This window comes from Emydura macquarii, unplaced genomic scaffold, assembly GCF_026122565.2.
Source record: "Emydura macquarii macquarii isolate MOO-44397 ecotype Brisbane River unplaced genomic scaffold, CSIRO-AGI_Emac_v2 contig_1790, whole genome shotgun sequence".
Classification (NCBI taxonomy): Eukaryota; Metazoa; Chordata; order Testudines; family Chelidae; genus Emydura; species Emydura macquarii.
This window is the reverse complement of record NW_027131927.1, coordinates 14,295,762-14,406,815: the sequence shown is the minus strand read 5'-3', so window position 1 is coordinate 14,406,815 and position 111,054 is coordinate 14,295,762. Positions and strand designations below refer to the sequence as shown.

Genomic DNA, 111,054 nt, shown 5'->3' with positions numbered 1-111,054 from the left:
ACAAGGCCGTGGTGCTCGATTAAGACCTAAAATTGTAACTGATAAAACCCTTTCAGGCCTTAATGTATACATCAAAGGAGGAAAAAAAGGATAAGCCTTCTGGGTTTTTTTTCCCTTTATGACAAGTGTCTCTCTTTTGACACCAAAAGACAATTATTATCTAGACAGAACAACTCTGAAACTGGAATTTATTTTTCACATTCCCAAATGCTCTGCCTTTCAGGTCATGAGGAATTCCACATGTTTAAAGGGACACTGTCAGCTCTATCTAGGCAGGAGTTTTGGGTACTGTACTACATGTGGAATTTGCTGCAGAGTCAAATCGAAGTCAAATTGAAGCATTTATTTAAAAAAAAGTTTAACCCTTACTTTTAAACACTTTCAGAAGTGAATATAATGGATGCAGTTTTGTCTTCCTGCATGTGTAGGAGGCTGACATAATAGCTGTCAGATGTGCACTGATTGATCTCAATGGTATATTAACCATGAACCCTAATATCCACATGAACTGTGCTACTGCTAATCACTTTAGCAAAACCACAATTTGTGCTTCAAAAATAACAGACTCAAATGTAGCCAAGGAGAATAAAAATTCCTGATTACTTCAATTCACAGCAAAGTGCAAATTGCAATGCCAGATATTGCAAACTGCTGCTAAGTGATGCAGCTCAGACACATTACTTCAGTAGAATGATCCTCTGCATGTACTGAAATAATTAATCTTGAATGCTTTTTTGTAAATGCAGAGTTGCTCTCTAATACTTTGGAAAATCACTGTTCAGCAAAAAGGAGATAATAATGTACCATGTGAAAAGCAGTGTGCTCACTCATTTTTCCATTTGATTAAGACTGAAGAGATGGCTGGGGAAAGCTCCTAGAAGTGAGGGAAAAGATTATTTCTGCCATGTTGAGGGCATACATCCACCGCTTGTTACTCAATTTGCAGTCTAGGGTTGCAGTACAGGTGGGAGCAAATCCTTTTGGAGGGCTTCTGAACGTCAAAATTCATTTTTTCTCTTCCTGGGGCCACAGTAGCCCAAGCATAGACTTTATGGGGTTCTCTGAAAATCATTTCTTTTGGCAGCATCTGGGGAGGGGGAAGATGCATTGATTAAGAGCTAGGTCTGAAACGGGCTTATTCCTTTTCTTGCTTTCGAGGAGGCTGCTGAGACAAATGTGCTGAGACTTTGTTTTGTGCAAACTGGATGGAAGCCTTTAGGAAATAGATATCCAATTGAATGTGCTTTAATTTATTCCACCAGCTTCTGAGCTTCATTGATACAAGGGCAGACTGTACTACAGTTATAAACTACTGAGAACACAGGGATTTCTAGGGCTCTAGAAGGTGACTTTTTTCCCCAAGAAAACATCTGTCTCATTCCCACAATCTCCACTTTAAAGAGGTTGCCTTGCTCGGTGTCTTGCAGCAGCTTGTTGCTTCACTTTTTCTTTCAGTTCTTTGCCAAGAATTTCTGAAAAATGTGAAAAACACCTGTTAACACTAGAGAGCGAAAGCATGTCATGCCAGAGCAATTCCAACTTCAGCAGCTTCCCAGCAGAGCTTGCACTCTTCATTGTCACTGCAACATGGTTTCTCAACTCTCACACTCTGCCTACTTGCCTTATTGTAGATAGAATCTACAGCCTCCATTGAGCTAGGCACTGTAGACGTACATACACACTTTTCATTTTCCATACTAACTTGCCATAAACATTCCCTTCCTTCTGTGTTGGGCTAGGCCCAACTTCTGTCTTAACTCAAGACAATAGAAGTGGAGGGAGATGATTTAAATATTCAAGCTGTTAAATTGTACAGGTGGGAGACGTGCACTCCTGCTCTAAGTGCTGTCTTTGCCAGCAGTAGCAGAACTGCACTTTGTCCACGCTGTACACCATGATCAGAGGCACTAGCACAATATCTACTGTAAATAAGTTTTTCCTCCATCAATAAGAGCGCCTTCGATTTATTACAACATAATTTTTACAACTCTCTGTTGTTTTTCACTGTTTTTTTCTTGCAATTTCTCTTAGTTTGGCTAATGAAAGTCCTTGAGTCATTTTCTCAGCGCTGGACTGTCTCGATTCCTCCCTCCCTCTGCAGAGGAATCAACTATATTACTTTTTTAATACATGGAAGCATTTCCATTGGCTCTAGGTTTTGATAAAGGTTGTTCTTCAAATTTGCCCCAAAACTTAGATTTGTAAGTCAACGTCTTTAAGCATAAGCAAAGTAAGTGTTGAATGGAGGTGGTTAGTAGTAAATATTCCTACTGAGGTGCCCAAAGGCCCCAGTTGTGATTGGGGCCCTAGTGCTGTACAAACAACTCCCAGCCTGAAGAACTGAAGTCTAAAGACACAGAGAGGATGCCAATACAGCATACAAGCAGATATGGTGAAGAAGCGGCACAGGTTTGTCAATGATAGGTGTTTTTTTTTTAAAACTGGGTTAGAAGAAGAGAAGTGGAAGAGTCAGCTCATCACCTGCCTGGCCATGATCATAACAGTGGCTTTTGGAGGCATCATGGCATAGGTGAGTTTTGAAGAGGACATAAGGTTAGGGACTGTTCAGATTTTCAGCTTTGCCCCTGTGTAAGAGGCAATGTGGGGGAGAAAACATGAAGCTGTTTAAGCTGAGTCATAGATTGTAAAGGCTGGTTTCCATGTGCTGCTCTGAAGTGATCACGTCGAGGGACAGCGGAGCAGTACAGTGTACGTAGCCTATGCAGTCCTTGGCCTTGCTGCCGAGACTGCCAACAAGTGTCAGTCAGTACCGCCTGTGAGTTCTTGCTTCACAGAAATGGACAGACTGCACCCATTCATTTAACACAGGCTGCTGAACAGGTGTCAGTCACTCTGGATTGAACCAGTAAACTAGAGGCAAAAGCCTCTGTCTTCCATTCCTAATCCCCAGTGTCATCTTCCCATGTTCTTTGTTCACTGACAATATCTGCTTGCACTTCTGTCTAGAACTAGGTTACCAGTAGAACTTCACCAACATTGCAGAATAAATCTCAATGGAGCAAAGCAAACCTACCCCATATCCTGAGAAACAATCTCTCGGGCAAGAGGTGATGCTGCTTTTGATAACAGGGTGTGCAGGCTGATAGTGCAGCACTTGGAGTATCTCTCCTTATCTATCTCCCACTGTCCATGAGTATTCCCTCCCCAAAAAACTCACTTTTCCCTCTCCTCAAATGTAATGTTCAAAGTAACAGAAGGCACCAGGAGCTGTCCTTTCCTCACCATGCATGTATTTGCCTTCAGGATACTCCTGAAGCGGTGCTGTTGCTTTCTCAGGCATAGGGCTCCTGCGTGGCTTCACTCTTGACGGAGGGACAATCGCCCAGTGTGTCTCCCTTGGAGCATGCTCTAACGAACGTCCAGCTGCAGAAAAAGGACCGATGTCATGTTCCACTTTGTATGGGAACAGTCTCTTTCCTGAAGAGCCTAGCCCCATCTATTGAGAGTGAGGGGACATCTGTGGAGCAAAGAAAAAACCCCCGGCTGGCGGGGGCTCGGGCTGCAGAACCGTTCCACTGCTGTGTCAACATCTGGGCTGGGGCTGGGGCTGGAGCCTGAGCTCGGGGACCCTCCTACCTCGCAGGGTCCTAGAGCCCAGGCTCCAGCCCCGAAGTCTATACAGCACTGAAACAGCCCCACATCCTGAGCCCCAGTTGGCTAACACAGGCCACCTGCATGTTTTTCTTTGCTGTGTGGACAAGACCCTAAATGTTACCTGATGGAGAGACCTGAATGGAATGAAAAAGACTTAACCAGACTGAATCAAAACCCTTGTTTTGGTGTTTATTCAATATAGTGCAAAATATTTAACGAAACCCCCAAAGACAAATAACTATTTTTAATGGACTGCAGCTGCAATTCGAAAGGGCTAGTATAACAAATGCAAAATCTATTTTAATGTGATCACACTAAACTTCATGCTTTGTACCACGGACTCAGTGTGTCATTGATATATCTGAACGCTGGAGATAATGGGTGAAATCTTGTCCCCAATGAAGTCAGTGGCAAAACTCCCATTGACGTCAATAGGATCAGATTTCATGAGCTTTGAAAGCTGACTGTAGAAAAGAGGCGCTATGCCCATTGCCGCTGGCTTGCAGAACCTCCAGGCCCACGCTTTCAAAGCCGCGTGCCTGCAGTTAGGCACTTCAACAGGCGGGCTCGTGGAGGGGCTGAGTGCTCAGCACTCCCATTGACTTGTAGACTGTAGTTGTTAGAACTTGTGAAAAATCAGAAACTGATTCAGTGGCCTCTCCTTAGACAACCTCATCTGAAAATGGCTTACGTCCCTTCTGTAGTATCTCTCAGACAAGGTGCTCAATGCGAGTTACACGACATGACAACTCATAATAGCCCTCGGACGTGCTGTAGGGAAATGTTGTTCATCTCATTTTAAATCTGGGTAAATGGAGGCACAGAGACGTTATGTGACTTGCTGAAAAATCTCACTTGCAAGTCAGTGCTAAAACTGGGCCCAGAAGTCATGTTTCCCCATTGATGCTATAAACACTAGCCTTCCAACCCCCCCTTCACACTGTGACCTAGCGCTTCTCTGAAAAGGACACTGCACTCTCGACCTTGTATGTATGATCACTGCCTATTCCTAGCTATCATCTCACAGATTGCCATTACCATAAAATACCTCAGGTGAATAGGACTTTCTCCCCTTCAACCAGCTGCTGAGCCCCCTCCCAGGATTTTGACAGAAGCCTCTCTGAAGCAAGCAGCAGCATGTTCTCTGTTTAGAACTAGGAATGGTAACTGTTCCTGGCAATTAATGGGCAGGCAAGAGACAGGGCAGCTCGTAAGTGGAATGCCACCTGCTAGCACGGCTGCTGCCAGTCATGCCAACTTGCAGTAACACAGTTTAACAGCTGGAATTCAGAAGCGGGTCTTACATGGAGAAGCAAGCAACATATCCACTTTGTTGTCATACGTGTGCATGATAAATGGTTTCAAGTTTCCTCGAGTTTCCTTCACAAAGTAATCAATGACATCACGAAGGCTCAGGAGCACAACCTAGGTACCAAAAAGGTATGTGAAAAGTTACTGTGAGCTATGTTTTCAGAACTGTATTAGCAGGTAGGTACCTAAAGACGTTGCCAAGTAACTGAAACTGGATTCACCCCCCAATTCAATGTGTACAAAGGGCCACCTACTGTACGTGCAGTGAAAATAGGAGCAGCCACAGGCAAAGGTAAAATACTTGCTGAAAGTCAGCATTGCATGATAGGCACATTGTAGGAGGGGGCTTATACATGACACTGCAGGGGAAGCATCCCAGTCCTGCAGTTTGGACTTGCTTCCCAGAAACCCCTCCCACTCCCTTTCTCTCCCTGGGTGCAAAGTGCATCTCGAGCTAGGCTGGAAACAAGCTGTAGTGTGGAGCTCCTTCTTTTGTCCCCAAACAAAGCACAGCTAGTAAAGCTGTGAAGTGAAGTAGTAAAGCAAAGTGCTAGTACAACACAGAGTGGGTTCCTCTCTTTCCCCCAAAGCAAAGCATGGGCTGAGACGTGACACAAGCCACTAGAAAAACACTTGTCTCTTGAGGTCCTTCCTCTCTTCAGTTCAAAACTTTTCTAGACAGGCTATGATCAAACACAGACAGAACCCAAAATGACATACCCATAGATTCTCAGGATCATTTTTCCTGGGAGGAACACATCTTCTCCCATGCATCTCCCAGCACTCAGAACCTTTGTAACCCCCAATAGGCTTAAAATCAGTGGGGTCCCTAATTTTGATTGGTTGACGCTAAGCTACTGCAGAGCTACATTCTACTGGAGCAGAGCTGCAAAAGAGCCCATCCTGGGGCTGAAAGCTGCTGATGCCCTCTCATGGAGCTGCTCCTCACCAGTGAGCTTGTGCTCTCTAAAGTCCAAGTCCACAGGACTGACTCGCCTGCAAGAGTAGAAATTCAGCCACAGCAACTGTGGGTGCATCACTGAATTTGGAGCTGTGTTGTCCACACATGCCCCACACAGTTAACTCAGACTCAATTCTATTTCCCTCTCCCAAAAGGCCTGATCCTCCAGTGGGAACTTGGTTTGAGTGAGAACGCCTGTATTTGGCCTTTGATTTTAACGTTTTTGTGGAGAAGGGAAATGAGCTGAAAGGTTTTAATAAAATGGTTCCACAAGATATTCCTCCACCTTCATCGTGGCACAGCTTCATTTTTCAGATAATCACTAGAGGCAGTTGTTTGAATAGCAGAAGATGCTAATAATAGAGAGATGCCTCTGGGACAACAGGTGAGTGGAGAGGTGGCCTGAAGTTTTGTGGAACGCAATGCAACATCTAACATGTGCTCCCTTTTCAGATCATTTCCCCTCCAGTGGCCCAGTCCCAGTGCTTAAGTTGTAGCAGGGCTGAGCCCTGGCACCACTAGATTGGCAGTTCATAGCTCCGGCACCTCTGGGCTTGCTGCATCAGTTATAAATGTTAAAAAATTGCTTGAGCCCTGACACCTCTCCTTACAAATTAAGCACGGCCAAGTCCTCCTAGGTTTGCACACCTATGACTCCCTTGTCTGTGATCCCCGTAAATTGCTGCAATCCCTACCATTGCCTGTCTGTGAGGCTCTGTGGATTTGCTATTTGTCTGGTGTTGTTCAAAATAATTTTCATTAGTGTTTCACATGTGCTTTTTATCAGGAGATTTCAAAGTGCTTTACAGGAGATCAAGCTCAGTATCCCCCTTTTACAGATGAGGAAACAGAGGCAGAAAGTGACCCAGCAGGCCCCTGGCAGAGCCAAGAATACAGCTCCTGAACCTTAGTCCAGTGCCCTATCCACTAGGCAACACTGCTTCCCATTTGTTTTTTGGTTTTTTTGTTCAGCTTTTTAAACAAAATTCTGCATGCAATATTTGGGCTCTGCTTCTGGACATTTATAGTGACCCACTGAACTAGTACTGTTTCATTTAACCAGCTTCCATTTAGTCCTTTTCCTCTCTCCTTTCTGTACTAGGTCAATAACATTTATTTTGATTTGACTTAACAGTCCCTGCATCCAATACCAGGTAATCTGGGGGTATTCAGTGGCAGATGCCTCAGGGAAAAGGAAACTTCCTGTAGATTTTAGAAAAGACTAGGTCAGGGTGGATGGGGAGTGATAACACCTTGAGCACCGAGTCAGGGGCAACAGAGGTTACAATTTCCTACTTTGAGCAGTTTCACGTGGAGGCTGGCAAGGGCCAGTATGGGCCCAGAGATTTAACCAACCTGCAACTCCAATTAAATCATAAAAGTGACCCTGGAATGCAATGGTAATTTTGGGAGAGCAGTCTGATTGCTCAAGTTTCAATTTCTAAATTGTGACTGAAGAGCAGGCATTTCAGAACCAGATGGAAGAAAAGTGTGAGAAAGTTGCACCGATTTAATTTAAGATGTGAATTTCAACAGATCTAGTTAAACTGGTACAAAAGGCTGTATGGACACTACAAGGCTTTGTCTACACTAGCGCTTTTGTCAGTAAAACTTTTGTTCATCAGGGGAGTGAGAAACATACGCCTCAACCAACATAAATTTTACCGACAGAAGCACCTGTGTGGACAGTGCTATGTTGGTGGGTGAGGCTCTCCCGCCAACATACTTCTGCCGCTCGTTGGGTGGTTTAATTATGCCAACGGGAGAGCTCTCTCCCTTCAGCATACGATGGCTACCGGGGGTGACCTTACAGTGGCGCAGCTGCAGCAGTACTCTAGCTTTTTTGAGGTATAAACCAGGGTAATTTCAGTTTATCTTAAACCTGTTCTTAATTGATTTAACTGAAATAAGCCTGGCTAAAAGCAAAATAAGAGAGTCCACACAGACTTTTACACTCTTATCTAAATTGGTTTTAATTCAGACCTCTAGTTAAACTGGTTCTGGTAAATTGATACAACTCTGCATGTAGAAAAGTTCAGATAAGAGTTCGATTTCCAGGCTGGTCACAGACATGGAATTAACTTCTCAAAGGTATAACGTGATCAAATGGCTGGAAGTTGAAACAAGAGAAATTCAGATGGGAAATAAGGTGTAATTTTTTAACAGTGAAAGTAATTGCAACAATTTACCAAGGGTCATGGTGGATTCTCCATCACTGACAACTTTTAAATCAAGATTGGATATTTCTCTAAAAGATCTGCTTTAGGCATTATTTTGGGGGAGTTCATTGGCCTGTGTTATACAGGTCAGACTAGATGATCACAATCATCCCTTCTGGCCTTAGAATCTATGAATCAGATAAATCCCTGCATTTTTTTTGTTCTACTTTTCTATTCTTTCTAAGACTGAATGAATTTGTGTTTGTGTATCTCCAGCAAGGAAACACCCACTTACTGGTCTTTCCAGTTCAATTGTGTAACCTTTGCCCATGTTCACCACTCTGTAGTGCTTTATGCATGGACCACTGAAACAAAAAGAAAGTACAGAATTAATACACTGCTGTTAATAAAATATAGCGTGAATAAAAATGTTGATGGTGATGGCTGCAGATTTCCTATCTTTCATTTAAGATCGTAATTTGATGGAAAGTTTCAATAACACTATTGTTGTTACCAATTTTTTTTTGAAAGTTCATTTAAAGGTGACCGGCTAAGGGGGGAAATTTGGTCTGTTTGCTTTTTTGCTGCTTTGTGATGTATCAAGAAGAAGCTAGAAAGGTATTTTATAGGCTGAGGGTTTTTTAGTTTTGTTTTACTTTAGAAATACCAGGAGGAGCAAGTTTTGTCTTCCCTGGTTTTCCTAGAGGATGCAGTTGGGGACAGGAGATGTCTCATTTTGGATGTTGTGTGTTCTGGATTGAAAGGGCAGGGGTGCCTGAATCAGGACCCCTGAGATTATTAAATTTCCAGGACTGGCATCTCAGGGGTGCCAATGCTAGATTAAATATGCTTTCAGCACAGCCAACTCCTGGTTCACTCTGAAACAGTTCCAAACCAGTTTAGGGCTAGCATGGATGGCACTAAAATGGATCAGACAGTTCTCTCAGAACTGTGCAGAGCTGGCCTTTTGAAATTTTCCAGAATCCAGTGCTTCCAGGAGTTGTGCCATGGTATGTGGGCTAGGTAGCCAGACAACAGTGTAACTGCAACAATTTAGAACAGCGCTGGTGTGGATGAGGGGCAAACCTGAAATGGTTCAGAACATGCATCGGCTGGACCAGTGTGGATGTAGTCAACTGTACTTAAATCAAGGCAATCTCACTGGTTTGCTTAGGAATGGGTCAGTTCCTCAGTGCAGATGCTGCTGGAGATCTGATGGAGGGAGCAAAGGTTGGTGAGATATGAAACTGACACAAGGCACGTTCACAGCCATTAAAGCATGGGATAAAGAGAAGACTGGAAACAGCAGCAGGGCCTAGAGGCCTGGGATCTCTTGGAATTGTTTTCTGGTCTAGGTGAAAAATCACATAGTAGTGCAAGAATGCCAGAATCTTTAGTGACTTTAGATTTCAGACAGACATTTATATAAATGTCCTACATGTTCCAAAACAGTACAGGAATTCCCTAGAGCAGGGCAGAAGGAACCCTTCCATGCACCCCGAAACCCTCTGGGCTGTGGACTATCCCGCTCAGCCACTGGCCCTAGAAGGGCTGCAAAAGTGGGGGGGCCGGAAAGGGAGAGGAACAAGCAACCAAAATGAGCCAATGTGAGTGATGGTGCAACCTCATGCATCAGGTCACAATGTCCCTCACTCCAATTTAGCCCAGCCACCCCTCTGTCATGCCAGTGGGGAAGGGCTCTGCCGTTATGTCACTCAGCTTGATGGGCCACGGAGGCAGTCTAGGCCCCCTGCCCTTCCTTCTTGTGCCAAGTTCAGGTTCTCAAACATGGGGCACATGCCCTCCCTGCCCATTTAAAAAATGGGGGGCAATAGCCCTTTGCCCCTTCATCCAGTCTCCAGTGCCCATGTCACCAGCCCAAATCTTCTGTGTGATTCCAATCTGCTTAGGGGTCCTGGCTGAAAGTGTAGTCCTAGGGGAGGAGGCAGAAAAGGTTGTACCTGACGTGAATGAGGCAGGGCCAGAGGAGAGCAGAAGGGTGTTTGGTACCTACAGCCCCACCATTTAATTTTGGATCTCAGCTGCCTCTGGTTCTGAAGCTCTCCAAATGTTGAAATGTAACATGCTTTTTTGTTTTGTTTTTGTTTTGTTTTGTTTTTTGTTTTTATGCCAAGTTCAATTTTTAGCCACAACTCTAATAATTTTGTTCTGTTGTTAGACATGGCCCCACCATGTATGCATGTTCTTGATGGTGCTTACTCGGGGGTTTAGAAAGGCTCAGATTCCATGACACAGCAGAAGATTTTTTTAAGGATCAGGCACATGCCCTCTGCCTCATCAGGTCAGTGCTCTTTGGCTGATTTGTATCTCATGTGCCGACTTGCTGATCCTCTCCTTCTCAGTAAGCCAATGCCAGATTTATCTTCCCCAATTGTTCTCACAGTATGGGACAGATTTCATAAGGGATCCCTGGGAATTCTAAATTAGGCATCATAACGCAGTACATGTCAATTAGCAGGTAGATAATATTTTGTGGAGTCAACCTACTCTGTCACCTGTCTGATAGTGATCGAGTAGTTCTGACTGTCACGGCCAGGCCTTAGGATCAAGTTCCCCCAGGAAGGATTCTTCTCTAACATCTCAATCGCTTCCGGCCGAGACACTGCATAGAAGCACCTGAAAAGAAGGGAGGGAGAGAAGCAGCATGAACATGCTGAGTTCCACCCCCAGAAGCCGATCGTTCTAGGCTGGGCAAATAGTGTGAGGCTACATGAGGGCTAAACATGCCTCACTAGACTGTTCGTAGAATATCCTGTACCTGACCTGACCTGACCAGCTGCCATAGGGGTCCAGGGCTGCCATTTGCCTTTGTCACTCCCGAGAACTCTCTCCCATGAAAGAGTCATTCCAGAGAGTGATGTCACCATGTTAGCCAATTGGCAGAACTCCAGAGAGCCGTGATTCATCCCTTTCAGCATGTGACATGTACAATGGTCCGGGGCACAGCGCAGATGGTAGGCTGTGTAACCAACAAGGCTGTCTCACTTCCAAGGGGAGGACACTGAAAGTAAAGTGAGCAATGTAAATTGACCCATTTTACTCACTTTACTTGGAACACTTAGAATATCCGTAACCAGCAAATATATTACCTATTATAATTTTCCTAGAAAGAGGAAATGTGACAGTCCAAGGCATAGTTAAAAAGCTTCCTGGAAAGCCGCATGTGGCCCATTTGTACTATCTCAAAACAAAATACATTGAAACGGCAAGGACAAAAATCTCGGGCGAGTGAAGAGAGACAAGATGAGTGCAGTGTCCATTCTGAAATGCTGCTCCAGAAGATGGAAGTATCAGGAGACACAGGAGGTGGAAATGCCAGAATTCTCTAGTGTTGGCAGAACAATCTAAGCGATTACTGAATTATAGAGATTGGCCTGAACCAAACCCCCATATCCAAAGAACCCAATTTCTGTGGACTGAAACCCATGTTTGAATTTAGAGCTAAACTTTACAAATGATCTCTATCTCTACAATGGGCTAAAACAAAATCTCAGATCCATACCCCTGTGCCTGAGTTTAATATGTACAGAATCCAGATCTAGTCTTGGTGGCTTTGGCCCATCACTATGGAAGAACCTGCAGTCCACCATGGCTCTTATTGTTTATCGTGGATTTTTTTAAGATAATGACATGTTAGTTCCTGAAACCAAAAATGCACCCATTATTTGCACATATAAAACATGCTACAAGGAAACAAGTAATCAACAGTTGCTCTCAGTCCTCTGGCATCCTCTTCTTTTTATGCAGTAGGTATTTTCTAGCACTGGTTCAATAACTGAAAAGGGACACAAGTAGTATAGTGTTCCATGGAGGAACAAATAATACATAAAATTCCATGCTACTCATTGCAAAGTCAGACTTAGACCCCTGAATGTATAATGATTGATAGAAATAATTGTTTTTGTTTGTAAGCTTATATATAGGAAAATTAAAATGCTCTGAAAGAAAAGGGAAAATTCTGATCAGACTTGTATTGATATAATTCAGTCTGAACTTACTCTGGCATAGTATTCAGTGTGTTAATGTAGTCTCCACTGTGTGACTTCTCTTTGCTCACAGATGCTCTAGGTGACTGTTCAGTTTCAGTCCTCCTTTTCTTTTCTTTCTCTAGCACTTCATGCAGCCTTCTAACTTGTCCAGGTAGCAGTGATACACATGCTGGAACTGACAACTGAGAATTAACATAAAATAAAGTTGCAAAAGAAACAGAACGGGTTGAACAACGTCAGTGGGTGTTAACTGTGGTGAACCCTACAACACCGCCCCACTCTCACAAAATACAACTACAAAGCAGAAATCTTTTTTAATTGCTGGATTTAGTAGGTGAGCACTGGCTGGTAATTGGAACTGCCTTGAGTCCAGTCCTATCTTTGAATAAAAACCCCAAAGTGATGCTTAACAAGGGTAGCTAGATGTTCATCAGCAAATGCAGCTGTGGCCTGAACTTCTGAGATACTGAGCACCCAGAGCTCTATTGATTTCCATTCTATTTTTAGCCCTGTGAGCTCAAGTCAGCTGGCCTAGGCCAGCCACAGCCCTGCCACGGATATTTTACTGCAGTGTAGATGAACTGTTAATGACTGGAAAACACATGAAAATTGCACGTTTAATTTAAAATTAGGTTTTAAATCAATTTAATTAAGGCGATGCCAACTCCAATGCAAATGCCCATGTGGACATACTCAAATCAGTTTACAACTGGTTTATATCAGTAACCAATATATCTTAATCCACCAGTTTGGTCATTTAAGCAACACTGATATAAGCTAGTTGTGAACAGATAGAAGTATGGGCACCCAGGGATTTGCACACTTTAACTGAATTGATTTTTTAAAACTTATTTTAGTTAGTGCTGCAAATTTTGTGTTTAGATGAAACATAAGTCTCGGCCTGGGATGCTGTGAAGAACGATTCCTGGTAAATTGCCTTCAGCAGTGGTTTTCAACCTTTTTTTAAATTTGTGCACCCCTAAAAATTTTTGAATGGAGGTATGGACTTCTTTGGAAATCTTAGACACAGTCTGTGGACCCCTGGATGAAAACCACTGGGCTAGAAGAAAGAAAGGGAGAAGGCTGTGAGAATCAGGCTGTTGTAGTTGAGACGTTTCAAACAGCTTACTTCAGGTCTTTTCTACCATCCATATAGCATTTGACAAGGCTTGTGTTCTGACCCAAGTAGCACCACACTACTGTGATTTGGTCTGAGCACACTAGTAGGTTATTTGCAAAGAAATACATTGTCCCCAGAGAAACTGCAAGTGAAGCAGACGTTAATATTATATTTAATAACGACAATGAAATAAAATTAAACTGATCAGCCCAGACTTCGTCACAGAGTGAAGAAATTTCAAATTAAGCCAAAAGAAACAACCTTTCATGGACAGCAGCCTGTCCATAGCCTTGTTCTTTTTACAAGAGACAGGCACTGTGGCTATTTCAATTTCAAACTACGAAGAGAACAGCACAAGAGATAATGCATAGCTTGTACTGGATCCTGGGGAGAAGAGCAGTGACACATTATCCCATGGTTCAGTGCCAGAAATCTTGAATCCCTCTACTTCACTTAGTTCTAATGTGTAGCACAGGAAAGAAGCTATTGGCTATATGGTACTCGTTAGATAATCCTGACTTACTGTAGGTGAGCTAAAATTGTCATTTTCACTGCTTTGGCCAGGAGCTGATTGGTAAAATATACAGTGGAAAGTAAAAGCATATACATAAATCACATTTTACAAAAGAATCCCAGTTCTTTTTTGGTTTGATGGTATCCTAGCCAAGATGGGTGTAAAAAAAGTTAGGCAGATTTACACTTTAACCACAGCAAAGAAACAGAAGAAACAAGTAACTGGATTTTCTAGAGGCTGGTCAAAAACTTTTAATGTGTTAAAGAAAAAGAATTCATCCCTATAAAGATGATGTCGGTGATTCACTGCTAGCATAAAGAGGACCAGCTCTATTGACTTCAATGAAGTTGTGGCTGCTTATGCCGGCTTTAAATTTGGGCTGCTGTATCAATAAAAAGATCCATGTTAGAAAAGTGTTAGCTATTCAAATGGATCAAGCTGAAAAGAACAGTCAGGCTGAATTTGGCTTCCTTCCCTCTCTTCACAGATCCTGCATGAAGATCTGTGAAATCTAATCTGTTTTTAAAAAATAACCCCGTCAATGGGATTACATCAGGGATGAATTTAACCCATATGGTTTCTTGTTTCAGCTTGCAAAATGCAGGTCCGCCATGGATCTCGTGCTCCCACTGTGCAGGATACATTATTGCACACCCACCATTAATGGGACGTAGAACCCACAGTCTGTCACAGGAGTAAATCCCCTTTTTTGCAATATTAAATGATTCAGTTTTTTAAAAAATCTCATATTTTATAAACAAGGCATATGGCAAACACTGTAACTGCTCAGAAGTGTAAAAACAAAACTGGGCCCACAATCCTGCACACATGGAGGCACTTCTTAATGTTAGGGTAATTTGGAATAGGCTGCTTCACCCTTGTAAAGACCAGGAGGCCTGGGGCCAACCAGCTCTGTTCAATCAGCCACCTGTGCCACAATTTGCTGTATTTTAGTGAGGGGGCAGGACAAATGGGATCAGGTGACAGCCTATAAAGCACCCTCCCACGCCCCTTCAAAGGGCTGAGAAGGCTCATTTGAGTGGGAACTACAGAAAGTGACATGGTTGCCTGAAGAAGGTGCTTAAGAGGTGAGGAGATTCCAGGGAAGGAGCATAGGCTCTAGTCCCAATCCAGAGAAAGACTTAAAGGTAACCTAGAAGAGGCTAGGAACTGAGCCTGGAGGGTGGGCTGAAGAGGAGTCTCAGTGAGGTGAAAAGAACCTTTTGTCTGTGAATGCTTGGACTTTTGTCTCCCTGGCAGAGGACCTGAATTAAATGTAATATAGCTGGAGGGCAGAAACAGGCCATTGTAGGCCCAAAAGGTGATTAATAGGGGTGCTAGGGTAAAGACTCCTCCAATGCCATGCCCTAGTGCTAGGGGGAGGGAGGGTGAGTGAAACTATTTACAGGGCTTTATGTATGTTAAAAGGTAAGCTTGTGCCTAAAGTGTTTGCAGTATCAGTGCCTTAGGGAGCCTACCTTTACCTCACAGTAGGGTCCCAGTTCCACAGCGGTAGGGGGTGGGTTTCTAAGCCAAGAATATGGACAGAGGCCTGGGAACCCTCTCTCACCCAGTACAACAGCATGCGTGCGCCTTAGGAAGGTAGACAGAAGCCTCCAGTGCTAGTACAGCCTGAGGTTTTGTTTTTGTGTTTCGCTGCTAAGAAAAATCCTAGGTATGGCCTAACTTAAGAGCCTGGCTCAGTTTGAGTCGTGTGACTAGTGAAAATTACACTGATGGCAGGATTGGACACCTAGGAGCCCGTTTGTCACATACAGGGCATTTCACAAACTCTGTCCCTTATGGATGAGTAATCTTTCTGGCACACAGCTGTGAGTAGCTGAATAACCTTTCAACAAAGAACCTCTGTTAAATGGATGAACTCTTACTGATACCCAGGAAAGCAGCATCTGTGATGCAATGTTGACAGAGAACTCTGCTGACCAATATATGCTGGACTAAAATATAAATGTATGCTTAATCCAAAGCCGCCTTCAGCTAATACAAGATGGTATAGGATATTTGGCGTAAGTGAACAGGATTATAGAATTCAAGTCAAGTAATTGCTAGAAATGTGTAACTTGTTTCCAAAATATAAAAGCCTGCTGATTTGATATTGTGTGCTTAATGCATATTAATGTTGATTATATATCTCCTGTATTCTTCATATCACATACTAATATGCATTAAGCACACCATCAATATAACATTGTGTGTGACATACAAAATCATATTCGTTTCTAGCAATGACTTGAATTCTATAATTCTGTTCCCTTATGTTTAGCATCCTATAAACACCTTGCATTAGCTGAAGTAGGCTTTGGCTTAAATAGATGAGTATTGTACCATGGTACAAGCCTAGGAGATGCCTTCACAACTTTGGTAGTGGTAATGCATCTGTTCAGAACAAAAATAAGAGGTACATCTGCTACCAGCGAAACAAGATAGACAGATTGGCTAAATCTAGCCTCAGCTGAGGCATGTGGTACCTTCCTACTTGTGAACAGGTAGGCTAGCCTTGAGGTGTAACTTTGGAAACACATCTCCTGTGTAAGATGAACTTAACAATACAACATGAGATGGGCTTCCTGAAAACTGGTATTGTATTGAACCGCTTTCCCCTATGCTATCCTATTGACTTTTCTGCGATAAAGCAGGCTGACACTGGTTATTTGGTCTTGAGTATATTTCATAACAAACCAACGTGTGATCAAGCAATTGATTATATGATTTACCATCAGCTGAGCACCAGCACTAAAGAGCTGCCCTACCTGCGTGACTGTGAGGATAAAGCCTTTCCATTCTTCACCACTTTCATGGCCCTCAACCTGGGAGAATAAAAGGCAGAAACCTAAGAGTGATTCCAAAACCAAGTACTCCCTGGCCTCTGCCATGTGTGTCCCTCACAATCCCGAGTCAGCATTTTTAAGTTGAGCTGGGCACAACTCTTCTAACAAAACCAGCTGGAATGTGGCTGGTTTCAGGTTTCCTCACTGTCTCCTCTTAGCCACTGCCTCTTTGTGCTGAGTTTTCACCATCTGTTCTCTCTGACCCCAGCTAGGGACCTACAGCTTCCCTTCTGACCCAGTGCACAGGGTGCCATAGTTACAATCTACCTTAAGAATGAAGATGAGCGATCCCTCGGTATGGCACTCTCAAACTCCTTCTCACGTAATGTGGAGGGGGTGGTAGGGTGTGGACAACTGATCTCCTTTGCCCAGTACCTAGCAGGGGTGGTGTGTGGGATGGGGGGAGAGGCACAGTAGGGATAAAGACCCTCACATAACTGTCTTGGAGGGGAAGGTAAGACTCCAGCAGGGTGGAGAGTCACTGTCCCAGGGACCACCCCAGACTCTGATCTGATCAAACTAGAGCTGCCTGAGCTTCTACCAAATATAATGGGATGACTCTTTGATCTACTGTAGCTACCTGGTACAAGGAGATGGGAAATACTTTTCAAAATCCATTCCTATACTGAAATGAGCTTCCTGTGGGACTCTGATGTTACAAACAGAGGGGGTACAGTGAAAGAAATAGTCCATTTTGTACCACTGTATCTAGGCAGGGATTCCCCAGTCTGGTGGTTATCCCTAATCTACAACCCAGTTCGTCACTGTGATGCTTCGGAGATCCGTTCATGCACCACTGAGATCAGGAGTCCTTGGTCCAATACCCCTCCCTCCCACAGCTGTGCTGGAGGAGGAGATGACAACTGATGCTACAGGATGGGTATCTCGGGGCTCTGTGAATTTTAAGCCAAGCACTGGTCATGCAGTTGGCCAGTTCCCCTCTCCCCCACTCCAAACAGGTTAGGCTGTTGGCCCAGTGACTACAAGGACCATGGTACTTTTGCTCTTTTTTTTTTTCCTTTTTGATCTTGTCTGGTGATGGGTTTAATTGTTAGGCTCTAACGAAAGCTACAGTCTATTTCCCCTCATAGAATTATGTGCCCTGTCCCAACAGGGGCATGAGGGGGGATAGTGGTCTAGTCTTGTGTTTTCCAAACATGTCTAGCAGCTTCTAACAATCCTAACTCTGGCAGCACCAAGGTTGTCCCACCAACAACTCTTCTGCACTGCTGCAAGACGCTCTAAGGCGCTAATAAAAGCCCACAGTGCTGGGAGTTTGAACTGGGTGAGCACAAGCCCTTGAACAGACAAACTACAGTCTGCAGGGATGTATGCACATGAGTGCAGGTTTGCTTCAAGGCAGCGTGGATATGCATTTAACATTGTACGAACAGTGTTGGTCTCACACAGTGTTTTAAAGAAGTGCAGAGAGCAGTGAAGGCCCTGCGCTTTCAATCCCCTACCTTCTCCTCCGGCAGGAGGTTCATGAATCTTCACTTCCCACCCCCAATTTCTACCAGCAGGAGACACCAACCCATACTGTGCCCTATAACTATCTTCCTAGTTAAAAACGAATAGTCATAAAACTTGCTTTGTTACTGCCTCTCCCAATCCCAGCATCCTCGGCACAGCCAGGCTGCCATGATACTGGATGTATCGCCCCTGGGGGGCTCTGGGGATGCTCAAGGATGATTCTAGAGCTGTGCTAAATCATGTAGTTTCATGTCATGGGGTTCCTGTACCCATTTCCATCCAGGTGAGCCCGCCTTATTGAATCGTTCACTTGTTACACAGTGTGCAAAACAAGAGAAGGTCCAAGCTCAAGTCTGTGTTTAAAGGGTATGACTGCAGAGTTTCTGCCCCCTCCTCCAGCATTCCATCTGTCCTTCCAGACACTCCATCCTTCCACCCGCACCTCCATGCCCCACATTCATCACCTCTGTCCCTCCTCCTCATGTCAGCAGGGAGCACCAATGACTGCATGTGCAAAGAGAGCCCTGGAGCTGCTTCCCAGAGCTGGGGAGAGGGGATCCTCACATCCCAGAAGATGGAGAAGCCCTGGAGATTCCTTCCCAGGCCCGCAGTGGCAGTGTTCTCTCCCGGGGACAGAAGGCTCCATTCTGTGTGCATTTGTTACCGAAAACAACTAGAATGTTTCCAAAATGCCCCTCCCTGCCCCCATTAGCACACACCACACTTTGAAAAATAACAGCAGAGATCAATGGCAGGGCTATGATGTGGCGATCAAGAGCAGCTTGGGTCAAGCACTGCAAATGTCCATAAGTTATGCCTTTCCAGCTTCACTGGGTTTACTCACCTTCAGCTCTACTTCCTCATTTGTCAGCCTCAGGATGAACTGAGCACAGCACTTTTCATCTGGATAAACGTTAGCTACTGATGTCAGATTCATCAGCTCTAGTTTCTCTAAATACTGAGAAAGGAAAGAAAGATGGGGCATGCATTGTAACATATCTAAACAAGCCAGCTGTTCCCTGCAGAAGCTCACTGAAACAGGAAAACAACAGAGTTTTTAAAAAATCTCATGGTGGGTCTCATTAGCTGCAATAAAGGAGCATAAAAAGCTAAGTGTCTCTTTGAGGCAGGAGAGAATTAGATGGTGGGACAGTGGGCTTCTGCATGGTGAAACTCTAGGAACAGCCAACTCAGCGGAGATGGCAGGTTAAAATATACAGGCCCCATCCTGCCAATAACCACATAATATGAATAAATGTGTTGTATGTATTGGCAGGACAGGGCCCTGTCATGGGGGGCTGGTCCCTTTTATGGGGAGTCAGGGTCCATTCTACCCATGACAGGCATCTTTAAGGAGAAGGAGCCCACCTCAGCTTGCCTGTATGCAGCCAACTGCTTAGGTGAGCGGTTGGCAGCAAATGACCACCTGGCTTTGATAAGAGGCAACTGGATGCCAGGGAAGACTGCTCCTAAGAGGGGTTGCCAGGGAAAGGAAATTAGGGAGCCCAGCCTGTGAGGAGCTATGTGCTGTTGGGAGAAGAGCTGCAGTTGGCAGGAAGGCCCTGGCTCCAGGGAAGAAATTAAGGTTGAGCGTTTATCTCCTGGCTCAGAAGCCTGGCTGTAGTTCAGTCTGGCACATCTGTGAACTTCCCAATAGTGAATCAGACCGTGGGTAAGGGGGATGCTGTTTGACATACTAAAGCCTTGGTGAGCTTACTGAGAACCCATTCAGGGGAATCAAGGGAGGGTGCATCTCCTCTGCTGACCCTTGCAGCAGGGGTGCATATGGATGGCACATGCTGTTGACAGGCCCATAAACTTTAGTCTGAGCTCCCCTCATCTGCTCTCTCCCTTCTCTAGGCTGCCCCTGCTCCAGGGTGAGTCTGGTGTGGACATCTGGCTCAGCACTGACGCCACTTCACGTCAGTATAAAGTAGCTACAGTGACGTAGTAAAACTCTTCCCTCTGTCTTAGCTTCCCAATAGGTGCCACTGGCAAGAATGTTAGAACCACAATGAAAAAACTAACAACAAATGTTAGAAAGCTGGGAAATGCAGCTTTAAGGTGACACTTCTCACACAAAAGAGCCATGCTACTGTCTAGCTTTGAGCCTTGTAGACAAACAAAACAGGAATTAAAATACATCATAACTATTCCTTCCAAAAGTTCTCTTGTTATGGTTGACTTTTAGATGCACAGAAGATGTCTGTGACTCTATGCCCGGGTCTGCCGGAGGAAAAAAAATAAAGGAGAAAATATCTATCTCAGTTTGTACATCCTGTGATGGGGAACATTTTGGGGCTGTTGCTAGATTTCTGTGGAAATGTACAGTGAGAATGTGTTGATCCTTTAGAGTAATTGTTAGTTGCTGGTGTAAGCATCTTGCCCAGTCTCTTGCTGACTTTAAATGACCCAGTACTTGCGGTTACATTCATTGAAGGGAGTTGTTGCTTGTATAGTTGAAGTAGCTGGGCTTTGTCTTGACCCACAACTACTTCAGATTTGGAGACAATCTATACTTTCAAGTCAGTGGCACAGCTATGGGCACCCGCATGGCCCCACAGTATGCCAACATTTTTATGGCTGACCTAGAATACGGCTTCCTCGAAACTCATCCCCAAGCACCTCTTCTTTACCTACGCTACACTGATGACATTTTCATCATCTGGACCCACAGGAAAGAGTCCCTTGAAGAATTCCACCAGGATTTCAATAATTTCCACCCCACCATCAACCTCAGCCTGAACCAGTCCACAAAAGAAATCCACTTCCTGGACACTACAATACAAATAAAGGATGGTCACATTAATACCACCCTATACCGAAAACCAACTGACCACAATACATACCTTCATGCCTCCAGCTTCCACCCTGGACACATTACACGATCCATTGTCTATAGCCAAGCCCTAACATACAACCGGATTTACTCCGATCCCTCAAACAGAGACAAACACCTACAGGATCAACATAAAATATTCTTAAAACTACAATATCCACCTGGGGAGGTGAAGAAACAAATAGACAGAGCCAGACGGGTACCCAGAAGTCACCTACTACAGGACAGACCCAACAAAGAAAACAACAGAACACCACTGGCCATCAGCTAAAAATTTTAGCCTCCAGCTAAAATCTCTCCAACACATCATTAAGGATCTACAACCTATCCTAGCAGATGATCCCTCACTCGATCAAGCCGTGGGAGGCAGGCCTATCCTTGCTTACAGACAGGCCCCCAACCTGAAGCAAATACTCACCAGCAACTGTACACCATACAACAAGAACACTAACCCAGGAACCTAACCCTGCAACAAACCCCGTTGCCAGCTCTGCCTGCACATCGACTCTAGTGACACCATCACAGGTCCTAACCACATCAGCCACACCATAAGGAGCTCATTCACCTGCACATCTACTAATGTAATATATGTCATCATGTGCCAGCAATGCCCCTCTGCCATGTACATTGGCCAAACTGGACTGTCACTACACAAAAGAATAAATGAACACAAATCAGACATAAAAAATGGTAACATCCATAAACCAGTAGGAGAGCACTTCAATCCCAGGACACCCTGTAGCTGACTTGAAAGTTGCCATACTTCTACAAAAAAACTTCAAAAACAGACTTCAACGAGAAACTGCAGGGCTGGAACTCATATGCAAACTTGATACAATCAGACTGGGTCTGAATAGGGACTTGGAATGGTTCTCTCATTACAAGAAATAATTGTCACTTCACACATTCTCACCTTCTAATCAATGGTCCCGAATAGGCCTCATCTACTCTAACTGAACTGATTTTGTGAACACTTGCCTTCCCCATTGTTGTTTCTTACCCTTGGATGTATATATATACACCTTCTACCTGTGATTTCCATTTCATACATCTGACGAAGTGGGTTGCAGCCTGTGAAAACTTATGCCTGCAGAAATTTGTTAGTCTTTAAGTTGCTACAGGACTCTCGTTGTTATAGTTGAAGTAGTTTCACTGAGCAATGTGGATTGGAGTTTTTGGTTTGAGTCATGTTATAAACCATGCTCTAAAGACTGCCTAAAGCAACAGGGCTGATATGCTTTTCATTTACACAAGTGTAATCAAGAATAAACCCAGTGAAGTCAATGGAGCCACAACAGTGTATACCGTATGTGAGAGGAGAATCAGACCCCTTATCTATGAAATGTGTCTAAAAAAAATCCCTGCCCACGCTGCTGAGAAGCTATATAAAACCATGCGTGGTTGTTTTGAGAAGAGTTTCAAACACAGGTCAAACAAGACAGATTATGTCCTTTTGGGATATGAAAGAATTCTTTTGTTTAGAATGGCCCTCAGTTCTGAGGTGCAGATTTTTTGCTAGAAAGGCAGAAACTCTGTGTTGGAGCAGAGTTTATTGGACAAACTGGTTTAAGTATGCAGAGGATGTGCATACTGTGACTGTACCACATCTTTCATCCTGACTTACCTCAAAACAATTTGAAAAGTACATACACATGCGCGCACGCGCACACAGAGGTAGAACCTGAGGGAGGGAAAGTCTTAGTCAAGGACACTTGGGCAATCTCCCTGCTCTCAAGTGTGATGTGCAACATGATCTTAAATGACCCTGGAGAGTAGGTGGGGCAGCTTCAATTAGTTCCCATCTCAAAGGTGAATACACAGAATAGCCTGAATGACTAAGAATCTTCATTTTGTTAGGAATAGATGCATATTATTTGTATCACTTTCTACAATATCACTCAGCTTCTCTGTTACAGAGCTTGATATATGATGCATGGGTTTCAAGCTGTGAGAATAGGGATGGGAGAGGTATTTGGAGTAAATGAGTATATACTCACTTGATGAAAATGACTACTAAAAATAATCATATACATACACACAAGCATGTTGTACTACTCACTGTTGGGGTTTTCTTATCCCTATAAAAGAAAAGTGTCGTTCCTCTCAGTTCTGTCCAGTACTGTTTAAAATCCTGTGGGAAAAACAAGTGTCAGGTTACCTGTAAAATCTTTTTGAACCCCAAAGAAAAGTGAATTAAATACTGATAAGAAAATAACCATAATCAATGGGGATTTATTTCAGTGCTTGATAGTTTGGTAAAAGTCAAAGACCTTCTGCTTATAACTCCCAGCAAATGAAACAGTTTGTAAAATTATTTTTCATTCCAAGTCAGGAGTTCAGATATATAGACTTGGGGTCTGAACCATTACTGTGTTACTGCAGTTTTATGCCAGTGTAACTCTATTGTCTTCACTGGATCTCTACAAGTTTAAAACTGGAGTAGCATAGTAGTGATCCATGTTCAATATCTTGGTTTTGGTAACTGATGGGGTATTGGTATCAGTATGGATTTTCAATAGCCCTGACTACCTCAGTACTGATGACCAAGTCAATATTTTTGACACTTTTGCCTCCCATTTAAAATAGGTGAGTTCTGGCCTGGGAGAGAGAAATGTTTAATAGCTTTTATTTTTTATGTTGCTCTCCCCAAGTTGCATAAAAGACTGTACTGAAAACAGATGGAAAGGAGAGCTGGATTTGTATTAATTAGACTATAATGACTGTAAACTAGGGTGGAAAACAGGAGGATTTGGCTTATGTAGGGCAAACAGTAAACTAGACAAAATACAGACCTTCCTTTCACCCCTGTCATCCAGTCAGTCTCTTAATTATTTAAACCAGTTAGGGATCTGCACAAAGCCTTTCACTTATTGTTCATGACAGGTACAGTTTATTTGTACATCTCTGTATTTATTCCATGATTTCTACTACAAAACTGGAAGCCTTACATCTTCTTCTGTTGACTGGGCATGTATGATTACTTGCTTTTCTCCTCAAATCCATCAACGGAGTTTCTCTTAAAGCTTTAGGTAGCAAATATCTTTCTAGACACATTCTGAAGACATGGATGGGCCAAGATTAAAAAAAAAAAGTTGCCTAAAGTTGGGTAGGCTGCTAGATCTGTTTCTAGGGATCCAACTAAGTGGGGTCTGATCTTCCGCCCAACATCCCCCCCCCCCCAAAAAAAAAAAAAATTGCTTATCACTCAGAACCAATCATGTGAAAGACTCATCATTAAAGGTTTTAAAAAACATATTGGATAAACACCTGTCAGGGATGGACTTAGGTTTACTTGGTCCTGCCACAGCACAAGAGGCTAGACTCGATGACTTCTTGAGGTCCCATCCAGTTCCAGCCCTACATTTCTATGATTCTGTCATTGGCTTCCGTGGGAGAGTTGGATCAGGTATACAGACTGCTAAACAGTCATCAGATAATGTCTCTACTAATCTGAGCCAAATGGAAACTAGTGGAAACAAATTTAGAGGTGAAAATCTCCACATCCTGCCTTCGTTCCCCTGAACAATCTAGTCCGACAAAGATTCATTTTAAATGTACTTGTGTTTTCACCAACATCTTCCCCATCCCCCTGGGCTGAGGATAATCTAACCTAAAGATAGATTGTTATACTCACAAGCACACTTTATCTACATCCCCTTTAAATGATGAAAAAGTGTAAATCAACAATTGACCATGGTAAGGAATATTGTCTTATTGTTATAAATCTTCTCTGTAATGAACGTGCTAGTCAGTGATAGGAAAGGCTGTAAGATGATTGCAATTAGACATTCTCCTCATTTGTCTGAGGAAGCATATATTATAGGCAAGGCCTTTCATTTTGGGGTTTTATTTATTTAAAATTGCCCAGGTGTTCATTGGTGGTCATTACAAAAATTAAAAAACAGGTGAAAATTGGTGCCTAAAATTAACTTCATAGTTTTCTGGGTAAATATCAGGGTTAATATTGAGAGACAGGAGGACAGAAAAAAAGCAGCAAATAGAGAAAAGTAAGAGTATTGACTGTAAAAGCAGTTTCAAGCTGTGGCTTATTTCATGAATTGTACATTAATAATATATATACATATGCCCACACACACGTGTATCTTCTGCTACATTGCATTACTTTAACAGACAACCTCCCATTTACACCTAGACTGATTTGTTATTAACATAAACACATCCACCTAATGTAATGTATTTTATTTTAAAAAACCAATTGGTATTTTCATGTACTTGAGTGTTCCAAGATTAATGTGAAAATCAATAACATTTTTTGTAAAACCTGGGAATTTTTTGGTAAAATTTGGTAAAAACCAAAATAGAAGAGCCTTAATTATGGACTAGGAAATGAAGATAGCAAAACTATAAAATAGATGAACTGTTGGCAAAAAGTGAGTTTCTCATACAAGAATAAAAACTGTAAGTCTGCTAGGGCTGACAAACAAAGGCATGCAGAATATTTCCCCCAAACCCCTACCTGGTGACCTCTCCCCCATATACTTCAGTCTCATGTCTTTTCAGTTCTCCCAAACCACTGGTGGAATAGTGTGGTTCTCCCCCCAGCATCCATGTAACCTCTGATCTGTCGAGAATCGGGTTGTGCTTTTAGGACTGACAGCCCACTTCCAGCTTCAGCCCCAAAAGAACTAATGCTAGGCCCTGTCCTCGATTAGTAACTTTGGCCAAGAACAGAGTGCAGGATGACAGGGGAAGTTTCATCTTTTTTTTTCTTTATGAACAAGTGATATTTTGCTGTAGTGAAAATGTACTGGCTGACTGGGAGAATTCCGGCTGTTTACTGTGAAAAGCTCTGCGTGGCTGTGTAGGGTGCAAGGCACCCCCCAGGCCTCTGTATTGCAGGGAAGCAGCATGCCAGGGGCTGACTCCATCCCTCCCCTCAATGCTTGCTGATAAACTGAGAGATGTTCCCTGCACCAGGGACAGGGCTGATGCACCACCCCAGCTCCAACGCAGAGCAGGCAGAGATTGTGAATCTTTATCTGCTTCTCAAAGTGCAGGAGTCAGGCCAACCTGGTGCGGCCCCAGACAATGGGCTTGTGGCAAAGCTACAATTAAGAGCAGTGAAATTGGCAACATTTCATGAGAAAAATATTTCCATTTGAAAATGAGTATTCGGGAGACCTGATCCTCTCCTACAGCTATAGTTGTCATGTTCTCCTCTTTGAGATAATGTGTAAAAGAACAGGGGTCTAATTCTTCACATGCCACTGTAACTCCACTGAAGCTCCTGAGTTACACTCCTGCACCTGAGAGAAGAATCGAGTCTGATATTTTTATTGGATGGGGGAAGGGGGTCTTTTCAACCTCTGTGAAAAAAACTAATCTCTTCCCTGTAATAATAAGCAGAGTAATTAGCTATAATATTAAAACTTCAGGATCCCAAAGCCTTTCACAAACATTCATCTAGCTTCACAACACCTTTGTGAAGCTGGTAAATAGTCTGGCTCTATTTCATAGAGAAACTGGCATGGACTGATGGAGAGACTCACCCAGAGTCACATAGCAAGCCCAATGCAGAGGCAGAGATCCTGGACTCCTTGCTCCCAGTCTTAAACTTCAACATTTCTCAAAGTGTGCATTTGTCAAATGTAGTGTCCTTAATGTGTTTGTATAGAGCAGTGGATCCCAACCTTTTTGGCTCGAGGGCCACAAATGTAATTTTTACAACCCTGAAGAGCCACCAGCCTCCGCCACTAGCCGCTCCACCTCCCATTGCAGCCAGAGGGAAGGAGTTCAGTGAGAAAGATTTCCTGTCCCCCTGGCTGCAGCAGGGTAACTGTGTGCTCCACCTGGGTACCTAAGCAGTGGCTCCCTTCTGCAGCCAGGGGGATGGGAGATCAGTGCTCCCCTCCCTCTGGCTCCAGGAGGGAGGATCCTAGCGAGACCCACACAGAGCGCTTTGCAGTGCTCCCTGCTACAGCCAAGCGGAGGGGAGTGCTGATCTCCTGTCCCCCTGGCTGCGGCAAGGAGCCTGCACCGGCAACGCATGCTGCCTGGGTACTTAGGCAGTGGCTTCCTTCTGCAGCCAGTGGAAGGGGAGCCGTGGGCCACTCTGAAAGACCCCGCAGGCCACGGGTTGGGAGCCACTGGTATTGAGAGTTTTTTCTTTTTCGGAAAGATGTTTATATTTTGAAGTTACTGATGAAACCATAATATTTATCGTGGGCCACATGGCATGTTGTGAAGAAATGCATTAACGGGTATGAACTCACCCCCCCTCATACACATGCACAGTGGGCTTGCACAAGGGCTATGCACCACTTTAGTCTCACATAACCCCATTTTAAAGGCTTCAGTAGTGCATAGTCTTTATACAGACCCTCTGCACTGGCATGAATTTCACCATAATAAGAATGAGCAAAACCAGTCACTTTGCAAGCTCTGTGTGTCTTTGGATCACGGGTAAACAAATTGATCACTGCCTATCAGTAAGGTGCACTGACTTAGCCATCTTTATTCCAACTGAAATTAATAGAACCGTGCACCCATGCTGCCTTCTCATCATGGGACCTGCGCTAGGACTGTATTAGGCTGTCCAGAACTGCCATTTCAATTGCATGTAATGTTAGTTTTCCTTTTCAGATCTCTTGTGTGATGATAAAACTGTGGCCTGAGTAATAGCTGTCACGTTCTTCTCAAGGCGCTATTGTGTCTCCAAGGTGGGTGAAGCAATTCCTATTGGTAAAACACTTAGGGATTCTTTAAGAGGAGAGACATTATATAAATGTACATTATTTATTACTATCAAAACTATTGGGAGAAAGTGCTACTAAACATCTGGCTATTTCCATCATGCTGGATAAAATGAAATAACGTTTAGAATAAGTGATTGCTGCTAGCTACATGAATAGCAAGATTAGTGTTTTACTTGTGGTTTCTTGGTGTTGCTGTTTTCTGTGCTACTTGTTACTATGCACATGTGCTATTTTGGTCTTTCAACCACCTCCATCCTTAATAGCATGTAACTCCTGTGTGTTCTCTGGTTCCGTCTACACTGCAGTTTCTATCATGTTATGAAACTTTTCTTGAACAAATTTTTATTTAAATAATTCTGATGACTGGTGCCTCCATTTTTAAATACGTGATTTTTGAGTTTTTAGTTTTGGCAAAATTATGTTCTGTCCATGCCAGCTAGCACAATAGTGTCAACAGAAGTCATTCTTTAGACATGGGAATAAACGGTAGTGCAGATGGGTCCTTGTTTCTGTGATTTTCATGGCTCTGCCATTTATGACACTGCTGCTGGCATTTATTTGGAAGTGAAAGAAAGGACAGAAGTATAAAGAAGAGCAGCGAGAGACAGAAAAGGTGGCCTCTAAGGCCCTAATTCTGCAAAAAGGACTGCAGATTGATCTTTTGGTTGTTCAGAGCCTTAGAGAAATCAGTGGGGATCCTTTGTAGCAAAAGCAATTAGTTTATCACATTCAAATAGACTTTTAAGGGTAAGTAACAAATGTGCAGTATCTAATTTGTTTACTATAAACAGGTCCTGACCCAGACCTACAGATCCAAGACACACCCTGTTTTTAGGTATATTTGACTCCAGATCCAACTGCAAACTTGGTAGCTTGGTTCCAGCTCTACTTTTTATGAATAGCAGATACACATTTGAGTGGATACCTCAAACACAGAGGTCCTGGCTGCTCTGCTTGAACATAAAAGATTGCATGTTAAAGTTTGGAAGAGAAGTGTATTGTCTTAGTCTTCCTGGCCAATGTTTTCCCCCCCTCAGCCTGTTACATTGCTTACTGTGTGCCAGTGGGTCATCACCTTCTGTCCCTACAGCTGGCTGTCTTTCAGTATGTGAAGTTTTGGAGGATATTTCAGCCTGAAAGGTCCTACATAAATGTTAAATTAAATTATTTTATAGTGTGTTCCATATACAGGCATAACACTGCTAATGATGTTCATATCGCAGATTGAAGTTTTTATCTTTTTGATCACTGGTCCAAAACGAGTAATGTATTGGTCCTGACATGCCAAGATTTTAAAAAATGATAGTCTAAAAGTTAGGCTCCTAAATCTGTATTTAGGCCAAAGTAAGTGACCTGATTTTCAGAGGTGCTGAGCAATGCCATCCCCCCTGGACTTCAACAGCTGACACCATTTATAATATTTCTAGCAATGATGATTTCTGAGGTATTGCACCTTAAATGTAATACTGATCCCTTACTGTAGCAGTGGGTTTTTTTGCATTGTTCTAGGACCATTCATAACAACCTCAGTACACATTCTGTCAATGGCTCCGTTTATTTTTATTTCTATTGCCACGCATATCAGATTCCACATGTTGCCAGCACTCCCCACTATATTTATCAGCAATGTACACCCATAGGAGAGCTTGGGAGACCTTCTAAAGTTTTAATCCCTACTGAAACAACGCTCTAGGGAAGCCCATCTTTTCTGGTGGGAGGCAAAATAAATACGGAGGGCAAAGATGGACAGAAGTATCTTTATGCCATCCCATCTATGTACTGAAGATGCCTTCAAATCTTTTGAAGATCTTAGCATACCCAATCATTACTATTAATTATATGGCATCATAAATGCGCATGGTGCTTTAAAATACAGATACAGACAGACTCATAGACTTTAGGGTCAGAAGGAACCATTATGATTATCTAGTCTGACCTCCTGCACAACGCAGGCCACAGAATCTCACCCACCCATCCACTCCTGTAATAGACCCCTAACCTATGACTGAGTTATTGAAGTCCTCAAATCATGGTTTAAAGACTTCAAGAGAATCCATCCACCAGAGAACCCACCAGACTCCATGCGCTAGAGAACTCATGGTCAAAAGCACTGCTCCTGTAAAGGAATCCACATAAGGGTCACCTATGTGAATCGCTTGGCAGGATTGAGGCCGAAGTTAAGACAAGAATAAAGAGGTGAAAAGGAATACAGATGGAGTTTAATCCTCTGCAAAAGCCAAACTTTTGGTAATATCTCTTGCTCCTGGACACTTTTGATCTAACCCTGATAGCAGTCCCTGAGGTCCTCCCATTATTAAAATTTTGTAAGGAAATGCAGTTTCTGTAACAGGCCACTCCCATTTCTGAAATGAACAGTCTCACCACAAACTTCCATGGCCTTTCTGAAGGCCAAGAAAAGCATATTGCAATGCTGAAAAATGGACATTTACGTGTATGATCTAGGTCTTGACTTGTGCAGTGAACTGCCACTATGAATGAGTGACTCTGGAGAGAGAGTGGCTTTTAAAAGATTCCACATATGGGGGGACTTGAAAAATATCTGTTGTTCATTTCTGGATTGTTACACAGCATAATGAAACTTTAACCAATCTGTCATGTTGGGATACATCCATCATTAATAGTGATGTTCAAAAATATCACTGTTCTGAACTTCCTCTTGCTGTATTGTAGCCAGACAAAAAATAGTAGTAGTTATACTTTATCTTACAATGAGAAAAGTATTTCCCTCCCACTTTACTCAAAACAAAAAAAGTGTTTATCTTCAAATTTTTTTTTAAAAAAAGGTCATATTTGAGCAGTGATTAAGCACAGAAAATATTAAATCTTTTATAGCCATGATCGGATGAGGGAAAGAAGGACTGTAGTGGAAACTGTTTTGCAATCTTAACTATAATGATCACTATACTCAAGAGTTAAAATAAAGAAATGTATATTAAAAAGCAATCAGCATGTTCAAGGGCCTGATCTGTAAATACTTACTAGTAATATTCACACATGCAAACAAGATCATGACCTAAATTATTATCCTACTTCATAAAAATTCCATTGTACTGTTTCCAAAGTAGTCCATATATAAAAATTAAATGACTTAGGCATTATATATTTTAATTATTATAAGTCATCATCATGCTCATTTTAAATACTAGATAACTGAGAATTACAGGATTAAGACTAGTAATGGGATATTTCAGAACAATATAAGTAAATCAAACTTTGCTCTTGTAGTTTAAAATGTTATATAAGTGTCTCATTATCACAGCTCTGAAATCAGTCAGTCTCAATCAACTTTCTTGTAGATTATAAAAAATATGGTGGGGTGCTGAATAACAATGATGTGTAATTCAGTTCTTTAGATTATATACATTTACAGAATAAAATGGTAACAGTTTTAAGAGTCCATTGGGAAACCCAAAATAAACTACAGCTATAGAAATCAACATCTTTCTCTATCTTTCTGTTTGTTATAATATTGTCTACAGAAGAGAAAATGCATGTTTATAAATATGGAGAATATTATGATACATTTTAAATTTATATTATTTTGCTAAAGATTCTATTTAGTGTATCTGAAAGCAAAAAACAGTAGTTTCAAGTAAACTCTCTGAAGCAACAGCAGAATGTGCCAAGAGATGCACAAACTTGACTGAAGTAACTAATTCTGTTTTAATTTCACCTTTAGTTATTTCAGTGCAAGTCTATGTGTAGATCCTTAATTCAGAATAAGAGTATTCTATTTTGATTTTGCTTAAATTGGTAAAAAATTGACCAACTAGACTTCAAGGGGACACTTTTATTCTGAAATAAGTGTGCACAAGAGACTTGCACTGAAATAACTCAAGGTGTGAATTAAAACAGATTTAATTATTTCAGTGCAAGTGGGGGTATAGACCAGCCTTAAGAACCAGGTCTCTCTAACACCTGTAATGAGTTACAACACATTTCTCAGGAGAAGTTTAATTGAATGTAGCTGCTTGGATAGTACATCTTACCTGGTACTGTGCATGTCTGATCGATAGAAACCCTTCAAAGTACAGGGGCAGAGCCGTAATCCTCTGTCTCTCCTGGAAGATTCGCCGTGGAGCTGGTTCAGGGATTTTTTTAGGCTCAGCCATTCTTGCCTCCCCTCTCTCTTCCCTGAATCTTGGCTGTGTTCTTTTCCTCTGTCTATTCTTGTCTGCCTCAGCCTCAGCCTCAGCCTCTGGCAAAGGAAAGTTCACCCCGGTTTGAGAAAACAAGGCAACGGTACAAAGAGGAAGTCTCAGTGGTTACTTTTAAATAAACACACATCACGCAGACCCCTTTCTCGCTGTATAATCTGAGAAGGAACAAGATTAAATGGATTAAAGGAAACTTTCCTAGCATGGTATGTGTATGTTTCCATCCTGCAGACCAAGGTTTACAATCACAAATGATGATAATCCTGGAAAGAAATGGCATAATTATTACTCTTATTATTTATTGGATTTAGTTGGGGATCTGTCAGAGAAACCTCCCTCTCACAGTTCACAGATTCTGGAGTCTTCACAGATGGTCTGCAAAAAAGGAGAGATTCTTGAGCCTGTTTGCTTTGGCTTTTTAAAATTCTGCTTGGTTTTTTACATTAAGAATGTCTGGTGATTGCTTTTGCTGGAGATCTGCTGGAATTGTGACATCATAACAGTAATTAAGAGAAAAAGGTATTTTTAGTGAAAACTGCTGTTTTTGTTGTTGATATAAATGTAACTCAAATTTCTGACAAACACTTGGGAGTAAAACTTTCTTTGTGAAAGATCCATCATCCCCAAAAGTTCAGACAAGGTGTAAGAGAGTGCCCTTTCCTCGGGTGAAATTTTGAACCTACTGAAGTCAATGGCAAAACGCCTGTTGACTTCAGCAGGGCCAGGATTTAACTGCAGAAATCCTGCAGAAAGAACAGGAGCAGCAAGACATTGTTATATTTCTATAGGTAATAAACAAGCAAAAATACATTTGAAGGTCTTACCTAAAAAAAGAGGAACAAAATTTGAAGGCCAGCTCTAGAAAAAGGGAACACTTTCTTTCCTTATTCTTGTGGGTCACTTTCAAGGCTCCTTATTTGCTTCTCTGCAACCTAAATGCAGATCCAACAGGGCTTTAATATAGGTGAACTGCTTTCAAGGCAATTTTTAGACTGCAATTAGGCAAGGAAACAGAAAATCTGGTCCTTCTCAGAACTATGTGAAAGTAAAATCTCTATTTTTACTCTGCAAGTAATGACTTCTTGGAAAAGTTCATATTCTTAACTTTTTGTAAGAGTTTATTAGATGGCAAAATTTTGCCCATTGTGCTATTGTTGGCATATTTTGTAGTAAAACAGAAGAACGTGACCTCACTGGGGAAATTCAGCAATGGGGCAAGAGGGGCACCATTTTTTGTGACATTAAGTAGTTGAAGCAGGACACTCACTGTACTCCCAGCCTGGGAAAGCCAGCACAATCTGAAACAAGCATCAGTTTTAAACAGAAATCAACATGTAATAAAAACAGATACATTTTTACTATATTTTGACAGATTACAGCATGATTTAGTGAAGGCTTTGACCCCAAAAATGTTATATTTCAACTCAGAGGTAGACCCTTGAGGTCTGAAGCATTACTCTCCAAATAATACTAGGCATGTCTGATCACTGTGCTGCAATTTATGTGGGCACTTATGTTGGTATATCATGAATGCAAAATGGGTTTAAAATTCTAATAAATCAGAATGGTTGAATTATGCTCACATTGCAGGGATGTGAATGACTACATGAAGTGGAGGGCATTGGAAAATCAGGTTCTCTATTATTTCTTATAAGAAAGCTCCTTTTAAAATAAAATTACAAGAAACATGATGTCATGGGTAGCGTAAAGATGCTCACTCTTTAATATGGTAACACTGTTAAAGAGAGCTGATGATTATATCACTGTATGATGTTTCTCTAAACAGAGGCTCACAGTTGTAATGATTCTTGTTTTCTCACTGATATTTAAATGGCAAGGCTTTGTAAACATCTTAACTATTCCTGAATAAATAATGTTTCATTTTTTAAATTATTTTTTGGGTTGCGTTTTTAAGTTACTGTTTTTTCTCAGAGAGTTGCCTTCCTAGCTCTATAGCAGAGTGTGTGACAGCTTCCCTTCTGAATTTTTCAATCTGGCTCCCCCCCCGCCACACAAACCGTATGATGCTTTGTATCATTTAAGAGTTGACATTTAGACCTGTTTGAAGCTTCCATTTCTCTTGAGATGTGCCATTTATGATGAAATGTCATCCATGATACCTTCCGTAGTGGAATAGGCAATTTTCACAGTGAAAGAATTATAGCCTGTGCCAAAAATTTTCAGCGTTCTTTAGTTTTTATAAAACTAAACAAAACAGCAACCAAACAAATGCAAAATAAATTCCAGGTATATCCACAATATTATTTTACACTCTCATAAAACTTAGATTTTTCATTTGAGGCACCTGGCTCTAGAGTATCCCCCCCCAAATCTCTATTTAGCAGCTAACCTATTCTGCATTATCCTATAGGTCCTTTACTCCACTCCAGTGGAGTAAAGGGACCATGAAGACAACAGAGCATTTCACAAGAGAGTATCACTAGCACAGATGATTCTTGGATGGCACTGAACTGACTATAATGGCTCTCTGCCACTCCCTTTAAATTCCAGTTTAGAAGGAATGCCAGGGCTAACACCACAGTGCCATTGCACTCCACCTATTTTTTTGCTGCTGGAGACCCCAAGGTGCTACTCCAGCCTCAGGCATATTAGAGCATCTCTGAGGCTGAAATTAGACTTCAAAATGTCTTGTCTTCTAAATATTTGCAGTGACTAGTGTGTGTCTATAGCTACCTATGCAAATTACAACTCACATTTTTAAGCAAAGGCAGATGCAATTCTGGAGGGAAAGAAAAGTAAAATGTTTGAAAAATTGCCCTTATCTGAATACTTGATGTGATTGTGTGTCAGTTACGCCAAGGGAGAGAGCTGGTAGAAACCACTAGAGGCACAGGGCTGATGAGAATGTGGTCAAAATAGTCCTGGGCAGTTAGACTATGAATTTAAAAATAAGTCATGCCTGAGCACAAGAGATGTACACTAGTAAAGAGGATATATTCAGCAGCATGCAGCTGGAATGGATGAAGAGCTGAAACATGTAGTTTCTGCCACAAGCAGACTACGTGGCCTGTTGCCAAAAAAGAACCAGAATGGTCAAATGAGAGGAATTGGAAGGACAGGAAGGGCCTATAGGCCAAATTTTAAAAAATGACCTCTGATCCTTCAGTACCCCCAACTTTTAGGTGCTCACCTCTGGCACCCACAGCCTAAATTTTAGAGGAGCTAAGCACCAGCAGCTTCTATTAATCTCAATCTGAGTAGTGAGTGCTCAGTGCTGCAAAAAAAAAAATTAAAAAAAATCAGACTCTTGTATCCAGAGCTGGGTACCCATAACATGAGACACACAGTTTACAGCACCTAACACAACAGGGCCATTTTAGTGCTATATAATATGAATAATAATAAAAAAAGGAGTGGGCCTGGAAGCTAGAACAGCACCTGTTCCATGTTAGGAAGCCAATATGCAGGCATGAGAATCTTGCACAGCGAGTACCATGTCTTTAGAGGATAATGTTCACCCACTTTTGTGCATTGCTTTGGCTTCTACAGCTGAAACCACAGGTTCTTAACCACATTTCTCCAGGGGGCTGACTCAATCATCCAGAGAGTCGACAGCTGGTCTGCAAACCACTGACTGGGTGGGATAGGCATTGGCCCTGGGTTTCCAAGGAGCGGGGATTCTAGTCTTGGAGCTAACACGTTATTTGCCGTGATTATTCACGGTTCACCACTGCTCAGAGTGTTTTGTGTTCATGACAGAACTAGCTTCACACAGATGGCGCAACAAGCGGGTGAGCAGGGTGCCCATGCAGGAGCAGGCAAGAGGATGGTGTATAGCTGCAGGGCCCAAGCATAATTTTTTCAAGCCCAGTACAAACTTGTAACAGGGGCCCCCTCCCACACACATACCCATGGGGGTTACAGCCTGGGCTGGGCCCCCAAAGGCCTCTGGGCCCCGTAAAGTGTATCCTTCCCCCCATGTGGGGGCCCTGTATGGCTACACACGGGTATGGGGGACTCGTGAGGGGATCGCATGTGTGCACAAGTGCCCACATGTCAATAAAAATGTGTGGGTGAGAGCAGGCAAGGAAGGAAAGGGTGGGCGAGGGTAGAAGTGGAGGCTGCCTGTCAAGAGGAGGACTGGGTGTGGGGAGGCTGGTGTCTAAGAGACAGGCACAGCGAAGCATAGGGCTGGATTTGGGGGTGAGCAGGCGCGGGGTGGGTAGATGTAATAGGCAAGGGAGGGATGCGTGTGCAATGAAACAAGGGCTGGGTCTGCGAAAGTGACGGGGCCTGGGTGTGCAAACGAGGGCGAAGGCTGTGCATGGTGGGCAAGAGCCAGTGTGCACACACAGGGTGGTGGCAAGGCGGGCTGGGTGTACAAAGGGGCGGGGCCGGGCGTGCCCTGGGCGGGGTGGGCGGTGCTTGTAGGGGCCGCTGTTGTGCTAACGGCGGGAGGCGGGGCCGGCTGTGACGGCAGGACCGCAGCTGTAAGAAGTGGGCGCGCGAGGTTAACCCGTGACGCGCTCCTGACTGACGGACTTGGGTCCCTCCCGCGCCCGCCGCGAGCTCGGCGGGAAGGAGGATAGTGCGCACGCGGGGCGACTCTCTCTGACACACACCCCCGATAGCCAATGAGCGTTCCCCATCTGCTCCCCCACTCTGCGTGCGCGCGCAGCGGGAAAGTCCCGAGTTTTCAAACAGTCAGAGCCGCGAAGGCGAGAGGGGCTGTGCGCGCGCGCGCGCCGCGCGGGCGAGGGGCGTGACTGCGGTCGGGGAACGGCCGCCGCGCGAGGGAACGGGAGCTGACATGGCGGAGCCGCTGGTGAGAGAGCGGGGGGAGGGGCGGGTTGGGTTTGCTTTGTCCGCCCCGGGCACTGGGGCAGGACGCGGGAGGAGCGCCCCCCCCCCCCCCGGATCCCGGCGGACGAGAGGGGCGGATCTGGGGGGAGGTGATGCATCTCCCCGAATCCGGTTCCGGCTTTCCCCTGCCCCCCTCCTGGGTCCCGGTCCGGGCTGAGGATGCTGGGGGTTGTCCCAGCTGTCACGGCGCGGCCGTTTCCAGGGCAGGAATGACTGGCCCGCTCTACCTGTGGCACAGACCTCCCTAAGGCTGAGACAGGAGCGCCTGAAAGTCTTTCTGGGTCCACTAGGAGAGAGACTGCTAAAAACTGGCCTCAGGCTGGTCTCGACTGCCTTCCCAGCAGTCTGCTGCAAAGCCCACACCGGGAGTGTCCCTGCTGAATGCCATTTATTCAGGGTGGCATAATCCCAGCAGTGCCGTTTAGAAGCTCGTCTTGAACCCGTTTGTATCTTCATGCAAGGGAAAATCTCTCGCTTGACGAGCTTTCTGGGCATTGGCATGCCAAGCATGGTAAAAGTCCTTGAGGCCTTGCTCCTGTGGCAATTTGGAGATCTGTATGTGCCATTTATTAATTTAATATCTGTTTGATATTGGGATCTTTTTATATGCATCAGTGTCAGACTGCAGATCCCATTTTTGATGTGTGTTTACCTTCTCGGTTGTCCTGTTACCTCCATGCTGGACTTGAATTCCAAAGGTCGGTGGCAAAGGGCTAACAGTAGATGGTCATTAATTTAAGTGCTCTCCATTTGACATTGAATCACTCTAAACAGTTGGCTGACTACTATCCAGGAGAACTGGCTTATCAGAGGAGAGATCGCCTGTCAATGAAGTCATCTGTTAAGTGTTTGGGATCACCTGAAGAAGCTGATCCAGGAGTTGCCTGATGAAGGGACTTGTGTTAATTTAGATGGAATCAAGATATTAACATGACTCTAAGTGTATAACATTAAATAGTGAAGGGCCAGTGCAGGCTGTAGGTACTGGGCAATGGGCAAGCATGTTGCAGCTCTTGGAAGGGGGTGCTAGATAGAGGATTTACCAAAAATCTGGTGAGTGGCCAAGAAGAGGTGCTTGACTAGAGCTTTGACAGCTGCAACCTAAAAGCTCTGTGCAAGAGGTAATGAAATATCCAATAGCTCTAACATGCCATTGGTGCTAACTTTGATGCAGTAGCTTCTCAACCAGCCTCTGGTTGCTCTGCTAAGCTTCAAAACCTAATGGCAACACAAGAGCTGACTCAAAACAAATAGTACTGAAGACAAGGCAGAAAGAACTGCAGGACCAGAACCGTAGCAATATACCTATGCTGTGTTAATCATAGGAATCATTCTGGCAATTTTCTTCAATGGCCTGCATGCCCATTCTAGCAATGTTACAAGCTCAAGGTTAAAAACCCCAAATACTTTTTATTAGTGGAATAAAGCCCTCATAGCTTTTGTTTCTTTGGGCTACCTCTCAGCAAAAGAATCATGTTGAAAAACTATTTGTAGCCATAGCTTCTGGCTTAAAAAAAGACCTAGGTGGGAAGGCTGTACAGTGGGATGCCAGATTCACTTGGAGGAAAGGGCTGAATTCTGTTTAATTATGGACTGGTGGTATATACTCTCCATAATACACAGTAGAATTTCCACCGATGTCAGCAGAAGGTTTATACCCCTTTAGAGAAGAATATTGTATTTGTTCGGTGCTTTATTCTTGCATTAATCATCAGTGAGAAAACAAGCTCCCTTTTAAAGCCACTGCTGTTTCTACCTTTGTTTCTGTTTCTTCCCCCATCCTCATTCCCGTTTCTCTTCTCCTTCCCAGTTTGAGAGTCTTCCCTGTTCTTTTGTCTGCAACAACTCTTAGTGTATGTCTACACTGACGGTGGCAAAGTCACTGCCGTCAGATGGACCTATCTGGATCAACTGAGAGGTCTGTGAAGACCTGCTCAGTCAATCCAGAAGTCGACGCAGTAAAACCACCCCCTCAAGTGGCGTAGTTTCCGTCGGCGCAGTGCAGTGAAGACAGCGCGCAGAAGGGAAGCACAGCAGTCGACTGGATTTATGCAAGCTACTCTGCGTAGCTTGCGTAACTCCCGTTGACTGCCGCCAAATTGCCCGGTAAGTGTAGACCAGGGCTCAGTTCCAGGTCCAGAGAGCATCACTCTACGCCCTTTCTTATAGAATCATAGAAGATTAAAGTTAAAAGGGACCTAAGGAGGTCATCTAGTCCAGCGGTTCTCAACATTTTTTTCCCCGAGTACCACTCGGGTCAGGTACAGTCAGGTCAAGTACCCCTTTACCTGACTGTAACTGACCCGAGTACCACTCGGGAAAAGAGGAGGGGGGGGACTTTCGGAGGCGGCGGGGTTTCGCGGCGGCGGCGGGCCGGGACTTTCGGCGGTGGCGGGGTTTCGCGGCGGGCTATGGCAGGAACAATGCCCTCCGCCGAAACCCTTCCGCTGTTTCCCCTTTTCGGCTGCAGAGTTTAGCAAGGGTGGGTGGGAGGGCCCTTCCAGCGCCGGCAGCAGATTCGGCGGCGTGGTACGGCTCGCGTACCACCCAGCCTTCTTCGGCATACCACCGGTTGAGAACCGCTGATCTAGTCCATAGTTTCCCAACCTGTGGTTCACGTACCCCATGGAGGTAGGAGGTATCTGGGGAAAAACAGAGTGAAGGGGAGGCAGGCAGCAGCTGCCGACTTCTGGGGAAGCTGGGCAGCAACAGCCTGCTTCCCACCCGGTCCCAGCTCCCAGGTAGGAGGCGGGCGGCAGCCGCCACAGTCCTGGGAAGCTGGACTGCAGCAGCCGGCTTCATTTCTGTCACAGCTCCCAGCATGGAGGTGGGCGGCAGCTGCCAGCTTTTGGGGAAGGTTCTCGGCAGCCTCCCGCTTCCCGCCTGGTCCCAGCTCCCAGCTGGGAAGTGAGCAGCAGCCCCCATCTTTTGGGGAAGGTGGGCGGCAGCCCCTTGCTTCTTGCCTGGTCACAGCTCCCAGCTGGGAGGCAGGTGGCAGCCGTTGGCTTTTGTGGAAGGAGCACGGCAGCTGCCCGCTTCCTGCCTGGTTGCAGCTCTCAGCTGGGAAGGGAGTGGCAGCCGCCGGCTCTTGGGGGGGCGCAGGTGGCAGCTGCCCACTTCCTGCCAGGTCCCGGTCTTGAGTTGGGAGGTGGGCGGCAGCTCCCTGATTCCTGCCCAGTCACAGCTCCCACCTGGGAGGCAGGCGGCAGCCGCTAGCTTCTGGGGGAGTCAGGAAGCAGCCCACCGGGTCCCAGCTCCTGAGGGACAGCCTCCAGAGCCCTGGCTTGAAGAAGGGCAGCAGCTGCCTGCCCACATCCCTGGGTCCCAGCCGGCGCAGAAGCCTCTTCTGCCCCAGCTCGGATTGGATGGTAGTTGCCCACCTCCTGGGTTGGCAGCCAGGCGGTAGCCACCTACAGCTTGCCCAGGTGGCAGCCCCGCTCCCTGCCTCAAAGCCCAGTACCCAGAAAACTTGTCAATTTCACTGCTCTAGCTGAGCAGTGAAATTAACAACTATGACAGCCCCAGATTTTACCAATTACCCTCTTTTCCTGTCTTTCTCTCTCTTGTCCTCCTTCCCTGTCTCTCTCTCTCACCCCTTCCTCGTCTCAAATCTATGGCAAAAAATTTGGCATGGTGCTTTATATTCCCCAGCATTCGCATGCCACGCAAAGCCACTTAGCTTTGGCCAAAATCACCTCTAGCCCAGGTATATACTTGAGTTGTGCACCCCGGTGTAAAGGTGGTAACCCTACCCACACTAGATCTGACATCTGTCATACCACGGCCTTATATACTCAGCCCTTCTTCCAACATATGGCTCACATGAGTCTGTAAATATAAAATCCCGTGGAAAATTGAGTGTTGGGGTATTTATGAAAATTTTCAGAAGTTAGGGGGTACTTGCTACTTAAAAGTTGAGAAACACTGATCTAGTCCAACCCCCTCCTCAAAGCAGGACTAACCTCAGCTAAATCATCCCAGCCAGGGCTTTGTCAAGCCGCAACTTAAAAACCTCTAAAGATAGATTCCGCCACCTCCCTAGGTAACCTATTCAAGTGCTTCACCACCCTCGTAATGTAAAACTTTTTCCTAATATCCAACCTCCCCCACTGCAACTTGAGACCTTGCTCCTTGTTCTGTCATCTACTACCATTGAGAACAGCCTAGCTCCATGCTCTCTGGAATTCCCTTTCAGGTAGTTAAAGGCTGCTATCAAATCCTCCCTCATTCTTTTCTTTTGCAGACTAAACAAGCCTAGTTCTCTCAGCCTCTCCTCATAAGTCTTGTGCTCCAGCCCCCTAATAATTTTTGTTCCCTTCCACTGGACTCTCTCCATCTTGTCCACATCCTTTTTGTAGTGGGGGGCCCAAAACTGGACACAATATTCCAAATACGGCCTCTGTTACCTGTCAGCTTGGTGTTCTTGGGGAGCCAGGGCACAAAACTGCTACTCTCTCTGTCTCACCTGAATCAGCCCCCAGCCTCTGCTTGAACCAGAAACTAAAAGCAAGGAAAAGGCAGTGGGAGACACACCTAAACCCCTCCAAACAGGGGTGATAGGATTAAGGCAACTCCCCTAGCCTCATCTACATCAAAGATGTAAAAAGGAGGTATCTCAATTAGCACATCGAGTGGAGAACAGAAGCCTCATCTACATCGAAGATGGAACAAGAATTAGCATACTGAATGGAGAACCAAGCTGTAAAGCAGGAACCGCACTGAACTCTGGGATTGGCAAAGCAGGGATGCACTGCATGATGGGAGTTCTCTGCTCCTGATGTAAATGAACCCACACCTGCACACACCCAGCTCCACAGTTATCAGACCATTCTAGTTATTGATCTCCAAAACACTGAATCTACCTGATTGCATTGTGAGCTCCCTCAAGGAACACTGCCCATAGCCAGGAATGATCAGCTTCTATTGTCCAGCATAAAGAAAACCACTCTGGTATACTCCCTTGAGTCATTGTTTACCATAAACAAAACTGGTGTTTTCCCTTGAACCATTGTTTCTTCCCTACAAAAACCCCAACCCAAGTTCAAACCCTGGCTCTGATGCCTGGATCCAAATGCTGCATCAGCTCCACTGGAACTTCCCCTTTTCCTGACTGATCGTGTTGGGGGCTCTGCCTGTCTCAAGCGCTCCGAACCCTAAGCTGAACAGCCTGTCTCCTGGGAACCTTTGAGTCGCACGGAGTGGTGAGACCCGCCCTCTCATCTTCCCCCAATACTCACTCGCTCCCTCCCTCTCTCCTTTCCTCCCTCCCTCCAGGTATAACTTTCTACTTTTGTAGTCAAACCTGGGATAGCTTTCTCTAATACCCCAACTGTAATTGTGTAGTATTGTAAGCGTTTGATTGTTTTTCTCTCCTTGTATGATATTACTATTAGTATCATAAGTTTTATATACCTGGCAATAAACTAACTCTTATAATCACGCTGGTTGCCAATCTCTGTCTCCAAACTTCATTTATTCTTTTGTGTTCTTGGCTTTCCTATCTTGCTGTGCAGCAATGCTTCTTTTACCTAAGCCAAAGATCCCTGGAGTGCCCAAAAATCCTATGGGGTTTGCTCATCAAGGGGGTTACTACTAGAACAGTTGTAGAATGGTGAGGGGCAGTTGAGAAATGCTGCTCTGCCTAACCTGTGGAGTCCAGGGGCATATAAGGGTGGCCGCTGAAAGTGCTGTGTCACCCAGCCTGCTGAGTTCAGGGACATATAAGGGGTCAGCTGAGAGTGCTGATAGCCCGGTCCGCTCAGACGCACTTGATTAATCTGGAATGTGTGTTTGTATATGTGGGGGGGTTATCTGAATTTGGGGCCGGAGGAACCCACCCCCGAAAATCTTAGGTCCTGCAAGATAGTTCCATTGAGAGGGGACTTGTAGTCATATGAACACACAAGTAACACAAGCAGTACATTAATAGAATCACCCCCCCCCTTCCTAATAAATGAGCATACCCCAAGGTAAAGGGCAAATCTGGTAACACTCACCAATGCTGAATACAGGGGAATAATCACTTCCCTCGATCTGCTGGCAATGCTCTTATTAATGCAGCCCAATATGCTATTAGCCTTCTTGGCAACCAGGGCACACTGCTGACTCATAGCCAGCTTCTTATCCACTGTAACTCCCAGGTCCTTTTCTTCAGAACTGCTGCCTAGCCCATCGGTCCCCAGTCTGTAGCTGTGCATGGGATTCTTCCGTCCTAAGTGAAGGACTCTGCACTTGTCCTTGTTGAATCTCGTCAGATTTCTTTTGGCCCAATCCTCCAATTTGTCTAGGTCCCTCTGTATTCTGTCCGTACCTTCCAGGGTATCTACCACTCCCCCTAGCTTAATGTCTGCAACCTTGCTGAGGGTGCAATCTACCCCATCCTCCAGATCATTAATGAAGATGTTGAACAAAACCGGCCCCAAGACCAGCCCCTGGGGCACTCCTCTTGTTACCGGCTGCCAGCTAGACATCAAGCCATTGATCACTATCCATTGAGCCCGATGATCGAGCCAGCTCTCTATCCATTTTATAGATCAGCGGTTCTCAACCTTTTTTTCCCCGAGTACCACTTGACCTGACTGTACCTGACCTGAGTACCACTCGGGGAAAAAAAGGAGGGGGGGGGGACTTTCGGCGGCGGGGGGGACTTTCGGCGGCGGCGGGGTTACATGGGGGGAACAATGCGCTCCGCCGAAACCCTCCTGCCGTTTGTCCCTTTTCGGCAGCAGGGTTTCGCTGCGGTGGGTGGGTGGGGGGGACTTGCAGTGGCAGCGGGGTTTCACGGTGGTGGAGGGAGGGGGGGGAATTTCGGCGGCGCGGTACGGCTCGCGTACCACCCAGCATTCTTCGAAGTACCACCGGTGGTACGCGTACCACCGGTTGAGAACCGCTGTTATAGACCATACATCCAACCCATACTCCTTTAATTTGCTGATAAGAATACTGTGGGAGACTGTATCAAAAGCTTTGCTAAAGTCAAGATATATCACGTCCACCGCTTTCCCCACAACCACAGAGCCAGTCACCTCTTCATTCCATCCACTGAAATGATCATTGATTAAACCATTTAAATGAGACTTCAATGTCAACATTGAGTTGAAGGTCCAATCAGATTAATAGAAGATATAGGAGTTCATTGAATCATTGTTTCAGGTGGCCTGCAGACTCAGGGAGACACGACTGCATCAGTTACTTTCATTGTTCAGTTAGAAAAATTATCTCTGTAGTCATGATGAAAGTTTTTTTTAAAACGAAAGCTTAGATTCTGGAGAATCTGAATGTCGTGTGGGCCACGTAATTAAGTCATGCAGACTGGATGCTTTACACCTCTGTTTTGGAAGTAAGCGGAGTTATTGGCTGTTGGTATAAATGTGGGCTCACCTACCAGTACTGTAGAGGGCCAGAAAGCTTGAAGTGAGGGATTTCCTACCTGTTTTACACCAGCAGAAAGCCCATGCCTGGGAATCCTCTGGAGTGATGTACTAAGGGAACAAGAATTGGTTAAATAATTTCCATTTCTTTTCCTTTTCAAGTGATAGCATGTTTGATAGTAAGACATTGACTTTTGTTTCTTAACAGAATCATTTAAAAAAAGACTACAGAGCAAGATTCTGCTACGGAGCAGGGTAATTAATTTGTGCTTATATTTTACATTTTAATTCTTAGACACTCACCACTTGTGAAGGTTATGTTGGTTTATATCAGTAGGTTAATATCAGAACTTCAGTCTATCCGCTATATCCCTTTAAATTGGTTATCAGATGTGCTTAGTGTTTTGCTTTTATTTTTGTGATGTGGCTATTTGGAAGTTGATGTGAAATACTAAAGTAGTTATACTCTAAGCATCTGATTTTTTTTTTTCTTTTGGATGTCCTGGACAGTTGAACAATCCTCTGTTAAATAGACTATTAGAAGGTGAACATTGACAAGAAAGTGCATAGTTGGTCACTCAGAAGTTGGGTAACACCAGTGTTTAGGTTGTACACACAACTTTAATCCTGCTTTTTGCTTCTTAGCTACTACATTACCCGATCCAGAAACCCATTGATCTACTCTGGGTATGAGAATGAGTGGAGGTAGGGCCTGTTGATGCTCCCTCCTCAGGCCCCAGGATATTTCTCAGAGCATTGATTTTAGCCATCCAAAGTTCGATAGATGTCTTGGCGGTGGGGATAGAGGATTTACAGGCCTCTTCTATCCAGCTACGGGTCAAAGAGGCTGTGTTACCCAGTGAGGGCTGCTCTCATGCCAGATTTCACCTTTCGGCTTCAAACAGTTTTACCTGTAAAGTACTTTAAAGAAAAAAAATTGTGCATTTTGTTTTATGGGAAGATGTTCCTTCACTCCCCTCACGCTCAACATTGTTTGAGCTATTTTCCCTTGAATTTAAAAAAAAATAACAGATCAAACTCATCTTCATTCAGAAAACTAATCATGGTTAGTGAAAAGTGAAAGTTTATGGGAAGTTATGGACTTGTGGAAATACTGATGACAATGGAAACCATTATGTAACATCAACCGTAGTGCTTCTGCCGCATATGCTGAGATTAACAGGCTACATGCAAATTTTAAATAGGTAACATTTTACTGCAAATGATTCTTTAAATGTATTTTTTTCCTCTTCCCTCTAGAAAACAACAGATTACCATACAGCCTGGCCAAAATGTACTGAAAATTATACATGATTGTTTTGAAAGTAAGCTTCTAACTTTTGTCTGTCATTAGCATTTTTGATTTATCATTTTATGAGCAAGTCGTAACACTCTCAAACTCACCTAGTGGAAAACGAGTAGTTGTATAAGCGATGTGATTTTTCATGTAGGATGTCTATAGCGTAATGCAAAAAATGCAATGATCTTTATAAAAATACATGAAAACTGCACTATAACCTGTTACATAAACTATATCTTTCCCTGTTGACTGGATTTTTTCTCGTTAAGTCAGAGTAAATCATATATTTTAAAACATGCAAGTTATGTACTATTCCGTTTCTCTTGTTACAGTTAGTTTTTTCTTTTTAGATTGTGCTAGTGATTCTACATTAAATTCTCCAAGCATAACACATTGCTCAACCCCTGTCATTTTAAATCAGAAGGAGGATAATTTATTGCTGAACAGAGAGGTAAGTTTTTTGTATTAACTACAGTGTATCTGGTGTGGGGAACAGTTTCCTTTGTGTGCATTTGTTGCCACTGGACAGAGTTTTATACATGCATCTCTTGATGTAAACAGTCAGTACATTTTCTTTATATTTGTGGCATAATTTAGCCCTCTACTGCAGTGGCTCTCAACCAGGGGTAAGCAGAGGTCTTGCAGAGGGTACATCAACTTATCTAGATATTTGCCTAGTTTTACAAAAGGCTACATAAAAAGCACTAGCGAAGTTCATACAAACTAAAATTTCATACAGATAAAATGAAAGTAAGCAATTTTTTAGTAATAGTGTGCTGTGACATTTTTGTATTTTTATGTCTGATTTTGTGAACAAGTAGTTTTTAAGTGAGGTGAAACTTGGGGGTACGCAAGTCAAATCAGACTCCTGAAAAGGGGTACAGTAGTGTGGAAAGGTTGAGAACCACTGGCCTGGCCTATATTTACAACCAAAACCACCTTCTGTTACATTTAACTTCCACAATTCAATAAAACTGAATTGCTTTGATCAGGCAATAACAGTCTATCATGATTTTTATTTTGAAGTCAATGAGACTTTTGATTTTAAGTTACTTAGGTGCTTTTGAAAATCCCACCCTAAGGTGCCTAAATCTGAGCCTTAGAAGATTAACTTTAGACTCCAATTTTTGAAAATTTTGGCCAGTGTATAAAAAAGTTCACAGTAACTTTAATGCATTGAAATTTAATGTATTTGTATTTTCACCATGAAGCAGTTTTGTTTTAAAGCAACAAAGATTTTATGACACTGAGAGGTTTTTAATCATATAATTTTAATTTCTGATTTTGCAATCATTCATGCACATTGCCTAATTTTAAACACCTGAATAGTCTCATTAAAGTCAGTAGAACAATTCAAGTACCTGCTTAAGGATTTGCAGAGTCAGGGCCTTAATTTTCGGTATTTTGTTTTGGTTATAACATTTTTGTAAAAATCAAATAATACTTCATCAGCAGTGGTATTAACATCCCTCTCATAATTTAGTTTTTTATATGTTAAACTAAAGTTTCAATAGCACAAATTTTCAAATTAGTTTTACAAAGCCTCTGTGATTCATCTGAGTGATTTTTTTTTAAAAAAATGGTGATTTAAATTAATTAAATCAACCTATGTTGATGCAGATGATAAATAACTTTCCAAGCATCTTACAGGACTAAGAATTGAATCATGGGGTGACTAGCATGCAGTGGTTTAATTGGGGCTAGTCTACACTTAAAACTTACAGTGGCACAACTGTATCAGTACATCTGTGATGCTGTAACAGTGCTTGTGTAGCCGTGTTATGTCGACAGAAGAGAGCTCTCCCACCGACATAGTAAAGCCACCTAAATGAGCGGCAGTAGCTATGTTGGCGGGAGAGCGTCTTCTGCCCACATAGCTCTGTTCATACAAGTGCTTATGCTGGCAAAATTTATGTCGCTGAGGTGGTGTTTTTCACACTCCCGAGCAACAAAGTTTTGCTGGCACAAGTGCTGGTGTAGACAAGGCCTATCTTGAATGTTGTAATCACATTACTGACAGTTTTAAATGACTGGAAATGTAAGTGTTAAATTGTGATGAGAATCTGCTTTTAAATGATTTAAAATAAGATTAGGATAAGAAAATAGTTGTGTAGTGGAAGGATTTATATTTAATATTTTTACTGTTGCTGTATCATAACAAACTTTTTTCTTTTCTACTTCTTCCACTGTTCACTTCAAATATTACAGCTGAATTCAGGTTTATTTAACTCTGTGAAGAAGACATTTAATTATACATCCTCTTCAGTTGCATCACCAGTAAAATCAATCAGCAGTTCAGGTTGGTGCTAGTATCATTGAATTGTTACATTTTGGAGTAATTATTTCTTGGGATTTTTACATTAATATTTTCTGAGATGAAAAAGCTAATGTTATTTAATATTTGTAGCAGGACAGTCACCTGAAGCACATCAGAAATCTAAGGCACTTGATGACATAGTCAGCTCTAACAAAAAAGAGGGGCATGAGTTTAAAGAAGATACAAGTTTAAGTGAAGATGATCTTTTTGATGCTGGTGATCCTCTCGGTTCTAACAAAAAAGCAAATAGTATATCACAAGATGTTGAAAGATCAAGTCAAAGCCCTTCTGGCATCTCTGATGATGAGAATAATTATGAGATCATCGGATCACCTGTTCTTCTTGTTGAGGAAGCAGAAACATCTGTACACTTGTAAGTTGCTTCGCTTGCTAAACATACAAAAGAAATGTTTGAAAATTATACTTTTATAGCACTCTTCAGTGCTCACAGTTAAATTTAAGACAAGAAGTAGTGATTAAAATGAGACTGTGTGAGTATTGGATAGTCCTGGTTCCTTCAACATTTTTTTTGCACAGTCACTTCAATTTGAGACATGGTAGAAGAAATTAATATTAGACTCTACATCAGAGTGTCATGAAAATAGAAATGTTGAGCTGCTAAAATAATCACTTGCAAAACTATATTTTAAGTTGCTTGCCAGAATCTTTGCTGTTAGCATAATGGCATATTTTCAAAACTTTTTAAAGAAACTGATCATGTAAACTGGTGAAGGATCTAGGAGGAAACTTAAAGTACATTTAGAGATTAAATGTATCAATTCTAAATAATATTTTCTTATGTTTAGATCAAATCTTAATGAACAAGCAACTCCAGCAATGATGAAGAGACCGATGGAAGCTCAAAGGTCAGAAGGCCCTCAGGCAAGGACAGAAGAACAGAGAGTTCCAGTGGAAAGAACAAAATGTGATACTGTGCCTTCTGAACAGAAAAAGAAGTCCCTTTCTTCAGCGTTTTTAGTGGCTATGACAACAGGAACCATTGAAAAAAGGTATACTGAAGTAAAACTTAATTATTTAGCAAGTAATTAACACAATCTGAAGTACCGTAGCAATACATTTAAACCTTATCTAATTAATACTGAATGATTACTAAAAGTAATGATAATTGAATGATAATGATAATTAGAAATAATGGGAGTTATTTATAAAGTGTTTTTAAGGTGCCCAAAAAGCCACAATTGAGGAAAAAGGCTATAGTGGTTAAAAAATGGATCAGGTTTAGAGGGGAAGTGAAGGCAGTTGTTTAAAAAAAAAAAAAAAAAAAAAAAAAAAAGTAATATATAAAAAATGTAAGGAGGGGGAAGCTGATAGTAGTGAATATAAATCAGAAGGCAGGAATGGTAGAAATTTGATAAGGAAAGCAAAGGGACACGAGAAATCTGTGGCCAGCGGAGCTAGGGACAATAAGGAGGAGTTTTTAAGTAGATTAGGAACTAAAAGATTACTAACGATGGTATTGGTCCATTACTAGATGGAAATGGTAGAATTATCAACAGTAATGCAAAAAAGGCAGAAGCATTCAATAAATATTTGTTCTGTATTTGGGGAGAAAACCAGTTGATGATGTAGTCCATAAATAACACACTTTCCATTCCATTACTATCTCAGGAGGATGTTCAACAGCAGCTACTAAAGTTAGACACATCTTTAAATCAGCAGGTCCAGAAAACTTTCATCCAAGAGTTTTAAAACAGCTGGTTGAGGAGATTGCTAAATCATTAATGTTGATTTTTTCAGTAATTCTTGGAACACTGGGGAAGTTCCAGAAGAATGGAAGAAAGCTTAATGCTGCATCACTATTTAAAAAGGATAAATAGGATGACCTGGGTAATTATAGGTCTGTCACTCTGACATTGATCCCAGGCAAGATAATGGAGCAGCTGATACAGGACTTGATTAATAAAGAATAAAAGGAGGATACTGTAATTAATTCCAATCAACATGCTTTTATGGAAAATAGATCCCATCAAACTAATTTGATATCTTTTTATTAGATTACAAGGTAACTGTTGATGTAATATACTTAGACTTCAGTAAAGTGGTTGACTTGGTACCACATGACGCTTTGATTAAAAAACTAGAACGATATAAAATTAACATGGGGGCATGCATTAAATGTATTAAAAGCTAGCTAACTGATAGGTCTCAAAATGTAAGGGTAAATGGGGAATCATCATCGAACAGGTGTGTTTTCAGTAAGGTCCCACAGGGATCCATTTTTGATCCCTTGTTTAATATTTTTATTAATGACTTGAAAGAAAACCATAAAATCACCACAGATAAAGTTTGCAGATGTCACAGATGGGGGGGAGTGGTAAATAATGGAAGAGGACAGGTTACTGATAGACAGTGATCTGGATATGATGATAAGCAGGGTGCAAGCAAACAATATGTGTTTTAATGTGACTAACTGTAAATGTATAAATTTAGGAACAGAATATATGTAGGCCATACTTACTGGATGGGGGACTCTGTTCATCTTTCATCAGTGACTTTGGAAAAGATTTGGGGGTAGTGGTGGATAATCAGCTGAACATGAGCTCCCAGACTAGATGATCAAAGTGATCACTTTTGGCCTCCAAAGCTATGAATCTAAGTCTTAATTCTGACATTGCTTTTTATTAATCGTTTTTGTACATTTATTTCCATCTGAAATTAAAAAATGCAGGCAAAGGGATGCTTGGGTTACCAAAATTTGAGTTATGTAACATAAAAATCAGTAGCATTTGAAACTGCTGTGCAGTTGAAATCTTGAACAGTTTCGAGACTCTGGCAGAGAATATTGATGCTCCTATGGCTGTCATTGGTCCCAGAAAAAGAGCCAGCAAGTCCTGGGTCTCTGTTAATACCTTAACCATCGTTGAACTGTGTCATGCGGGTCATTTGAGAGGTGATATGGTCATGCATTGTAAGCTAAATGGCGCTTGTGGAATAAAAAAAAAAAGCAATACACACTGATGGCAAAATTTTTATGGAAGCTAAAGCCACTAGAGAGAGCTTCTACTGGAAATGACATCGCCTTTGTGTTTAAACGCTTGAGAGACATCAGTGACGAGAAAGGTCATTCACTCAGTGAGGTGCAGTTCTTGTCAGCTAATAAGCACAGAGGCAGAGTGCGTGACATTTCAGCCAGCTACTAAATGCGCCCACAATTTCTTTTGACCCTGACCTGAAGGCTGCTGCTGAGTTGACCTATTCCGCACTATTTGATCCTAGCAAATTTACTATTAACAAAATCCACAGAGATGTAAAGAAGCTTAAGGGTAAATAAGGTGGCAGAAATCTGGAATTCCTGCAGAACTGTTAAAATGCCATGGCCAGCTGTTCTTTTGTGGCTTCACTTGCTGTTCAGTATCATCTGGAGAACAGAGTCAGTCCCATCCGACTGAGAAAAAGGCCTTATTTTACTAATTTGGAAATGTAAAGGCAGCAAATGAGACTGTTGTAACTGTTGGGGCGTTACTCTTCTGTCTGTCCTGGGGAAAGTTTTTGTTTCTGGTTTGTTGGCCTGAGCTGCTGATATTTTAAGGAGCAAGAGAAGACTACACCCAATTGCCTTTAGTCTTGGCTATTTCACGATGGAGCAAATTTTCATGGTGTGCAAGCTTATTGAGAAGATACGAGAATTCACATGCCCCATTCACATTGCATTTGTGGATACCAAAGGCCCTTTGACTCTGTTGACAAGGAATTTCTTTAGCTGATCTTGAAAACTTGCAGGCCTCCCTTAAAAACTCTGTGCAATGTTCTGTCTCTTAGATGATGACTCTTCAAGATGCATTCTTGTAAATGGGGAAAAACCCATCTTCTTTTGAAGTAGGTTGTGCATTTGACATGGGTGCATTGCTGCTCAGAACTCTCCAGTGCTTTTATAGGCTCTGTGCTTGATCAGAAACTAAGTAAATGCATTTTAGGCATATGCCTTGATGACAAGAACCTCACTGACATTGATTTTTGTCGATGACATAGCATTAGTTGTTGAATCGATGGACAAGCTAGTTGAGGCACTTAAAGCTCTGCAAAGCTCATTTACAAATGTCAGCCTAAAAATTAATTGTGGGTAAAACCAAAATTGTACCAGTCAATGATTTCGAACACACTGAGGGCTCCTGCATCTTAGTGGGTGACCACCCAGTTGAGATCATCTGTGATTTCACCTACCTCAGCTCTGTTGTTAATATGAGTGACATCAAGAAGTGTTGTCAGTAATGTGGCCCCTTATCAAGAATGTCTTGCAAACCATACACCTTGATAAGTAAAGAGACGAAGCTACTGGTCAGTATTCTGATCTGTTTTACTGAAACACAGCCCTTCCCTGTCAAGACTGAGAAGAAGTTGGATATAGTTCAGATGAAGTATCTCCGAATGATCGAAAACATCAAATGGTACAAATTCAAGTCAAATGAAATGATCCATTTACTAACTAAACAGGCTCTGCTCACTTGAACAGTTGCCCAGCACTCTCTAGTATGGTTATCTGCTCTGACTGCCTACCAACTTCCTTGGCAAAATAATCTTTGACTTTGTCCCAGTGAAAGTAGGGTGGAAAAAAACCTCTGGGAAGACGTAGAACATGAAGGCTGGAGGGTTCCAACAGACATCTGTGTTTCACAGGCATCCTACACTGTAATGTACCACATTTGGCTCAGGTCAAAATATCATGGAGGTGCATAATGCATTCAATAGCCTGTGTGCTGTCCAAGTGATAACATGAGAACTAATCAAGCAACTTAACCAATTTTGTATCTTTATGGTTTGACATTTATTGTTCTTGCTTATATCTGCCAATACAATATTTTGTCATAGATTGTTTGACCACCAAAGTAGTGTGTAACTTCTAGTTTTTTGTGGCTTCAATACAAAAACAGTAGTTTCTGAGCGGGGTGGAGATGGATTTATGCTGGGGCAAGGCTGTGTGGGAGTGTCTTTTAAGAGCCACTGAACTCTGTGGAAGTTGGGTGTGTGGTTCTTAGCATGGGATAGAATATTGCTTTTCAGGAAGTTTAAGTTAATGGGAGAGGAAGTTAGCTGGGTAGGGGTCAGGTGGGAGCAGTGTTATGGCTCTTCAAAATGTCTGATTTAGTGATCAGGTACAAACCTGAGGTCACAGATAGGGAAAAAAAGGGGCTGTGTCCCTATTTCGTCAAGTGGCCAGTGAGACAACAAGATGGGATGATGAATCTGCAGTCAAAGTAGTACCTTGTAATGTGCTCAGATGTTATGAAGTCACTGTTAGATTTGCAGGGTTAAACTCTGAGGGTTTTTAACTTGAAGCATTTGAATGCTGCTCAGAGATGAAAGCCAAATTGAATTAAACCATCTTCCTTTATTTTGGAATGAAAACCAGAAACCCATTATTTCCAGTTGGTTTAAGACAATTTCTCAAAATCTTGTACAGGCAAGTGTAAAGTATGGAAGAACATTCCAGGAAAAACAAGTTAAACTTTTAATTATATTGCTGTATGGATTGTTATATTGTCCATAGTAGTACAATGCTCAAATTAATGGTGGTTTTTCCCCTCAGATATTATATAGTCGGTAAATAACCCAAAACATTTGAGGCATTTATCTTTCCTTTAATACTTTGTCTCATTTATTTTCAAACTGTCTTTATTTGCTAAATCAAATTACCGGAGAAAATAACCCTTTTTTGTATTTTTATCCGTAGGTATTCAGCCTCAGTAGCACCACCCCCCTCTCCTGTAAAAGATTTAGATTTAGGAATGGAAAATGAGTGTGAGTTTTTGATTGATGAATCGGATAGTTTTTCTTCTACACCCTGGTTTTCAATCCCCAAAAGGAACAAAAAAATAGAGAAACGGGCCTTAGCAAAGCCTGTGCCAAAATCTCAGCCTTCTGAAAGAAAAAAGGCAATTGTACAAGAAAGCACGAAACGCAAGGATAGGAAGGCACAGAATGAAGTAGCTGTTAAATTGACTCGTGTGGAACAGTCGACAGTGAAAACATGTAATGTTGCTGAAGAGAGACAAGATGAGTTACAAAATGCTTCAGATACAAATATAGGGTTGTCTGCCAAAAAGGAAGATGCTGTTAAATCTCTAAGGCAAAGCGGTCCTCATGTGGGTAAGCCATATTTAAGGCAGATCAAGATGTAAAGACACTTTGGATTTTTGTACTTATGAAGGCAAATGTTAAAAATTGAATTATGATAAAAGAAAACGACTCCCTATTAGTGGAGATCCTTCTGCTCTTGATTTGCATGTTCTTAACTGAATGTGTTGGCAACTGAAGAATTTTTCCTTTGGTTTAAAATGGTGGTGGTCCTCCTGTGGAGCTGATCTCTTTGGGGATGTTTTGATTGATTCCAGGGGATGTTAAAACAGGGAATAGGGAATATAGGAAAATATTCCTTAGTTCCTTTATTTCTGGGTCTTTTTAAGATTACAGCAGTTGGGAGGCAATTTGGGAGGATCCTGAATGGGAGGAAAGGATCAGTTGAAAGGGGGCGGGGGGAAGATGTATGGCAGTGAGGGAAACAACAGTGACTCTTTTCACCCTTGACCACATGTGGAATTATTAGGGAAGGTAGCCATGTTAACTTGCTTCCCCATTTCCCCAAGAACGGGGTACCATCTGTGTTCCACTCCCAACTTTGGAAGGAGCTAGAGGTTTGTCTGCAGGAAATCAGCATTTGGGGAGTGATGGGGAGAGTTACTTAACAGGAAGAGTTTAAAGTTGACTGGGAAGCAGCTATGTGAGATAAAAATTGCTGCAAATCTTTCTAGATTAGAGATTAGGACTGAGTAGGTAAATAGAATGTGGTACACTGAATATTTACCACTGTACGCAGAATGTTCACTAGATGGCACTGCTTTGAGAACCCTTAAGTGAAAACTGCCCACCAGGGAAAACCTTATGTTCATGATATTTCAGTTAATAACCATATGATATAGTTTTATATATAAAGTTATTTCTGTGGTTTTTACAAAGGAAAGGAGTTAATATGTGCATTTTTGTATGTTTGCAGAAGACAGTAAAAAACATAAACACGGACAAAAATCCATAGGGACCACAAACGAGAAAAAGTCCATGGCCCTGAAACAGATACCCAGAATATTCACTTTGCCACTGTCCAAATCAGACACCGATATGTCTGATACAGAATATAAACCAACAGAAATACCGAATGAAGAATCCTTTGAATCTTGTAGTATAGATGAGCAACCTGAAGATAAGGTTGCATCTTCAAAAGAGGATCATAATTTTCCAAAATCTTCCCAGTCCATTTTAAAAACTGCTTTATGTTCATCCCACAAGAAACAGACTGATAAGCAGAAACTTTCAAAAGTTACATCAGCTAAAAAACTGGCAGAAAACCGAAGAAACAAAGTTAAAAAATCTGCCCTTAAATCTAATAGTAGAAAATCTAGGGTACAAATTTCAGAGGAGAGTTCTGAAAATGAGTCCATAGAGGAGGAAGATGAAAGAGAGCTTTTAAAATCAAACAAAGTGACTTCTGCATTACAGAAGTCCCTTAAGTCCCCCAAACCTAAAAACATCATACATTCACTATCCAAATCAGACACCGATACGTCTGATACAGAATATAAACCAACAGAAATACCGAATGAAGAATCCTTTGGATCTTGTAATATAGATGAGCAACCTGAAGACAAGGTTGCATCTTCAAAAGAGGATCATAATTTTCCAAAATCTTCCCAGTCCATTTTAAAAACTGCTGTATGTTCATCCCACAAGAAACAAACTGCTAAGCAGAAACTTTCAAAAGTTACATCATCTAAAAAACTGGCAGAAAACCGAAGAAACAAAGTTAAAAAATCTGCTCTTAAATCCAATAGTAGAAAATCTAGGGTACAAATCTCAGAGGAGAGTTCTGAAAGTGAGTCCATAGAGGAGGAAGATGAAAGAGAGCTTTTAAAATCAAACAAAGTGACTTCTTCATTACAGAAGTCCCTTAAGTCCCCCAAACCTAAAAACGTCATATATTCAATAGAATCATCTGGTAATATATATACTAAAACTCCTATAAAATCTAAAGAACCATCACAGAATTGCATAGACAATATACAAGATGTTGGTGAGGGGAAAAGATCATCAGCTAAATCTTCATGGAAGACAGCTACTCGGATTAATCAAAGAACAAATATGATTGTTTGTTCAAATCCTGAAAATGCTGAACCTGGGAATACAACAGATCACACGGATTCTTCTGGCCAGGACATGGCAGAACAAAAACACAAGAAGTCAAATGCATCTGTGAAAATAAAATATAAAAAAAAGAGTAATGTCCACCAATCACAGTAAGTGGTTTTGTGTACTTTTTAAATGAATGTACAATTTAATGGTTCATAAAACATGTTCTGCCAAAATAGAGGCATTACAAAGCAATTAAAGTATACAATACAGATTAGAACTCCATAAATCAGTAATAAGCAGCTAAATGAAGTGGTATAATTAAAAAGCCGTTACTAAACATGGGCTGACAAATCCAAGGTTTTCTTGCAATGGGGACCTAATATTTTGTCTTGTGAAGAGTCCTCTTGTGATGCTATAGTACCAGATTCAGTATGGAAAGGTACCCATAGGGGAAAATTTTAGTATTACGTTGTTTCTGTGAAATTAATTTTGAAGGGGTATATGTTTAGGGTATTTACTAATCCAAGGCATGGAATAATTCCATACATTTTCTGTAAAGTCTTAAGAAGAAACTCAGACTTGAATTTATATTAATGGCTGTTCATTTAAAAAAGTAATCCGTTACATTTTAAAGGGTGGCAGTCAACTTGAGTTGGAGGCCTCACTTTTTTTTGGTAAAATACTTTTACAAAACGTAGGAATCTAAGAAATGCCATACCAGATAAGACCAGTGGGCCTATCTAGTCCAGTGTCCTGTCTGATAGTGCCCAGTGCCAAATGTTTTAGAGGAAGGTGCAAGAAATTCTAGAGTGGACAAATATGGAACAACCTGCCCATAAGAGGGTGCTTCCTCCTAATCCGATAAATTCACTTATGCACTGATCCAAGAGGATATGTACTACTTACTTCCTGGTTTCTAAATTTTTTATTCTGTCTAATGTAACTGTATGTTCTTATTATCATGTAAATGTTTAAATCTGTAAAATATCAAATTCTCCAAAACCCTAGACTGATAGACATAGTTCTATGGAAGCAGCTTATGCAAGGGTTTTTTGTTGAGTAATATAGTTATAGTCCTCTGCAGTGTTTGCAAGCCAGGTATAGCAGCATTCTATGGGGATGACATCCACACAGTGGGGGGAAAATGTTAGAAATACATGGACACAAATTAAACAGAGTAGAAACTATTTATAAACAAATCAAATTGATTAACTGAATTTATTTTCCAAGGTGAGTGAATTTATATAGTAAACAGAAGACACTGTAAAAAGTAAATTCCATTAATAATCAAAGGTATTATTACAATCTAAAAATTACCACTCACCTTAATGTAAGCACCAAGAGTAATGTACAAATAGGAGTGACAAGCATAAAGAAAAGTAATCAAACTTACTTAGTGTTGGGCTTGAACAAGCAGTTTTATGACTCATTGATATTACTTATTTTAAAAAAGGACTCTGTTACTTTGATCAATTACATTTAACAAATGTAGTAGGAGATGTCCTATTTGCTTTTGTGACAGTATTTACTTGCAGTGAAGTTAGTATTAGATTTATGGTTGGTCATTAAAACTGAGGAAGCCTGTCTCTGATTCAGCCAAACTAAGTGCTGTACTCTTATTTTTTCTAAAACTCCTTCTATATGCCCATCTTTACTATAAAGAATTACTTTCAGTAAGATTACTAACAGTTGCATTTCTTCTAGAGTCTTTTCTGCTCCTGAGGAAAACAAGAATCATAGCAGGTAATTTCCTCTATTGCATGTAGAATTGTCATTTTAATATTTCTCAGCACTCAGACACAATAGCAATGCTGCAAAACCTGCTGACTAGGGTAAATGAGCTGTCACCAGGATTTTGCTTTTTTCTGAGACTTGTTACCTTGATCCTAAATCAGACTGGCATTTTTAAATTCTGCTTGGTAAATGATTGTTGACAGTAGTATCAATAATACTAATAATATTATAATAGTATCAGTAGCAATATATTGTTAATAGTAATAGGGGTCCCAACTGAGATTGGGATTGTGCTAGTCATATGTATGCATACATCCCCAGTCAGGGAGTTTTAATATCAAAATGAATAATACAGGGGTTCATCTGCTGATTTTATTATTAATTTTCATATCTTAATTCATGAAACTCAATATTTTAATTTAAATGAAGTTGCTGCAGAATTTCTGGTTTGCCACACCAGTGCCACAGAGCTCAGGGGGTGGAATTTTATGTTCAGCTTGCTGTGGAGTATTTTGGTTATAATTCAACACAGACTATTGAGTCCTAACGGTCTTAAAGTGTAACCAGCAATAAGGAGGAAGGAAGGACACCACTGAGGATCAAGTTCCAGGGCTGGTCTTAACATAGTCCAAGTTCCAAACCATTTTCTCTTTTCTCTCCACTCCCTATTCCTTTTAAAACATTTTTTAAAAAGCCTTTATAGATACTTAGGGAACACAGTGGAAAGGGAGGGAAAGATGAGGAGGCACAATGATGAGGAGCAAAGAGTGTTGGTGTAGAGAAGAGATGGGAGTGGGGAAAGGTTCATGGTCTCTGTCGGGCGGAGGAAGCATCATGAGAGAGATGGATTAAATGCCAGTAAATGTCATTGACAGTCCGACTGCAAGCAGTGAAGACATCAAAGAATGAAGTGCTGATTTGAAGAAATGCAGCTCTGACTGCTCTAAGGCTCCCTGGGAAACTGGGGGATGTCCAGCTCCAACTCTGGGAGTTTCTGTCCACTGGCAGCCATATGGTAGTGGGACCTGGATGGGTCTCTCTGTTACTGGTATAAATGGGGACAGTAAAAGGTCATGGAAGGCTGGCTGTTCCTCCCTTTCCCAGCTACTGACCTTGGACAACACTTAGCCCTTGTACCGCCATTTCCTCACTTTTGTAATGTGCTTTGAGATCTACCAACAGAAAGGGCCATATAAATGCTAAATGTAGAACTGATATTTACTAGAGTAAACTGGTCCTTCAAGATAATTGCCTGAATAGATCCACATGCTTAAATGATGTGTTCCCTGGTACACAAGCTCACACGTGCTGCTGGTAGCTAGCATGTCTGTTGGGCAGTGTGCACACTCTCTCTAGTTTGGTACCCTTATTTGAGGGAGCATGGACCCAACTGCCCCTCAGTTCCTTCCCCTAAATCAAGTAAGACTTGTATATAGTCTTACTTGAATATAGTAAGACTCCAGAATAGTGTCTCAGTGGCTCCAATGGCCTCTTTAGCTGGAAAAGGTTTTGTGGAGACTGTGTTGCTTCTAGGTCAGCAGTCTCCTGTGGGCAAGTTCAAAACTTTCTCTTTATGACTGCTGTAGGCTTCTAATGTGTCCCAGCTGCCTGACAATCAAGCATTTCTGCTGTTTGGACTAAACAGTCTACCAAGTTCATTGCATTACCTACCATGTGACAGGGCATCTATAGATACCATATGCTCTATCCTACAAACCCCTTAAGTTCAGATGTTCTGCCACTCCATTTCTACAATATTTTCATAAATTTAATTTTTGTCCACCATATGTGGTTTTGTTCCCGTTTCCTCATACTAGACTGCAAATGTACAATGGAATGTCTACATCGTGTTTCCACAGCCTCTTTTCCTCTTCCTTAATGTATGGGTTTCTTATTATGTTGACAAATATTTGACATATTTAGAGGGTCAAAATGTTGCATTATAAAAAAAACTTTGAAATTTGATACTATTGGTTTTATAATGTTTTTATTTTTCATAAATGAACATTTTCAGACAGATGCTATTTTTTTTTAAAGTGGGCCCATACTGAAACGTTCCATAAAATTTACTTCAAAAAATGACAAGCCTATTGAATATGAATGGGAGGATTCATCTTCAGGTAAGGTTTAAAGGTGGCATTTTTTTGAGTTCCTTTTTTATATATGAGAGAATATGGCATATTTAATTTAAAGTACTTAAAACACTACTCAACTGAATTTAAAATTGCACGCAGTATCATGAAAGGTGTCAGAGAAACCCAGAGGCAGAAGGTCTGTTCTTTAGTCTTCTAGGGTCATCCATGAATGTGCTAATTTATATATCTAGGACTTTCTTCTTCAGAAATTGGGTTTTACCTAAATTTTGGAAATAACTTTGGTTTGGAATTATATGTAAGTGTAATAAGGCTGAATGAGACTGGAGTCCTGTGGAAAAAATAGCATGTGATCATTAATCCCGGTTGTGGTGATTTATTTTGTTTTTTTCAGATGTATCACCGTTTAAGACTACAGATTTAAGAGATTTTTTGTCAAAAACACCACTAAAGCATAAGCTAGGTAAGGTTATTTTAAAAATTCCTTTATGTAAGACCATGAAATACAGCTAGGTTTCCAATTTTAAAATAAATAATGCCCAATAAAGACCCACTAAACTCTTGAGGGGGGAAAAAGAAGCATGTTGTAACTTTATCATTTATGTTATAATAGTATGATAATCCCAGTCAGATTATGGTCCCATTGTGAAAACCTAGAAAGGTGCAGTCCCCAGGAGCCTACAGTTATGTTGAAAATATGACAAGGTTGTGAGAATGGAATGCAACAAACAAGCAGAAGTGGTCATGATGGTAGGCAAGACATGTTAGTTCCATTTTTTAAAAAACAGAATTAACCTTTATCTAGTTTTTAAAATGAATTTAAACTTTGGCCATAAATATAACAATATATAGAATAAACTCTGAACTTTCTCTTTTTTAAACAATTGTATATTCAACAATTTTTTAGCTTTGTCATGCTAATTTTAATGATATTTAATATAAATATTTTCTGTTTTTTCTCCTTTCATTTTTATTTCATCATTTAAAACTCTGGTCTCTTCTGTCTTTTAAAAATTATTTTAAATACTTGCCTTTTGGTATGTAACATTTGCCATTTTCTGTTATGAATATTATAAATTGTGGTGTTTAACTCTAACTTCTCTATTTTAAAGATCTTGCCCTTTTTTCTTAAATGAAGTCTTTTGTTTTCATTTAACCAGTCCCACGCCATGAGGTGCTTTCGGGTGCAGCGAGAGCTCTTATTCCCTCTTGTATAGTCCAAGATTTATAGTAGGGTCTCACTGTACGTTGAGGCTAGCACACTAGAATAGTTGAGAATTCATACTGCAGCATATATGTCTGCTGGGGGGGGAGGCCTGGAGTTTCCTTGGGGTTCTTTCTTGAATATAAGCTGCTCTTCTCTTGAACTATATAGGTAGGGGTGAGAGAGCCACTTTGGAGGGGACTTGTACTCTGTGTCTGTGTGTTGGGGATTGGGTGTCAATCCCCTGTTGCTGCTGGGTTTGCAGGTCATGGAGACCTTGGCTGAGACCATCACCTGACCTAAGTGATGCTTTTTCCCTGCTGATGAGGGATCTCTCAACCTCCTAGGAAACTTATTATACTCTTGAAACTTGTTCATGTAGGCTGGTTTTCATAGAATCATAGAAATGTAGGACTGGAAGGGACCTCAGTCATCTAGTCTAGTCCCCTGCACTGAGGCAGGATTAAATATTATCATCCTTGACAAGTGTTTGTCTAATCTGTTCTTAGAAACCTCCAGTGACAGAGATTCCACAATCTCCCTAGGTAACTTGTTTCAGTGCATAACTATGCTTACAGTTAGAAAGATTTTTCCTAATGTCTAACCTAAATCTCCCTTGGTACAATTTAAGATTATTACTTTTAGTCCTATCCTCAGTGGATAAGGAGAACAATTTATCACCCTCCTCTTTATAACAACCTTTCATATACTTGAAGACTGTTATCATGTCCTCCCTTGGTCTTCTCTTCTCTGGACTAAGTTGTTTTCAATCTTTTCTTGTAGGTCATGTTTTCTAGACCTTTAGTCATTTTCATTCCTTTCCTCTGGACTCTCCAATTTGTTCACATCTTTCCCGAATGTGGTAGCCATAACTGGACGCAGTATTCCAGTTGAGGCCGTATCACTGTCTTCCTTACAACAAACACTTCTGCTAATGCATCCCAGAACGTTTGCTTTTTTTTTGTTGCAACAATCGCATTGTTGACTCAGGCCTGGTCTACACTGGCCATGGATTTTGGCAGCAGTCGACGGGAGATATGCAAGCTACGTACAGTAACTTGCGTATCTCCTGTCGACTTCCTAATGTCTACTTACCGTGGTGTCTCCACAGCGCTGTGCCCGTGGGAAATGCCCTCCTGTTGACACAGCACTACGCTTCTTGCTGGGGTGGATTAACAGAGTCGACTTCTGGGTTCGATTGAACCAGTCTTCACTGCTGCTCAGTCGAATCCGCAAAATCGATCCTGCACTGCCGCCAGTGTAGACATATCCTCATATTTGGTTTGTGATCCATTATAACCTCAAATCCTTTTCTGCAGTACTTCTTCCTAGGCAATCATTTCCCGTTTTGTATTTGTGCAATTGATTATTCCTTCCTAAGTGTAGTACTTTGCATTTGTCGTTAATGAATTTCATCTAATTTATTTCAGACCATTCCTCTAGTTTGTCAAGGCCATTTTGAATTCTAATCCTGTTCTCCAAAGTGCTTGCAACCCCTCCCAGTGGTGATATGTGCAGACTTTATAAGTGTGCTCTCTATGCCATTATCCAGATAATATATGAAGGTATTGAATAGAACCAGACCCAGGATGCATACCTGCAGGACCACTCTTGATATGCCATTCCAGCTTGACTATTAACTATTGATAACTCTAAGTATGATTTTCCAACTAGTTGTGTATCCATCTTATAGTAGGTTCATCTAGGTTTTATTTCCCTAGTTTGCTTATTAGAAGGTCCTGGGAGACATTATCAAAAGCCTTACTAAAGTTAAGGTATATTATGTCTACTGTTCCCCCCCATCCACAAGGCTTATTACCCTACCAAAGGAGGATATTCGGTTGGCTTGACATGATTTGTTCTTGACAAATCCACGTTGACTGTTACTTATCACCTTGTTATCTTCTAAGTGCTTACACACTGATTATTTGCTCCATTATCTTTCTGGTTATCAAAGTTAAGCTGACTGGACTATAATTCCCTGGGTTGTCCTTATTCCCCTTTTTATAGATAGGAACTGAATTTGCCCTTTTCCAGTCCTCTAGGATCTACAAATTTTCAAAGATAATTGCTAATGTCTCTGAGATCTCTTCAGCCAGTTCCTTAAGTATTCTAGGATGTGTTTTGTCAGGCCCTTCTGACTTGAAGACATCTAACTTGTCTAAGGCCATGTCTACACTAGCATTTATGCCGACAAAACTTTTGTCGCTCAGGGGTGTGAAAAAACACACCCCTGAGCCACATAAGTTTTGCACGCATAAGCACTTGTGTGGACAGTGCTATGTTGGTGGGAGGCGCTCTCCCGCCAACATAGCTACTGCCACTCGTTTAGGTGGTTTTATTATGTCAGCAGAAGAGCTCTCTCCACCGACCTAATGCGGCTACCCAAGCGCTTTTACAGTGGCACAGGTGTACCAATACGGCTGTGGCGCTGTAAGTTTTAAGTGTAGACTAGCCCTAAGTAATTCTTAACTTTGTTCTTTCCCTATTTTAGTCACAGACCCTACTCCATTTACACTGTTGTTCTCTACGTTAGTCATCTGATCGCTGCTATCTTTTTGGTAAAAACTGAAACAAAAAGGGTATTTAACGCTTTGGTCATTGCCGCGTTTTCTGTTGTTGTCTTTCCTTCCTCATTGATTAATGGGCCTACTCTATCCTTTCGTCATCTTCTGAAATATTCATGGGTATAGCCTCTTCACTACTCCTACTATCTGAAACCTGATGTCCATTTTGTGACATGCCTCAGGAGGTCGATGAGATAAATGGAATAAAATGTAATGGAAGATCAGTATGGAGACTCTTGTTGGACTGTTGTTGGGTGAAATACTAAAATGTGACAGTGTTACATGCGCATGTGAAATACTATAGGCAACGCTTGTTTTATCGCGCAGTCATACAAACAGTGAGTTATAGCCTAAGTGTTAAGGATGTGATGAATATTCTGTATTAGCCTAATAAACAGTGTTGTTTGTTTAGTACCAGTATTCTGTTAAACACTGTTTTGATAAAAGCTAGACTAACACATAGATGCATGGTAATTAATGTGATAATCTCTGAGCACCTGATGATGAGAGCACTGATTGAACAATGTTCAACTGTTGCCAGTCCTGGTGTGCTTGCCAGTAGGCCTCCATTTTGAATTTTATCCACAAAGCTGGCTGCATTTTTTTTAAAAAGCTTGGTTTGAAACATAAACAACGTGCAGTAATTCTGCAAAAGAGTGCACATTTTGTAAAACAGCAATCTCCTATGCCAGTGCAACTTTGACTACACTACAGTTACCACAGTGAAATGTGCTCAATTTAAAACAAATCCCTACAAAATTTGTAAGATGTCTTGTGCTGTGAAAAGTGACGGCTTACTTTATGGCGTCCGACAGGGGTAATGATTTAGAGGAACTAATAAGAGTGTGTTGGACTTTCTACTGATCACTTCTGGGTTTTTTTATCTTGTATAAACTATTTTTTCTTTAAATCTGTTCATTAGTAATGCCGACCCACACACCCAATGTTCGTCGGACAAAAAGAATACGACTAAAGCCTTTGGAGTATTGGCGAGGGGAGCGTGTGAACTATATGACGAGACCTTCAGGTATTGCTTTTAAATATATACCTGCTTGTCTTTCATTTTAATTCAGTGCATTATCAGAGCATATATTAGGACTTGTTCTTTTAATAAATCCTTTGATTCATATTCATTATAACATACTTATATTATAAAAACCAAATCAATAGGCAGTGATCTACCATCTGTGGCCTCAAATGACTCAGTTGGTTTTTCCTCAGTTTCTCTTTCATTTGCTCCCAAGACCCATTAGGTATTTTTCTCCTTAAAACATATATAACTAGAAATGATGTCATAAGAAAATGTTAAACACCCTCAGAAAAACTAAGCTGACCTTTCTTTACTTCTGTATGTTAATATTATATACATAAAGGGAACAATAAAGTGATTTCTCCAAATCTGTGTTCTCATACAATACAGAATAATGAAGGTAAGAGAAAAAGAAAAGACCTGTTAGGATGACTCTGATCCTTCTTCCAATGCAGAATTATTTCTCTTTATCTATTGTTCTAATACATCCAGTTTTTTTTTAAAATGTCGCAAGTAGTGAAATATATTTCATTATCAAGGATTTTTGCCTTGCATGTCAGTTTAAATTTTTCCTTTGTTTAATCTCATTGTCTGTGATTTCACTACATTTTCATTGTCCTTGTTTTTAAATAGTTGACTCATCTTCCTTAATTATTACATACCTAGAAGTAGGACCAGATTTTCAAAAGAACTCAGCCCCCTTTGTTCTCAGTGGAAGCTGCTGGATCCTGAGGTTTTTCTTAAATATCTGGCTACTTGTTTTAGGTGCCTGAATGGGTGCTAAGCAATTTTGAAAAATCAGCCCAAGCTGTGTTCAGCTCTTTTGAATGTCTGGCCTTTATTTCTTAGTTTTTAGTCTTTCTAGATAGATCAATCCTTTATGCTCTCAATGATTTTTCTTGCTTTTAGAATCATAGAAATGTAGAACTGTAAGGGACTTTGAGAGGTCAGCTAGTCCAGCCCTCCTTGCTGAGGCAGGACCAGGCATACCTGGACCATCCCTGATCGGTGTTTGTCTAACCTGTTCTTAAAAGCCTCCAATGATGTGGATTCCATAACATCCCTTGAAAGCTTATTACGGAACTTAACTATGCTTATATTAAGAACACCTTTCTAAATATCTAATCTAAATATCCCTTTCTATTGATTAAGTTGATTACTACTTGTCCTACCTTCAGTGGACATGGAGAACAATTGGTCACTGTCCTCTTTATAAAAGCCCACAAAGTACTTGAAAACTCTTATCAGGTCACCCCTCAATCTTCTTTTCTCAAGATTAAACATACCCAATTTTTTAACCTTTCCTCATAGGTCAAGCTTTCTAAAACTTTTATCATTTTTGTTGCTTGCTATAGTGTCTGTCCAGTTTGTCCGTATCTTTCTTAGAGTTCCCAGAACTGGACACAGCACTCCAGCTGAGGCCTCACTATTGCTGAGTAGAGTGGGACATTTACCTCCGGTATCTTACATGTGGCACTTCTGTTAAAACACTCCAGAAGGATATTAGCTTTTTTTGCAATTTCATCACAATGTTGGCTCATATTCAATTTTTGATCCACTATAAACCCCAGAGCTTTTTCAGCAGTACGTTATTTCCCCATTTTGTAGTTTTACATTTGATTTTTTCCTTTCTAAGTAGTATTTTGCACGTGTGTTTATTGAATTTCATCTTACTTAGTTCAAGATCATTTTGAATTCTAATTCTGTCCTCCAAAGTACTTGCAACCCCTCTTAGCTTGGCATCATCTGCAGATTTTATAAGCATACTCTCCACTTCATTATCCAGTTCATGAAAATGATGAATGGTACCAGACCCAAGACAGACCCCTGTAGGACCCAACTAGATACGTCTTCCCAGTTTGACATTGAACCATTGATAACTACTCTTTGACTATGGTCTTTCAATCATTTGTGCACCACCTTATAGTAATTCATTTAGACCACATTGCCCTAGTTTATTTATGAGAATGTCATGTGGGACTGTCAAAAGCCTTACTAAAATCAAGATATATCACGTCTGATGCTTCTCCCCCATCTGCTAGGGCAGTAATACTGTCAAAGAAGGAAACTAGGTTGGTTTGGCATGATTTGTTCTTGATAAGTCCATGTTGTGTATTATTACCTTATTATCCTTTAGGTGCTTACAAATTGATTAATATTTTTTTCCAGGCTCTTTCCAGGTATCAAAGTTAGTCAGACTGGTCTATAATTCCCCAGGTCCTCTTTATTCCCTTTCTAAAAGATAGGTACTATGTTTGCCCTTCTCCAGTCCTCTGGGACCTCACCCATCCTCCACAAATTCTCAAAGATAATTGTTAAATGTAAATCTAAAATCTGAATATTCTTTCACCTGTCCTTTCCCTGTTTTGACTTGTCTTCCTTCCCCCTTGTTAATATTAATTGTGTTAAACATCTGATCACAAGCTTTTAAGGGAAGACTAGAGCAAAATCAGCATTAAACACTTCAGCCTTCTTGGTGTCATCCGTGATTAGCTCTCCTTCCTAGTTAAGTGTGGACCTATGCTTTCCTTTGTCTTTCTCTTGCTCTCAATGTATTTATAGAACCTCTTCACATTGCCTTTCATGTCCCTTGTTAGGTGTAACTTGTTTTGTGCATTAGCCTTTCTGATTTTATCCCTGCATGCTTGTACTATTCTTTTGTATTCATCCTTAGCAATTTGTCCATGTTTCCACTTTTTGTAGGATTCCTTTTTGATTTTTCAGGTCATTAAAGAGCTCCTAATGCAGCCATATTAGCCTCTTGCTATTCTTCATATCTTTCCTTCACATCAGAATAGTTTGCTGTTGGGCATTTACCTCTGAGAAACTGCCAGCAATCCTGAACAGCTTTTTCTCTAAAATTTTCTTTCCGTGGGACCTTGCCTACCTGTTCTAAGTTTGTAAAAGTCTGCTTTTTTTTAAGTCAGTTGTCCTTATTCTGCTGCTCTCTCCCCTTTCTTTTCTTAGAATCATAAAATCTACCATTTCATGATTGCTTTCGACCAAATTGCCTTCTACTATGAGATTTGCAACCAATTCATCCGTTAGTCAGAATCAACTCTAAAATGGCTGCTTCCTGATTACTTCCTTCGCCTTCTGAAACAAATTGTCCCCTGTAGGTTCCAAGAACTTATTAGAAATTTTTTTGTCCAAAGTATCTTCAGTTTGTCTACCTTTCTGGTAATGTGATGCTTAGATCGGAAGGTGAGGTTCCTGATGCAGTTGTATAAGTCTTGTATAAAAAGCTATTATTGCCTTATTGTTAGCAGCGTATGATAAAATGTCTTTGTACATGCTGGCCAAAATTGCCCTGGCCTTTTTATATAATGTTGCAAACTCATGTCTGACTTGGAGTCTGATATTACTCCTGCAGGAAGTCTTTCACCATTAGTGCTGGCCAGGTTTCTTTTATGCCTTGTGTATGTTATTTTGTCACCTATCATTATGCTTTGTTTACAAGCTTTTAGCCTTTGTTTATACATGTGAGTTAATCAAAATGAAATATGATATTTTAAGCTAGAATTAGAAAAGGAGTTACTGGCACTAAATGTTACATCTTCTTGGTTCCTCTTGTCCATTACATTTGTAATTATATAGATGTATATAAATTAAAGCAATCTTTACAATTACTAATTGCAAGAAAATTAATATTAACACAGTATTTGCAGTGTTCCTTACAGGAAGTACAGGGAATACTCAGAATGCTGCAGTAACATTAATTAGGTAGAAGTTAAATTTAAAATTTTAAGATTTTTAACTTTTACATAATGCCTAAAGCTTCTGGCTCCCTTTTTCTTGCAAAATATTTTGAACCTTTCGATTTTCCTTGGATGCAAAAAGATCCACAATCATAATACCACGTTCTTAGGGCTAGAGTGTTGACGGGATGGGGGTGCTAGGCATTTCAGGATATGTTTGCTTTGATTTGGGTCTGTGCACTGCAGTTTGGACACCAGAACCCTAGGTTCTAGCACAGGTTAGAAAATTCTCAACCTAGGGTTAAAATGCAATGTGGATGCTCAAGCCCCGGATTCCCTGACACGGGTCAGCTGACCTGAGTCCTACTAACCCTAGGCTTACATGTCTGTGTAGACATACCTTAAATTTCTGAGGTAATTTCTTGAATCTTTTTAAAAATGTTATTCCTTCAGGGAAGTGTGATTGGGAACCTGAATCAGATGAGGAGTACTTTGAACCTCTTTTGCTATCAGGCATCTGTTTATCTTTGCCCCTTTGAAAGGTGATAGAAAGTCTGTAAGGGGACACTGCAGCTGCTAATTGGAGCTCACAGGATGGCAGGCTTTGAGGTAAAGACACTTTTTGTGCCAAATCTAAGAGCTCCCTAGTCCAAGAGAACATTTTGTTTTGGGCATGAGATTCTCATTTGCTCCCCTCCTGCAGAATTCCTGTCTTTCCCTGGGGTTTCAGGAAGGAGACCAAATTATCTGCTAACAGAAGTGATGGGGGATGATGAGACCTGCCCTGTAGGAGTGTGCATGCTTGAACTGGTCTGCTCCTGGCTCCGTTTGGCAGATTCAGCTGATTCTGCTTATGATTTCCTGTGGCCACTGCTCTTTGATGTATCCCCCTTTGGTGGCTGAAGGGCTTTTGTCAATATCTTGCCATCCTTCGATACATTTGTGGCTTGGCTGTCAGACTCCCCGCTGATGGATGACGCCTGGGGAACTGGATTCTGGGTCGGAGTAAAGCAGTCAAAGTGAAGCCTTTCCAACCCAGTGGATGAGGAAGCTGGAGTGCATACGAGGCCTAAGCCTCTCCTCCTGCACCGTGTGGCTGGGATACAGAACAGGTGGAAAGCAGCATTGGGCTCCTGTTTGGACCTTTCTCCTCCATCTCCCAAGCCTGTTACCTCAGTAGGCATGGGGCTGTGTGCATGGACAATGGTAATTCCAGGCAGGAGACTGCCTCTTTAGGGTCTTTAACTCTCTCTTGCAGCAGGTGCTGAATTCCATTTCCCTGCAAGTAGATACAGGAGGCAGAACAAAATGGACGACCCACACGGAAGATCTGTGGATCCAGCCTTGAGAGAGACTCTTAGTTTTGGGATTGCATTCGCAAATGTCTCTGGGTCACTTCACAAAAGGTGGTGATTTAAAAAAAAAAAAAAAAAAAAAAAATTAACCAGAAAAGCAATGTGTACAAACAGAGTAACCTCTAAACTGCACTGTTTAAAAAAAAAAAAAAGCTTTTTCATAAAAATAATTTTAAAAATGCCTATTATGCAGTAATGTTTGTTATTTTCCTTCTGTTTCAGGAGGATTTGTGGTAGGTGGAATAGTGTCTCCTAAAAAGGATCCACGCAGAAAACCTAGAAACAAAAGAAAACATACACCAAAAACAAGTAAAACTTCCTTGAAACTTTTTTATTTCAACAGCAGAACCAGTAATAAAAATAATTCCAATGTAGAGCAATGGTCCAGATTATGCATTGGGCAAACTCTTCACACTCCTCAGTATTCCATTAGGGGAAAACATTGTGTAAGAAGAAGTGTAATTAGTTTTAAAACCAGGGCTGTCAAACGATTAAAAAATAAATTAAAATTAATTGCGAGATTAAAAAATATAGTCTCAATTGCAGTTTTAATCGCACTGTTAAATGATAATAGAATACCAATTTAAGTTGATTATATTTTTGGATGTTTTTCAACATTTTCAAATATATTGATTTCAATTACAGCACAGAATACAAAGTGTATAGTGCTCACTATATATTATTTTTGGTGACAAATATTTGCAGCATAAAAAAGGTAAAAGAAATAGTATTTTTCAATTCATCTCATATAAGTACTGTAATGCAATCTCTTTATCATGAAAGTGCAACTTAAAAATGTAAAATTATATTTTTTACATCACTGTACTCAAAAACAAAACAATGTAAAACTTTAGAGCCTACAAGTTGAAGCATACGAATGTTTAGCATATCTGGCACATAAATACCTTGCAATGCCAGCTACCATGGTGCCATGCAAACGTCTGTTCTCACTTTCAGGTGAGATTATAAATAAGAGGTGGACAGCATTATCTCCCATAAATGTAAACAAACTTGTTTGTCCTGGAGATTGGCTGAACAAGAAGTAGGACTGAATGGGCTTGTATGAGGTGAATTGAAAAATACTATTTCTTTTGTTTATCTTTTTTACAGTATGATTAATCATGACTTTTTTAATCTAGTTAATTTGTTTTGTGTTAAGCACATGTATTAACTACGATTAATTGACAGCCCTAGTTAAAACACATTAGTATGAATTAAAATTAACATGAGTTAGTGTGGACAAGAACATTTGGCTTTAAAACGTGCTAGTTGGTAATGACTAATCTTAGATTAACAAGAACTTCATGTGGTGAAAACTGAAAAATTTTCACGTGGTGAAAACTACTTGAGAGAATCAGAGGATGGTGATATACTCAGAGCAATGGGTAAAGAAAGTGAACTGCAGTTCTGTCCTTGATCAGCCTATTGGTTAGATAATATAGGTTAATACATGTACTCTTGTGTGTGGATAAGATACCAAACATTTCATGAATACACTCACATCATCCCAAAAGGCAATGCACAAAGGCCTTATGTATACTGGGAAAACATATTGTGTTTAGACAACATGTTGGCTAACATGTTTTAACTAATGTCATGAATGATTTTACTCTCAGTGTGGACAGGACAGTTGTTTTAAAAATGTTAGCTGGTTGTGTTGATGAGACAAGTATAGTTCTTGTCCATGCTGCAGATGGTAGTGACTGATCTCATTTCCTATGATTGAGTTGGTCTGCAGATGATCACTTAGAACCAGAGCACCATATTCCATCCCAGTCAAAAAGCAGGCTCCTTGTCAATTTATTATCTGTTAATGGGTATAATTCCAGAAGCCTGATATTTCTGAGCAGATGTATTGAGACTTTCTAGAATGGAGTCTATCAGAAAAAAAAATAATTTTAACTGGAAAAGGTTTGTGGTGTAGGGCAGATATGCTTCCCACTAAAACTACTTTAACTACATTAAAATGCCCCAAACAAAAACTCTGAAGACTTTCACTTGTTAATTTGGTTTGAAGATACATTTCCTAAATGACTCTTTGGCAACAGTTTTGACCTATCATGAATCCATTGAAAGAAGATGAGTTTCTGCAGTCATTTGTCAGTTTCATATAAGACCTAATGTATTTAAACAACACCCCACACAACAACTATCAGTGCTACAGCATACAAAGGCCTGCAGTTTGGAGAGGGTCATGTCAAAACTATCTGAGGCAGAGTGGCTTTGTTTTCAGCCTCAGATTTATCTCTGTGTAGGAGATCTGCAGAGCTGCCATGTGGTATTATCCATGTATTTATGAAGTGATATAGGTTGCATTTGACATCAAGAAAGAAATCCAGATTCTGACTGCTTGTCGACAGTTACTCGACAGTTATAGGATGCCCAACTGTCCTGTCTCTTAGAGTTTGTGTAGGATTTGGGATGTCTTAATGCAGTTGGACTTGTCTTGAAGATTTTTCCTTAGAGGTGTCTTAATTTTCCATACTTTACAAGAAGTTACACTGACTTCCTGACGTTTGGTTACTGCCTTCTCTGATAAGATTTACATTTTATTTTAGAAATATCCTTTGAGATTTTAAATCTTCACGTGGAGATCCTGTAATCTTTTAAAGAAAAAGAAAACCTTCACTTGTAATAATTTTTCTTTGAAAGTTTCATTTCCCACAGTTCCCATTCACTCAGTCATCTTCATCAGAATTTGGTAGGGGGAAGACTTGTTTTGGATTTCATAAAATGTTTAACATTCTAAGTGGCTTCAGGAATTCCAGTTCCTTTGAAGCAGCAAATGAACTTAGAAGTTAGATGGTCTTGGGTAGGTATTGCTGTTACTGTTTTGACAAGAGCAGTTACCAGTGCTCTAAGGAGTCCAATTCTTAGGCAGAAACTCCCTGAACACTTATCTTGTATAAAAAAAATGAGTGACTCCAATGAGAAATTATAGCTTCAAAAATTTAGTATTACAGGTAATTCCCGTTTATTCAGGGAGTTGTCTTTCAACCTATTTGAATATTTAAAATCTGGAAAATTGTTTAAATCCTTAAGTATGCATTTGAATTTTAAAATCTTTGAGAAACAATGGTGGCATAACTTCATCTCAGGTTGGTTTAAAAATTTACAGTGGTTAGGTTTTTTATACTTTTTCTTTTGCAGGGAATCATCTTGTTGAACATCTCAATGTTTCCCTAGCAGATGCTTCTAAGCCAACTGCTGTGTGGGATCCAACAATTAATGAAGAGGTTTTGCTAGGTAAGTTGCTGAAGTGACATGACCAGGGTCTCAGGAATTCTGTGACAAGATTTCAGAATGTGGTCCTCCTTTTGGGGCCATACAGGGAAACACACTGATCATATTCTGCATGCCTAAACTCTTGAGGTACAGACACATCCCTCTTCCTTCCTCATGGAGAAGTTGTGGAGCCAGCGAAGGGGAAAAAAGCAGGGAGATCGCATACTATAGAATTTTTCAGTCTACTGCTGAACCTAGCACTTTGGAATCTTACAACAAAGTACTACGCTGAGTACATAATATGATTAAGAAATTGGAGGATGTGTTGTGCTAATGATAAAAATGTTCAATATACATTTGTATATTATTGCTCAGCTTCTGGCAATTTTGTTTTTCTGCAGAGTGTGTTAACACTGGAGGTGGTCATGCTTGTTTCTTTAATGATGAATCAGTGGAAATATATAAAAACCTGAATACATCTGCTTTTGCTGCTGGTAAATTAATCTTGAAACCACTTAAAGAAAAGGGGCACCAATTTGTCCACACAGATAAAATAGTGAGTACATCTGTTTCCTTATATATACTTGTAAAGCAAAGTAACATGTACTGAAAGGCTTTTATACTTTAAAGACTATTTAGTATTGTTAGAAGTAATTTACTATTTGAAGTTGATGCTTTCTTTGGTAACTTTTATTACATGTTTTCTTAAAATAAGTGCATGCAGAAAACATGTTAATGAAACATTTAAGTTGTAGAATCAAGCACTGAAAAATAATGAATTCACTAAGTTAAATTTTGCTCTATAAAAGTAACTCAGCCACCTGGCACACATGGTAGCCTTCCTGTATTCTTCATTAAATGGTACATCTCCATATATTGTTAATAAATACCATAAAATGTAGACTCAATGTAAAAGTCTTAATATAGAAGAAAATTGTATTTTTCAAATACCTGTCTTTATTAAATGCTTGATTCACAATCATAATTTGCGGAGAGGGAAGTGATGAGAGAAGTTGGGGGCTTATTGTTTTTTCAGAGGGTTTTTTTGAGTTTTTAATTTGTATTTAATACAAAAAGCTTTAGGGTGTATGGGGGAGAAAGTTTCAGCATAAAGAATTTTTTCTTTGATAGTACTACAGAGCATTTTGTAAAGAAAATATCTCACTAATGATGGAATATTTCCTTTTGATTTAATTTGTGAAGACTTTCTATGTTATCCATGGCAAGATTATTGTTACCCTTCATAAGACATCCTACTATCTGACTACAGGAGATTTTTTCTATGTTCCAGCAGGTAAGTACATTTTAAAAACAACTTGTTGCAAAGGGACCAGCTGAAGGGAGTGTATAAGTGGTGGAAACTAAGCTGATGGGTGGCTAGGGGAAAAAGTGTGTAGTAGGGCAAGATAGAGAAGAATTTAGTAACCTTTGCTGAATTTGGGGATAAGATCCTCATTAAGCAGTGAATGAGTCCCAAAGGCAGAGAGACGTTAATGACCCCTGTGTAAGCAGTAACACAAAAAAGTGTACGTTTATGTTGGTTAAACTTCATGCTTCAAGTGCACCATGAAGCCAAAAGCTGTGACCTTGTCTTCAGTCACTCAAGAAGGGTAAGTACAAGGTGTAGCAGTACTACCTGAAGTGTTAACTTAAGTTTTGGGAAATCACTAACAAATCTTAGCAATCAGTTAGTCATTGAAAACAATCATTGAAGTATTCCTCTTGGTTATTCGCTCTTATTGCCTAGCCCTATATGATCTTGAGATCATTTGGTGACCTATATAGTTTACTAAAATTGGGGAACATGAGATTTTTTTTTAAAGTAGGGATAATGCTGAAACTACTTTTCCAGCATCCCTAATATGTTCGCCTAAATAGTGGCTATTATGTCTTGCTACCAGCAGAAGGAGGCAGGAAAAAGGAAATAGTGATGTCATCTCCAACCCGTGAAAATTACTAGACTGCCAGACATTGTTCAGTTCTTTAGCAACTGGAGGTCTTTTCTAGTCAGCTGAACCAGCTTGCTTATTTTAGAACAGGTCTACAATATAACTTAATGTATTACCAGTATAACTTAATGGTTGGTTAGGGATGTGATATATATTTTACTGAAAGCTATACCATTAAAGCCCTATTTTGGGTGAGTTATACCAGCATAAAGGTGACTTAAACCTGTATAGTTATTCCCCTTCCTGTACCGGAATGGCTATACCAGCATAAAACACATTTATGCTGACATGATTGCATCCCCACTAGGTGGGTTGTAGAGATATAATTAAAGTGGTGCAACTTTCCATTATAAGCAAGGACTAAATTATTTGGCTTTCAGTATAATTAGTTTGGAGCTCCATCTTTTAGCAGAATTTCCTGTTTTTAGGTTAGTGGTCCCAAGCAAAGGGTCAAAGACTTTTCAGGGGCTGGAGATGACATGGTTAGGATGGCTCCTGTCCATTCTATTCCTTTGGACAATGCATCTTTAAAGGTATGTACTGAAACCCTGCAGGATTTAGTCTAGATTGCACCTGCCAGAACACCTTTTCACTACAAATACCATTGCTTGCATTTATTTAAAAAGCACCTATCTAAAGCCAATGATAAATTCACCATATAATCTTAATACTGGCCTTTTAATTGGCCGTAGGTGCTGTGGATGCTGATTTCTCATGCAGTTATCTATCCACCCAATAACTACAGACATCTGACTGTCAAGGACTCGTGTGTTCTGTGTGGAAAATATGGTAAAACTACTGAAGCCAGCTTCCCTTTAACTATTCTCTCCATGGTTCATACAGACACAATTATTTTTGTCACCATGTTTAAGTATGAACCTTGTCTAAACTTATAGCTTCCACCAGTGTTACCATCAAAAGAATTTGCCCCCTTTGGTAATTACAGGTCTGAAAAGTTCTGGTGTGTGGATGAGGTCATTGAGTTAAACATACTAAATGCCTTGGAGCTCAGAACCATGAAGCAGGCTCTGTTCATCTGCAGAAGACTTCTAGTTCTAGCATTTGGATGTAGCCACTCTCTGCAGATGACTAGATCAAGAGTATTAAAGTTGCAAAGGAATCCAACCTCCTGTGCCTGTATAGGTAGAAAAGGATTTTGTTGCTCTTGGAGCCTGAATCTGATAGGAAAAATAAAACATAGACAGAGGAGTTGAGCTGAAAATCAGTTGTACCCAGATAATGCTGAGTTCTGTGAGAGATCTATGTAATTTAAAAAACTGAGATAAAAAACATAATAGTGAGGAAAAAAGTAAAATAGATCTCCCACTTCAAAAGTAAAGAAATTTTGTGAATAAACTAGATAGAGGAAAGTAGTAACTGAGCTGTAAAGAATGCTAGTAGCCAAAGGTGAAGAAAGCATTTGAAGTGTGCATAGAATACCTGTGAGGATAATGGATAGGAAAGTGTTCATATAATAGCTGCGTGGAGAGCGTTGACTGGCACAATCAGAGAAATCATTAGCTGATCATTTTTTTTTAATAGATTCAGGCCTGTCCAGTCTATACCATATGGCACTGTATTTAGTAGTCCAAAAATAAAGAAAAGGTAGGCTTTAAGAAGGGAGTACTTCTGAGAACTCTAAGCCTGAAAGCAACATCTCCGATACACGTGTTAATTCTCTTAAACCCCAGCTATCAGCAGCTCTGTAAATGTTGTCCATTAAGTTGTAGTCATCTCAGCCTTCAGGTGGCTACTGGGGGAGTTTGGGGATGATGGGCCAATGCAGTCCTGGAGTTTGCACCAAAAATACCGGTTTACACTAGTGCACTTGCCTCTTTGGTGTGATGTAGAAGAAACCGCATAAACTATGGAGTGGCCAAAGTCAAATCAGAGAAATAGTTTGTTCCTTTAAAAAAAAATTGTTCCCTAAGCTTGAAAAAAAAATTTTTTTTTAACTGAATTGGATATTATAGGTACCAGAAGAAAGCAATTTTCAGTGACTAACTTCCCTCACAATTTTCATAATATTCCAGCCAGAATATTCCTACTGGTTGCTGTAATGTTGAAGGGGATTAGACATCCTTCTGTTTGTTAGTTTCTAATCAAACCTTTTGCAATTTTATTAGGGGGCTGACATAACAAAAGTTGTTTCCTGTATTCATCTGCTGGTAGGAGATTATAATATGGTCTGAGATGGCATATTATGAGACTGAAAGAAACCCAATTAGCAGTATGTAGGAAATTGTCCTTTCTATTATTTTCCTCTTTGACTTGGTGAAATAATTTGAGGGAGGGATAATTGTTTCATTAGTTCTGACCTGTTCAATTAATCAGATGCAGGAGCAGTCTGAACTTTTTTCCAGGCAATCATGTTCTTGTTTATAAAGTAAATGTTGGATTTTTTTTCTCCTATCTCTTTTGGGAGAAGAGAGCGTATTATTTTACTATTGTGTGATCAATGTCTGTGCCATTATACACAGCTTTTGGGAAATCTTTTGATCAGTTCATCTCCTGTTCTGGATTTGGTTCCAATTTCATGCAGGTTCAGGAGGTTATTTCTCTAGTTTCTATCTTTCTCATTAGCCCCAAATTGAAATCCTGTGATAAGGCAGATTTACAAACTGAATTAACATAAAACAGTATCTTCTTAAACCTGTTCTTACTAAAGGACTGAAAACTTAAATCCCTGATTTTAGGTGGGTGACATGGATGCGAAATGCATCTCGATAGTAATGAATGAATCTCAATCTATGTGGAAATAAGTAGCAATTAGGATTGGAGGCAGAAAAAGGGATCAGGTTGTTGCCAGAAGCCCACATTAATAACCACTTTCACTGCAAGAAATAAGTCTTGGTGGAAGACTTTGGGGATTGTATGAACCTCTGTTGCATCTCCTTAAGGATTCAGTTCCTTTAGATCCTTGACACCTCTCTGATGCAGGGCCTCAGACTCAAAATTGAAGGGTGAGAGGTCCACACAGGCTACATGGAGCTTAGGGAAGACCTACCACTTATTGTACAGATTTCGGCAGTGGATGCTGCTTCTCAAGAACAGATACTGGAGCCAAAAATATCAGTGCGATCCACAGCCACTCCAGAGTCAAAATTATAGGTAGAGCAAGGGGATCCTGAATCACTTACTGCCAGATTTGGAATTGTTTGGACCCTCCTGAAGATAGCCTCTGTTACAATGAACTGGCGCATGGTAAGAACTTCAGGTGTTTTGCGGAGGGGGCTGAATTTTACTGTGGTCTCAAAATCCCCATATAATTATAAAATGATCACTAGATGGAGCTAGAACCAACAGTTACTACTCTTGTGAGTGTTAGCCAACAGCTGAACTAATTTGGATTTAGTGAATGCTGCCTCTTCAAGTACCCAGAGTTGACCTTCAAAGCTGCTTTTAAAAAAGAAAAGCCTCAAGCACTGCTCCCCCTCGTTACAAGCACAAAGGGTGAAGCCTACTCAGCTACTTCCTTAGGAGCATCTTCTCCCTGATACGCTTCAGGGTACAGGTGTGTTGATCCATCGCACGTTTGAGCATCACACAATATACATTATTTAAAATCTAACCTCTTTTCAGGTTCAGCTACAGCTCTACTGCAGTGATGCAGCCTGGCAAATGTCTATCTGTAGTCTCCTAGGAGTAGAATGATAGTTATAGCATGAGCCCTTGATGTGTTCCCTGAATACTGTTTCTACCTATAACATCTGCAAGGAAGACAGCGAGTTCCAACTTTAATATCTGATCATTTATTGCATTAATTTGGTCTTGCATTTGCCCACCAGTGATTTGTTTAAAATTATCATAAAATTCCTCTTGAATCAGTTTGACGCCTTTGGTGTTAGAGAAGTACAAAGCTGCCACTGGAACTCTGTTTATAATTTCTTGTAGCAATAGTCTCTCAACCTGATATCCTATTTCAGCAGTCACTGTTCAATTAGCACTCAGCCCACCTTCAAGAGACTGTTACTTCTTAATCACCCAAGAATAGGATCTGCAGTGACAATTTCCAAAGGGAAAAAATTGGCTAGTTATCTGTGACTGATAAGAGGTCTATGTATGGCCTATACAGATCCATACTTAACTTCCATCCTTCTCCACTTCCTCAAGGTCTATCTTATGGTATTCTGAATAAGTGGAAATTCATTGAAAGTGGTAGGGGCTGTAGATCTCTTTATAACCTCATATCGAAGGCATTACTCTACAAGAAATAATGTACTCACTCTTAACATTTACCACCTTTTAGAGGGTTCTAAGTTTGTGGTGCTATGAGCATACAAATCCTTAGTGAGGATCTGCAGACATTACTCTTGAGAACTTCAGTTACAAGTTTGAACCCCTTGATGGGATAACCTTGATTTTTTTTTTTTCTTGATGTGAAAATCACAGCTTACATTAAAGTTTTCTCATAGCTGTTGTGGGCTGGTGGCCCAATTTTACGCATTCCTTCAAGACACTCCTCAGTATACATCCTCTTAAAGTTAGATGAACTCTATATCAAAGTGAGCAATTCTAGATGTATTTTTTTCCTCCCAACTACCAATACATTTTAATTTCACATTGAGACTTTGATGGCTCGCCCATTATCTTTCTTTGGAGTTGTGGGTGAAATCCTGTTTAAGTTGCTGACCTATCCTAACTGCCAAAGGGTTCAAAATGCTTATAGGAAAAGTGTTCAAAGTTAAATGATACTCCAGTAACTTGGTCATAATGCTATACAATGTTCTGATAACTGTTTATTCTTTTACTCTTAGGAAATGGATACAACATACGCAATCTCCTGAATGAAGAAAGTGTTCTTCTTTTCACACAGCTGAAAGGAGGAAGGTGGGGAAAATAACTTGGTATATAAAAGTTTAAACTGAAAAGCATTTCACGTTTATGTGCAGTGTGGTTTTCTATTATCCAATTACTCTTGAATATAAAAGGGCCTTTTATTATGTCCAACTGAACATTCTGATTCTTTAAAATATGCATTTTTAAACTTCATACTGTTCCCTTGTTATACTTGTGCATATACAAACCAATTTTTCCACTGCCAAAAGTAGCACACCTGAACTCTTATGGAAAAGGAATCTTTTTGTCAACAGGAAGGTGATTACAATTGAGCAGCCCATTAAAATGTTTTTTAAAATTTGTATTTCTAATTAGCAGCAAGTATTATGAAGCCTATAACTTATGAGCTGAGTAAAATGTCATCCCAAAATCGTTCTGTTAAAAATATATTACTTTAAATATACACTAATCTTTACAAACATAGACATTTTTCCTGTCCCAAGAGCTGAAGTATATGCAGTTTTTTAAATAGGTGCCTTAAATTTGGCTCTTAAGTAACCTGATTTTCAAAAGTGCTGGGCGTCCAACAGTTCCCAGTGACTTCAGTTGTGTCATGCCCAAATTTAGTACTCAAATATAAAATTCAGTGGTCTTGAAATTATACAAATTATTGAGAAATGGTCTGTGTCTTCCATAGTCTGTGCCCTTAAGTGCACTGAGGCTGAGCTTTAAATCCTAAAGCCAGAAAATTAAGACACTTAAAGGGTCCCTTGTACCAAGTAACTCTGATCTCGTGTCTGTATGCAGTATAAAGACTTGTAATTGTGTAACAGAGAGAGGCAGAGGTATTAATTTTTTAAAAAATCATATCTGAATGAATTAATGAATTGTAAAGTTTTGAACTATAGTGTATAGTTGAAAGCTTATGCCAGGTTTTCCTGTTCCCTCTCCACCTCCTCCTCAAGTCATCTGTGGTGGGTGTTAGTAGAGGTTGCAGACAATTCTGAGATGTTTCACATGCCCTTTTCAAATGCAAAATGCCTCACTTCGAGAAACTATTCCAATGGAAAGTTGGTATTTGGTTAAGTTATGGACAGTATTTTTTATGGTAGATTTTTTATTTTGCTTGTCACAGCAGGCCTCTTTTTATCCTTGTGTCATTGGTAATATCAGTCATAATTGTCTGTCCAACATTGATGTCAGTGCATTATAATGTATCCCAAGGAACAAAATATTAGCAGAGATAAAAGTTGTCAGCTCTGGCTACTTCTGAATGTCTCTTTATAACAACTATGTTTTCTCCTGACAGTTCAGTGTTTTCATTGTTCTTCCTTTTTTTGAAAAAGGAAGATGAGATCTAGGTAATCTCTCTTGACACATCCTATCTTGCTTGACAAATTACCTCTCATTGAAATTAATGAACCTTCACCTCATTGGTAACCCATTCCCCCCATTTAATAACAATCTGACTGAATGCTGGACCATTTCCAAATTGTCTTTTTTATATATTGGAATATAGATTTTCATTTTCATCACTTAGAAGTCTGATCACATTGTATATTGAGTCCTCATGTCCTTATCAATTTATTTCTTAATGCTTAACAAATATGGCTTCATTTGTCAGGTTTTAACAGAATTGATGGTCATAACTGAAAATAAAATACAGGTTTTACATTAAAGTTCTTCTTCGTGTGCTTGCTCATGTCCATTCCACTATAGGTGTCTGCACGCCTTATAAACCTTATGGACGGTCAAGCTTAAACATTCATATTTTCATGTGTAAAAAAAACAAGGTTACTTACCAGTAACGAATGTTCTTCAAGATGTGTTGCTCATGTCCATTCTACTATAGGTGTCTGCACGCCTCTGTGCACGGTTACCCGGAACTTTTTTCCCCTTAGCAGATCCCGTAGGGCTGGCGCGGGTGCCCCCTGGAGCCCCATTTACATGCCGCAGTATATGAGGTGCTGCCAGCCCTATGCCCCCTCAGAGCCTTCTTTCCGCCCCGGACGGTTGATGGAACTAGCCTTGCTCGCAGCAAGTACTATTCCCCTTGTTTGAACTTGTTTGATAACCGAGCGTGGCCTCAGTGCAGAGCGCACCGCCGGCACCAGCCTCGACACGGCACCGTGCAACATCACCGGCACCAAAGAGGAAGAAGCAGCGTGTGGAGTGTGGACGCTCCCCTGCGCCGTCAGTATGGGCAGGGTCGAGTACGGAGATGCACTGGATCCGGCCTGTCGAGTCTTCTCCGGTGCCTGCATCTCTGGCCAGGGAGCCTCCCCTGACTCCTGGGAGTGGGAGAGTGCCCCAGCCGAAGCCGTCAACACCGGAGGCTTTTCAGGCGGCAAAGGCCTTGTTGGCCTTGCCCACGCCACCTCCGCCCCTCCCTCCGCCAAGGGAGAAGGGGCTGGTGTCACAGGGGAAACCCACATTGGGTCCCCCTGAATGGCGGTGGAGATCCCCGGTATGGGGAGGTAGATCTCAGGCTGGACAGTCTCCAAGGGTAGAGCAGAGCCACTCCCCCAGCAGTTGCTCCAGGTTGGTGTCGTCAAACTGACCTGCTCTGGCACAGAACGTGGAGTCTCCCTCTCGGCGCCGATGTCGATCCTCTGCACCGGAGGCAGCGAATGCCAGGAGGCAGCACCGGTTGAGGTTTGCCAGGCGGCGCTCAGACAAGTCCCGTTCCAGATCCCCGGCACCGAGGAGTTCGCCTGCACCGAGGCCGCACAGAACCCAGTCGTTGTCGGAGTACCCAGCACCACACAGTCCACGATGTGGAACCCGGTCACCGGAGTCCAGCTCGGCACTGAGAAGTTCGGGGCGGTGCCGACCTCGATCACCGAAGATGTCTGCAGAGCTGCAAGGCAAGTGGCAGCAGAAATCATTGGTACTGAGACGATGCTCTGGTACCTCTAGCTCTTCAGAGTGCACTTCTGTTTGTCGGCACCGCTCGCGGCGACAGAGGCAGTCCTCATTGTCTCCAGGTCAGAGGCATCGAGAGGGCGGTTCCCGGCACGGCAGGGCGCCCAGGACCGAGGATGTACACAGCATTGCCGTTCCAGTGACTCGGGGTCTCCCGGGGGGTCAGTCATCGGGAGAGCTAATGCCCCCACAAAGTGTCACAGCCTGTGGCGCAGTCAGCCCCGGGTTGGCCCCAGGGTCAATGGCTTTATTGGGTCCCGTGGGGTATCCAGATGGGGCTGGGGCCTCAATCCATTATGTCATCGGAGGTACAGCTCATGCCTCTGGCATAGGAGAAGTCCCATAGACATCACTCCTCAGACGAGGAGTCGGACCCCATGGAGGGACCCTCAACGGGTGCAACCCTTCGCCAGGAGGGGGCGCACCCACAGGACGCGCCTCGGCAGTCCTCTTCCTCCTCACTGGACGAGGCAGTCTTCTGGGACCACTCGGCACTACTGGAGGATTTCAGGGCGCACCAGGAGCTGCTCAAGAGGGTGGCCTCCAACTTGGGACTGGAGTTAGAAGAGGCCAAAGATAGCCTCTTTAATGTGCTGGCGGCAGCTGCCCCAGTGAGAGTGGCCCTCCCAGTCCACAAAAGGGTCCTTAAGTTTGTAAAGGGCCTGGGGCAAATCCCTTCCTCGATTGCCCCCACATCAAAGGTGGCCAAGAAAAAAAAAGATGTCCCAGCCAAAGGGTTTGAGTATTTGTTCACTCACGCTGCCCGGGGAACCCTGGTGGTAGATGAGGCTAACCAGTGAGACAGGCAAGGTCAGCCAGGTTCCACTCCCAAGAACAAAGACAATAAGAAGCTGGACTTGTTTGGGAGAAAGGTTTATTCCATGGCAATCCTGCAGCTCAGGGTTGACAACCATCAGGCCCTCCTGGGTAGATATAATTTCAACCTGTGGGACTCCATCAGGCGGTTCACTGAGGCCCTGCCCCAGGACCAGGCTGCAGACTTTAGCACCATCATGGAGGAAGGAACCACGGTAGATAGGGCAGCACTCCAGACGTCCTGTGACACTGCTGACTCGGTGGGCAGGGCCATAGCCTCCGCCATCAGTATGAGAAGGTGCTCGTGGTTCTCAGACCAGACTGTTGCGAAGTTGCACCGTCTGAAGGACTCCAGGGCCACGCTTCGCTCCCTGGGCCTGTACACGCCCCAGTTTTCCAGGCGTCAGTCACAGCCCCAGGCACAACAGCAACCAAGGCCTCCTCCCAGGCCTTTTCAACCCTATAAGAATAGGGATAGGAATAGGGGATTTAGAAGGAGAAATCAGCCCCCCAGCTCGTCCTTAGCTCCTCAGTAGGGGCCCCCCCAGGAGGTTGGGCAACCAGAGGAGACAATTTTGATGGTGCGCCCGAGGGTGGCGCCCTGACTGTTCTCCTGGATCCGCCCCACCCCTTCCTAAATAGGTTAAGGCCTTTCTATCCCGAATGGGCAAAAATTACTTCAGACCGTTGGGTCCTTGGGATAGTCTCAGGGGGCTATGCCTGAAGGGGGGTCTGAGACCCATATTAGACCTGCGTTGTCTAAACAAATATGTCAGACGACTCAGGTTTTGCATGGTCTCCCTAGCCTCCAACCCTGGACGCTTCCCAGGCCAGAGCCTTCCTGCCTCAGCCATGTTTCAAGGCGATGGTCTCTATCATCTCCCAGCTGCACCAGTGCCCCACGACAACAGTCAGGCACTGCCTACAGCTGTTAGGCCACATGGCAGCATGCACCTACGTGCCTCAGCCTCAGACCACTTCAAGCATGGTTGGCTTTGGTATATGTGCCAAGCAGACACCCATTGGACCAGGTGGCCACAATTCTCCCACCCGTCTTAGCCTCCATAAACTGGTGGCGGACTCCCAGGGCAATGATGAAGGGCGTTCCATTCAGGGAACTAGTCCCGTCAGTCACCCTAATTTCCAACGCGTCGGATGTAGGATGGGGAGCCCACATCAGCGCCAACCTAGGCACCCAGGGGCTCTGGTTGGGGGAGAAGAGGCTCCTGCACATCAACATGAAGGAGATGAGGGCTATTGCTTGTTAGTCACCTATAATGGAATGGACATGAGCAAGCACTTGAAGAAGAAAACAAGGTTACTTATCAGTAACTGATGTTCTTCGAGATGTGTTGCTCATGTCCATTCCACAACCCACACCCGGTCCCCGCTGCCAGAGTTGGCAGAAAGAAAGGACTGAGGGGGCATAGGGCTGGCAGCGCCTCATATACCGCGGCATGTGCGTAGGGCTCCATGGGATGCTGGAGCCGGCCCTACGGGATCTGCTAAGGGGAAAAAAGTTCCAGGTAACCGTGCACAGAGGCGTGCAGACACCTATAGTAGAATGGTCATGAGCAACACATCTTGAAGAGCATTCGTTACTGGTAAGTAACCTTGTTTTTTTTACACATGAAAATATGAATGTTTAAGCTTGACCGTCCAAAAGGTTTATAATAGTGATTGCGGACCTATTAAAATCCTTTGTCTGCAGTCACACCTAACTTGTCTGCATCTTGAAAGATGTAGTGGTCAGATAAAAAGTACTTTTCTCCTCAGGTTTCCAGTCCCAGTGATCCCAGAAGGCCTTATCAAACAGGTTGACTTTCAAGCCAAGAATAACTCAGTTAATTTTATTTAATGGGCTGGGGTTAACATTTTAGACCAGGAAAATGTTGAGATCTAAGATCTCTAATTTATCAACATTAGGGACAGAGTTGTTTTTTTACCAAATTGAGATATATGAATAGGATCAAATGGAATCATTGAATTACTAGACGTACTCCTGCTTTGTATGTTCATCAGCTTGCCATGGATTTAAATTATAAGAAATGTTAATTGTCTAAGTACATATTTAGAGCATTTCTGTATGAATTTGATCTATTTAGCATTAGGTGAGCAGTTTAATTATCTTAATAAAATGTCTGTTAAAATGACTGACCAAATACAATTGCAATGAAAATGCTTTCCTGTTAGGCCAGTTATCACACTCAAAATATACCTTTAACTCAACTAGAAATATTATAGGCAGAGCTAGTGTTGATGCCTTTAGTTCTTCTTTGAGTGTTTGCAGGTGTGTATTGGACTCAAGTGTGCACATGCCCAGTGTGTTGGAGCTGGAGAACTTTGTGTAGTAGTATGTGTTGGAGTGGCGCATGTGCCCTGTGCTGCCTCAGGGCCTCTCCTGAAGCTATATATAAAGGTGGTGCTGCCCCTACATCTCTAGTTGCTTCTCACTACCCATAGCCTCAAAGGTGTGAGCTATATGTTTTGTCCTAAAGATAGTGTTCTGGGCTGGGAGCCAAGAGATCGTGAGTTGTAATTACAGCTGTTCCAGTGACTGGTGTTGATAATTCCATACTTTTCACAGCCTTTATTGAGTAAGATTTTGTGCACTTTCTTTAGGAGGCAAGCAATAACATTTTCTCCATTGTACAGATGGGATAACTGAAAAGTTGCAGTAGGATGCACCTGACAGAGCTAGGAATAGATCCCAGCTCTTTAATGTGACAAACCCTATGCTTCCACTTGCTATGCTGACTTTCAGAATGAATGTGCCAAATCTGTGCCTTGGCTGTTTGTAATCATTAAAACACACTCCCTTTCAGAACCAAAAATAGATTGAATTTCCTACCTTTCCTCTGCTATATAGCAAATAGTTGGGTAAGCCACTGGCAGACTAACATTTCTCCCTCTTGTGGTTGGTCCACATAAAGGGTAACAGCCTACTATTGCTACCAGCTACTCCATTAGGTCAGCTGAGAAGAGGTTTGTGTTGTGGATCTAAAGGTCCTAGCTTTCAACTCTGCTGATGAGACAAGCATTCTACGTAAAAGGGCTCTCTCTATCTTCCTTCTGTTCAGCTTTCACACCTCTAAAGCGTTTTAATGTTAAGCATATATTTTCTATTAATGTCAGTTATGCTTAAATTAACCTAATCCTTGGCGTTTACTGGTTTCAGATAGTTGTAGAAAGTTATCTATTGCACCTTATTCATCATTTAGCCAAGCTATACACGTTTGTTTTAAAACATTTAATTCTTATGAAAGGTGTTGTAGTACTGTCCCTGACTGTTTTCTGCTTTATCAGTGTAAAAGAAGCAGCCTTCAGGTTTGATTGGGTGGTGGTAGTCACTTTAAGGCCTATTTGTGGGGAACTAAGAACAGCCTGTGAGAGAGCCAGGCAGGGAGGAATTCCAAGGAGAACATCCCTGGGAGTCAATGCTCTATAAAGGACTGGGAGAGCAGCCAGTGAGTCTGGGGGAGCATAGGAAGAGTCCTTGGGAAGGAGAAATAGAGCAGGCTGAGGCAAGGGGTGGACAATGGGTGGTCAGAGAGTCTGAGCAGAGCCCCCGAGGGGCTAGACCTGAACCCAGGGGAAGAGCAGTGTTGGAAGAGAAGACAGATGCGCAGGAAGGAACAGATGTGCCAGGCTTAGGGCTGGTGTGGAGACTCTTTTGGACAAAGCAGAAGACTTGGTAATGGAACAGCCTGCATTTAAACGACAACTATCAGCAGACTGTTCATAGAATAGTTCAGCAGCTATTGTTGTCTAATTGAGTATGGTAGAGTGGTGGGATGAGTAAAGATAATATATTGCATAAATGCTTGAACAAAAAGGCGGGTTTTGCATTTGCTTCTGAATTCTGCATGGCTAGCAGTTTTTCTTATTTCATCTGGTAATGAGTTCCATAGTTTTGGAACTCAGTCTTGGGTCAGCTTTGAGAGAGTGCAATCATTCCATGATTTTCAATCAAAAATAATTTTTTTCACTAATTCTTTGACCATACTTCTTACCATTCAAGTAGCTGGAATATTTTCTTTGAGACATGAGTAGAGAATATCACTTCCTGTGTAATATTGAGTCTTGGATCAGGATGTGGTATATATTTTTAATGTATTTTGTTCCTGATACAGTCAGCCTTTGAGGCTTTCAGCAGTTTCACACTCTGGCTATCTGATCTTTTCCTCAGGCACATCACCCTGTTTGACAAGGGCAGTATAAATGTCAGCAACTTCTTGAGGAGAGACTTCCATGTTCTCAGCACCAGAACTATTTCCCAAGTATATTAGGGGATGTTTAGTGGCTAGAAAAGAGAATTGGGAGTCAGGGCTCCAGGTTTTTATTCCTGCCTCTACCATTTTCTTGCTGTGAAGCCTTGGGCTAATCACCTGCCCCTTAAATATATCAGTTATATAAAATGGGTATAACACTTAACTACCTCCAAGGGGTATTGTGAAGTTTAATATCTGAAAAGTGTTTTAAGATCTTCAGATAAAATGCTTTGAAGAACTGCAGAGTATTATATTAATCCAATACAAGCAAGGTTCTCAAAATAATCTCCATTGAAATGTGTAACCATGCTGCCTGCGCTTCAGCGAATATGCTGTCATCTTAAATAAACCAAAGATAATTGAGCTTCTGGACTGGTTGTCAGTGTCCTCAATTCATCCTATGCAATAGTGAGAGAAGGTTTTCTTACCTAGCAGTTGTGCTACAGTACGGGGCTTAAGACGGCAAACAAGGGAGTCAAATATAGGTTTAGATATATATGAAGATTACAGAGTGAGTGTATGGTTAATTCTGAATATGTGGGTGTTTTATTTTAATATTTATGCACCTTTTACCTTGATAGCATGGCAACTGCCAACCACATTAAAATTCTTAACGTTCACCTCCACTATGCTCCATGATTTCCTGGATAGTAATGAAGACGTTTGGGAAATCATGAATTTACAGTGTACTTCTGAAGCCAAGAGTCTAGACAGCAGATGGTATGGATAACGTTAGTCTCCCAGGCTAGTCAAGTTTCATTATGGCCTAAGATAAGGATAAACCACAACTATGCGAATAGACTCCCTTCTCTGAATTATCTCTGCCATTGCACAGGAAAAGGAGGAAGTAGTAAAAGCCGAATAGGAGTTGAAAGCAGTTTGAGAGCTCACTACCTTTGAATCACTATGTTGAAAGTCTTGGCAGAGATTGTTATGCCAAATTTCTGGCACATGAAAATTGTGAAGATGAATTGGCTTCACTGTACCTTGTATTTGCTTTGTCAGCTGCTAACTAACTTCATCTGTCCACAAAAGTGCTTGGACATTCCAAGAATATCATTCCTTTGAGAAAGAGGGTTTGGAGTGGAGAATTTGGGAGAATAAGAAAATAGATACACACATACATTCCAGATCGTTGGGTGCTCCCTCTTGACAAAGATTGGCAGGTAGCTCTATGAAAACACAGGCTCCACCCTTCTTTTTTCTCAGCAGGCTCTGCAGTCAGTAGCTTCCTTACCAAGAAAGCCCAATGTGCTTGATTTAACACAAACTACCAAAGCTAAGTTAGATCTCAGAAGGTCTCATTTTTATTTCTGTTTAAGTAGCAGTGTTCATTTATGATCCTGGAGCTAGCTATTATATTCAAATGAGGCCCCAGCTGAAGAGGCTATGTGTAGAGTTTGGAGAAGGTGTGGCAGATATCTCTAAATAGGTGCCTTGCCTCTTCAGTGGACATTTGTACCTTCTTGTTCTACCCACAGACCTAGTTTAATCTTCTTTGGACAGACTTCAATTTGAGATAAATGTGTGGCGAGGGCCCTTTCATGTTCTGCCCTTTCATGGGTCCTGCGCCCTCTTCAGCTATGCTGGCGATACGCCTAGGTGGAAGCGAAGGGGGGCCCGGTCCCGCCCTCTGCCCCGGGCCCCGACCCAGGGACCTGTGTGGAGTAGTCTCAAAACTGCTCAATCCGTGACTTACTCCCTTCCCTGGGTCTCCTGTCCTTGGCCCCACTGCTCGCGGTCCTCTTCCTGGAACTGGGTGGGGAGGGGTTCTCCCTCAGGCCCGTGTGCCTTGGATCCCTGGCCATGCCTGGACGGGCACCCCACTTGTCTCTGGTACCTTTTGGTTTGTGGTAGCAACAGTGTTTGCTCCAAGTCCTGTAGCAGCTCTGCTCCGCTCCGCTCCGCTCCTCCTCTTAACTCCCCTTCAGCTCTTCCCCCGTCTGCCTGACAGGGAGGCTTTTAACTGCTGGGGCAAGCTCCTTGATTGGCCTCAGCTGGCCTAATTGGCCTAATTGCTCTGGACTAGCCCGAGCTGGATCACCCAGGGAACAGGGATTTGTTGATCCTGGGGCTAATATAGATATCCTTCACTACTCTCCTGTAGCCATCAGGTCTGGCCCTGTCACACATCCTCCTCCCCGCTCAATCCCACCAGGTTGGGCAACATGGGACGTCATGCAGTGAACCCGGGACAAGCCATCCGCATTTCCATGGAGACTTCCAGCCCTGTGTTGTATTGTGAATCAGAAGGGCTGGAGGGACAAGAACCATCTGGCCCCCTGGGTATTTTTCTCACTCTTCTGTTGCATCCACTGGAGAAGCGCATGGTCGGTCATGAGGGTAAAGTGGCGTCCCAACAGGTAATAACAGAGGTCTTTCATAGCCCACCTGATGGCGAGGCATTCTCTTTCTATGACCTCATATCTCTGCTCTCTTGGGAGAAGTTTTCTGCTGAGGTACATGATCGGGTGCTTTTCGTCCCCTACCCTCTGTGACAAGACTGCCCCCAGGCCTATTTCGGAGGCATCGGTTTGCAATATAAATTATTTTGTAAAGTCTGGGGCGAGAAGTATGGGGTCACTGCAGAGGGCTGTCTGTAAGTCTCCGAAGGCTTCTTCTGCCTCGGGGGTCTATAGCACCCTGTCTGGACCTCAGGCCTTTATCAGGTCAGTCAGAGGACTGGCTCTGGAGGCGAAGTGGGGGGGATAAACCGCCGGTAGTACCCCACCACCCCTAAGAAGGCCCGGACCTGCTTCTTTCGGTTAGGTGGGGGCCAGCTCTGGATTGCTTCCAGCTTGCTTAGTTGAGGCCGTACCACACCCTGCTCTATGACGTATCCGTGGTACATAGCCTCGGCAAGTCCTATGGCACACTTGGCAGGATTTGCGGTGAGGCCAGCCTGTCTCAGGATGTTCAAGATCCCTTTCACCTTCCGCAGGCGGGTTTTCCAGTCTGGGGTGTGGATGACCACATCATCCAGGTATGCCACGGCATATTCGGCCTGGGGCCATAGCAGCTTATCCATTAGGCACTGGAAGGTGACCGGGGCCCCATGTAGTCCGAAGGGGAGGACAGTGTATTGGAACAGCCCGTCTGGTGTAGAGAAAGCGGTCTTTGCCTTTGCCTCCTTTGCTTTGCCTTGGCTCCTTCCCAATATCCCTTGGTCAAATCGAGGGCGGTCAGGAACCGGGCCTTGCCTAATCGGTCCACGAGTTTATCTATATGGGACATGGGGTATGCATCGAACTGAGAAACCTCGTTCAGTCGGTGAAAGTCATTGCAGAACCGTGTAGTGCCGTCGGGTTTAGGCACCAACATGATTGGGCTAGCCCACAGGCTATGAGATTCTTCTGTGACCCCCAGCTCCAATATCTTTTCTACCTCTGCCTTAATTTCCTTCCTCTTAGCCTCTGGAACTCTGTAGGGCCTCATCGTGACCCTGGCTCCGGGGGTTGTGATGATCTGTGAAAAACCTCCGTTGTCCATCCCGGCTTAGTCGAAAAGACATCTTGATTCCATTCTACCGTCTCTGATGCCTCAGCCTTTTGATTCGGCGTTAGGTCAGGGGATATCCTTACTGGCTTGAGTGGTTCTATTGTCTGGGATTGGGTCATATATACTTGTCAGGCTTTCCAGGGCTTAAATAAGTTGATATGGTAGATTTGCTCCTGCTTGCGGAGCCCCAGTTGTTGTACCTTGTAGTTGGTTTCCCCCACGGGCTCGATCACTTCATAGGGTCCCTGCCACAGAGCCAGTAGCTTACTTTCCGCAGTGGGTACCAGTATCATCACCTGGTCTCCTGGCTGAAATTGCCGAACCACGGCTTGGTGGTTATAGTAGACTCGCTGGGCCCCCTGGGCTTTCTCTAAATGTTCCCGTACAATGGGGGTGACTCGGGCTATTCGATCCCTCATCTGAAGCACGTGGTCGATTACATTTCGCCCTGGGTGGCCTCCTTCTCCCAAATTTCCCTGGCAATGTCCAGAATGCCCCGGGGTGGCATCCATACAGGAGTTCAAAGGGGGAGAGAGAACCCTGTGGAGGCCTGGCGAACCTCCCGGATGGTGAACATGAGATATGGCAGCAAGGCATCCCAGTCTTTCCCATCTCAACTCACCACCTTCCTTATCATGGCCTTGAGAGTCCTATTGAACCTCTCCACAAGGCCGTCGGTCTGAGGGTAGTAAACGGAAGTTCGTAGGGTCCATATGTGTAGCAGAGTGCATAAGTCCCTCATCAGTTTGGACATAAATGGGGTCACCTGGTCCATCAATATTTCCTTGGGTAGCCCCACCCGGGCAAAAATCCTCACCAACTCCATCGTAATCACCTTAGAGGTAGTATTCCGTAGGGGAACGGCTTCCGGATACCTGGTGGCATAGTCGAGGACGACGAGGATATATTGGTGCCTCTGGGTTGTCTTTTCCAAGGTACCCACTAGATCCATGGCGATCCGCTCGAACGGGACTTCGATGATGGGGAGAGGCACTAAAGGGGCCCTGAAGTGGGGCTGGTGGCTGTGTAGCTGGCACTCGGGGCAGCTCGCACAATAGCGCCGAACTTCTTCGTGTACACCAGGCCAAAAGAACCGCCTCAGGATCCAGGCCAGGGTTTTTTCCATGCCTAAGTGTCCTCCAAAGAGGTGGCTGTGAGCCAAGTTCAACACGGCCCGTTGGTGCTTGTGGGGCACCAGGAGCTGTGGCACTCTTTCTCCAGTCACCTCCGTGACCTGATACAGCAAGTCCCTCCTCATCATAAAGTATGGCCCTGGTCACCGGGTTTTTCCCTCTACGGGTACCCCATCTATCTCTGCCACTTCCACTCGGGCATTGTCATATCTTGGGTCCTCGGCCTGATCTCAGCCGAAGTTCTCTCGTACCAGGCCGAGTTGTCCCAGCTCCGGTAGGCCCATCTCCTCCCTTTCCTGTGGGGTGGAGAGACCTAGCTCGGGGCCTGCTTCGGGTTCTTCCTCTCTCGGGGCAGCTTCTCTAACTGCGGCCCGGCCCTGCCTACCTACCAAGGCGGGTTTTATGCCCTGGGACAAAATCCTGGTACCCAGAACCTTAGCAGCCCTCCTCTCTGCCCTGGTCTTTCAGCCCGCCCCAGGAGTTGGGAATAGATCCTGGGTGATCTCGGAGAATATCGGGGGGTGTCTATCGAGGGGAGCTAGTCCAGTAGTTTCAGGGCCCTCCCCTTCTTCCGAGCCCTCCAGGGGAAGTAGAGTTCCGAACCCCGGAAAGTCTCTTCCTATGAGGATAGGATATGGGAGCCGGGGAACCACCCCTGCTGTCACCCTTGTGACCCCTTCCTGAGCCTCAATATTCACTGGGACGGTCAGGTAATAGCTAACCGCCCATGGACGCACGTCACCCCTGTGTGCTTGGCCTGTAACAGTCGGCTATGCTTCACAAATTTCCCTGAAATGAGGGTGATGGTGCTCCCAGAGTCCACCAATGCCAGAGTCTCAACTCCGTTTACTTTTACGGGCCTTGTATATTTATGTGGGGTTAATGCTACCCCTACAAGGTGGATTAGGCTTCAGGAGTCTGCCCAATGCCCCAGGTTACACTGCATGGGCTCCTCCACATTGGGACATAGGGCTGCTATTTGCCCCCACTCTCCACATGCATAGCACCGTTAGGGAGCTCGGGGTACCACTTTATCCTTTGGGCTAGGGGGTCTGCCCCCATTTTCTCTGCCCAAGTGGCCTCATCTCTGAGTAGCTTCTGGTGGGCCCTCCTTCTCCCTCGTTCTCCACCTCATCTTCTCCAGGTTCTCAGTGGTCCGGGCTTCAGGAACTGGGATCAGTTGTTTGCCCCAGGGCAAGTCCTCTGTGGCTGGCTGGGAAAGACCTCTGGCCATTACCCGTCGTTCTACTAGGGCAACTAACTCATCGTAGGACAAGGGGTCATTCTGCCCATCCCAAGCGCGGAGGTCTAATGGTAATCCCCTCATGTACCGGTTGATCATGAGAATTTCTAGGATTTTCTCTGGTCAGTGGATCTCCGGCTGCAGCCACTTCTGGGCGAGGTGGGCGAGATCAAACAGCTTGCCTTCCTGATACCTCCAGTCGTGGCACTTCTGGGCCCGCACAGCCGCAGTCACTCCTGATCGAGCCAAGATCTCCGTTTTCAGTTGTTGATAGTCGGCTGCCACTGCTGCAGGTAGGTCATAGTAGGCCTTTTGGGCTTCTCCACATAGAAAGGGGGTGAGAATACCAGCCCACTGGGCCAGGGACCAAGCCTCGCGTGCAGCTATCCTCTCAAAGGTAAGGAGGTACGCCTTGACATCATCCTCAGCTGTCATCTTTTGTAGGTAACTGGTAGCCTGTAGTGTGCGTGTTCTGTCAGACCCCGGTGTCTGGGGGGTCAGGGCCTTCAGCTGGGCCACCACCTCTCGCAAGAGAGCCCGATCCTGGTTGGCCTGGTTGATCAGCAGCTGGTTGGTCTCCTGCTGAAGTCGCACCGATTCCTGTTGGGTGGCCATCTGGGCCCTGGTGGCCTCTTGCTGGGCTGCCATGGCCTATATGAAGGCCTTTACTACATCTTCCATTATGGCGGAAGGAGGGAAGGAAAATTCCCCTCTCCCCCCCCTTTTTTTTAATTGTGTCTCTCAGCTGCTGCATACTGATCCCACTCCTGACACCAGTGTGGTGAGGGCGGCCTGTTTTGCCCTTTCGTGCATCCTGCACCCTCTTCGGCTATGCCGGCGATGTGCCTAGGTGGGAGCGGGTGGGGGGGCCTGATCCCGCCCTCTGCCCCGGGCCCCAGAGTAGTCTCAAAACTGCTCAATCCATGACTTACTCCCTTCCCTGGGTCGCCTGTCTTTGGCTCCACTGCTCGCGGACCTCTTCCTGGAACTGGGTGGGGAGGGATTCTCCCTCAGGCCTGTGTGCCTTGGATCCCTGGCCATGCCTGGACGGGCACCCCACTTGTCTCTGGTACCTTTTGGTTTGTGGTAGCAACAGTGTTTGCTCCAAGCCCTGTAGCAGCTCTCCTCTGCTCCGCTCTGTTCCTCCTCTTAACTCCCTTCCATTAACTGCTGGGGCAAGCTCCTTGATTGGCCTCAGGTGGCCTGATTGCCCTGGAGTAGCCCCAACTGGATCACCCAGGGAACAGGGATTTGTGGATTCTGGGGCTAATATAGATACCCTCCACTACTCTCCTGTAGCCATCAGGTCTGGCCTTGTCACAAATGGAATACATTGTTAAATCAGCTAGTGATAGTAGAGCAGGAGACTTTTCCTTTGGTCCCACAGTATGCCATGAAAAGGAGTCTGATTTCCTAAAACAGGAAGTGCACATAGAGCTGAATGGCTCTAAGGACATACGGTTTATGGAAAAACTTTTCTTTATGGGAGGAGGAAGGGCAGAACAGAGGCAGACATTGGTAGTTGTGAAAATCAAACACTCTTTTGAAAACGTAGTCCTGCATTTATAAATCTTGTCTAGTCTATTACTAGAAATGTTTCTGATATGCTCCAGTAGATGGAACTCTAAGCACAGTTATTTTTTAGTCCAGCATCTGTATTCAGCTATCTTAGGGTTTTTACATAATACACATTATTTACATGATACAAATAACTTCATCCAAGGAAATAGGATAACCTGTCATTTTATTTACTTGATAGATCATAATGACATCTATTGTATAATGTCATATAAAAAGTGAAAATGGATGACTCTGTAGTTAGGTAATAGAATACAGAGCATTTTATCTAGTAATAAGTCACTTGTTCAAATCTAAGCCAGATTCGTATTGAACAAGATCAGTGATTTCTGTTAGCTGTACTTTGAGTGGTGTGAGATGCAATGGTGACATCAGTTAACTTTTCGCTGGGCACATCCATATTGTAATTGCCATACTATTGGTAGACTTATTTGAGAAATCAAGGATTGAAGGTACCAGGAGACTGAATTACCCCGTTACTGCTGGAGGTGGTACTTCCAGATCATGGATATGAAAACGACACACTGGCAGTACAGTGTGTTATTCTATTGCTGCCTCCTGAAACGTGCCTGGTCTGTTGACAGAGATTTAAGGCATCAAGACTATCAGTTCAGCACATTTTATGAGCACTAATTAAGAGAGATAAAATGAAAAATATGTTATGCCCTAGTGTAGTTTCTAACAGGATTGATCTACTTGGTTTAGGGAAGTTGGTGTTAATATTGGCATGCTTTAAAGCTGTACTTTAAGGACAAAATTTTCAAAAATCTTCAGCATCCACAACTGAAGGCAGATTTTTAAGAGCTCAGCTCTTATTAAGGGTATGTCTACTCTTAAAACACTAGAGTGACGAGCACAATTGCACCACTGTTGCACTTCATTGTAGACACTACCTATGCCACGGGAGGGATTCTCCCATTGGCATAGGTAATCGGCCTCCCTGAGAGGTGCAGGGAGAGACCTAGCACAGTCTACACTGGGGGTTAGGTTGGTATAGCTACATCTCTCAGGGGTAAGGTTATTCACACCCGTGAGAGACATAACTATACCGAAGTAAATTCCTAGTGTAGACCCAGACCTAAGGCCCCTAAAAGAAGTGGCAAGGTTTTCAAAAAGGCTCAGTTCCTGTTGAGAGCAATGGATGTTGCTGGCCACTGAGCTCTTTGGAAAATCTAGCCCCAAAAGTAAAACACGTGCTTTGGCTTTCAACTGCTAATATGGCTATTTTTGTTTTAGTAAACAAAACGAATTTTGAGTCCTAAAAAAGCAGGAAAATGGTTCAAAATTGATAAACTTTTATTGTTTTTACACACACAACTTACGAACATAAGAACGGCCATACTAGGTCAGTAATCGATCTAACCCAGTCTCCTGTCGTCTGACAGTGGCCAGTGCCAGATGCTTTAGAGGGAATGAACAGAACAGGGTAATTATTGATCCATCCCCTGTCATCTAGTCTGAACTTCTGGCAGTCAGAGGTTTAGGGACACTCAGAGCATGGGGTTGCATCCCTGACCATTTTGGCTAATAGCCATTGGTGGATCTATCCTCCATGAACTTACCTAATTCTTTTTTGAACCCAGTTATAGTTTTGGCCTTCACCAACGAGTTCCACAGGTTGACTATACATTGTGTGAAGAACTACTTCCCTTTTTTAGTTTTAAACCTGTTGCCTATTAACCCAATGATCATCCAATGAAATTATGCGAAGGAGTAAATAACACTTCCCTGTTCACTTTCTCCATACCATTCATGATTTTATAGACCTCTATCAACCTCACCCCCTTTAGTTGTCTCTTTTCTAAACTGAACAGTCCCAATCTTTTTAATCTTTCCTCATATAGAAGCTGTTCCATAACCCTATCATTTTTGTTGCCCTTTATACCTTTTCCTTTAGAGATGGGGCAACCAGAACTGCACACAGTATTCAAGTTGTGGCATACCATGGATTGATATTTTGATACTTTCTGTCATATTATCTATTCCTTCCCTAATGGTTCTTAACATTCTGTTTAGCTTTTTTGACTGCCAGTGCACATTTGAGCAGATGTTTTCAGAGAAAATCCTGCGGTGCTGAGTCTGAGCCCACGTCAGCTGACTTGAGTTCACAGGGATCAGACTGCAGGGCTAAAAGGAGCAGGGTGGCCTTTCCCACTTGGGCTAAAACCTAGCAAGAGGGGATGGTCTCAGAGTCCAGATTCCAGCCTGAGCGGAAATGTCTACATTGCTATTTTTAGCCTTGCAGTCCAATTTATGTGAATCCAAGTCAATTGATCTGGGCTCTAAGACTCAGTGCCACGGTGTAGACATACCCTTAGTCCTAAGAGGGACATAACTGATTCAAGTGCATCATGTAAGCCTCTGGAACAAAGTATCTTGTTTGAGTAAGGACCTGGGTGTATTCTATTGATTTTATAGTATGTTCCTTTGACAAAGAGGAATAACTTAAGAGTACCTCCCTGTAGCAAGGGATGGCCCAGTTTATGGACTAGAGTGGCAACGGAGATAGATCCTTATTTGTTCCTGATCTTTTGGACTGCCTTTGGACAAAAACGCTTTTTGTGTGTTGGTTGTGACTGAGTAAAAACTCGTGTGTGTGTGTACAATCATCTGGTATGGTGGTCATGTGCTACGTTTGGGGGCAGCCAACTGAAGTGCTCTCTGATCTGCCTAAGCCTCATTTACATACCCTAATATCCCACAACGAAATTTTTACTATAAATTTGAAGATTTTCTTCTATGAGTAGGTTTTTGCAAGGCGAGAGTTGTATCTTTAAATAAAAACATTAACGTCTCCTTTAAGACCCATGTTATCCTTGTACGGATTCTGCAAAATTGGAAAGAGTCAGATGAAGGAGCATGATACAATGATTTAAATGGAGTTCTAAAGTACTTTAAAATATCTAACAGCATCTTAAACATCTAACTCAACTCTTAGACTTAATTCTTGTCCAGAGTTACACAACATCAGCGTTCTCTATCTGCCTAATAGAAGACAAGTTATAAAATTACTTTTGTGGCGCATGTACCATTGGTTGTATGTCAGCTGGATGTTATGTTGACTTCATAACAGTTTTTTTAAGAAGGTGGTGTATGAACAATAAAGTCTGGGACCCACTGGTCTATGTTAAGCTGTCTGTCTATTTCATTTTATTCCTCAATCTTCATGCTGTTGAATTCACTAGTTGGTGGTTTCTTACGCTAACTGTAGTAAACATGAAAGCTCCTCTTCAATACTGCAGTTGTATGAAGAGTTTAGTGATTATCAACCAGCTGTATATGAATGTACCTAAGCCTACATGCCTAAAATAAAAGGGACAGATAGGAAAGAAGCAATTGAATGGGCCAAGGTAACAAATATTTTTAAGTAAAGTGTAAACATCGTCAAGAGTTAAGTAACATGGTAGAAGATGTTGTGGTCATCTTTAAAGACTGCAGAAAATCAGTTTCCTTAGATTCTTCAAAGTCACATATGCCATTGAATGGAACTTTGTCTATTGAAGTGGAAAAGCAGAATAGAGTTTGATTGTGCAAGTGAAATATTTCCATTTCCATTGTCATCAGAACATAGCCACAGTGGTAACTTAAATCCATGTCCTGGGTTTCCAGAAGTTCTTACATTATTCACTTAGGAGCAATGAGTCATTTCATCCTTAACACCCCAAAAGGCAAAGATCAACTGGTTATTATTCCATAAAAGCAACAGAAGGCGAGGTCTGCAATTGATAAATTGTATCCTTCCTTTATGCTAACCTCACCTGCATTGTAACAAAAAATGGGCAATTTAAAGAAATTAAAGTTAGTTAAATATAGAAAAGTTTTTCAAACACAAACAGTTGGTGAAATTTTATTGCTGACAGCGGGGACTCCCCTAGGATGCAGTAGTCTTTACATCGAATAAACCAAGAACCCTCTCTTATGTCTCAATAAGTGCCAAGTAAGCTCTGGAGCTAATTATTCAAAACAAATTTACAATTAAGCTTATGAAGGGGGACTAATTATGCAGCCTGGTAGGGAAAAAGTGCTGAAGGAAGGACAAACCTTGAGAAGAATGTCTGAGGCTCCCAGTATTGGCCCATAAAGGACAATTAAGTGATAATTGCAACGGTCTTGCTGCACCTAGCAAATGCACCCTCATTATTATTATTATAGCTGATTGTATTAATATTGGTAAATGCAAACACTGGCTTTTTGAGTAACTAGAATTTGTTGTACACTTTTATGAAAATTCTTAGCTAAGACACAGTGGCAGTTTTGGGAGTAAGTTAATACCCATCTGTCATAGCTGAACAAATATTTTAACTTATAAATGAGGCTCTGTATATTTTAAGGGCTAAATAAGTTTTGCTCATGTTGAACATTTACTTTTATTTGGTACTTCTTGTTCCTGTTTTGTTTTGTGTATTTTTGGCTCAGGATCTTTTTGGAGCTGATAGATTCCAAGGCTGGGAAGGGACTAATGTGAACTAGTCTGATTTGTCCTGGTTAAACTTCAAATAAAACAAATGAAAGTGTAGGTGGATTAGTCTCATCCAATCATAATCTAGGCTAACTATTACTTTACTCTCCCTAATTTAGTCTTCTGCTTCAATAAAATGACTAGTGAGGGACATCCTCAACTTGGTCATTGAATGGCCAGACTACCAACACTCTCTAGATACAAAATGAAGGACTTATTTTGCTTTCTGAGTCTGACAGAAAATGAAAAAGGAAACAATTACATTTGTACTGTAACAATAATACCGCTGGGGGTTTTTCACCTTCCTCTGTAGCATGGGGCACGGCTCACTTGCTGGTGGATTCTCTTTACCTTAAAGTCTTTAAACCATGATTTGAGGACTTTAATAACTCAGCCATAGGTTAGAGGTTTATTACATGAGTGGGTGGATGAGGTTCTGTGGCCTGCATTGTTCAGAAGGTCAGACTAGATGATCATATTGGTCCCTTCTGACCTTATGAGTTTGCATCTCTGTTTTCCTCAAAACAATCCAATTCTGGTCTTGTAATTTATCTACTAGGGGATCAGAATTATTACCTCAATGTCATTCCCTTTTCTGTATTTTAAATAAGCATCTGACAAAGTGCCAAGCTTGATTTTAAATCTCTTGGATTTACTTAGTCTAATTTGTGATTTGTTATATTCTGTTTTACACTAAGAAACTAGGGGCCATGATCCTGCAAACAATTAAGCATATGCTTAATATTACATACATAAGTAATTCTTTTGATGGCGATTGAACTTCTTCACCAGTGCAAAGTTAAGCTTGTGCAGAAGTGTTTGTGGGATTTGGGCCCAGACCAGCTCCTAAATCATATATGGGCATTTTGGGGGGAAAAAACCAAAAACAAACCCAAACACCCCAAAGATTGTCATTCCAACATATCTGGATATAATATGTTTTTAGAGTATTTTTCTAAATAAAATCAAGTGACTATGCCATTTGTCTATTATAAATATTCATGTTCAGAATTTGAATAAATTATGCCTTTCCAGAACAGGTTATTCTGAAAGTTAGAAAACAAGAGAATGCAAAGATATGGTCCTTCTACCTATGCCTTACCAACAATGTTAACATTACAAAACCAAAACACAGACTTTAGAAAATCAAGCAGTACAGGCCTAATCTTTGGTCCCTTCCCTGAGATGTCCTTAGGAAGGTCACAGTATTTTACATCTTCATTAGTATTTTTTGTCCAGCGTGGTCTCTGCCAGTAAGCAACAAATACTTCTCAGTTCGTTGATGCACAACTCACTTTGAGGTTCAGTTGGACTATGAATAGTTGTCTTGGTTTGGAGTTGTGTGCAGGGACAGTAGAGTCCAATTCCTCTTTGTATTCCAACGGGTTAAGTGTATGTGATTGTGTTTTGTGGGAAGTGTCACCTTAAGTCTGCATTTCCTTGCTTCTTTTCTAGGTTGTTTGGGTTTTGGGACTCAAACGCTGACATTCTGGAGTAGCAGTCTTGTTTTGATCCAGCAATTGTAACCCCATGTCAACAAGGATGTTAACAAGTGAATTTACTCCCTTCCCCTGTTCCTGCCTTCCCCCCAGAAAGTTGGGGTAGTGAGGGAGGGCATGACTGAGGGCATCTGGTCGGGAGGAAGTGCTCCCTTAGTGTCCCTCATCTGTCAGCACAGCCTCCTCTTCTGGCCCCTCTATGCCCATCTGTTAGGGTTGAGTGGCCAACAGTAGGAAGGAAGCTAGTGGTGGAGGGGCTGCGAGGAGCTCAGTTACAAGCGGGATACAACAGTGGGGTGGGAGAGGAGCTGTGCTGTGCTTACCTCACCTCAGGGTCCAGGTAGGGGTGTGGGGTGGGTCCGCTGCACTCCTCCTTTCCCTGTAGTGGCAGGAAAGAAGAGCCCTGGAATCCCGTCTCATTGGGAACTGTGTGGCTGCACCCCTCAAGGGGTTTCTGAATCCTGATTGAAAAGGGCTGTAGGGCTTCCCCCTTCCTTGTTCTTGGGGGAAATGGAAACCCTGAGTCTCTTCTCCATCTGTCACAATTAGAGTAAGTTTGTTCTTGATGGTAACAGTGAACTTCAGGAGGGCATGTGAGGGAGGCTGTGCCCGGAAGGAGGAATTTGTGTGAAAGGGAATTGGAAGTGAAATGCATTACTGACAGAGGAGAGAGAAAGAGAAAGGAGGCAGTTACCAGACCTCTGGATTTTAGAGAGGTTGCAGAATCTGCTTTAAATGGAACCCATGCTGAGGAGAGCTTGGAAAGACAATGGCTCTTTAAGTGCTACCATTTCATCCAAGGAAAGAGCCTAACAACCATTGCTTATCTAAAAATGTTACACCCAGCACAGCATTGGCCTCCAGACCTGCAGAGTCCCTCCTATATGTCTTCCTGGTACCCTCCAGGACCTTTACAGAGTGCTCCTCACTTAGAGCAGGAGGTGGTTCTGATGTAGGATCTCTGCACAGCTTTGGAAGGTTCCTTGTACCAAAATGGGCAGTCGCCTAAAGAGCCAAAATAACATTCTGGTTTGGAAACTGAGACACCGAGATTGTGAGTTGGCTAAAGTTGCTCAGGAAGTCTGTGGTCAAGCCATGAACTGAGATGTCCTGAGTCCCAGTCCAGTGTGTTAAACACACCACCATCCTTCCTACCTCTCGCGGGGTGTGGAGGGGTGTGGAGGGGTGTTCCAGAAGAGCAATTTTTCCACCACCTCTAAAAATTCTGGGTCAGGTTACTTCCTAACATCATAAAGGAAGTCTGAGGTAGACCACTGCATTGTCTCAGCCACAGAGACATAGGCCATATTTAATTTCTTAAACACCCTGAATCCTTTAGTGCCCAGAGTCGCATCCTGTGGTTGTTGCTTTAGGGTAATTCAGCTTTGACAGATTCAATCATAATGTCTATTGAAGTGAGTCTTGGGTCTTTCGTATTAGAGTCCTGGGTTCTAATCCCAGCTGCTTTAGAAGTGATTGCGCAGCTCTCGTTTGCAAAGTAAGGGAAATGTATGTTGCCTTCCCCTACAATAGGGATTTGAAACTGTGGTGGTGAATAGAGCTCCCAGCCCAGTGAACGTCCCTTAGGCTCTAGTATATATTGTGGTGGAAGGTGTCTTTCTGAGTTTCGTCAGGTGTCTGTGTTGCTGGCATTTCATACATCTCTCATAGTAACCTAGTGCACCATTCTGTAGAACTAAAAGGAAAGTCTAAGACATTTTTGGATTGTTATATTTTGGTGCTGGTTCTTGGTGCTGGACTCCTTCTGTCAGCAGGGAAAGTTCAATGGAATGTTTTGTGGGTACTGCCTATAATTCCCTTTCCTGATCTCTGTGCAAAAATGCATTAGAAGAAAGTTAAAGTGTTAAATAGGTCATTTTATCTTAGGAACCCCGTGATCAAATGCCTACAGACTTGTTCCGCAAACTTTGCCCCAGGCCTAGAACTAGTATACAAGTTTTCAGTCTGATTATGTATGTGGATTTTAGAGCATCACCCTGTTGCAACCCTAACTATGGGATGGCTTCACATCCTTCTGCCCACATAACATGGTGCATCGAAAGTGAGCAATGTGTGTATTAAAATGTGCACTAAAAGTTCAAACAGAAATTACAGCTCTTCAAATAATTTTCAGTTGTGACTACACAAAATACATAATCCCACAAATTAACAAAATAAAGCATAAAATGAATAACATTTAAAGGTAAAATGCAATGTCACAACCAGGAGTGATTTTGTACCAACAACTGACAGTGGTTGTGGGAACCAGGAGATTTTGGAGCTGTCAAATGAATAGGTCTAACGGATTTCATTAGAGGCTAATCTATTTTTTTGTGTAAATTTTTTGTGAGAATATTTCTATTGTGAATGTCACTGTGGTATCTGGACAATGTTTCCTTGCAGTTATGAAAAAAAATACGCAATAGTTCTGCCTTGCTATCCCACTGGCTTTTTTAGGTTATGATATGGTCAAGTGGGTGAGCTGTAAATTGCTATAAGATTTATCGGCTAGTTTGAATGAACTAAATTCTATGCTTTTTGTATTTCAGGCCAATTGTAGAAGATTCATTAAATGAGTCATCTTCCCCATAGCCTCACCAGCAAATTGGAGATCATCTTACATTGGATATTGGGGAATTCTAAAGAATTCCCTAATTACTTTTCAACTGGAATTCCCTTCAGGTCAGGGAATATATTGTTTCATGGACATTGAAAAGAGAGCTCTTTGTCAGCTGTAAATTGTAAATTTATGTAACCATTTGTGTATCACAAGTCATTTCTGGTTTTGTATCAATAAAGAATAAATAGTGTAAGTGGGAGCCTGAAATTTTTTACTTTTATAGTGCATTCAAGAATGCGTTTTCTGGCATTTTATGGGGTTTGTTCAGAAAATCCAGATATCTGTATGAAAACAGGCAGTGTCTCACTTGTAGTATTCATTGAAATCTGAGCTACGCTGGTGAAACTTTTCAAGGATTCATCAAAAGTGCTCGGCACAGGTCTAACTGCACCTATTTAAGTCAGTGGGAGTTTTATTGTTTAAGTTCAGTGAGAGCAGAATTAGACTGGTGCTGTGCACTTTTGCAAATCCTGTCCATAAATGTTGTGATTTTAAATTCTGAAGGGAATCACTATTGAGACCCAGGTGGTCTTGTGTGTCTTACAAGCATCCCAGAATCCCACACCGAAAGGTGAGCTTCATAGGATTCTTCCCATTGCTGAGCTAGGTTACAAATTTAATTAGATACTGCTGCATAATCCTGTGCATTTACTACTCTCGACTTGAAATAGCTGACTGGTCACTTGCATCTCCTTCAGCATCCTTTCTTTGCAAGATGTTCTCTGTTAGCTGGAGACAGTGATCTCTGAGCATTACCCACTATGGCGGGTCTCAGACAGTTATCAGAGTGAAATAAAATGAAAGCACCTCCTTTCCTCTCAGGAAAAATGGTCCATTAGTTTTTCATTTGCCAGAAGCATCAGTTTTTAATATTTTTCCTTTTCTTTTATCTCCCAGGAATATCAATCTGCATAGATCTATTATTAATACCACAGCAAGAAGTGCAGCTTCTAAGAAATCTTTACTATAGGTCATAAAAGTCAGTTTCCCCAGGAGCAATTTAAAATCTGAATTGGGTTCAGGTAAGCTGTGAATACTGCTGGGTTTAAACAAAACATCTTTGCAGCTCTTGGCTAAGGCAGTGTTGTCTAGTGCTTTAGAGCTGGGTGTCTCAACAAACGAGGGTTATGGTACACTGGAATCAGGAGTCTGATTACAGCTTGTGTGGATGTACCTGAGTTAGCTTTTTCAGGTACCACAGCAGCAGGGGTTCCAGGCCTGCTAGCCACCCAAATAATTATCCAGGGCTCTGGGTGGGCTTGTACAGCCTGTGCTGGAGCCCTTGCTGTCACAGCTTCACTGCTTTGGTACTCGTCCTACCTAAATCAAAGTTAGCATAGGTATGTCTACATGAGCTGCAGTCACGTCCCAGGATTGCAGTGTAGGAGTGAGAGAGAGAGAAACCTTAGTGCTTTTCGAATGGGGGGGAAGAGAGAGGAAAGTTTCCCTGAAGGGGTGACCTCTGCTCCAAACCACTATGTAAAACGGATGTAGAGAAGCGTGTGGGAATCTGGTCTTTAGCAAGGTTTTCTAAACTAGTTTAGTACCCAGTTCACCCCCTTTCACACTGCCCAGGAAAATCCCTGTTGGCATCCTGGCAGCTAGAACTTCATTTCAATGCATAGTTCTGGCTAGCACAGTTCCAGCGCTTGTAGATCCTGATCTCACTCCCTCTGAAGTAATTGCCAAAACTTCCATTGACTTCAGTGGTGCAGAATCAGGGCCTACACTGATGGTGTGTTTTATTTCTTAAAGCCTACCATTGTAATATGGATTTCTCAAACACAGGTGGAGAATTGGCTCCTTGTTTACAATAACTATACACGTTATAGAAAATTGAAGGAAGAGCTGGGGTGACTTCCCTGTCTGAGAATATACAGCATCCATGAGTTGAAGTAATTTTAATTGATCTATTCCAAGTACTGTGTTCTGATGAATTCTCTGAATTTTAGGTTGCTTACCCAAAGTACAGAATCAAGAATGCCTCTGGATTTTGATCAAAATAGAATTTAAAAATAAGAAATTGTGGAAAGTAAAATAAAGATTGGTGAGATGGTGGTTTTCAAAGTGACTAAATCAAATTACAATATATCAATCTTGTCACTAAGGGGTAAACATACTCCCATTGGGTGACATTTTCAAAAGCACTTAATTCCCAGTTCCAAAATTAGCCTAAATCCCATTATATGCAATGTTGTTGTAGCCATGTTGGTCCCAGGAGACACAAGGTGGGTGAGGTAATTAGAGTATTAGAGTATTACCGACACAAGGTGAGTGAGGTAATGTCTTCTACTAGACCAGCTTCTGTTGGTGAGAGAGACAAGCTTTCACGCTTACACAGGGATCTTTTTCAGTTCTGGGAAACCAATACAAGATATTACCTCACCCACCTTGTCTCCCTATGTCCCATTGCAATTCACCACAATGGTTTAGCTAGTTCACTTGAGTTACTCCACTGGATCTATCTCAGCTTGAGTGAGAGTGGAGTCAGTGACCACATTGCAAAACAGCAGTGGAGCTACACAGTGATTGGATTAGCAGCTGGTGAATTAGTGTAACAGCCACCCTGCATTACTAACTCAAGATTGAGCAGCACTCGAGCTCCATCCCACCCCCAATCCTTCGGATGGGATAGCTAGCTTGAGCTTAAAGCGCCCCGTAACTTGAGCTAGAGACTTTTGTGTGTGGATGGGAGTCAGGTTAGGGGCAAAACTTGAATTATAGTTCAAGCTGACACTGCAGTGAAGACAGCCCTTCGGTTCCAAAGTGCCTGGGTCACATCTGAAAATGGAATGTCACATAGGCATATTTGAACATTTTGTCCTTTATCTAGTGTCTAATTCTGAAGGTTTGGTGAAACTAGAGAATATACTCCAGGGAACAATCCTGCCCTGTAGGGGGATGGACTACATGATTTCATATGCAGGTCTCTGCTTTCTAATTGTCATGAACTGAAAAAGCTGAACATGCATTTCCTATGCTGATTAGATCCAGTCATAAGCTCACGATAGGGTTGCAGTCCAATAAAATATATCTTGTGATGGAGTATTGTGCGTATTGATCTCCCAGACTTCTCACATTTTTGCAGACATCCATCTTGGATGTGGATCAGCTGCCTTAAAAGAATATTATATCCTTATAATCTTCATATGACTCTTCCCCATCTAGCATCTTTCTGCATTTAGTTTCATTTTCCCCTTGCTCCGTTTTAGAAACTAAAAAAAATTATTTTTGCAAAGACATATGTTCTCACAACTAATGCTGTAATTCAGTACATTTTATTATCATCCTACGTTGGTGCTTTGAGTGCTTAGTTACTGGAAGTTGAAATTGTTGTCCTAAAACAGTGGACATGCAAGGAGACTCAACTTCACTAAATAGCATTTTATTAAAATGAGTAAATAACTAATTAAAATAGCACCCATCACTCAGCAAAGGCAAGATGCTTACAAAGTTCTGCTAACATGGGACTAAACTGCTTAATTTCTCCCTTTCAAATCTACCTGATGCCCCTGAGTGTAGTGCTTTCTAATAAGAGAGCAGAGTTAATCAGGTTTACTAAAAGCTATCTGGGTTCTATATTCTTCGAATGATTGCATGTATGCTTTCCACTGTAGGTGTTTGTGCTCCAGGGCACAGTTATCAAAGAGCTTTCCTCCTAGCTATTCTTGTCAGGGTGGCACAAGCACCCTTTGTTTTCTCGCACACCACATGCAGGCACAAAGGGTCAAGCTGCCCCTGACCCCTCTCAGTTCCTTCCTGCCATGAGGGACAGTTGTGGGAGCTTCCATTCTTGCCTCTGCAAGTCCCTTCTTCTAGTGTTGTAAATAATACTCGTTTTAGAATCTGTATAGTGAGAGTAATTTAGTTAGTTAGCTTAGTTTAAAAAAAAAAATGTGAGTACCGGTCTTGGTACTGGAAATATGCCATGCTCTCCATGCTTCAAGCCCTGCCACTCTTGTGTCAAGACCATGCCTATTAGTGACCCTCATCCCAGCTGCCTTAAGTGCTTGGGGGAGGCTCAGGTAAGTGACTGATACAGCATCTGTAAGGGCTTCATGCCCTGTTCGAAGGAGGACAGAGCAGCCAGGCTTAAGTATCTGCTTTTGGAATCAGTACTCCATCATCCATCGGAACTGTCCACCCTGGTCCAGATGCCAAGTGCTTCAACATTAGTTAGCAATGCTCCTCTGGCCTTGCCTGGTACCCAGAGGCAGATCAGTGTCACTGGTGCCAAAGACGCACCTCAAGTGGGACTCGGTGCCAGGTATATCAAGAGCACACACAGAGAGACCAAACTCAACTGAGGATTCAAGAGTGTGTTCAAAAAGGAGTCAGTCACTGGAGTGCATCTCAAAGCAGGGGAGTTCATTGACTCCAGAGCCCAGCGCAGGCCTGTTTAGAGATCTTCTGAAGTGCCATCATCAGTATTGCCTAAACTCTAGTACCACAGGACTATAATGCTTTCCTGGTATCATGTACTCCTAAGGCCTTTAAAGCTGTGAGAGAGTTATTAAATCTCTCCATACCGCCTTCACCAGCAATTCCAGGGTCTTGCCTGGCATGGGTGCCCAAGCTACTGATGCTAGCAGATTCACCTCCTCATCACCTGGTACCAGTGGATTCAGCAATTAGCCTACCAATTAAGATGGTATAGTTTGGGGAAAGCCGCAAATGATCTCGCCGGCACCCCCTGCTTCAAATTCTGAGCCTTCCTCTCCGGTACGGATGAGTACAACTCCGTCATGGTTGGAAGAAAAGGGCTCTTCAGAGTCTGAAGTGGGCTCCTGTGTGCCTCAGCCTAGCTGCTCCCATCAACCAGTGTGCAGTACCTGCCCACCCTGATTTCAGCCTCAGCTCCAGAATGGGCCATACTGAAAAGACCCTTGGGCAGCACATAGTTGGGGATCGAGGCAGCATCAGAGACTCATTAGTAACCCATGGGGTTTTCCCTCTCAATAAAGTGTCTCCACATCCATCTCATTTGACTTAATTGGCCATCAGGAATATCCTAACCTTGGTCCCAAGCCTGGCACTCTACAGGCCCAGGATTATTTTTGCAAGCAACCCTGAGAGGATTTGGAATAGGACCATTGGCATCCTCTTCCTTGTGCCCTGATGAGGCGGTTTTGGCAGATCTTATTTCTCAACCGCTTGATGAATTCAAAACCCAACAGGAATTGTTGAGGAGAATGACTTTGACTCTGGACATGCACACAGGAGATCCAAGAACAATCCAATAGGCTTGTGGACACTTTAGTGTCAGTGACTCCACTTAGGATAACTCTGCCTATTAATAAGGCTATTCTAGAGTCTACCAAGGTACTTTGGAAGACCCCATCATCCCTACCACCTTGTACAAAAAGGGTGGAAAAGGAAGTATTTTGTTCCATCCTAGGGATTCGATCATTTTTATAACCATCCTCCTCTAAGCTCCTTTGTAGTATCTGCAGCTAATGAAAAGGAGAGGCAGGGTAACCAGACATCAACCGCAAAGAGTAAAGAGAGCAAGAAACCGGATTTATTTGGAAGGAGGCTTTATTCCATAAGGGGAATATAGTTTTGTATTGTGAACAAGAAAGCTCTGCTGGCACCACAATTATACACTGTAGGATACAGTTTCAAAATTTAAGGACAAGCTCCCAGATGATGTGAAACAGGACTTTCAAGTGATGGTGAGAGAGGGCAAGCTGGTTTCCAGAACTGCTCTGCAAGCTGGTCTAGATGCAGCAGACTGCGGCTAACAGCCTGACCTCCACCATCACTATGAGATGATCTTCATGGTTGCAATCCTCTGGTCTCCCTCTAGAGGTTCAACAAACAGTTCAAGACTTCCCCTTTGAAGAGCCATCATTCTTCTCAGGACCTGGACGTTCCTAGGCATTTATACTCTGGCAATAAAGCAGCAGGTCTTCTGTCCTCAAAGATGCAGCAATATCTGGGTTTTGCTCCATAAGCCTAGGATCTGTCGAGATGAAGTTACAAGAGACGTCCACCCCCACCATCCCCGTCCCTGCAGCTGCTGGTTTATTGAGGTAGGCTGCATCTTCCAAGACCTCATTTTGATGGGCTGGTCTAGGACAGAGTACCAGTTCCAAGAGTGCCATCTTTCCCTTCCCCAATTTTTGCAACCACCTGTACCATTTCCTTCATGCTTAAGCCCACATCACAACAGATTGATGGGTTCTAAGTACAGTGGAAGTGGGATACATCCTTCAATTTCTACCCCTCGTCCCATCCTCTTTCTCCCATCCGTCTTTGGGAACCCCTCTCATGAAACTGTTTTTGTAAGAAATACAATTGCTTCTTCTTGTGAGGGCTATAAATGAAGTCCCTCCATTGCTCCAGAGAAGGGCGTTTTACTCCTGATACTTCCTGATCCTGAAAGCAAAGCGGGTCTCAAGCCTATTTTAGATGTAAGAGAGTTAAAGAAGTTCCTAAAGAAATCAAAATTCCAGATAGCCACTCCAGCTTCCATTATTCCTTCCCTGGATCTGGTGGACTGATATGCTGCTCTTGACTAAAAGGACACTTATTTCCACCTGCCAATTCATCAGAGGCAAAGAAAATTTCTAAGGTTCGCTATTAGCGGGTGCCCATTATCAGTTCACCATGCTGCTCTTTGGTCTGTTGGCTGCCCTTCATGTATTCAGTTAAAAAAAAAAATGGCTGTGCCAGCAGCAATCCTTCAGAGGTCAGAAGTCCATGTCTTTTCTTATCTGGATGATAAGAGGTCAATCCAGGTCGCAGGTATTGTCCAGTTTACACGTTATCTGGTCCAAGTTGTATGTGCATGGACTGCTGATCAACACAGAAGTCAGTTCTGTCTCCGCTACAGAAAATAGAATTTACTGGAATGGTCCTGGATTCCATGATGGCCAAAGCCCTACTACCACAGGCAACGATTCAGATGATGCAAAGCACCATTCTAGACTTAAAAGCTTTTCCCCTCACCTGATAAGACGCTGCTTGAGGCTGCTGGGGCATGTGCACTTATGTAGTCCAACATGCCAGGCTATGTTTTAGAGTGCTGCAAGATTGGTTGGCCAAGGTATCTTCACCAAGGAAGCACCACGTAGACATAATAGTTCACGTTCCTATTTGAATGTTATCTTTCCTAGTTTTCCATACAGATCCAAGCAATGTCTGCAAGGGAGTTCCCTTCTCCTCACCTCAACAATCTTTTACCGTAGCTGTGGGTGCCTTGGGGGGCTCACTTGGGTGTCCTGCAGATGCAAGGTATCTACTCTCCCCAAGATCTGTCTGCCTATAAATGTTAGGGACTTGCAAGCTATCTGATTAGCTTGCATGGCATTCTTTCCCCACATCAGGAGAAGGAGCTTATGGTTTCTGATTGACAATACAACAGCCGTGTTTGCTGTCAAACAAGGTGGAGGCTGATCTTCACTGCTCTGCCGGGAAGCCATTCTACTTTGGAACTTCCATTGCCATTTATATGCTTCTGAAAGTGGCTTACCTTCCAATAGCCCAGGATAAGCTGGCAGATCACCTGAACAGTTGTTTTTCAAGCACGAGTGGTCCCTGTCTCCAGACCTAAGATCTATTTTCCAGCTCTGAGGAACTCCCCAAGTGGATCTGTTTGCAGCAGAAGTCAAAAGAAAATGTCACCAGCTTTGCTCCCGAGCAGGCCACAGCCTTGATTCATTGAAGGATGCCTTTCTA

General features: G+C 42.3%; 2 protein-coding genes and 1 long non-coding RNA gene across 5 annotated transcripts; 2 read left to right on the top strand and 1 right to left on the bottom strand.

The window, feature by feature from the left end:
- Window positions 1-1,206: 1,206 nt before the first annotated feature.
- Window positions 1,207-31,736, bottom strand: STAP1 (signal transducing adaptor family member 1). The gene is made up of 10 exons (XM_067557355.1): window positions 31,578-31,736; window positions 22,911-22,982; window positions 18,857-18,970; window positions 16,462-16,518; window positions 12,066-12,238; window positions 10,555-10,683; window positions 8,342-8,411; window positions 4,920-5,040; window positions 3,244-3,384; window positions 1,207-1,472 (listed from the first exon to the last, which is right to left on the bottom strand). Exons 1-10 carry the CDS (start codon window positions 31,698-31,700, stop codon window positions 1,396-1,398), a joined length of 1,077 nt encoding a protein of 358 aa, XP_067413456.1. The 5' UTR covers window positions 31,701-31,736; the 3' UTR covers window positions 1,207-1,395.
- Window positions 14,720-28,740, top strand: LOC137159157 (uncharacterized). Its single transcript, XR_010921557.1, has 3 exons — window positions 14,720-14,778; window positions 27,455-27,531; window positions 28,359-28,740. It is a non-coding gene; the product is annotated as an uncharacterized lncRNA (long non-coding RNA).
- Window positions 31,737-36,420: 4,684 nt separating the features above from the next.
- CENPC (centromere protein C) lies at window positions 36,421-103,561 on the top strand. 3 transcript variants are annotated; one of them, XM_067557353.1, is made up of 19 exons: window positions 36,421-36,531; window positions 44,148-44,194; window positions 45,200-45,264; window positions 45,590-45,690; window positions 47,448-47,538; window positions 47,650-47,929; window positions 48,363-48,566; window positions 53,246-53,661; window positions 54,566-55,859; window positions 57,400-57,438; window positions 59,467-59,549; window positions 59,917-59,985; window positions 64,216-64,320; window positions 69,599-69,685; window positions 72,527-72,622; window positions 73,003-73,157; window positions 73,805-73,895; window positions 79,308-79,380; window positions 103,301-103,561. In XM_067557353.1, exons 1-19 carry the CDS (start codon window positions 36,517-36,519, stop codon window positions 103,341-103,343), a joined length of 3,354 nt encoding a protein of 1,117 aa, XP_067413454.1. In that variant the 5' UTR covers window positions 36,421-36,516; the 3' UTR covers window positions 103,344-103,561. The 3 variants fall into 3 exon arrangements, with proteins under 3 accessions (XP_067413454.1, XP_067413455.1, XP_067413453.1); XM_067557354.1 differs by having other exon boundaries at window positions 47,647-47,929; window positions 72,566-72,622; XM_067557352.1 differs by having other exon boundaries at window positions 47,647-47,929.
- The last annotated feature ends 7,493 nt before the right edge of the window (window positions 103,562-111,054 follow it).

Coding starts and splice junctions, on each gene's coding strand:
- STAP1 (XM_067557355.1), bottom strand. CDS start 31,700: ATGGCTGAGCCTAAAAAAATCCCTGAACCAGCTCCACGGCGAATCTTC. Junction 12,239..16,461: donor TTATCCTCACAGTCACGCAG/GTAGGGCAGCTC, acceptor GTTAATTCTCAG/TTGTCAGTTCCAGCATGTGT. Junction 8,412..10,554: donor ACTATCAGACAGGTGACAGA/GTAGGTTGACTC, acceptor TTTTTGTTTCAG/TGGTCCATGCATAAAGCACT.
- CENPC (XM_067557352.1), top strand. Junction 57,439..59,466: donor GAAAACAAGAATCATAGCAG/GTAATTTCCTCT, acceptor TTTTTTTTAAAG/TGGGCCCATACTGAAACGTT. Junction 64,321..69,598: donor CTATATGACGAGACCTTCAG/GTATTGCTTTTA, acceptor CTTCTGTTTCAG/GAGGATTTGTGGTAGGTGGA.